Source organism: Diplotaxodon limnothrissa, linkage group LG14 (genome assembly GCF_057381915.1).
Source record: "Diplotaxodon limnothrissa isolate DT_005_m linkage group LG14, D_limnothrissa_male_GT1.1, whole genome shotgun sequence".
Taxonomy (NCBI): Eukaryota; Metazoa; Chordata; class Actinopteri; order Cichliformes; family Cichlidae; genus Diplotaxodon; species Diplotaxodon limnothrissa.
The window spans coordinates 30,399,434-30,514,268 of record NC_140609.1 but is presented as its reverse complement, the minus strand read 5'-3'; the positions used below and the strand labels follow the sequence as shown (position 1 = coordinate 30,514,268).

At 40.2% G+C, this 114,835-nt stretch overlaps 8 protein-coding genes across 13 annotated transcripts; 1 reads left to right on the top strand and 7 right to left on the bottom strand.

Moving 5' to 3' along the window:
* Nucleotides 1-10,836: 10,836 nt before the first annotated feature.
* Nucleotides 10,837-28,412, bottom strand: hnf1ba (HNF1 homeobox Ba). Of its 3 annotated transcripts, XM_085370310.1 has the most exons (10): nt 27,831-28,412; nt 25,817-26,016; nt 25,290-25,557; nt 24,979-25,202; nt 18,285-18,439; nt 17,113-17,239; nt 16,849-17,031; nt 16,241-16,353; nt 15,864-15,908; nt 10,837-12,706 (listed from the first exon to the last, which is right to left on the bottom strand). In XM_085370310.1, the coding sequence occupies exons 1-10, from the start codon at nt 28,199-28,201 to the stop codon at nt 12,686-12,688; spliced, it is 1,707 nt and encodes a 568-aa protein (XP_085226436.1). In that variant the 5' UTR covers nt 28,202-28,412; the 3' UTR covers nt 10,837-12,685. The 3 variants fall into 3 exon arrangements, with proteins under 3 accessions (XP_085226436.1, XP_085226437.1, XP_085226435.1); XM_085370311.1 differs by lacking the exon at nt 15,864-15,908; XM_085370309.1 differs by lacking the exon at nt 10,837-12,706 and having other exon boundaries at nt 15,000-15,908.
* Nucleotides 28,413-56,728: 28,316 nt separating this feature from the next.
* Nucleotides 56,729-60,600, bottom strand: dynll2a (dynein, light chain, LC8-type 2a). The gene is made up of 3 exons (XM_085370450.1): nt 60,485-60,600; nt 59,819-59,962; nt 56,729-58,522 (listed from the first exon to the last, which is right to left on the bottom strand). Exons 2-3 carry the CDS (start codon nt 59,948-59,950, stop codon nt 58,385-58,387), a joined length of 270 nt encoding a protein of 89 aa, XP_085226576.1. The 5' UTR covers nt 59,951-59,962; nt 60,485-60,600; the 3' UTR covers nt 56,729-58,384.
* A 1,871-nt stretch (nt 60,601-62,471) lies between these two features.
* srsf1a (serine and arginine rich splicing factor 1a) lies at nt 62,472-65,641 on the bottom strand. Its single transcript, XM_085370449.1, has 4 exons — nt 65,242-65,641; nt 64,537-64,712; nt 62,952-63,124; nt 62,472-62,772 (listed from the first exon to the last, which is right to left on the bottom strand). Exons 1-4 carry the CDS (start codon nt 65,427-65,429, stop codon nt 62,575-62,577), a joined length of 735 nt encoding a protein of 244 aa, XP_085226575.1. The 5' UTR covers nt 65,430-65,641; the 3' UTR covers nt 62,472-62,574.
* A 3,334-nt stretch (nt 65,642-68,975) lies between these two features.
* On the bottom strand, nt 68,976-71,419 carry LOC146619122 (fructose-bisphosphate aldolase C-like). The gene is made up of 9 exons (XM_085371519.1): nt 71,398-71,419; nt 70,666-70,803; nt 70,330-70,541; nt 70,182-70,236; nt 69,903-70,063; nt 69,723-69,806; nt 69,456-69,630; nt 69,167-69,366; nt 68,976-69,068 (listed from the first exon to the last, which is right to left on the bottom strand). Exons 1-9 carry the CDS (start codon nt 71,417-71,419, stop codon nt 68,976-68,978), a joined length of 1,140 nt encoding a protein of 379 aa, XP_085227645.1.
* A 2,606-nt stretch (nt 71,420-74,025) lies between these two features.
* On the bottom strand, nt 74,026-79,388 carry LOC146619121 (ribosomal protein S6 kinase-related protein-like). The gene is made up of 12 exons (XM_085371020.1): nt 79,359-79,388; nt 77,875-78,126; nt 77,694-77,777; nt 77,540-77,608; nt 76,227-76,296; nt 75,594-75,701; nt 75,428-75,468; nt 75,306-75,333; nt 74,964-75,053; nt 74,609-74,697; nt 74,396-74,506; nt 74,026-74,312 (listed from the first exon to the last, which is right to left on the bottom strand). The coding sequence occupies exons 1-12, from the start codon at nt 79,386-79,388 to the stop codon at nt 74,064-74,066; spliced, it is 1,221 nt and encodes a 406-aa protein (XP_085227146.1). The 3' UTR covers nt 74,026-74,063.
* Nucleotides 79,389-79,668: 280 nt separating this feature from the next.
* Nucleotides 79,669-102,681, bottom strand: LOC146619120 (bridge-like lipid transfer protein family member 2). 4 transcript variants are annotated; one of them, XM_085370553.1, is made up of 40 exons: nt 102,570-102,681; nt 101,891-102,030; nt 101,641-101,767; nt 101,443-101,492; nt 101,223-101,364; nt 101,023-101,141; nt 100,867-100,927; nt 100,607-100,793; nt 98,292-98,415; nt 98,047-98,171; nt 97,875-97,942; nt 97,654-97,790; nt 97,344-97,462; nt 94,027-94,220; nt 93,375-93,672; nt 92,318-92,523; nt 91,159-92,209; nt 90,838-91,029; nt 90,308-90,510; nt 89,731-89,849; nt 89,440-89,663; nt 89,125-89,315; nt 88,870-88,969; nt 88,566-88,765; nt 88,175-88,472; nt 87,932-88,089; nt 87,546-87,752; nt 86,468-86,567; nt 86,069-86,251; nt 85,856-85,977; nt 85,603-85,758; nt 84,979-85,100; nt 84,715-84,895; nt 84,435-84,521; nt 82,946-83,056; nt 82,731-82,866; nt 82,325-82,449; nt 82,139-82,240; nt 80,907-81,041; nt 79,669-80,820 (listed from the first exon to the last, which is right to left on the bottom strand). In XM_085370553.1, exons 2-40 carry the CDS (start codon nt 101,959-101,961, stop codon nt 80,635-80,637), a joined length of 6,717 nt encoding a protein of 2,238 aa, XP_085226679.1. In that variant the 5' UTR covers nt 101,962-102,030; nt 102,570-102,681; the 3' UTR covers nt 79,669-80,634. The 4 variants fall into 4 exon arrangements, with proteins under 4 accessions (XP_085226679.1, XP_085226678.1, XP_085226680.1 ...); XM_085370552.1 differs by having other exon boundaries at nt 101,891-102,027; XM_085370554.1 differs by lacking the exon at nt 102,570-102,681 and adding an exon at nt 102,305-102,347.
* Nucleotides 102,682-103,072: 391 nt separating this feature from the next.
* glod4 (glyoxalase domain containing 4) lies at nt 103,073-111,412 on the bottom strand. Its single transcript, XM_085370699.1, has 9 exons — nt 111,299-111,412; nt 111,065-111,114; nt 106,343-106,463; nt 106,095-106,239; nt 104,594-104,730; nt 104,382-104,468; nt 104,179-104,292; nt 104,011-104,097; nt 103,073-103,920 (listed from the first exon to the last, which is right to left on the bottom strand). The coding sequence occupies exons 1-9, from the start codon at nt 111,386-111,388 to the stop codon at nt 103,855-103,857; spliced, it is 897 nt and encodes a 298-aa protein (XP_085226825.1). The 5' UTR covers nt 111,389-111,412; the 3' UTR covers nt 103,073-103,854.
* Nucleotides 111,413-111,925: 513 nt separating this feature from the next.
* Nucleotides 111,926-114,043, top strand: mrm3a (mitochondrial rRNA methyltransferase 3a). The gene is made up of 4 exons (XM_085371138.1): nt 111,926-112,305; nt 112,830-113,074; nt 113,157-113,318; nt 113,408-114,043. The coding sequence occupies exons 1-4, from the start codon at nt 111,926-111,928 to the stop codon at nt 113,986-113,988; spliced, it is 1,368 nt and encodes a 455-aa protein (XP_085227264.1). The 3' UTR covers nt 113,989-114,043.
* Nucleotides 114,044-114,835: the final 792 nt, after the last annotated feature.

The window sequence follows — 114,835 nt, the reverse complement described above, 5'->3', positions numbered from 1 at the left end:
ATTAATGTATTTTTTTCATCTGCTATACAGAATCTGCAACACAGGTTGAAACATTTTTGACCCTCTTTAACAACATTCCAACATAACATTATCATTGATTGGGGAGATTAAAATTAATTATATATTTTTATGTGGTTCAGCCACAACTCTACTAAAACCTCAGCCAGTAATAGGTAGGCCCACTTTTGGACCATCTAGTTGTCTGTATGACTGCACTACAGTACGTGCATCACATTTGCACACTATCAGAAAGTGCCAAACAGAGCCCTGGTGGAGTGAGGAGCTGTAAGGGGAAGCAGAGTTCCCTGTTTATCTTCTAAAAATGTTTTAAGCTAGCTTGTTTCAAAGATTCTGTACAGCAGCTTTAAATGTTTTCCAAAAGCGCACTTTAGGTTAGATATGTATTTGTTTTATTCCAATCCATTCTTCTTTTGCAGTAGTTGTCAGGCGTTGTGTGGAGGCGAGGAAGAAGGAACCCAAACGCAGGACTGGCAGGTAGGTGAAGGTTTATTATAGGGAGTGGGTGAACAGACACTGACTGGCTAGACAACTGAACGGCTGACTGAACTGAGGGAACACACGGGAAGGACAACGTAACATCAATGACACGACCGTGAACGAATAGAAACAGAGGGCTTAACAGACTGGTGAGGATGATAATGAAAGACCGGTGAGTACACAGCTGAACATAATCTGACTAATGATACGTGGGAATAACTGGAACACAATACGCAGGCGGTATGCTGGCACAGAAAACAGATGTGAAAATAAACTGAAGATGACAAAACGGAAAACACTGGGTCAACGACCCAGGAACCATGACAGTAGTAGTCTATTGTAGCATTTAAATAACCTTTATCAGATTTGATGGTTTTGTTACAGACTTTTCAAAAAAGTGTTTTGCTTTTCTTTCACAAATGTGGGGATTAAATTGTGTTAAAACGTACAAAACAGTGATGTGTTTTGTGACGAGGACCCAGGCACAGAGAGACTTGATGAATTTAAGAATCTTATAATTTAATAAAGAAATTTGCAGACTTGCACAGAGATGGTAAAATTATGATGACTGATAACGGAGACAAAGACAACAGACGACGGGGACAGGGAGGAACAGGGGTGTAAATGCACCAAGGAGACAGTCAGAGAGAACTCGGGACAACTGGAGACATTTAAGGACAGGGACTGACAGAGACAGGAAAGAAGTTTCATCGCGACAAGTAAAGTTTACCCCCAAAGCTCTGATCCTAGAATCACCCCAGTTGGCTTATTTGTGTATGCTAAAAATAAATAAATAAAATAAAATAAAATAAAAACGCCTTTGTGATGGTCAAAACGAACGGAGCGGAAGGCCGACCTGCGAGGACTAATGCAGGGCAACAAATTCCCATCTTTAATATTGGTTGTTGCAATACAAACTTTCTGCCAGCAGGTGTCAGTGTGTAGCTTTGTCGAGGTTTTGTTAAGGCGAGAACCTGAACATGCAAAGGCACATAAACAAAACCTCCATCCATCCATCCATTCGCTTCCGCTTATCCTTTTCAGGGTCGCGGGGGGCGCTGGAGCCTATCCCAGCTGTCATAGGGCGAGAGGCAGGGTACACCCTGGACAGACAACCATTCACACTCACATTCACACCTAGTGGCAATTTGGATTAATCAATTAACCTATCCCCACAAGCTGTCATACAGAAACAAACCTGTGAGCTGCTGTGATCATTAAACTGCATGTTGGAGGAAAATACTTCAACTTTAATACCTGCAATTTCTAAAGCTCGAAAATGACAAAAATAAAGTTCATATTCCAGATCTCAGAATTTAATAAAAACGAGAAAGTAGTCACGTGTGCAAATATGATCCTGTGCCAGTTAGCTGCACGTGATTCTTTATCTGTGGTACAGTTTAGTAGGACAGGTATACCTACTTATTCTTATCACCCACGAAGGCTGTGTCTGATTTTCCGAGTAAGAGCGAGCAAAGCTGCCCATAGGTGAGGGGAGGTGACAGCAGTCTCTGTTTTTATGGAGGTGCCTGGCCCAAATATTTTTTGAGATTATCAGCAAGCACTGTATAATTTTTTAGATATAAATTTGAGAGGGTTGTTTGTTTGTTTTTTGGATTATCTTACAGTCTATACCTCACACAGCCCTTAGTTACTGTAAGTAATTTGTTCAATTACAGTAAAGTACTGTAGCTTGTAATTTTACAGCGTATATAATCTACAAAAACAAATAGCAGTGTTACGTATTAGCTTTACAGTATCATAGCATCATACTTTGTTTAGTGTTCCTACTTTGTTCCCGTCGTTTTACCTTTTTTCTTTATTTTTGTTTTTTGACATTAAAATCTAACTGCATGTACTCTGAATTAAATTTCGTATCTTTCTCGACTTTGTCTCAAATTACACTGTAAACATGTACAGCTTGCTGATAAGACATTTATAGTATGCATCTGTTTTCACAAGTAATGGTACATAACTGTACAAAATTCCCAATTTTTCTACATCAGCTTGCTACATTGTATTTTCATATGTGTCATCAGGTGACTATCTCAGATACCATCGAGATGTTGAATAATTATGATTGCCTGTTATGATTCACCAAAGACCCACATTCACACACTGATGTGTTGTCCAACGTTTTTACTGGCTGTCTGAAACACTGAGGCAATTGTGTGTCCTGACAAAGTGATTCAGTTTCATTGTTACGCCGAGGGCAAGGTGGAGCAGCAAGGAGAAGCCTGTGTGGCATTGTCTCAGTGGGTGTTGTTGTGAAAGATTTACAGCTTAATGAGAGTCATGTAAAGCAGAGGACAACAAGCCCTGCTGCTATCCATCACCTGGTCTGCTCCCAGCCTTATACCTTAGCTCTGTTCACAGAGCATATACATGACAGAGGGGGACATGACCACATTTTTGGATCCCGATTGACTAACAAGAAAGAAAAGGAAAGCTTTCAGTGTTTTATTGAGTTTATTAGTGGCATTAATGTAAGCTTTTGTTAAATTTATGATACTTTTTTCACTGAGGAAACGGAGGTCATATATGTACCTGGACGATATTAAAGAGGCTGATTCCACTATGTTCAGGATCTATTTGTTTTGTTTAGTTTTTTGTACTTTCAGGCCAACATAAAGTAAAGAAAGGAAGCAGGATGGAATACAGAGACGCTGTGTCTTTACACATGACCAACTACTGCTGAAGACATCAAGGTCATGTCCCGGTGAGGTCCTTTTATAGATAATAGGAAGAGTTTAAGTTGTGTTGTGTAAACAAAATTGACATGATTGTAAAATAGTTCATTTATATACATTAGGAGCTTTAACTTGAGTAAAAAAAAAACTTTTTTTGTCTGCCTGAAATGTAAAAATGAAAAAAGTACTAAGTTTATCAGATAGATACATTAAAACAAGCAGTTATTTCATTCAAGATATTCAGCCTCAGTGCATATAAAACTCCACCCACTGCCCTACTTTGGGAAATATTTTTACTGTACAAAAGACACGTTAATTATTTGAAGGAAACATATAAACTCATCAAAAAAGGAAATGAAACAATATTTGTAAATGCTTTTTAGCATTTTTAGCAGAAGTCATTGATGGAAACTATGACAAACCCCAGACCATGAGAGGGACCACTGATGTTGCCTGTAATTATAATTATAGATCGCATACATTATTATTAAACGACACAATACTTTTGTGAGCATATTGAGTCTAAAACTGACTTCAGATTCAAAATGACTTTAATGAAGCGCTGTCACATGTGCAGAGAGTCAAATTTAAAGGAATATTAAACATCTATTGGTGATGCTTTTAGCCGGTCCTGTAATGGACTAAAATCATCATTTTACTCCTGATTGTTTAACATGTTCATTGTTTGATTACAGTTAGAGAAAATACAAATGATTAACTTGGTGAATAAAACATGAAATATTCAAACTTCTGTGTTGTGGACATAAGATACCTCCTACTTGTGCATGTCAGTGCATGTTGCGTGGGCCACAATGTTCTTTGTCATGCATGAAGCTTGCACACCTTACACAATGAGAAAAGCATGTTGTTGTTGTTTTTTCTTTGAGCTTTTTATAACTGCTTGGATTTTTTTTTTGTTCTGCTCTCATTGTCTCTGTTGTGACCCATTGCTGAGCTTGATCAGGCCTCATTAGCCTCCTCCTCCTCTTCTTCTCAGTCGCCGAGCATGGTCTTCCTCCCTGCTGTGTGCCGGGTTTAGCTGGAGGCCGGCCACTCAGTCAGTCCCCTCGACAGTTGGATCTGGACTGGATGTGAGCAGTCCCCCACACCCAGAGATCTGCCGAGAAAGGTGAACATTAACCCGGGACTCATTCGAGGAATCCCACAATTCCCCATAAATCATTAACCCGTCCAGCATCAAGACAGTGACAGCATCAGCATGACAACATCAATCTGTCAGGATTCCTCTGAACCAGGGATTCTCACAGATTTTCAGATGCAAATAGAGGGAAACTGGGAGAAAACAGGCTTGCACTCCTGGGCTGAAACAACAAGCGTGGCCCCGATGTTTAGTTCAGTACTTATATATACTCGTTATATGTTTTTGGTTTTTTTTGTTCTCTTGAGTTCCTGCAGCAGGTGGCTGTAGCTGGATGAGGTTCAAAACAACAAACGATCATTATTATTAAATGTAAATCGATCCTTCCACCTGAACAGCTTAGAAGCTTCATTTTATTAACTGAAACCACTTGCTCACCTCCATGCCATAGTCCGTGCCACTGAGTACATGTAACACTGCACTTAAATACACTTTCTGAGATACTCAGGTTGTTTTTTTTAGCAGCTTTGTATACTAAATGAAGATTTAACATTCCCAGAATATGAGAGGCTAATAAAATATCGCACAGCTGTTACTGTAACTCAAATTAAAAGCAGTATGCAGTGACAATATCCAAGAGTATATTATTGTATTATTACACTAAAAGACCTGTTTCTGCACATATTTTTTTACTGAACTGAAAACATTGTATGATTTGATTAGTTGTACTTTTGATAGAATTCAAAGACAAAAGCCATCGATGCATATTTAAACAGATCTTCAGCTGCAAAGTTGACTTCTCCTCTGTAAAATTTGACAAGTTTTATTCTTATTTCTCAAGTATTATAATGTATGTTAATGTTGGTAATTTATGAATGTTGTAGCATGAATGTACAAAGTTAAAATTTTTATTTTTGTCATTTTTTTGTAATGTTTGCACTCATTGTTGTGTTATTTGTGTTACAATGAATTTGTGCCATCTCTGTAAACCCAGAGCTGCAGCAATAATAGACATTTATTTATATTCTGTATGCCTCTTACATGTAAAAGGATGGTAACAGAACACCAACCATCTTTCTAATTTACTTTTAACCTTCTGACACCCGAGCTCTTGTGTGGATTACATTTTTAATTTCTTCAAGCTGTTTCGGAGTAATTGGACCGCGTTAAATTTGAAAACTGTAAGTATCGTCTTGAACAGATGATATTTTTTCATTGTCATTTGGGAATAATGGGTTCAATTTACAACATAACTCGGGTCACCTTTGTTTAACAAAGTATGAAACTCTGTTTGGAGTAGAAAGATGTATAATTGCAAAAAAGCCAAAATGTAAGTCAGAATTAAATATGAACTGCTTTATTTAGTTTTATTGTCATTTTCTAAATCATTTTCTTTAACTCAAAGTTTGTTTTCAACAAATGTTTTGAAACCTTGGCTTCTTGAACACAGCTAATAAAGATTTTGTATGTGTTCTGACGTTTGGTGGCGATAAAATGAAACAAATCCATGATCAGAAGAAAGCTGATGAATAAATGACTCAGATCAAAAGCCACCTATCTTGTCATTAGTCCGGCCTAGCTGTCACCGTAGGTGGTACTGGTGTCGATGTACGGTGAAGGCTGCCGATTGTTACTGGCTGATCTCCATGACTGTGCTGCAGCACAACAGAGGCCTTCTTGGTCACAGCTTTTGATGGAAGACTCCTGTCAGAGCAGCTCCATACATGTGTATGTATTTCTCCGTAGAAAAGTTGGCGTAAACGCTGGTCGCAGTGACCAATTAGCCCTGGTGCAGAGTGGCCTCCTGACCCTTGACCCCTGCTGGGTAGCCTTATCCATTAACCCCTCGGGCCTCAGCTGGAGTTGATGTAGCATCCTTTCTTGTGGCGCTGCTAAACACACGGCTGCATTCACTCTGCGGCTTCCACTTTCTGTCTCTTTGTGCGAGTCCTCTGATCCCAGTGTGTCTACTCGCTTCTTGTGGTGACCTCTCGAGTCCTCTGCCACACTCAGTCTGCGGTCAGCTTCCATCGCAGCGTCACAGTCATTTTAAATTTCTAATGGAGAATCTTCTTAACTGTATCTTAATTTTAGCATTATGTATATGCTGACTTTGTTTCCATTATGTGGTTTTTGTTTTTCAACTGAACGGTTGAGCGGTAGTTCTTTAAAAACGAGCCATGTTAAGCCACCTTACCAAGAGTAAATAAGGAGTAAGAGTCATTACATCTCAAATGACCAGATTTTAAGGGCATTTTCTGTTCAATGATGAAAATCGAATGAAAATAGAGTTTTCTTGTTAAAAAGTTAAAAAGTATTCTACATGCTTTATTTTGCAGCATTGTGAAATTCAGCTCTATATCATTCAGAAATTGTTCCCACTTAAGAAAGCCCGTCAGCGTCTCTTCTTCCTCAGAAGACTTAGAGACTTCCATCTGCCACTGAAGGTGCTCAAGAACTTTTACTCCTGCACCATCGAGAGCATCCTGACGGGAAACATCTGCACCTGGTTTGGTGCAAAGAGATCTGCAAAGAGTGGTACGCTCGGCCGAACGCATCATTCAATCAGAGCTTCCTGACCTGCTGTCCATCTACACCAAGCGGTGCAAGACTAAAGCTAGGAAGATTATGATGGACCTCTCCCATCCAATATTAAGTTTTTTATTAGTGTGTGCTCAAATATGGACTTTGCAGGAGTGCTGGATTTCTTTTTCATATTTCCACAAGTCAATATTCAAACATTTTTCAATATGATGGGCAGATGTAGGCTGTAGGCTTTCATCTTTGATAGTTAAGATATTTGTGTTCAAACATCGCCTCATCGCCTGAAGGCCCCGAAAGTAGGTCGATGGAACATTTTAAAATTTATATGTTTACATATATTTTGAAATCTATTTGACATATAAAGCTAAAATTTTACAGAAATCATTATATGTGACCAAACTTTGGCAAAGCTGAAGGCCGATTTTGATTTGAGATGGAATGACCCGGAAATAAATACACATTTATTGTGAATCCTCTGGAAGAGTGCCATCGTACAAACACATGGGCATAGACAGATAATTAGTTTTAATTTGACATGAATAGTTAGATTTTTTATTTATTTATGCTTATTAAAACCATCAACATAATATATAACTCTTGAGATCAAAAATCTCTTGTGTGCAGTTGTGTAAACTGGTAACATGGACACAAATAAAAAAGGTTAAAAAACTAAATATGTTCATCAAATCTACAAGTGATAAACAATAAAATAGATTGAAGAATGACTTCCCACTACTTTTTTGGAGAATGTAAGTAGGCAAGGAACATGGGAGTAAAGTAAGAAAAGCTTACCTGTGGTTGAGTCTATGAAATGATGGAGGAGACCTTCTGACTTGAGTTTTAAATGTAAAATAGTGAGTAAGCACTCAAAGGCTTGTAATAGTCAGTGTCCGATATATATAAATCACTGTGAAGGCATATGCACAAGTACAGTGGGAAGCAACTGGGGTTCTGGCTAAGCATGTAGGGAACAATATGGAGGTAATACTGCACCTGTCAATAATTATGGAAGCATTTATTTTTCCAGTTTCTGGTTTCATATTCAGTTGCCTGTAAATTATAATCGCAATATTGTGCAGATGTTTCTTACAGTGAACTTTATGCATTGTTCCTCACTCTCTCAGTACATGAAATAACAAATATGAGGAAAACAGATTTGTGTAATGTTAATACTACTCCTACCACTAGTAGTACAAAGTAGTAGTGGGAGAACTGGTAGTCTTAATACTTTTTAATGACTTTTTAATTATTAATTTAACCTGGAATTTTTAAATTTGGTTCATGCTGAAATGTTTGGAGAATCATAACGCAGCACTAAAAATAAGAAGTTTTTCTGACTATTTTACAGACAGCTGACAAAGGATCAGGTCAGGATGACATAGTCGATAACCCTACAGCAAACCACATAGGCTAATGAGCCTAATCAGTGCACCAATAAAATACCACTAATTAGTGAACAAATATAAATTATCTTTGTAGTCATACGATCAGTTGGTGCATTTCTAACAGTCATTCAAGCGCCTGCAAATGAATTGAGTTTGACTTAAATGTTTAGAGACTTTAGTGTTGTATTTCAGTCTCTAACAGATGCAAATGCACCTTCTGGTATTTCAGTAGCTTTTGGAGAAAAGAATAAAAAAAAAGACATGGTCAGATCTATAGAGGCTTCCTGGATCTGTGAATCAAAGGTCTTATTGAAAACCAAATGGAGAGACAACAGTGGATTACAAGGGTTTCCCCAGCAGGGCTCCTCGATACAGGCTGCAGGTCAACACAGGGACTCAAAGCACAGTTCGTGAAATGAATCACAAGATGGTGGGTTTTTGAACAAGACAGTTGTGGTGACTTTATCACTTGCTAAAGAGTTGAATTTAAAATGTGCCACTTTATAACGATGAAGCAAAAATGGCCCTTAAATGACCAGGTCAGTTAATAAAAAAACTAATTTATAGATGAAAAACCCCAATGTGAAACACATGCTTCATGAAAAAAACAACAAAAGGCTAAAAAAAAACATCAAATGTGCTTTTCTTCCTTCTCTCATGCTTGCACTACAATCAGCTGGTTTCAGTTTGTGTGCAGGGTGGAAGAAAATGGTGGAGTGATCTAAAGGTTTTGAGGAGGTATAAACATTACTCATGTTGATATTGCATGAAAGGACAAGAGCGCAATGGTAAAGTGTAAAATGCATCCAGGACAGAAACAACTGCTTTATACTGCTAACACAACTTTGGCTTTCAGGAAGCACCTGCACAGACAGCATGCTAGCTAGCCAAGAAACCACAATGATGTTAAAGCCGAGCGTTGTCTTGATTCCAGCACAGCAGCCAGACGCTGATTTTCAACAGGTAACGAAAGCGTTGATAAGCAGTCAGGCTTGCAGCATTGCAGCACAGCCTCTCTGGTCTGGTTTTCATCTTTGCTTTGTGTTGATGGTTTTGTATTGATACATAAAAACTAAAAAAAAGAGCCTATGTGTGTCCTCACTAGGATGGGGATTTGTGTTGTTGTGTGAGACTGTAGCCTGTAGCTTTGTATTGTTAAATGGTAATTTTGTGACGATACATTTCAGCTCAATATATGAGAAAGTTAAGTAATGAGCAGTAAACAAGTTACTTTCTTTAGTGAGTAATTAAGTAACATACTGCATTACCATTGAGAAAAGTAAGAAGTAATATGTAATACATTACTTTTTTTGAGTAGCGACCCTAACACTGGCAGAGAGTCTGTGTGAGGGCCAAAGCATCAGGCGAGGTAGGAGTTTTGACACTGAAGGCAGGTGGTAAGTTCTGCAGCAAAAAGAAATGATCATCTCCACAAACCTTTTGAGTGGATCGAAGCATTACGTGCTCTAAAACGTCGTGGTAGATGGCTGCATTGCCTTAGGACACACCAAAGATATGACACACCAAATCAGCACAGATGGCAGAAACCTCAGGCTGGACCTCAAACACCTCCCCACGCTTCCTCCAGACTCCAGGGCCTTGATTTCCAAATGAAATGCAAAATTGAATTTCATTTGAAAAGAGGAGTGTGGCTGTGTGTTCACAGCTAAAGTGAGAGATACACAGTATTTAAACTGTTTGAGTAGTAATTACCTCGAAATGAAATAGTCAAATAATCGGAGATACTGGACTTCAGATTTTCACGAGTTATAAGTCACAATCAGCAAAATTAAAACAAAAAGGCAGGAAATATTTGCATGTGATGAATACAGAATATATGAATGTTTTACTTTTTAAAAAAATAAATAAAATTATGACAGACTACTTTTTGTACTAGTGTAATTCACATTATTTTTATCCATATTAAACTATTTAAGGGTCCAATTCCATCCCAGGATAAAGGTAAACGTCCTGAACTTTGCTGTGCTCTTTCCCGTCCGGGACAAGTGAACTCAAGGCATGCTAGCAAAATGCTCCCTGCAGTGTAACAGCTATAGAAGCGTCTTGTACAATAAATTAAAGTTCAAGCAGTGCACTGACTTATATATCATACTATCCTGACCTAAATAACCATGATATGATGTCTCAGCAAAAACTGTAATGCTACTACATTTTTTAGAGTGTGCTCAGTGTCAGTAAGATGTAAAGTCTGAAATGATTTGTGCTATCAACAGGGTTCAGCGACCTTATTGCTGGAAGCGTAACGTGCACTTTAGATCTGTGAACTTCAAAGCGGCTGATTTATGACGCTGCAACACGACTACATCTTTGTTGGCATCATAAACTGATAGTACTTACACTAAAACACTTTTTCATCTCAATGGGCAGAAACCCATTTCAAATTTCATATTACTTTAAACGCCGTTTTTACTCCGCTGCATTTCTTTTACAGCTCAGTTTTAACACAGTAACGGGCAGGGTGGTTACAGTGTGGGTGGATGGATGATTATAAATGATAGATGTACCATTGTTGAGCTCTGTGAATCAAAATGACGACAAACACATGGTCAGTTTGAAAAAAGGAACACATTTTACTTGAAATACCAATATTTTCTCACAAAGTATAAATAATGATTTAAGATTGATTTCGATTTTATACAAAAATAATACATTAGGAGGAAAAGAAAATCATGTCCTGTCAAACAAGTACGAGTGCCTTCTGATCAGACGGCAGTAAATATGCCTATAACAGTCACAAACCAATGACATAATAATAACAATATTATGACCTAATATTGAACAGGAGACTGGATCTGCCACGTCTTACATGCCAGTTGTGTTTGCATAAATGCCTTTTTTGTCTCACAGGTTCTTAAAGCAAGAAGAAAACTCATGGTTGGTGCTAAATTTGGTTCACTATTGTCCAGCTAATGAGCCTGCGACGGTGTGTTCAGACAGAGAGCAAAAGCAAGATTTTGGAATTTTGGCACACAAAATTAATGGTATGACTGAGTAAGAGGTGATTCAGAGGTATCCACCTATGAGAGAGGGGAAGGAGGAGGGGAGAAAGAAGGATGCTGGAGGGAGGGATATCAAATTTGCATGAACCCCACTTTGGTATCTCTCTGAACAAACCTTAATACTGTTAGCGTGGGCGTCTGTACCCACAGCAGCTGCTCCTCTCCCCGACATTTCTCAGCCTTTCTGGAATCCTGCAATGATTAGAGCCGTTCCTGTCACAACATTGTCTGACTTTTATGTTTGTTTTGTTTCTGAATACTTGACATTATTATCATTCTACTCAGGGGGGGGGGGGATCGTTATTAACAATATTTGTACTATTTCGGATTGAAGAAGGACGTGGGAGAGATAAAGAGAGGGCGGGTCCCATTCCTGAAATTCACCTGAATCTATGTGCAAACAACAGTCAGAGGTTTCCTGAAGGGGAAGGGACACATTTAGAGTCAGTGACTCAGTCCTTCCCTCGACGACTGAGGCAAGGCCAAGATTACAAATGTGGCAGAGTAGCTTATGAGACACGCAGCTGCAATCGAAGCTCCTATCCTTTGGCATATTTTGTCACTCTTACACCCAATGTGCTTTTCTTTTATTTACAGGCAGCTGTTTTCACTGACAGTGTACAAGTGTGTGGAGTTTTGTGCAGAATCCAGTTATACAAAGCATTGCATACACCTACAGACGCATTGCATAGTCCTTTCAAGATTGTCAAAGTCTTTTTCAATCACAGTATACACACTGAACAACTGGGAATGACAAACAGGCATTCATCCTTTGCACTACTGCTAGTACAGTAAACCGAGTGTGAAAGAATAACATGGAAGACTTTTAGAATGTCAAACGCAAGATCAATAAAGGTTATTGTGATTGTCACGTAGTCTGCTCACGCGCAAGGCTTTCAGCCCAGTCCTACCTCGGCCTGCACACAAGCAGATCAGTGTCTCTGTCCCTTAGTGCCAGCGTGACTTTGTATTTCCACCTTAGATCACAGTTAAAGTCATCGCAGAGCCTTCAGTCTGGTTCGTGAGCAGTTTTTGGTGCCCGATTTTTGTTCCTTGGTAATGTCACAACAGAGGATGACTGCAAATTGTTAAAAACAAAAAAAAAGAGAGAGAGAGAGAGAGACGGGAGGATGGAAAACTGAACACTGTTTTCAAAAGATTCGGTTAAAATCATACATCCCTGTTGATCATTTGTGTGCCACAGAGGGAAATCCAGACTCCTCCCTTTCAGGTGCAGGTGAGTTGGGGGGGTTTTGGTTTTTTTTTTTCCACTGTCCCCTTTTCTCATTTCCACCGCCGTGCCCGCCGTCGTCACTCCTCTGCGTCTGTTGACTGACTCATCATCCGGCACGCTGTTGCGGGTTATTAGGAGTTGTCATGGTCACCGCGATGAGAGGGTGGAAAAATGCGCTCTGGTTGCCGGGCACCGAGGAAGTCAGGTGGACGCTCTCACCAAGCTTGAAGAGGACACTGTGGAGGTGGAGGATGAGAGAAATGTCAGACGAAGCAAGGCTGTGTTTCATAAAACAATAAATACAATCTGTCCAGTAATTTACATATACAGACACACAACGGTGATGATGGACTACAGTGAATTCCTGTCATTCTGACCCTTTTCTATATGTTAATGGGGTGAATGGCTGTTTATGGATAAGCTTAAAAAAATGAACGAAGCGCGATCGTCATATTGGTTGAATTAGACGGCATAAAGGGAACATTTCATGTACCTGATGTTTCAAATATATAGAAGAAATGTGCATTTATTTTATATTATACCTCAGTATAATGAAGCGATCACTAATTAATACCAAATTATAATGATCCACCAAAGTAACAGAACCAGTCAATGACAAAGCTGCCATAGGTGATATTTTAGCCATTTGGGGTCAGTGGAAAGACGTCTTTAGCACACTGGCACCGTCAGGTGTAGATTTTCAGTTGTTAACCTTGTTACTTTACAATATAAAGCGCCTTGAGGCGACTGTTGTTGTCATTTGGCGCTATATAAATACAATTGAATGGAATGGAATAGATATGGTGTTTTTCATGTGCTACAAAATGTATGAAGCTAATTGTGAGACAAAAAAGCATTCAAAGCCAGGCAGTTTATCAAAAACATGGATTCAATCAGCCAGGGCTTCATTCCTTACAAACCTATTTGTTAAAGAGCAGAAGCGCTTCATAAAGTCAACTCTATCTCCAGCCTCGGCTCCAATCTGACCAGTACCATGAGCTGCTGATCTTCTCTCTCTCCTGTGCGATGGTTTCTCCTTCACTTATTCTCTGCTATGTAGAATAACACCCGAATAAGTGACCAGCTGTCAGACGGTCAGTATTCGTATTTCTTCACAAACTTCACTTCACATGTTTCAAAATAAAAGCCTTTTCAAGAAATGAGGGGTTAATTCTTAAAAAACAAAACAAAACGAGAGCTGATGGCTGTTAATTTAAAGCAGACGTGTTATTACAAGAGCATTCTACGGCAAGAGGGTAGAGGATCAGCGGTACTCGTGACCGGTTGATCAAACAGAGGACAAGGCCAGTTACCTTTAGCAGCTGAGGTAAATAAAGGCTATCAACTATTTCATTCATGTGAATGAGAGAGAAAGAGCAACTGTCACGTTATCATCATCATCTGGGATGGTTTTAGTTCACTTTTAATCTTGTGTCTGTTTCAAAAACTACTTGCTGAAGGGCTAAAAATACTGAATTCACTGCAACGTTCAAAGGTTAGCAGCAGCTGCCAGCAAATTTTTTCAGGCAGAATGGTTTCTCACATACGCTGACATCAGTAATTAATTAAGACAACTTTGCCCAGTTAGCTTAGCCTTTACTGGATCTTCAAAATACAGATGAATTAACTGAACAAATTTCTTTTATCAGTTAAGACTGCAAATGCAAGACTTTTACTTGTGCAGTGTCACATTTCTACTTTTACTTCAGTGAACACTTCCTGCAGCCCTCCACCTTGATGCGCCACACCTGACCAAATACATTCCTCATCCCTCTTCTCCTAACTCTGAAAAGCCGTTTCCATTGAAACGCTCTCTTCGTTTAGACTGTTTGTGGAATTTATTTTTCACCTGCCTCTCTAGGGGTGGAGGCAGCTGACCCCGGTGTGACCCCCCAGCCAGCAAACAGCGTCACCTGATAAAGCTGACACGCAGCCAAGACCTGAGTCATTAGACGGCGGCTCTCTGAGCAGAGGCGAGTTTGAAGCAGACTCAGGTATAATGAAAGGTTAGTAAACAGCAAGTGTTATAAAGCCCGAGCATGCTGGTGTCACGACAAGGAGGCAAACCTATCCAAATAAAGTCCTGATAAGAAAATACCTCGGAAAGCTTTGGGGCTAACAGGTCACTAAATAAAAAAGAAGTGGTATAAAATAACCGAGTATATGTGCACTTTGTCTGGAATTTTATGCTACTTTGTACTTCCCTTCCTTTATGGCTAACATTTTACCCCAAAATGCGTTTAAAATATTATGACAAAATACAGCTAAAGCCTCATTTTTACAAAAATAACCTGCTATAATCTGGTAGAGAAAAAAGCTGAGATTTCAAGATGTAATTATTCATAAAATTCTTATTTAAAATTAAATATTTTGTCCATTTGATGCGGTCTAATAAAACTGCATTTAGCTACACGATTAACTTATTAATTCAGACGATAAATAGATAAATCCTTATCAAACAATAACGATAATCTGAGCACACAGATCCATGATATCATTAATAAAGAATAAATATCTTTTTTTCTTGGCTAATATGTTGTGTTCAACTCACAAAAACGAAAATATTACAGACGGCTTCACCAACAAAAGGGATCTCCATATAGGTTGAACATATTAGGTAATAAAAAAAGTTTAAAACCATTTTTACATTAGTGGTTTTAGTGCTTTTACTTAAACAAAGGACCTACCACTACAGGTGACAACATCTATTTTTAGTCAGTTTTAAGGAGGCAGTAACACTTAGGTTAGAGGAGTTTTTGCTATTTGCTGCTCACAGGATACACAGCGTTCTCAGCTATCCTCCCCTGCAGCCATCAGTCTGGCAGTAGCAGCTCACGGTACAATCACTCTGTCTCAGCGTGGGAAATTGAGTGTGTGAAAGCACCGTGGACAACATTTCAGGCTAGAGCGATCACCGAGAGCAGGGAGAAGTAGGAAAGAGGAAGAGATGTAATTAGAAAAAAAAAAAGGAGAAAAAAAAAAGCCGCCGCCCCCTCACCCAGCCCATCTCATCTCCAGCCTCACTGTAGCATGGAGGAAAGCTGCAGCACACAGGGGTTGAGAACTTTGATTAACAGGTCTCATTTCCTGATCGCAGAAGTAAGTCTCGTCGGGCAGAGGAAAGTGAAAATAGGGAGCATTAATCAAGAGGCGTTCAGGCTGAGGGAACATGTGATTGATTAGACAGCTGTTTAAGAGGAAATAGGAATTCTGAGGAGTGTCCTATCCATACATCCGTCTCTCCTAATGAAAGTGTTTGAACATCAGCCGTAAACAGAAAGCAAAGGGATCAACGTGCACAGCCACAACTGTCCTAAGTGATTTGATGTGTGTTTGAGTTTGATAATTTCACTCATGTAAACTGCGTGACTGAACTAATAAAATTGTATTTACCCAGGAGAGACCCCCAAGTTGCACCATCTTGTTTACAGGAGCGTCCTAATGTGACAGGAATCAAACAAGTCAGCACACCGTCATAACACACACACACACTTCTCCCTGCTGTGATCTAGTTCCTGCTGTTGCAGCGAGCTTTGATGGTGCTGTTTCTCTCAGTCAGAGTAAGGTGAGAAGGATTTTTCTTTTTTTTGTGCATCAGCAGGGAAACACGACAGTTGCAAAGAATTACAATATAAAATGCAAATTGAACGGTGATTCTCATGCAAATGTCCCCGTAATTACTCGAACTGAAATCATCATCGGCGGGTAGGGGAAGCGGTCAGAAGGTGCGTCTAACTGTAGCTGTTTGTGGCACGGGGTTAAAGTCTCACCGTCTTGCTCGAGGATATGGAGCTGAGGGGGCTGTTGGCGTCTGTGACCACCATGGCTGAGGAGAAACGTGACGGGTGGGAATATTGCGGGGGTTCTTGTTTGTGCGGATACACTGAAAAAGGGAGACATAATAGATTATTACACTTCCATAACAGGGACAAGTAAATATTTATTAAGGTTAAGAGCTGATCTACAGCTGCAGAGAGGAAGCTGCATACCTGGTGTGTAATATTATATTCAGCAACATTTACAAACTATCTTCTTCCACTTTTATTTGTGCTTTAGTTATTAAGAGTCAGGGTGGGAACTCTTTGCTTTAAACCACAAAAACTGACTTTGAGAGAGAAATCAGACCAGATGGAAGCATGGTGGCTGATTGTGGTGTTGTTTTAGGCTGGATTACTCTGAGCTCCTCCCCATTAAAGCTTCAAATCACATCAAAGTTTTTTTTTATGTCTAAATAAACACATTAAAACTGTCTGGTTACAAGTTGTGCTTTGTTTTAACACAAGGCCTAAAAGCTAATGTTAGAAACCTCCAAAAACTTGTTAAAAATGCATACTAGTGCCTACTGGACTGACAAAAACAATCAAAATGTGTTACTGACTGTGTGAGTGTGTGACGGAGGCCATGAACGGCTGCTGGCTCATGTGGCTCGGACTCTGCTGCATCAGGCTCTGCTGATGAGGGCTGTGGAGCTGCTGGGAAAACGGCACCGGCTGGAGCGCTGCAAGACTTCCCGCCACGCTGTTGATCACTGGCACCGTTTGAGACTGCGATGTGTTTAAACCTGGTGACACCCAAGTAAGATGTCAGTCACCACGTGCCTTTAGAACAAGCGAAAATTTGTATTGATGTATGCTAGACATACTTTGTGCTATGGCCATGACTCCAGACAGAGGCATGATGAGGTTCTGTGTCTGCTGATGGCTGTGATGGGAACTGTGGATGTTTGTGAGTGTGCTGACCGGAGGAAGTCCTCCACCTGAACCTGAAATCTGTAAAGAGATCATGGAAATAAAATTACAGTACAGTTTTATAGCAGTACTATTTGTTTTTAGCTGAGCACTACACTCAGAGTTATCAGAGTACTGGCTATGTAAATTCACATAAATTCATGTTCAAAGTGAAAGAGATGTTGGCAGTTAGACAAACAACAGACATAAATGTTGACTCAGTTCGGATTCTTTTGTACGACACCACAGTTGCGTAATTCCCATCACACACAAGAACATACTGATAAAGAAAAAAATTCCAAGGAAAATAAAATCATAATAAAATGTCGCCGAGAAGGCTGTGTGAGTTGGCGTTGCGCATTCTCCGCGCATGTGGCTTCAAACAAATGCTTCACCCAACATTTACAGTAATCTTTATCTGGATCCTCCCCCTCAGTGGGGCTGCGTTTATTTGACTACAGCCTCCTGCCCACAGAGGAGAACTTGGCCCGACTCACATCTGCGTAAAACAACTGACAGCTCTGACCTGCCGCACACTACAATGCCTGCCCTCATTTCACATAATGCAGGGCAGAGGTAAACTGTGCTGTATGACTAATTTTTCCCCAGTTTCCAAACAAAATAAACAGTTCAAACGGACGGATACTGTAATCCCTGATGATTTGAATAATGCACAGGTTTCCTGATCACTGATCAAATATTGAACTAGGGAAAAGGGGAGAAGTAGATGCAGAAAAAAAAGTATCGGGCATGATCAAATGTTGGCGTCATTTCTCTGGCAGAACAAGCAACACTCCACCTTTGGCTCCTCTTTGTGAGGCATTTAATCAATAGGAACAGAATGTTTCTTTGTCAGGTTTATTGGCTGAGAGATGAACATGCCTGGTGCACTTTGGTGATGGCTGCCTGCTAGTACAGCCACCGTGGCTCCACCTTCCAAACACAGCAGCACAATGTGCTAATTGTTGGCTCTTGCCAGCACGTCCATGGGAGAGGAGGTTCAGGAACCTACTTTGTACGTTTATGCTAAACGCAGGCAGGTTCTTATCTAATCTGAGGCCACCAGGGCCCAGGTGTGTTCACTCACCATCTTGGCGTCGGGTGACAGCAGACTGTGGCTGTGGTCCAGTCCTCCCGGAGACACCTGCTGGAGCACTGACTGGCTGGTCGCCATTGCGTTGCTACTGTGGTGACTGATGGCCGAGGAGGAGGTGACCTCACTGGGAACTTGCCCGTATCTCACTGAGAGAGAGAGAGAACCAGAGAGAGAGCAGGTTAACTTAACTTGTCTTGCCTCACGGTCACTGTGTGCTGCAACTATTGCAGGTATATAGGGCAGTGAAGAGCATTGGCTCGTCAGTGCTGAGCAGTGACACTGTCACTCCAACCCACCGCACTCACCTGCTCTTTGACTCGGATAGGGGAGGACTGAGCAAACAAAGACAGTGACCCGTCCACTGCTGCTATCTGAGCAGCTTAGCCAAGGCCATTCACTGTGTACATGCACTCACATAAGCAGGACTCCCATCAGACTCTGTGACCAGCATACAAACATTACCAATGATGTTTGTATTACGTAAGGGTTACGAAAAGATATTCAGTTTGAACAAAGGTTGTCCCTAGTGCTTTTTTATTTTTCACCTTATAGAGCAATATATTTGGTCCAAGGTATTTTAATAACTGTCATTAAGAGTAATGGTAGCTGTACTTAATGAATTGTCTAAAAAGTATATCATTTAGACTCTAATGTTAACTTTACTTTCACATTTCCTCCACTACTTTAGGCTACTGTTTCACTTAATAGTTGTACATTATGCTTAGGAACATATTAAATGGGGTTTTCGATGTTTTAGCTAATATATTAAATATCATCAGCTTTTATTCCAGTGTATTTAGCTTCCAACTGTTAGCCATACTGTTAACTAATCCCATTTTTATTCATATTTGTAGCTAGCAATATATTAGCAATGTATTTCTAACTAACATTTTTATGTGTTTATCTATACTATTGTCCAATAATTTCAATTGTTATCTGTACTTTTTCGTACTTTGTACAAAAATACCTGGGTTTTTTTTTTTTGTTTTTTTTTTACATTTTTACCCAGATATTTAAAAAAATTTCATTGTGTATTTCCAGCTAAGAATCTTATTTGTTTCAGTCTCTGAAGAGGATGTGCCTTCTCAGTAAATGATGCTAAATCAAAATCATATAACTCCATAATAAGTAACACTAGCACAAAACTGTAATGATGGTTGCAGAGCCAAAACATTAGCATTTTTAATGGCATAGCAAAAATAAATTGCTGAAATAAAGATTTGTCAGCTATTTATCTAAAGTTTTGTACTATTAGTGCTATTTAGGTGCCTTTAGGTACTCAAAACTGGAGTTTTATCTATATTATTATCCAACTATTTTATCTACTTTTAGCAATTTTAATAATTTTAACTTTTAGCTGTACTTTAAACAGATATATATTTGTAACGAGATATTTCAATTTGTATTTCAATTTGTTTATCTGTGCTATTAGCTAATAGTTTCAGCTGTTATCTGTACTTTCAACCAAAAGCATCCACATTTTATTTGTGTTTTTGCTAGCTAAACTTGCTGTTACATGATTTCAGCTAATTGTTTATTTGTTTCACTCACTAAATACGAGCAGCACAGATTCAGCACATTTATGCACGATGCTAAATCTAAATCATATAACTCTAGTGTGATAGGTAGCACTAGCATGAATTGAAGGCCAAATGGCGGAAACATTAGCTTGTCAATACTAAACAGGTGAAATTAATTTGTCAGCTATGTCTTTCAGGTTTTGTGTTTGTGCTACCTATTTAACTTGGGTACTCAATACTGGGGCTTTATTTATCAATACTATTACCTAATTATTTTTATTTGTTTACCTTCAGCATAATTTCAGCTAGCAATTTAAACTGTTATCTGTACTGTTAATCCTTTATAGCCCCCTTTTATATATATTAGCTAAACATTAAAATTTCCTTATCGTCAGTTTTACCCAATATTTCTATGTATTCATCTCTGCTGTCAGTTAACGATTAGTAATCACTAGTTACCATTTTTGTTTATCTATTCTATCAGCTAAAACCTTTTTGTTTATTTACCCAAACTATTATCTAATGAAAAATCTGCACATTCAATCAAGATATCCAATTTTTTATTTATATTTTTAGTTAACTATACAAGCTTTTTATTAAGACGTTTTAGTTAAATATTTATTTGCTTATTTATACCACTAGCTAACATTTTTAATTGCTAGCCATTGTGTTGATTTGCTGTTTGTTTTGTTTTTTCACATTTTCATTTCAATAATTTAGCCATTTCTATTGGGTGTCTGTTTCAGTCTCTGATAATCCGTTACTTAGTTAAGATTAGTCAGATTAGTTAAGCCGGTCTTCTCAAATCCCCCTACTGGAGACCTATCCTTCTGTTTGCAAGTGGCAGCCAATCACAAGAAAGTTGGAGGCTGGCCTAAAGGAGATGAGACTAAAACAGCTTGTATGAGAGGCTCTGGTCCAACGCCCAGCATGCAAACTCAGAATGATAGATAATGACATTTTTTCAATTGGTAATCATACTAAGAAACTGCCATAGAGTAAATAAAAATGGAACTGAAAATGAGAATAAAAAGTGTCTTATAAAACTGGGAGCCTAGTTACAGTCCACATTCCAAACTTTCAAGTTTTTGTTATATTTCAAACAGTTTAAAGAGATTCACAGTGAATCGATGAGAATAAATTTAATGACATCACTTAATCCCCCGTCTAGACTACTTTCTGTCTCTCACTGGAGGCCCATAGGAATGCTCCACCTCCCAACTGACAATCAAATGTATGTTTGCTGATGCAGGCCTCCCTCTGATATCAACAGAGTAAACATTACACAATTACAAGCAATGCCAAACACATTCTTATCCTGTGGTTTCAACCTCGCACTGTCACACAGTGCTTCCCTCCCTCAGTAACAGTGCAGAGACAGACTCTGTTTGCACTAAGATCAACATCATCTTCCCCAAGTCCCACGTCCCTGACCCAGGTGTGACAGCCGGAACACCCTGCAGAAGTCGGAAGTATTGATATGCACACATTTCGAGATAAAAAGAGGGAGAGGCTTTGACACAATAGGTGAGCAATGAGAGGGACATCGATTTCTAGGTGTTGCTGTGCAAATCGTATAGTTTAGTTTGCTTCTAATGAGATTTTGCCAAAACCACTAATCATGAAATCGCTGTAGTTTACAGCTCCATCTTTATCAATGCATCTACAGCTTTAACCATAACAATCTTGAGACACCATTTCTCTACATTTGCCGAAATCTGTCTTTGTACAGGTTTAGGAAATCCGATAACCTGTTACTGGGTGAGCTTCCAGATCTTCTAGATGCTGATTTTAAAGTTTTTCACTCCTGCTCCAAGTCTTTCTTTTAAAATACGAACTCTTGTTAAGCTTCTCATTTAAGAGATATGCAAGTAATAGCAATCTTTTCATTTAACTATCGCCAGTAAAGCAAACATATTTCATGCAAGCACATCTGATAATGCGGAGCTATTGCTTTGAATATGGATAGTTAAAATGCAGCTACTTCAAAGCTGCTGTCATATTTCATCCTCTAAAGTACCTGTCCTCCATTTTGTACGGCCAACAGACATCATATTGTGTCCTGCAACATACTATCAACCCCACAACACCCCGCCGTGCCTTGTAAACACTGCCACAGAACAATAAAGCACTCCATTGGACTCATGACCCCCATTGCCACACAATAGAGGAGGACTCATAAAAAGTCAGTTATCTCGGAGCTGGGCCACCTCTTAAAGGATGCTATTCAGGAGAGTTTTGTTTCTTTGGCTTCTGTAGTAATTTAAGCTGCAGGGAAGCTCAGACTTCCACAAACTAAAGTTAGAAACTAGGGTTTCTAGTCTTTTTGACGGCCCAGTCAAGAAAAAAAACTGCAACTTGCTTTTTGAGAGCAGGGGGAGGGCGAGAACTTCAGGATGGGAGTGGTAGCATGGACCTTCAGCAGGTTTAAAAGCCTCTAGCTCCCTGTGTGACCCATGTAATATCAAAGCCTGCCTCCCCAACCCCAGGCAGTGCTCATTGTAGTGCCGCTGAATATGACAGACCTCCTGGGTCTCTGCAGGACGTAGCCAGTCTCCTCTTTGTAGCACTCTGGGAGCACTGGAAAGTGCAGAGCTAGGCCATTCCTTCTGTGTGTGTGTCCCTGTTTTAAGCTAGCCTGAGGTTACAGAAAGCAACACAACCCACACATGCTACTGTATCTGATCTGGAACTTCTGAGTTTGCTAGTTTGGTAACGTGCAGAACAACACAGTTCAGCTTACACAGCGCAATTTAGCTTCAGCTGTCAAATTACCATCAATCTAAAACACTCCATCACAAGCAAAAGTTGTCTATTCAGAATCCTGCTTAACAAAAAGACAAGCATTATCTTCACAAACCAGGTTACGTGATTGGTCCGATTTGTTTGTCTGCTTGTTAGCAGAATAACTCAATAAATGACACGAATGTTTTAGCAGCTTGGACTAACATGCACGTGATTCGCTTTTGTCCATGGAAATCTGAATTCATGTAAGATTGCTTTTACATATTCCTATCAAAGTAAAACAGAATAATTTAAAACCACCATTTTTAGAATATATTAAAATCTAATACAATCCAGACATCCTTCTGGATCCAGGAACTCAGTTTGTGGAGGGAATTTTTAGCCTTGGTGGAGCCATGCAGATACTGACTGCTCCTGCTGATAAAAAAATGACTTTTTGCATAAAGAGTAAAAGTAACTTTCATGCTGAAAACTCCCAGTTTTGTTGATGAAACTAACAGTAGCTCACTGTTAGGTTAGCCTCACTGTAAAAGGGTATACAGAAGACATCAGGCTTTTTTAGATTCAGCTTTAAAAAAATAATAATTGTAAAACGCAGAACTTCAATACAAAAATTTGGATTTTTGAATGATTTTCATTCATTTTTATTTTTTCTTTGGCCAAGAAAATGCTGATTGATAACCATACCATTTTAATGACACCTATAAATTTGTTTGAGGAGCTCCTACTTTAAAGAATAACGGCTAAATAAGATGCTTTTGATAAGCTCAGTAAACATGAGTGGATGAATATTAGGCACTTATTACATGGGACGACACAGACGGCTGCTATAAAATACTGTAAGCAATCTGCTTGAAAGATCAGTTTCATTTCCTAAAAAGGTCACCACCAAAAATGCACGTCACACTGTTTGACTGTCTATCCAGTTGTGACCAACTGATCAACGAACCAAAGCAAAATCAATAAAAACTCCCTGACTAAGAGGAGTTCCTTTGAAATGACCCAGAAGTGACCTCCCTTGTAAGACTGAAGGTGTGGCGGCAGTTTAAGGAGGGGGGTTACCAGCTTTCTCTATAGGCGAAGAAGGGGTCATCAGTCCTGTCTGGCCAGAAAAGAGCCAATACCACAGTGGACAGCTCCTGCTGCTCCAAGTCTGCGACCAGCCTCAGCAACTATACTAATGTCCATGAAGGTGAGGAGGGGGGGCTTTAAATTCAGTCCTCCTCCAGGCCCAGCCAAGATAAATGAACCTAGGTTACAGTGACTGCAGTCTTCTAATACACCACAGACAATGGGACCTCCTGCTGGAGCAGAGTATAGAGAGTAGAATCAGAGGAGCCCCTTATCAAAGGCCTGGGAGATGTAGCAGCAAAGGATTTTAATTGTCCATTAAGCATGCATAATACAGGCCGTGCCCTAGCAACGCAATGAGGTGCCCCACTGGGATATTATTGTCAGTTCAGGGGATGACACTGAAAAACAGCTGATGCTGTCAGCATGATGCCAGCAGGACACCTTGTAAGCAGCCAGCAGAGAGATTTTGGTGAAACAAAGTGCTCTCCGCCATGCACCAAACCTTCCTTTCTTTGCATCCTGATATCCAGGCCTGCTCAGGTGTTCTCAACAAAAACAAGGAGACAAAAAACCTTAAGCAAATAGACAATCCACAAGTGGGACCAGTTTATGGAAAGGTAAAAGAGCAAGACAAAGCAAACCATTAGTCTCCCCTTCAAAGCTGGACTCGTGTTCGAACACAAGAGGATAACAATGGGATCTGAGTGAGTCTCTGAACACAGAGGTTTATGGAGGGTGAGTGATGGCATGGGGATAATGCTCTGTGAGCCCTAGCTGCTTTGTTTTATGTAGTATACGCTAGGTAAACTCAGTCAATACTAATTAGTTTGGATGCAAACATAAAGGCAAGGTGAAATGGTCAGAGCAACAGTCCACAGCCTTCTCCTTGTTTTGGCAACTCCGTGAGTCCTTAGAAAACTCGATGGAAGGAGGAAATGTGGAAATGAAGGTGGTACATCGAGGTGATGTCTGTTCCCCCTTCTATGACCCTGGCCTGACCCTGGCCTGTCACGGGGTTGCTGCCCTTTGTATCATGCCTCTCCATGCTGACTTTGGAGTGGAGATTGCAGGTACAATGTGGATTGTTCTCAGTGTTTTCAAAGATCAGAATAACAATGCCACTCGCTCAGCTCACTCACTCACGCTCATTGATCACTTGTCCTGTCTTTCTCTGGCTCTCTGATCACATCAACTGTGAGCCTCTGTGCTTTCCTCACAATAGTTTTACACCAAAGAAAATGAAATCATGCACCTTTTGCGCCACCGTCATCAAGTCTCCCATAGGCTGATGTTAGCATGTGTAATCTGCCGAACCGCTTGCAAAGCATCACCACTTGACATCTTACTTGGAGGTGAAGCGCTGGCCTGGGGATGATGCGGTGAGCCATGAGAGAGCAGAGGGTTGATGCCGTGGCTCGGAGCAGTGATTGCATCCATGGCCAACTTCTGCCTGAAGGCTTCCTCTTTACGCCGGTTGGCGAACCAGTTGTAGACTCGCACTTCCGTGACCAGATTAGAGCCGAGGCCTTGAGCTTTGGAGGGGGAGACACCTCTCTGAAGACACTCAGCTCTGCGGGGAACAACACCAGGTGAGAATGTGGTGGTAGCACTGCACGGGCAGCATTTTTGTGCTAAAAGTGGCCTCATGTGTGTCTACCTGTTACACTCCTCCACCAAAGCCTCCCGCTCCTCCTTGCTGGGGTTCTTCTGCCGCTCGTAGGCCTGGTACAGGATTTGCTGGGACGCAGGCCCCCATTTGAAGCGGTTGCGCCTCATTTTCTTACAGGAGGGTTCGATGCCCACCTCTTCGCCGGGCTGACCCATGCTCTGACCGGATGGATTGAACTCTGCAAAATAATAACCCTGATCTGGATTTCCTTTGTCAGCCATACTGCTGCCAGGACCATGAGCTGCCTGGTTGAACTCTGAAAATAAGAAGAGGCTTGTTCAATAACGCTGATATCAAAATGCTTTCTTATACAAAGTTTGGCACTTTGAATGTATAAATTAGATGCATTTTCACTTTTGATGCATAATGAAAAATAGTTGCATGTACATGCCATTCTTCAGGGTGAGGAAACATGATATCCCTACAGGTTTCAAACCCAAATAAAGCAGCGTGCTGCTGCCAGCTAAACATTTCAGGCTGTGGCCAAGCTGTGAGAAACTCAAATATTAACTTACGTCGTAGAATTTCCCGCTGTTTCCTGACATACCAGGTGTAAAGGGCCGCTCGCTTCTGTGTTTTCATGGGCGTTCCTTTGTTGAGGTGCTGGGAAAGGTGAGACTGGTTCAGCCCTGTGATGTCCACCACCTCGCGTTGGGGGATGTTGTGCTGCTGCATGTAACCTTTGATCATGCGGGCAGCACGCCATGGATCCTCTCTGCGTTCAGTTAGAACAACAGGGGCAGAAAACATGGTTCATTGCAGCACTCAAGTACGTGCAGCGTTCAGGGGAAAGTTATGAAAAGAAAATCCACCATTTACTCAAACTTTGAGGCTCAAATAAAGAGTTCTGGAATAGTCATGCTATTAAATCACTAGTTCATGTGAGATTGTATCATTTCAGATGTGGAAATGGTTTTAAAAGTTCATATTTAAAGTAAATATAAAAGTGAAACAACTAGTCATGAACTTGTTCCCTTTTGTTGTTTCCCTGTTTTCAAAGCCTGGAGTTTAAGGGGTTTGTAAAAATAAAGAGTCTCCAACACAGACAACCCATTTATTATTCCAGCCTGCTCAGTGAGCTGTAAATATTTCCAAAGGTTAGTTCAGCTCAGAGTAGATTTAAGCAGCATTGTTACCTAAACTCTTCGATTTAATATAGAAAGAGTAAAAATCGAAATTAAAACCATAAAACAAACTTTACATAGGCTGTCTTAACTTTAAATATCTGATCTACTCAAAGTATAAAATAAAAAATAAAACAAGACATAATTTAGTATAGCACAAACAGCAGGATATTCTTTAAAAATGTAAAAATGCAGAATTTCTTAAGATGATAATCAAACCTTAGGTTACAGTCATATATTAGGCTCTAAAATTAAAATTTAACCTCAAGGAAAACTCCGTTAAGTGATTTAAAAAAAAAAAACTACATTAAGTTGTATGGAATTTATATCATATATAAATTTAACTTCAAATTTTAAGTTTAAGTGGTAAAACTGTACCTTTATATTCTGGTTAATTTTTGTTGCAGCGGTGTCTATTTAAAAAAGAGACGAGTGGAAATTGAGCCTTACCGTGCAATCAGACACTAACAGGCCCAGACACTCGGACATCGGTAATTATTGCAAATCTGCGCACGTCTGTTTGTTTTGGAGAATGTGGAGGCCTACATCTAAGTCTGTGGGTTAAGTGGGAGATGTTAGTTTATAACTTTTGACAATGAATAACCAGATCTCCATTCACTCTAATCACACGCCACTGTGTATCTTTCAGTTGATGATTTATAGAATAAAATTAATAATAACTTAACTACACGTGGGTTCGTTTTGATATTCTTCCGGTGCTGTTAGTGGATGATAGAGCCTCAAATATTAGTTCAACGACGATGAGTGGTTTGAACGGAGATAATTAGAAAGAAATGGCTTCGTGATGGGATATTATTTTTCCGTGAGAGGGGTTTACAGACAGAGGAAGAACCGGAAAAACAAAAAAATTGTCACAGTCAAATTGATTTAATAATAATAATAATAATAATAATAATAATAATAATAATAATAATAATAATAATAATAATAGAAGTTGTATCGTTACTTTCTTTTTGTGGAGTCCGTGCGCCCGGCGTTTTTATCGTCGAGAGGTGGAGTAGCTATAGTTAATAATAAATAGAAGTAAGTTCAGCTGATATTTTGCAAAGGTAAAGAAATAATAATCCGTGTGGATAATTAGTAACCAGAAAGTGAAAACCTAATCGTGGCGGGTTATTTTAAAATTGTAAACAAAGCCTGAAAAGTGTTTTAGGGATATTACTGCCTATTATTATTGTATATTTTTTAACATGTTAAAAACCTGATTTGAAAAAGGCGTAAACTTCTAAATTAAGAGCACATTGGGCGAGCTCAGACGGATAAAAGTAAGCGAGCATATGCGCAAATTTCACTTTCTTGTCTTCTCGTCTGCCATAAAAAAAATAAAATTTCAAAAAAATAATATAAACTTTTTAGAAGATAGAAATTTGTCAGGAGAACTTACGCCAACATGCGCTCCACCTCCGCCCTCTGCTCCGCGGCCTCCTCCGTGTTGAGCGATTGGAGTTCCTTTAGTATCGGCGGGGTGTCGTAGTCGTCCCCGTCCTCGGAGCCCTCGTCGCCGGAAAGCTTGCCCTTGCTGTGGCCGTTGGTGAGCGTGAGGAAAACGGGCTTCGTATCTGCGTCCCCTCCGTTCATCTTGCCGCTCTGAGGCGACATGGGCAAGTTCTCCAGTTTTACTCCAAAGTTCGGCGGGCTGGGGTCCAGGTCGTCTAAGGCCTGGATCAGAACATCTTTGGTAACTCCTGAGTCCAGCAGGGCGTTAAGGAGCTCCTGCTGCAAGGATGTCAGTTTCGACACCATTTTAAAGAACATTAAAAACACCACATAGGCCTACTGTGTGCGCGCTGGAGCCGAGGGTTGAAAGGGAGGATCGTGGGGAAAAGACCAAAAGGAAAGTCAAAATAAAGTTCCTTTCTCCCTCTCTGGCTTTCGGCTGCTGACACCTGCTCCGAGAAGCTGCTTCACTTCCCTGTTGAAGGGGAGGGATGGAGCTACTTTGCCATGATGCTTTCTGAGAGCGGGGGAATATAAAACATGGTAATGAGTGGGCCGGCTGATGGGAGCTTTTATGTAAATCCACAGAATAAGGGCCGCTTTGCGCCGAGGCAGACGTGTTTACACTGCTGCACGGCTGCTTTTATTGGCCCCCCTTATCAGCAAAACTTTCGTGGACTTCGGACCCTGTTGTATATGCCATAAAGACTAAGAAGGGCTGCGCATATTCAGCTGCGCTGGATCAGTAGTTTTATTCCATAAAAGCACCGAGACAGTTAGGGACAGAGTTCAGCTAGTACAGTACAAGTACTTTTTTGGCTATTTAACTTTATTTGTGTGTTGGAATTTTTTTCTCCGTGTGTGGGGTTTATTTTTTGTTTGTTTGTTTTTGTGTTTTTTGTTGTAAATTAGATGTTGTTTATTGTTAAAGCCTCTAATAAGCCATCTGTTTTTACATTTTTTGGAAATTATTGCCACATATGAGGTCATATGGATAGCTGAAATGTGTCTCCAGCTTCAGAGTTGCTACAATAACTTATTTTACATTTATATGAAGTTTAAGATATAATGTAGCGACAGTATGCAAATATATTTGCCTCCTTTTAAAAATCATGCTCTTGTCTTTTCTGCGCACATCAACCCTTCCAAAACTATCCATGTACCTTAAATTGTCTCCGTTTTATTTTACTTATAAATCTTAAATTCACTCAGGAGTAAGACAAACCCTGAGTCAATACCGATAAGCGCAGAATGACGTTTTGGGGATCACAATTGACTTTACCTCTTCACCTTAAAGCAATAAAACAATAGCTAATAAAGTTATATTCACCTGTGCTCGTCCCATGGGGGTCACCATGCAGCTCTGACGCACTCACTCAGCCAGGTACAGCGCGAGGACGAGCTAGAGCAAAGCATGCAGAAGTCACACTCTATATTTTTTACGTGAAGATAACAAATGATTGCAATTTAAGATATAAAGATATAAAGTAGTGAAGGTACGCAAATATAATTTGTTACAAGAATGCACTTGTCTTATCTGCGCACATCACCACTTTACAAACTATCCCTAACCCCTAAATTGCCTCAGTTTTATTTTACTCATAAACCTTCAATTCACTCAGGAGTTAAACAAACCCTCAGTCATTATCGATAAGAGCAGAGTGGATTTTTGTGGGGGGATCGCCTTTTCACCTTTGCTTCCAAATATTCAACAAATAGCTAATAAAGGTGCGTTTACCTGCGTGAAGCTCAAACGCGCTCACAGAGGCAGGTGCAGCCAGATGATGATGATGAGGGAGAGCAAACTCTGAAATCAAATATAAACTTTAATAAAAGTGGCGTGAAGAATATACACGTCAAAAATAACGAGATATGACAAGAAGGAGAATCAATTCTCAAATATAGGATACTTTATTAAGCGGGGAGATGAGTTCGCAACATTTCACTGTTGATGATTTCTGGGTCTCAAATTTTCACTTCTTCAAAGGTGAATTAATATTTATCCGTAGCTGTTAATTCAGAGCAAATGATCTGTGACTTTAAAAAATATCTTTAACATTAAGACTTTTCGACAGGCTATTAAACCCAAAGACTTACTCATATCATTTCTTGGATGAGAGATTCTTTGATCACAGGACGACGCTTAAATAAAGACAACAAATGAAAAGTTTAAAGCTGATATGGTGCCATGTAGTCCCACAGCATTACTGTAGAGGTCTAATATGCCCCAGCTGTGAACCCTAACCTGTAAACGATTAAAAAAAATGCAGGTAAATCTTTGAAAAGAGGCACTCTGCAGTTTAGAAATATAATATTAATAAATTATTTATAAATGAAATAGAAGTTATTCCTATTTGAGACACCAGAATCACCGATCTGGTGCCAAACGTGTTGAGTAGATTTCTGTTAATTAATTAATGATCTAATTGTTTCAGATGTACCCTTTAAGAGTTAGAGCCTAAGAATTACATTTTGTATTTTCCGTTTAACCTCCTAAGACCCGAACTCTTCCACAGCATGCATTTTTAATTTCTCTTTGATATTTGGGCATATTGGGGCCCGATGAATGTAAAAACAAAGAATGACCAGATTTTTCTTTTACCTTATTTTGTTTTTAAGAAAAATAAGAGCCACATATGAGGATATTGGTTTAAAATTTTGATAGAACAGTAGCAGTATAATGTCCTTGTAAGTGGATATCAAGCCCATGTAGAGCAAAATTGAGTATTTTAATCTAAATAACTCAAAATGTGATGTCCACATATGTGGACGCCAGGACCTAAAGGGTGGGAACTCCACTAGTCCTTCTTATATCTTTCATTAAAAACACATTCAAACTGCGTCTCTTTCTCTTTTGATGAAGATAAGAGATAAATAAAAAACAAGCTGCTGACTTCCACTGTGACTATGATGGTTTACAACAATCTACTTGGCCAATTATTGCTCAAACATAATCCTTTAGTGTAGTATCAATGTGGTTGATCATTAGTAATATGCAGGATTGCCCTTATTAGCATTATAGTCGTTATAATTCAGTGAGACTTTAACCATGCAGAAAACTACTGTGATGATCCTAATGTAGGTTGCAGGAGAACACTGTGTGACTATAACAAAAAAAAATGTCCTAGTTGCATTACAGGAGGCAATAAAAATATCATAAAGTTCAAAAAGGTCATTAAAATTCAATGCTGGGTCTGAGAGACACAGAGAAGGCCTCTATAGGAATTTTAATTGTTTTACTGTAGTTAGGTTTCATTAATGGAACGTTTTGTTCTAATTAGGCCTCACAGTTGTTTCTCTCACATAAAAGATTGCCACAGGTTCCGGTGTCATTGCACAGATTCTCTCCTTATCTGCAGCTGCTATCATTGTATAAAGTTTCCCTTAGATGCACACCTTAGCTGCCCTTCGCTCTGTTGTGTAATAACCCAGAGGAAACAGATAAATTGCAGGCTGTCTGCACCTCCGTCATCTCTGCTGACAAGTTCATCGCTGAAAAAACGGATTGATTTTGTTAATAACAAAACAAATTGTCGTGTTACACCAAAACATTTTCACACAGTCGCAGGGGAACGGAGGGTTTGCTTGAATTACACATTGGTTTGAAACTGTAGATTTGTTGGGTTAAATGTAAATAAGAGAAAAGAATCACCCATAATACATGTATCCTCTGCAAAAGATACCGTATGTGTTACTAAATGATGGAGGATAGAGACATTACAATTTTTTTCCACTAATTTCTTTCCCAGAAATAACAGATCGTACCACAATGTCTCACAGTAACATTAACAGGCGCTCATACCAATCCAAACTTTGACATGCATTTCATTTTGGCCTTTCACTTGCGTCCATTTTAAATCTGTCAGCCATTAACAACAAATAATAACAAGAAGCAGAAACAGTTTATCCAGTACACAGACCATCGAGGCTGTTGTGAAAGCAGCATGTGCACTGAAGCGTGGTGAGGAACGCACACTGCCCGTCACGGTTTCACACACAGGTTGAGCAACAACGGGTCTGGATCATCCTGGACCCTTGACAGTCCACCGGTCAGGGGCCCAGGAGGAAAGACTCGCATAGGAATGAATTTAGAAAAGACTTTAAAACGTTTCTCGTATTGTAACAAATTGGTGACAGCAATTATACACACACACACACATTATGCACACAGCAGTTGGGCATTGTGTTGCAGAGGGTGACATCCTTACTGACTAAAAATATCTACACCTTTATTGCTTCCATAGGAATTAAGAGGGTCAGTAGCAGCCAGGTGCTGATAATCACGTGCACCTGATCTTGAGCGCCTCTATAAAAGAAAAGGTTTGGGCAGTTTGCTAGTCTGGAGCATTCAGGTTTGTGTTAATACAATGGCACAATGTTCCCAGGAGTGTACCTTCCAGTAAATTCACCCCAAGGTCAGACTGTGCAATGCTCAGAGAAAGAAAACAAAACAAGACCTACATCTCAGACTCTACAGGTCTCAGTTATCATGTTAAATGCTTTTTGTTTTGTTTTTTAACTGAACAAGTATGGCTTGTTTGAAAGGGTTGCCGAGAGAAAGCCGCTTCTCTTTAAAAACAACATGGCGCCGTGGCTTAGACGTGCTGTTTTGCAGGACCTGGGCACGTTGCAGCCATTGAATCGACCATCAACTCCTCTGTATACCAAAATATTACAAACCTAAAGCCCAAATGACCCCAGATATAAAACACATTTCTGCTCTACAAGATCATACAACATATTCTACAGAGTCAGTTTTGATTATGCCATTATGTAGATTATGGCATAATTTTGTTAACCTTTGTTTCCCTTTATTATTTTCAAACTTTGTACATTTTCCAGTTTCTATTCCAATAAAACAGATGACACGTCTGAAGCAGAAAATTACATTTTCCAGCTTGTATTTTATATTTCTAAGGATTTTAAGAATCTAAAGTCAGTGATGCACTGATCCAGCTTTATCAATTTCAGATTTCTGATTTGATACCCAGACATTGACTTTAATTACCAGAATTACCTGTGTTAAAGTAATGTGAAGGAGAGACTGGGACTAATTGTGTCAAGCGGTTAAAAGACGGCAGAAGGATTTTCTTCAAGAATAACATCACAGTGTCATCCAGACTCAATATTACTCTTGGACAAACACTGTGTTATCCCAAGGAAAAAAATACCCAGACATTAGCTAAGCAATATAGTGTTTTCTGGGCATTTTAGTAAGTATGCACCATTTTTTACACAAGAGAAACACTCCACAAATTCCTAACACAACATAGGAGAGCCACTCAGTTGTACACTTGCATTTCATGGAAGATACACTTTAGAGGATGCCAGTGTTCACATTTCACAAGAAGACAGAAAGTTTGAGAGAGAAATAATCAAGGCCATCTATGTCCACTGTTAATAACCAACCTTGAACAGAGGTGGTGGCTCACAGCACCAACTATCAGCCACCTAAAATACAGTCTTGGTGACCTCAATTAGCTCACATGTTGGTGGCGTGGAGAAATGTGTTATAAGGCTTTACTCCTTGGCCACTACGGTAATGACCCGCACTTTTTTCCACACCTTGACTCACGTGACAACCCACATGATTAATAATGGGTCAGTGACTCTCGGGACTTCGTCTAGACGCCACTAACCTTAAACCAGGAGCAATGAAATTGGAAAGGTTTTTTTTTTTCCTTCGTTCTTTCCACAAAGTTTCATCTTTTCAAATTGTTGCTCTAAACCAGTTGTTTTAAACCTGAACCTGATGTGAGGAAAAAGTTGTCACAAACCTAAAGAAGTCCAGTTGTCACCATTTTAAACAGTGATTATTACCATGTCCTCAAGAACCTACACAGGCATATAGGAATTGGTTCTTTTATGCGTAAGGCAACATCAGGCTTACGTTAAACATTGCTTTCTTAATTTGTAAAACAGAGCATGATAAATAAATACATCCATTTTCCAACCTTTTTGCGCTGAGGTGACTGGTCGTTAGAAAGTCTATTTTGGTTATTTACCTCATTATTTTTCCTTTTGTCATTTCAGTTCAGTGTGGAAATCTTTACTGAGCTCATCATTTACAGACAGGGAAGTTCCTCATCAGGGACATCAGGCAGAAAAAACATCAGCTTTTCAGTTTTGGTCATTCACAAGAAAAGCTTGGGGTTAAGAAGAAAAACCTCTACAAATGTTCACTTGTGTAGCAAGTGTGGAATAACCCCAAACTGTTGTGGCTTTTTGTTGTAGGGTCCTTGATGTGTTAGCTCTCCTGCTAGCAACCGATGCACTGCTGCTGACCTGCAGTGACAAAAACACAACAACTAAGTATGTACGGAATAGATCAGCCCCAATCATCAGCTCACTGCAGGCTTTGTGATTCAGGATTCGCCTCATATTCCATCCAAACATCAGATCAGTGCAATCCCTACACTCCATGCATGTTAGATTAAGAGAATTGGCATCCATCATACTTGTTAGGGATATTATCACAAGGCTATTTTTTAAAATTACATTAGAGTAACAAATAATACATATTATAATAACATATCATATAATATTATTACCCTTGAGGTTTACCACATCTGCCGATGAAATGAGCCTGTGTTCACTCTGACTGACCATTACAAAATGAGATGGAGTTTGAGTTATCGTCATTACAAAGATCAACATTCATGCAAATCTCCTGAGACCAGGTGTGCAGTTTGGTTGTATAGATTTTCTATTTTGGGTCAGGCTGAGCAGTTGGAAACTGAGGATAGGCCAGTAAAGATATTAAACTGGTGCACAGATAACATAAGTTTAATCAGTTTTCATTACAGGAAAGCACAACTGCCAAAAGCTTTACTAACCTGCGCTGTACGAATGACATTATGAGCGGGGGCCCCTTAAAACCTTTACCCTAGACTCGTCCCTGAAATCCTCACTAAAAACCAACTTGAAGACAAAAAGAAATGTGCCAATTAGCACGTATAGTTCTACTTTTTGTAATTCAACTGAGATCATCCTGTTCTCTCTCATGTGGGGAAATGCAGAGGATACTGATGATGGCTCAAGGTGTGCTTTGCTGCTCTTGGTGTCTTCAGCGATCTATCATGAACTCTCGCTTCCCAGCCCACAGGTCGGTGCACAGACCGGAACATTTGGAAAGAGGCTAAGAAAATAGAAAGGTCAAGGGCTACACGATGTGTGCGTGAGGTTCAGGAAACCAGCAGCGATGTGGCGTTCCACAGGCTGATCTGGACCTTACCCTCGACCTGAACTCAGCAACTGCTCCTCTCCTTGTACACTAAAGATGACACCTGTTGCCAAATCCTGCTATTATTTAATCGTGTGATTGAATCGTCGGCTTCGTGATTCCTTTAACCACAATTTCAATTTCAGTTTTTAACTTTAAAGTATAATTCAGGGAATATTAGTATTCACTTTACTGCCAAAATAACTACAGTGTTCTTCTTTGTCTGTTAATTATAAATCCAGGAGACATTAGACGAGCCCAGATTAGCAAAAAGACTGAAAGCATGACTCTTTGGGTGGTTTTGGTGAATTTCCACTGGAAACATATTTTGTGGGTCTGACACTTTTTCTTTTTCCTGATGTAGCAAAATAGTATATTTTTTAGAAATACTTAATAGATGTAAAGTGACACAGAGGTTTTTGGCTATAGGAGCTCTTTTTTATGAAGAGGCAGGTCAGTCAGCAGTGATAAACAGTCCCCAACACTTTTTTATTCGAGACGTGGATGCCATCAGGCGTAGATCAGGTATATATCACTTCCTCTAGAAATCCAATTATACGCCATGTAGCTACAGTTGGGGCTACATTTGTCACTTGAGGCTGATGTCTTGTTGCCAATAAGTGGCTCCATGACTGTGACCTGTTACTGACATGCAGATGTGTTTGTGCCATAACTCTTAGCGAGTGTCAGGAACTTGGGCTAAACTGAATAATGTAAATTTCTTTCAAGCTAATTTTAAGGATAATGGATAATTCTCTTCATCAAAACTCCACACGCAATTGTTACGCAAAAAATGGCATTGTTAATTAAAAATATCTCAATCCCTATTACACTTTAAGGTTTAACTCCAAGACAAATGCGAGATAAGATAAATGCCATAAATGCAGCTGCCGATTCTGATACATCTCCACACAGGAGCATTGATTCGGGGTTTATTGGGAATGCTGAGATGGAAGAGGAAGGAGAAAAATCATTTTAAAATACACTAAGGTCTTTGGATCATTCAGTGCAGGGCTGGGCTCGATCTACCATAAGCACTAACCCTTGATTTGTAAGCCAGATGTAAAATGTTTCATCATTGGATGTCCTCCTAGAGCTGAAACTGGGATGGAAACTGGCATCACTGAGGGCGCAGTCTCAATTAATTTGAATTGAATTCATGTTTTATTTATATAGCACAAACAACATTTGTCTTAAGCTGCTCTTTATCACAAGGTAAACACATTAGAATATTAGAGAAAGAGCTTCAACAATTAGATGATCCACTATAAGAACTATTTGGTGAAAAGACTAAATTCTTAAGTAGAAAATAAACATTAATTAAGGCAATACAGGTAATCCAAGCAATATTAATCCAAAGAGAGCGCACAGTAGGGTGGACAACAAGGAGACACTATAACTTGGCAAAGAACAGGTTCATATTGAAGCTTTGAGTAGACACAGGAGGTAATCAGGTAGAATGAAAACACCTGGGCAACAGCACAATGCTAATTTCCTCTGCTACACGTCGATTGTGCTTGTTTATATGTTCTCAAGATCACTGACTTCTAGTATCAATCTCTTCTGTCAACTTCCCACACAAGACCTTATTAATCATGTAAATTCTCTGACTACCTTACGATAGCGACTAGTTGTTGTCACGTTGCCCCGCCTCATTCGTTTATCGGTCATTAATCTCCCGGTGGTCAGACTGATTACATCACAGTTTCTTCTCACTGGATGGGGCAGAAGCTTTGATCACTATCATTGCAATAAGATTTCATCACCATACCCACAAATCACAGGCTGAACCGCGAAAACGGTTTAAGAGTGTGCAGCTGACTGATACAACGAAGATAAAGAAGAGGAAAGTGATGGAAGATGCTGGCATCCATCCACTCCTCCCAGTTCATAAACATGACCCGTGGATGATCCTCCTCTGGTAGAGATGGGATGGCCTGCGGCTGCAGGTCTGTAGCTGCATGTCACAGCGACAGTGTTGGCTCTGTAAACAAGCACCGCAGCGGCGTGTGCGCATACTTGTGTGACTGAGGTTCTCTGTGGGTTTGAATCTGGACCAGGACTTGAAAGTCTTTGGGCTGTGTGTGCTCTTGAGACTACACAAGGCATGTGTGTAGTCAGGGATTGAGCCTTTCCTCTTCTCTTTTGTTAAATCCCATCAGATTAGAGCGGCTTTGAGGTCTGGCTGTTAGTCACGCCACAGCAAACTGGTTTCTGTCTCACTGTTGTTTGGTTATGTCTCAATGCCTATTATATCTTTATGTTTTTTTATTATTTGCCTGCGGTGATAAAATATAATGTCACAAATTAGATGCAACAGGTTTGAGGTTTTCCTTGTGAATAAAAATGTTTGAAAAGGATTCTCTAACATGATGCAGGGTTTGCTTCATCAGGGCAGCCTGACCCTTTGCTTTATGTATGCCCCCTCTATCCACCATTCAGGAGTCTGGAACTCCCACACTTTGACTGTAACTAAGCCAATACTCACTGTGATTTTATGCTTTTGACTTTACAGGACCAGCACGGCCGTCACTGCCCGTTGAAGAATAAAATATGCTTGTTACTGTACAGATTGTAAAGCCAGAAATATATGTACAGAACATTTTTAAGTCATATTGACATTGACCCTTGACCTTATACTTCATCTTTGAGGCACAGTGAAAATGTGAGCCGCATTTCATGATATTCCCTCAAGGTGTTCCTGAAATATCACATTTAACACATTATATGTAGAGTGACATTCAAAAACAATTTTCATGATACCTCAATCTAACCTGGTTAGACTCATGGATCACAGTCTGGCTTTAAAGCAGGTAAAATGAGCTTACAACACTAAAAAAAAAAAAATGGTGCACAATCAAGGAATATTATGGTCACGACAGACAGTCTTTCTCAAAAACCACTGGTCAAGAAATTACTATATAGTCACCTTGGTTGATCCATTCATCCAACACCACCCTCCTCCACCGTACCTTTACCTTGTTGTAAGGACAATACATGTTTCATGGATTTGTGCTGTTGTTGGTCTCTTTTATGAGACTGAACAAGCACCACATATTTATTCAATTCAATTCACTTTTATTTATATAGTGCCAAATTACAACGACAGGCAGCTCAAGATGCTTTATAGTTTAAGGTAAAGTCAATAATAATAGAAACAAGAAAAGAAAGAAAATCCCAACAATTGGGGCGACCGTGGCTCAGGGGGTTGGAAAGCCCAGTAGGTCGCCAGTTCAATCCCTGGGCGTTGTGTCCTTGGGCAAGACACTTCACCTACCGCCTACTGGTGATGGCCAGAGGGGCCGATGGCGCGATATGGCAGCCTCGCTTCTGTCAGTCTGCCCCAGGGCAGCTGTGGCTACAACTGTAGCTTTGGGTGCCTTGAAAAGCGCTATATAAATGCAATCCATTATTATTAAAGGCAGAGATTAAGAATAACTGATGATCAAATGCAAAGTGCTGTATAAACACAGAGAGTGAAAATGAAGGGTTGAGGGTCAACTAATCCACCCCTGACTATGAGCTATATCAAAAAGGAAACTTTAAGCCTAATCTTAAAAATAAAAAAGGGTTGTTTCTGTCTCCTAAATCCAAAACTGGGTTTCACAAGAGTCTTATAGCTCTGCCTCCCATTTTACTGAGAGTTCTACGAACCGCAAGTAAGCCAACAGTCTAAGAGTGAAAACTACAAAAGATGGCCACAGCCACCATGATGTCACCTATTGTTTTGTATTAAAGCCTCTTGTTATGAAGCCTTAGGATCAGTGTTTTCAGTGTCGCCATCTTTTTTTTAACTGGACATGTCGAGCTAGGGTAGAGCTTTGCTTTTTCTTTTTATACCCTCTGAGGCCACTGCCATTATATGGTATATGGAGAGGTTTGTATAGGAGTCATGTTTCTTGTGCCATGTTTTAGCATAGACTGTATAAGATCCTAGTCCTCACATGATCCATGCCCTCACACTTTCCTGATGTGTTTATGGTCTTGTATCAAGTCTTACTGAATATGAGTTGATGTTAATTTTAAAGTCACAATGCAGGATGAAGACTACTGTATGTCGTTTCTCTCTCAGATCCTCTCCTCATTTATCACACCTACATACTGATGGCCGAAATGCTTTAAGATGGGATTTTACTGACCAAATGGTGACATCCTTTACATCTGTATCTTTTAGAAATCGTTTCTATTAATTCTTTTAAATCTTTTGTTTTTTTACATGATACTATTCTCTGGTTGAATGTAAAGCTTAAGTATTAAGAATCCTTTTAATTAAAGATGAGCTTAGTCTGGTTTGCTGGTCATGCCAAGCTAAAATGACGTTTTTTCTTTTTTCTTCTTCTTTTTTTCTGATAATAGTTGGAAAAGTTTTGGTTTTCCTGGGCTTCTGCTGCACAACAATGATTTATATAAAGTATAAGAATGAATCCCAGCCACATGCCGCTAATTAGCCACCACATTATACTGAGTGTAGTAGAAGTTTTTTGTTTTAAGTGTGTGTGTTTGTCGCTGATGATGGTCTTCTGGTGGTCCTCCTTCCAGCTGCTCCTGCAGCTTTGCTCACCTCTTGGCTGGTGGTCAATATTGACTCAAGAATCGAAGCAACAGCCACTTTATCAAGTATACAGGGGGGCTGACCTGCTATCTCTATGGCATCAGGTGGAAACACAAAAACTCTGGTCTTCATTTGTCTGAACTAAAGCAGGTAAGAAAAAAAAATTAAAATGCAGTAAAGTTCATCACAACATCATTTTACAATACTGGTTCCTCTAATTGCTATATTCAGTATTCTTAGTATTAGTACTGCATTTTATTTCTATGTTTAAATGTAAGAAACTGGGTTTTTTTTTTTTTAAATTTGCCAACTTATCCTAATTTTGGCTGTAAAGAAATCTAAAAAGCTTTTAAAAGAAAGACTCTTGCCTGCTAACATGGGCAAAGAGGTTGACAGCAGTGCTGCAGTCAAGCAGACTGACTGAAAGTAAATGAGCCAAAAAACACACTCAGGCATGAAGAGAAAGCTGCTCTTCAACGACAGGAGAGCCAGACAGATGTTTCTGAGGTGAGGTGTGGTGTACTCTCAGAAACATCTGTGTTCCTCACTAGAACAGAAACAGATTCACTCTTTTCACACATTTATTAAAACTCCAACTCAGAGTTGCTAAAGGCTTACTGTCACCATTAGACCCAAGAGGACTCAACAAACAGGGACCGTTTCAGTGTTTCATTTCACTTCTCTAGAATAAAGCATCTATTTTTTGTGAGTTTTTGTACCTGAAATCATTTGCACAAGTATTTCCGGCATCATGTAGTTCTTCCTGAAAGGATAACTGTACCCAAGTGTTTCAGAGAGTGTGCAAAGTATGCCGATGTTCCATCTACCTGCACAGAGAACCAGAATTTATTCCCTAGTTATGTATTAGCAGCTGTTAAACGGGTCAACTCTGGGCAGATTTGCATGGCTCTGACAACAGCTCGTGAGTTTTCAGGATGGCTAAGAGTTCCAAACCAGTGGTTCATTTTGCATAGTTCTGTGCTGAAAGCAGAGATGCATAAGACTACTTTTGTTTTAGGCTAAAAACCTGTATGTGGATGTGACGCTGTGACTTTGCTTTGCACCTCTTGTTGGACTCGCTGCTGTCACCTAGTGAACGATGGGACTGCTACAAGTACATCACACAGGTAAGACTGCAACATACCATACCATGCAGCCACAATCCTGCATGCTTTTCTCTTTTTCTGTCATATTGTTTCCGATCTGTCAACTTAATCTCTTTTTTTTTTTACTAATATTTTAAAATGAAAAGCTCACGCACATACACACATGTATGCATGCACAGTATTATCACCCCTGACCTTATTTTGATCAGACAAACTGTGCCAGCTCCATGTAAGGTGTGTCACAGAGCAATAAATCTCCTGAGAAAAGAACATGTGAATCAGATCCAAGCCGCTGGCTGCTGTATTCAGCGGGACGTCAAACACACGCCTACAAGGAAGAGTTTCTGAACATGATAAGACCTTTCTTTATTTAGCAGAGTATTTCAAAATGAGACTGCTGCTATTCTCAGATTAAATCATTAGGCCCTAAATACTTTTGGTTTGTGAGCCCTCTTTGTGTTCTTACAAAAATGTGCACATTTTAGTGTGACCTGTAGAGAGCCACAGATCTGGAAATGGCTAGAAAGCATTACAGAACTATTAACATCCTTCTCTGTTTAAAAAGGGTTTAAGACAACAGCTGCTACTAAACTATGTTGGATTATGAGCTCTGTATGACAGGGATTTCTCAAAAGCTTTGCATTTGAAGTCAGTGCTTTATTAAATTCACACTTCTATTTCCATGTGCCACTGCAACAATATAGATAGTAGATGTATATTTATATGTGTTTTGTGCATTTTATCTAGTGTTTAGGCCTCTATGTAAAAGGTCTGGATAGCTTTTGGGGAGTCCCATTTCACACATGACTATTTTATATGTAATCATGTCTGTAAATGTTACTTAATTGATTTATGAATAAACTACATGAAACTGTGGAATTTCAATGAAACCATTATTCAGCCTGTGGAAAGTTTTTTTCTATTGCTATGACCAAATTCATATAATATGCTGTCCAGCAGTGGATTGCTTATGTCTTTCCACCTTAAAATATATTGTAAATAACTATATTTCAATATTGAGATATTCAACTGCCTTATTTTAGTTTTACCATTACTATCATTTCTCTGTTTGCACGCCAAAGCCTTTTTTGTAAGTGTATTTAAACCACTGACAAAGCGTAAAGTCACACCTGTAGCTGAGTACATGCTGAAAAAATTTGCGGACGTTCACTGGAAAAAAATCATAAGAATTAAGAAATGTGGCAAGCTTGAAGTTGCCAAAGCTATAAATACTGTTATCAAAACTGACTGCAGCACATGCTTAAACAAAATGCTTTTTTAAATTGTTTGAGACCTGAAGAGATGCAATATTCAAATATACTGAATGGTTTTTGTGGACTTGGAAATGATCTGTGACACCCTTGTGGGTCATCTTGCGGCCCCTTTATGGGACCCAAGATTCACTGAACTAAATCACTTTGAGCTTTACACTCAGCCATCGATCAAGAGGCTGCACGCTTTAAAAGTGTTCATTTCTGAGGGTAAAGTAAATACAAGCAACATCTTCTGGTATAATAGTTAGTATAATACTAGTATTATACTAGAGGCATCTATGTGTGTAAGGGGACATAAACTATAGCTTTAAAGTGACCACAAAATTTCCAGCTTAAAGTTTAAAGAAAAAGTGTGCATTAGAAGCAGCGGTGGGTGAAATATTTTAGTTTAACAAAAGCTAAATAACTAAACATGATTAAAACACCTCCTTTTACTTAGTTCTCATTTTAATTTCAGTTTCAGTACATTTAAATATACAGATTAAACTATTGTCATTCAGCGTTTTCACTATTTGAGCCACTGTTTGTATTTCAGTAATTAAGTCTATAAAATTAATGATAATGGTTAAAACTGGTAAAGTAAAACAAAGACTGGGGGATATATAATTATTAGATGTAATTAAAAGGGCTAAACGAATTAAGCAAATAAAAATAATAGATTTTTAAAAAATCAAAATTAATAAATAAATACAAAACATAGAAGTAACAGCAAGAAAGACAAAGAAAAAAGAGAAAACTCCACTGTGGCGTTAATTGTTTCAGATTTAGGTCAATTCACCGAGTCAGGATCACTACAGCAGGATTCTGCTGTTTGTTAGTTATGTGTGTTACATGCATCTGTCTAACGTCTCAAAGAACATTATTTTGTTCTATCTCATGGACCTCTTGCACCAACGTAACCCAACTGTTACTCGTTGGGGGATTGAGTTTGAGCCATCTAGCTGCGATACACTTGAGTGCTACGGTGAGCAGTATTCTTAGAAAATATTGTTTTTGCATGTAGTGGCCACAGACTGTCTCTCCTCTGGTATTTGAACCAAAAGTGCCACAGTCAGATCCAGCAGAACATGTGTCACCAATACGTGACCGACACTGTCACATGTATTAGCTCATAAGACATAACAGACATAGATTTTATTTAATACAAATTCAAATTCATTCAAATTCAACTGTTACAGCAGCACAACGAATGGGAAGAAAAGTGAAACTGATATATTGGAGAAAATTTTAAAAAAGAAAACAATAGATAAATAAATAAATATGAAAAACTAGTGTACAAAAAAAGACCAAAATGCTACACTATGTACAGATGGTTACTATATTCAGAAGAATACAGTCACGTTATTAATGTTATTAGTATTATTTGTATATGTACATAAAGTGCAGTGGGGGTGATAATGATTTGCATCTATTTTTAGACAGTATTAATCCTGTGTGGATATTTTATAGTCTGACTGCTGTCGGGATAACGACATCCTCCTCTCACCCACCTCCTCTGTGGGGTCTAGTTGACTATCCAGAACCAAGCTGACCCTCTTCACCAGTCTATTCAGCAGTGTATTACCATAACTAACTTCCATTTGAATTCTCTCCATGCATTGCAGGTTATTAGGTGCATTTTTGTCCCACCTATCCTTTCATTTGAGCTTCCTATCTTGTTTTTATCCAATGTGCATTATTATTATTAATAATATTATTAGTGTATATTAATCGCCCTGGTCCTTAGTTTTATATGTCAGGTAAAGGTAAATTACTGGAGCATGTTCCAGGGCTCTTGCAGTGCTCCCTCGACTTTTCCTCACACACAGGAGGACTACAACAGATATGGATGGATAACCTCCTTGTGTCTCCTCTGCTGTAACAACATGTATGGCCATCCTGAAGGGGTTGTCTAGTTGTTGCCCCTCCATTGTATCTATTGTCACTTTGATTTGCACCAGAGTAGCTGAAATTGATTCAAGCTGTTGAATGCTTTCTAACTGGGCAGTATGTTATGTTACTTAAGTTTAAAAGAATTGTTCTTATACTGTGATAATCAGGTTTATTGCCCCAAAAAAACGGGGAAAAATCAGTGTCTATTTTTCATTGTAAAACTTAATGTAAATGAAAAGCAGAAAGACTATATTTTGTCACCTGTATTGATCAGTGTCATGCAAGGACTTAAGGTACAGCCAGAAATCAGACATAGGCTACACAAGATTTTGTCCTCTTTTCATGGCTGCCTCTCTGCCCGGTGTTTTTCTTTCTCCTGGTCTCCGTGACTAAAAATTCAAAAGTAATTACCTGCTCGGCTTCCTCTGCAGGTTCACAGCACCCTGATTAATGTAGAGGCACGCACACCTGCCATTAGCGGCCATGAGAGGTGGAATGTTCTGACAGGACACATTCGCTGCTGCCGAAACCTGCGCACAGAGTTACACAGAATACATACACTCAGTGGTCATACAGTCACATTTCTGAAGGTAACGTCAACTTCATAAAATCCAAACGTTATTGAACCAGTTTTCAGTGTTTCTTTTGTGTTAATTTTACAGTGTAGTATTGCACACTAATTCCCAGCTTCATGTTTTCACTGGGGACACAGTTACTACTTTATTTAAATGTGTAAAGGTTTACTTCACTTGAGTTTAAATTTAACCTAATTTTAACCCGCTTATTCTATAACATACCATGATTGTTGCTGCACAGCAGTGAAATGCTGGTGATTTCTCTGTATTATCGTAGGGTTTTTACCGTTAGAATATAAAGCACCTCAAGGCGATTCCTGTTGTGATTGTTGCTAAATAAAAATAATTGAACTAAATTGCTTTTGGGAGTATTTCTTTGCTCTAAGGGTTGTCTGTCTCGGTGCTTGGCTCCAGTGTCCACTTCCTGTAAGATAATGTGTTTTAGATCCACAATAATGAAAATGTGACACCCTATCCTGAGAATTAGCCTCAAGTTAAAAAACTTTTAAATTCTAAATAACATTAATTTTAGAAATCTAAAACCACTACTACATCAGTTTTATTAATAGCAGTACCCGTTGGCCTAAACGTGCCACGCTCTGCAAATTTAGAAAAATGCAGCTTGGTTGTGTTTGTATAACAACCACGGCCTGGTTCAGGTGCTGGATCCTGCTCTTTAAAAGGAGCTGAAAATAATTTCTGATTTTTTGTCTCTTTTTTTTGCCCATTTGTTATATGTGCAAGAGCAGATTTTAGATTACTTCAGCATTTCCAGGTTTCAGTGGGGTTGGAAAAAAATAAAATATAATTTTAAGCACCTCAAGCAGCAGTGGGCTCTGTTAAGTCAGAGTTAACAAAACAAAAGAAACACTTTGAAGTAGCAGGAAGAGCAAATACTGCAATAAGTATATGGACTTCATACTTTCAAAGAAATCATATTCTTTACTCTGCTTCAGTTTCTTTTATCATGCAGATAAAGATTTTACACACCAACCTTGCAACCATCTATAACTGGATTGGTGTCAAATAAACTGACAAGCACTGTATACTCTTTAAACTAGCACCACGCACGCAGGCTGAATTTCAAATACTGGAGTGACTACATGTTTATATCTGCACAGTTATGTTTTCAAGCCTGAAGGCAAGTGATGGCTGTAGTAATATATCAGCCATCACATCACATTGTTATTTCTTATGTATGAATGATATGTGGATTTATTATAGGCCTGTTTGACAATTCAACCTGACATGTCAAATAAAAAGCTTTATTTCTGTTGATCCCATGACATAATAATATTATGTTATTACAAAGTTATTAACATAATAATAAGGCCTTTGGTTTGCACTTCATTTTTACTGATGATACCTTTATATTTTTGACTTAAGTGATGTGACCTTGACCTGCAATCGAGTTTTTTTTATGCTGTGCTGTTCATACTCACTTTTGTAAAAATTCATGACTGTAGCCATGTGGCCAAGGTTGCTGTCAAGGTTGCTCCTTCGTTCACTTAGAGGTGAACTCTCCCATCTCTCCTCCCGCTGTCCAAAACCCATAGATTTTTATTTTGGGTAATAAATGTGCCAATACCACGAAAATGTGACAGTAGCAACAGTAACCTTTAGTGTGAAGATCATTTTTTCTGTCAGCAATTTATTTGCCTGGCTTGTCAGATGCAGTAGCGGGTTATCGGTCCAAGTCTATAAGCTCGTTTTATTTCTTTTTTGTTAACAGTTAATGTATAACCGGGTGTACAAGGAATCAGCACATTTCCTTTTACCGCATGCACAGATCGATGCTGGTGTGGCTTCGCTGCAAGGGAGCTAAATGGGATCATTGTCAGGAGAGCAACGCTTCTCATGCTGGCTGGAAAAGAGAAACTGAATATACATTTACAGGTGTAATCATGTAGTACTGAGTGGTTTGGGGGTGTTCTTACAGTAAACTAAAGAGAAATATAACTCCAATTATTTAAGAAAATGCCGAGAATTAAGAAACGTCAGCCTCTCAGGTTTCTCTGTGCCAGCCTGTCATGATGAGCCCCGATCTTTCCAATAAAAACTGTTTTTACTACAAACATGAACTTTGATAGCAAAGGCCTCACAGGAGCTCCTCTGAATCCACTTTGTTTATATAAGTCAGCTTTTGAACAATTAAAATTCTGGCCTCATGCCACCTAATGTGAAACCCAAGTTATCTATTATTTCATGAGTAAAGAGAAAAGCTTCACACTCAGTCAACCATGGTGTCTGTCTTGTCCCCCTGTGAGTGCTTAAAGTACCTGCCTTTTTCCTTCCTTGTGTAGCTCAGATGTGACTCCCTATTGTGGTAATCGTAGAAAAAAAAGATTTATATATTTCACTTCTTTAAAAAAATCTAATTTATTGATTTATTTTGTCACAAGAAAGGTAAAAGACAAGTATATCTTACAGAAAGCTGCATACTTTCACTGTTTTGGCCTCGAGAGACTACCACATATGAGTAGATTTGAGCTCCTTATTATATCAGATTTAGATTTGGATTTATTGATCATTTCACTTTTTCATTTATTTATTTATATTAGTGAAAATAGTTTCACACATGTTAACGAACAGCTGGCATAATGGCTATGCATTAACCCACTGCTGCAACTTTAATCTAATATCCAAAATTACACAATTAATTTTGCCCATTCTATTTCACAGTTTAGTGCAGTAATGTCAAACTCATATTAGATCGTGGGACAATTACAGCCCACTTTGATCCTAAGTGGGCCGGACCAGTGAAACTCTTCTTTCTGTTAGTGTAAAGAGATTAGCTACACATTAAATCCATGAGATATTTTAATATGTTTGAAAAAAGTGGTTAAAAAGAGTTTAAGTGCAATCATACATCTCAGTTTTCTATATGCCGGAGTAAATGAATCTATGACCGCTTAGGATTAAATTGTCAGAGAATGTGTTTTATAAATGTAAATGTGTCAGATTACACGCAATAAAGTTCTGGTAGCTCACTGACTTGCCTGTAATTATAAAAAAGAAATGTATTGTTAATGGTAAATGGCCTGTATTTGTATTGCGCTTTACTTAGTCCCTATAGACCCCAAAGCGCTTTACACTACATTCAGTCATCCACACGTTCACACACTGGTGATGGCAAGCTACATTGTAGCCACAGCTGTCCTGGGGCGCACTGACAGAGGCGAGGCTGCCGGACACTGGCGCCACCGGGCCCTCTGACCACCACCAGTAGGCAACGGGTGAAGTGTCTTGCCCAAGGACACAACGACCAAGACTGTCAGAGCCGGGGCTCGAACTGGCAACCTTCCGATTACAAGACGAACTGCCAACTCTTGAGCCACGATAATTTACAGGTTTTTTTAACAATGGACCCACTGTAATAAACAGATTTTTTTTTTAGCAGATAGCAGATGCCATTTAATTGTTTATCGAGTACTTAATTATTCAGGTGTAGTATGGATAAACTTTCTCAGTAGGAAAAGCTGTCAAACTTACACAAAAATACAATAAAAAATAAAAAATGATGCCTTCTTTCACATTTTCTAAAGCCATCCAGTGGGCCAGATTGGAGTCTTAACCCGCCCAATTCTGGCCCCCAGGCCTTATATTTGACAATCCTGATTTAGTGGTTACGCACATCTACAAACTATATAACACAATTAAAATGGCTCATTTAGGGTGTAAAATTGACTGAAATTTACATATCTGTTCAAATTGAGCACTCGAATGCTTTCTTACTACAAGCCTCATTCTCCCATTCACACAATCAATGAGGGGGGCAACTCATCTGTAGGTATCTTGCCCAAGGACACTTTGGGCAAGATACTAGAAAAGGCAGTGATTGAACCACCATCCTTCTGATTGACACATGTCTGACCTACAGAACCACAGCAACCCTTACAAAAACAATGTAAAGCTGAGGCTGATGGGAAGGCCATGTATCTTTAGTTGCTAATGATCAGCATATTTATATGAACATCACAATAGTTGTATACATATGCACACCTCGGACTTTCAGTACAACTCATGCCACCTATAGAAATACTATGACATTACTTCAGTTCTTGGATGTATTAGCAGGGCAGGAGCAGAAGTACAGAGCACTGATCTGGGAGGAATCATCTGCTTCTGAATGTGAATAAGAATCAAGAAATTGTCATCTTCAGATAGAAGAAGAGGTGCAGGTGTTGATGCACCTGGTTATCCACATCGACAACAGGAATATCATAACATTCATATAACAAGCGTATCGAGTGTGTCTGTGGACGGCTACTATGCAATCAGGTAAGAGTGGGTTTTGACTGCTTGGGGACAATTCAGCTTTATATTCAAGTAATCATATTTTTTTCACATTCTTTGTTTGTTCCTATAAATAATGACTGCCAATTGAAACAGGTGCTCGTGGTCCATAAATTGTGCTCCAATTGCTGTCATCAAAAAGCAGCTGGTGAGTTCTCAGGCAGTTGTAATGGACAAAGTGACCTGACAATTGCCCCAGGTAAAAGAGTCACAAGACACATGAACTGGTAGGCGTGAATACCTGTTTAAAATATTGTGCCACTACTTGACACCAAATTTCCTCACAGGAATTCTTGGTTACCACGTGATGCAACTTTGACTTTTTGTCTAGAGCCACCATGTGGAGGACATTTGTTTTGTTTTGTTTTGTTTTTTGTCTGTCATTTCTGAGTTATTCATTTATTGAAATCTTCCCTGAGAAAATAATAAAAAATTATCCGTTCTTTTTTTTATGTGCAGAGGCTTATGACATTAAAATGACATTGTAGTAAAGCTGGACATGGTGCCAACAGATCTGCACTCAGAGACCCATTTTCCAAACACCGCCCCCATTCTCAGCAGTGGACTCTGGACCTCTGTCTCCACGGTCCTCTGCTCATCCCTAAAATTAATTCATCTGCACATCTCTGTCCGCAGAACACCACATTAACCCCGACCGCAGGAGGCATCCTGACGGAAAAAATGTCCCTCGCTGGCATCATGGTGAAACATCAGTTTGACCTTTCCACCTCGGACCCTCTCTCTGCTATTTTCCCACCCTCAAACCCAGACTGTTCCCTCACACTCTTTAGCGGTTTGAAAGAGTCAAAGGTAAAGGACTAAATAAGTCCAAAATAAAATGCCATGCAAAAACTAACATGCAATTAAGTCATCTCGCTCTCTAAACATGTCATGTGTTGCCATGCATTCATTTCAAAGGGTCACGCCACACTGGCTGCTTTGTGGAGGACAGAGAAACTGTAATTGGGGGCCATTAGCTGCTGCCCAAGACTGGTCATGCAGGGTCAGTTTGTAGATTGAGACACGGTGACTGCACAGTCCCACCACCTCCATCGGCGTCCTCTACCTGTGAGACTTCCCCACCCTTCTGATCTCCATCACCAAATCCTGTGCATGCTACACACAGACACACGAAGTAACACACACATACCACATACACATGCCTCCCCAAGCCCTTTTTTTGTATTGTCTACAAACAGACCTTGACACACAGCCAAGAACACCCAGCAGCAATCACATAAAAACCCACTTTTATAACAGCTTTAAAATTCTGTCAGAGCAATCTAAACCCCATCAGTAAATCCCTGACAGCACCTGTACCACCCTTCTGTGATCCAAGGGTGGGTCTGCCCTGTGAATGTGGCTGTGTAGCATTTTTTACATATCAAATATCAGAATAGAGGAAATACTTTGATTTGAAGTGGATTTAGGATTTCATTTAAAAAAAATACCATTATTTGTGTCGAATATGAGAGTAAATCAGCATGAGAAAGTTATAACCTTAGCTAAGCTATTTTAACTAAGAAAAGCAAAACGAAAACATTTAACTAAAGTTTTAACTAAAGAAAAATGAAACAAGTTATGTTAGGCTATAAGGATAACATGAAGCACAACTAAATGGCAAATGTTGCTTAACAGCTAAAGAGTGCAGCGGCAGTGATTTTGTTGCACAATAATTGTTTTGTTGCACTGCCAATAGCCTCACTACAGTCATAGCTGTGATCTGATTTCCCCATGCTGGTGCTGTTCCTACATCATAACAATGTTGGTCCAGGATCAACATCTGTTGCCCACTTGTGTGGGCATTTACTAAGAAGTTAGCTAAAGAGCACCACTCAGACTTCCTAAGCTGCCCAGCCTGCTGATGCTAGCACTGTGCTCCTGTAACCTTAAGCTACCTATAGCTAGCAGCTATATAAGTACCCATGAGCTCCACAGGAGGCAGAGGTGTAGCATCAGTATGAAAACTGCTATGCTGACCAGCTAAGTATCCCTTTCTCCTGCAGACTGCCCATGCTGTGTCCAGATTGACATTTAATTTGTAACTTCTGTCAAAATTATGTGATTTAATTGGCTAATTAGTAACCATACATACATTCTAGTTTACAAATCACAACAACAGGCTAATAGTATACACGTTTAATATAAAATCCTAAGACCGAAGGCCCCATTAGCTCCAGGGCCCTGGGAATCTTTCCACTTTCCATGCAATAATTCATGAGGATAAACTCAAACTGAGCCAAGTTTTAGCACCAAAATGCTAAGCTATAATAAAACTAAAATGATATTATTTTGTTTTAATGAAGTTTTTGTTGTAGGGTCTTTACCTTGCAATACAAAGCTCCTTGAGGTGACTGTTGTTGTGATTTTGCTCTATATAAATAAAATTGAATTGAATGTTGAACTAAACTGCTGTATTTAAACTAACCTAAAATAATCTTGGCTAAGCTAAAGCAGACAAAGATCAAATTAATCTTTAGCTAAAACAGTTTGTGAATTCAATTACTAAAGGTCTCTAAATCAGGTCTATTCTTTACTAATCTTTATTCTTTGTTTGGATCCAGAAACAAAAACTGAAAAAAGAACTGCAAATATATGTACTGCAGCCACAGAGTCAGTGCAACTGCAGTTTCACAGTCCGTCTCATAAAGAACTGCCCTCCTTTATGGCCCTGTTGCCCAAGATCACATGCCTTCAGAGCTGGGATATGATCTGAGATAAGGAAAGAAAGTACCGAAACAGGCTAAATCACTCTCCTTCCTCCTTGTGCTGCTTACACGGGTGAAAGAACTGAATGGTAACTTGCCAAAATTTAGTTTTCAGATTTTTAGGAATAAACACAAACTCTACCAAATCAAAAGAAATGACTTAAACAAGCTTACATCATCATATCTTAAAGCACTTTTAAGAGAGACTTAGATCACACTTCTTTGGAAGATATCAAAGAGAGTCTGATGCCCTCATTGCATTTAAGTTTTGCAAATCATGTCTTCATGATAAGCTGATTGCCTTATCCTTGACGGCAGCGCACAGTGAGAGCAGTAAAGAAGCAGGATTACAAGGTGATGGTCCATAAAGGGTTTGGCTTAGATAAGATGCTTTGTGGGAAGAAGAGGGCCAGTGACTTTAGGGCAGGAGAAAACAGGTTTTCTGATTTAGAGTCAAAAAAGCCAGAGTTTGCGCTCACGTTTTTTTAAATTTAAGGATCAATCGTGAAGTTCAGTTTAACCAGGAGAAAAGTTAGTTTATGTGTTCTCAGGATGGTCTGAGCAGACAAGGTCATAAAAAATACCGCGGCCCATGAAAGGAAGCCATTTCAACCTTTAGCCTGTTCCTTACTTAGTCATCTCGAATGTTTGCCAAGACGGGAAATTACTTTAAAAGTGTTCTCTGAGCTTCTCGCATAAGTTTTAAAAACATTAAAACTGAGGTGTGTGTGTATTTTGGTTGTTCCTTCTCCTGCAGTGTTTTGCTGGCCTGATTAACTTTGTGTGTGCATTGTTATGCCAGTAGTCTCAATAAAATTCCTCCCCGCTGAGGTCCTCCTTTCTAATCTTCAGAATGCCTCTGTTAATGAGCCTAATAGCATATGAGCGATAGCACACCTAAATGAAGCCGCACAGGGTGACTGCTTCAGCAACTTCCCGCAATGCAATGCACACCTTCATGGCTTCAGTCCATTCAGAGGAAACCATTAGAACAAACTGCTCTTAGGTGCAGCAAAGCAGACCGGGCATGATCATTTATGAACTAGATCACCTCTGGGTGCCCTACGGAAGGACAAAGCACAGACGGTCTGCATTAAAACTCTCACACGCTTCATCTAAGGAGCAATAGAAGTGGTGAAGTCATGGAAAAAAAATGTATTTAATTCTCATGATCAGTGTAATCAGTAACTAAGTTTCCCTTTAGTCATGGGAATTTTTTCCCCTCTAAAACCTCTTGTAGCATTTCATAATTATCCATTAATGTGAAAAAATATTAGGTTAGAATATGTGAAAAAAGTGCAGGATGTGCAGGGTCTGTATAGTTTTTTGGTAAAGTCTGTTGTTGTGCGCCTTAGTAATGTAGACAGATGACTAAATGTCAACAACCTCATTATGAGGTAGGAAAGTTTCCTGGTCTGAATGTTTGTTCTGGGGATTTGTGGCTTTTCACAGGGAAATAAAAGGGAAAATTCAAATGTCTGAAATTCTGAGGAATCACGAGGTCATGCATTTACTGACACTACAAAATAAACTTAAAGCTGAATACTTTTTCACATTTAAATCATAATGATTTATAAAATGTTATTAAAAACTGTTTAAAAACCAGTTTATTCTCATTTTATATCAGCGATTGAGTGGAGTTCTTTGCAAAGAAAGAGAAATACTTCCCTCATCTGGTCAGAGTGTGGAAGTGCATAAAAGACAACAATGTCTATCTACACTACATGGACCAAACTGTTGAGCCACCTACACATCACACCTACTGGAGCATTTTCAATCCATAGAGAATAATATAGAGCTGGTCCTTTTGCTGCTACAGTAGCTCCCAGTTTTTCGTTTTTGTTTTTTGGGGCGAGAGGGCTTATACAATATTCTGAAGTGTGTCTGTGGGAATTTTTAGACATTCTTAAAGAAGAGCATGTGGGCGGACAGACACTGGCTCCAAGTCTCCATTCTAGTTTGTCCCAAAGATACTTAATGGAGGGTATCCTTGGTATCCTTGATGGATACTTGGTGGATCACGCCTTTATAGACCTTGCTTTGTGCACTTGGGCACAGTTGTGCTGGCAAAGGGCCTTTACCATATCATGAAGCTCAGGTTTCATGGCATGGGGAGATTTGGAACTTGCAACTATTGAGTGAGCAGTATTGGTGACTTTTGCACACTTAGCTCCTCAGCACATGGTGACCCTGCCCTGTGGCCAAAGGCACAAGGTTGTGGTCATACTATAGCCTTTAAGACTGTCAGTCAGGTGTTATTCAGATTTCACTAAATAAACAAAAGAATACCTGAGTCACAGTTGTATCAAACATCCATGTTAAAGTTTGGGGGTTTAAGTCATAGACTGTACAGTACTGTGCAAAAGTCTTGAGTCACTCCTCATTTTAGGGGTTGTCCCCTGCTGGCCTTCAAAAGGAATAAACAGGGATGGAGGTTTTTCTGGTTCTAAAAATAAACCTGCTTAGGAGAAACCAAACCTTACAATTGTTATTATCTAATTGCATGTATTTTCACAAGTTGGTACTGGTGATAGTCCCAGACCAGAACTGGGTCTGTGTATGTTATTTGTGAACTGATTATTGTGTAGCATTGACAGCAGAAGTCTGTGTGATTTCAACTGAAAAAACACTGTGGTGAACAGAATCTTTGGACTTCATCTGTCAATCATTGGTGAATTTCTTACAATAGACAGTGGACTTCAAACTTTGGGGCTAGCAATTTATTGGGCAATCAGATGTAATTGTGTGGGTATAGATGGGCACTTAACTGAGCTGCTGTTAATTCCACATGTGCTTTCCCTACTGTGGTACTGAGGTGATAGTGATTATGTTTCATGTAAAAAATAAATTTTAAAAACATGTATGAAAATCACTATGGGCACTATGCAAAGAAGAGCCAGTGCATGTTCATCTCCACACTATGGCTCAATATAAATAATTCAGGGCTTCTTGTGAACCTTTTTTCAAACACTAGACATTCATCAATCACAACAATAGTGGACAAAAATATTCAAGGATTTTCATCCAATGATGAATTCAAATTTGACTTTCCCGGACAATAACACCACATACTTCAACCTACGCGCAATGTAATTGCAACCAGCGAATCCAGTAGCTTCTATTAACACATGAATGTGTTTCTCAACATCCCTGATGTTTGAATCTGAGTCATTTGCCTCCTTGTTGTGCCAGCGTGAAATACGCCCACTGGTCATCTCGAAGTCTATGAGGGAGCTGCAGAGCATAAACATTCACCACATCAATGAGAGCCACGCTCTGAACAAAAGAAAGGGGTATTTCATATTGAAGCTGTGCTGAGCTGAATAGAGCTATTTAAGTGCAGAGAGGTAAAAATGTTGCCATGAAAGAGTCCTTTTAAGACTTTTTGCAGATTTGGATATGAAAGCTATTTAATGACAGTGTGAGATGGAGCTGGATTTAAATGTGCTTTAACACTATGAGAAAGTTATTTGGTAGAAAACAATACTCTTTAAACTGAACAAGCCACAGTTCAGAAAAATACCCCGAATTTGTGTCAAAGTGTGAAACATGGCTCTAGATATATATTAACTGTGTGACTAGTTTTCAAGCAGCAGGGGTTAGTTTTTGGTCCAGTCAATTATCTATGCTGTCTACATGTGAATGTGCTCCGACCATGAATTACAGCTCTGTGTGGGAAGATGGATGAAGGCAGCCAGAGGCTATGAAAGAGAAAGCAGTCAGGTATGTGGAAGGGAGGGGGTGGGGGGGTGCTGATGGGAAAAACAAGAATGTAAAACAGCAGCGAAGGCTGGGTAGAAAAGCAGACGGGCCTCTGACGCACTTCTGTTTAAAGTGTGAGTGAATGTGAGACTAATGATACATCACGTTTTTAACAGCATTCAGACTCCTTATTCGTGCCACTCACTCGTGGCTTTCTTGCTCACTAAACAAGGGCTGCAAGTGAATCCCAAATATTTTTTAAAAAGAGGAACTTTAGAGCGAGTGTGATGCAATGATAAGTATCAAAAGAACAAAGCCTTGCTTAACTCCAGCGAGCATCTTATTTCATCCACTCTGACCCCAGTCTGTCGCTACGAATTATTCATTAGTCACTTGTTCTTTGATTTGTCTGCTTTCTCAGCTCTGCTGGCTTCGTGAGCTCTTGTTTCTACAGATTTCCACTTACAGACATCACGTAACTGCAGCACGTTACACAAGTGCCACCCGACTCATGCAGTTTTTATCAATGAGAAAACAACAACCAAAGGCATGAACAAGATCTCTCTGCAGATGGTCTTTTTTGTATGCTGTAGTGCAATCACAATTTTTGCAGAGAAACAAAGCACACAATAAAAAACCCCATAAAAATCTGCTTTTCTGTGATATTAATACACAGTAATGCATGCCATTACACCAGCCCTTAGCCTGACACATAACATCTTGGCTGAAGGAGTTAGTTTCTTCATCTGCCACCTGTCATCTGCCGACAGGTTTTAATGCACGCCAAACAGAACCGGCTCTGGCCGACTGCATGCGAATCAGTGAAATCAGCTGATGTAGTATTTAAACATAGATTTAGAGAGTTTGGGTGATTGCAGTGCATTAACTGAAAAACAAAATGATTCCATAATGACTGAAATATAGCGAAATATAGCACCACATTGTTGATCTGTTGAAACATAACTGACAGCTCATTTGAAATAGCTGGACTTTAATTTGCTTATTTTAAAAGGGTCAAAGCTTTTTAGTTCTACAAATGCGCAAACATAAACCCATCAGCCATTTCATTCAAGGTGCTGGAAAGATTCCTGGAACATTTTGGTCCATATTGACATGACGGTATCACACATTTGTCAGCTGCACATTCACGATGAGAATCGCGCGTTCCACCACATTCCAAAGATGCTCTGTTGGATTAAGACCTGGAGAGTGCCGAGCCCGTTTTAGTACAGTGAAATCAGTGTCATGCTCATGCTGAAAGGGACGGACATGGTCAGCAACAATACTTAGGTAATCTGTGCATTTAAATGGCACTCAGTTGGTACCGAGGTATCATCAGGAGTATCATTTTGCTTTAAAAATGCAGCCTGGTAAGTCACCCTCAAGTTTAAAAATAAAAAATACTGTGAACACCAACAGATTTAAAGTCAGACACTCGCATGCACGGGTACAAAAAACACTGTTGAAGCTCAGATTTGCCTCAGAGGGACAGAATGAAAGACCACAGTGTAATAAGTCAACATTTTATTTTATCGAGTTACATGGTTTTGGTTCTGTAGCAACCTACTGTATTTATTTCTGATGAAGTGCAATTGTACTCAAGCCAGTTACATTTGAGAGCAATGACAGGCACACGTTTTGTGCAAATTTAACAGCATTGGAACGGCTCCTACATATACACAGCAAAAATACATGCCAGAGGAAAACAATACTAAATCAGTTTACATTGACAATAGTTAGGAAGACGTCCCTCAAAAAAGAAAGAAAAAAAACTTAGAGAGAAACGATGTCAAACCAAGCTAACACTTGAGATACACATTTCACACGTAGCTCACATAAAGGAGGGAACATCTGAGAAACATTCGGCCTTTATCTGTCATCTGGCTCTGTGCACGAAAACCCTCAAATCTGTCCTCACAGACAACATATTTAATCAGAACGCAAACACTGTGCATCGCCATTTCAAACTAGTTATGCAGACATTACAAAACGAAAAGCCAAAAATCTGAGATAGACAAGAGGAAGCCTGCTTCTTGTTGCTTTGAAAAGTCCCAACTCTGAATGCTTTGTCCTTACCTCATGTCTGGCAGTACACTGGCAATGCAGAACTAAAGGCATTGTGGGGGGGATGCAACTTAAAAAGGTAGCCACAAAAGACGTCACAACCTGAAACACATGGGCGTTGGTAGCCTTGGTGGAGTCGGCTGCAGATGCTTCATCTAAACATTGTCCTAATGCTGCTTTATAGCAATTACTGGGACAAGACACACTTAGCCCAGGCCATTATTCACAAACTCAAAGGTTTAACAAAAATAATAATAAAACACACAAAAGTGTCCAAGAAGAGCTTCTGTTTGTCTCCTATATAACGTTTAAATAATCTGTGGTAAAACATGCAGGAACACAGGATTATAAGACTCGAGTCCGAGTAGTTGAGATGGGAAATTTGGGTAGCCAGTCTCTAGTGTTACAAGTCGTACATTACAGGTTAAGGTCTGTGTATGGGAGGCTTATCGGCCCCCATCGTTCTTCACAGTGAAAATTTAAGAGCGTTCGAACTGAAAATCCCTGCAAATGATTGCACTGACTTGTGTTGGGTCCAAAATGTGACATCTTTTCTGAACACGGCTGCAATAATTTCACTTCTGCTGTGGGTCTGTCTTAAATCCCAATTGAAAACAGTGGAGATACTGAATGGCGTGCATCTTCAAGCAACATAATTCCTTGGAAATTGGCAGCAGAGATAACAAACCCCATTATTTGTTTTCTTTATATGATCACAGGTTAATGTGGACGATGATTTGCTAAACCGGTGCACGCGGGATGGTTTTACCACCAAAATCAACATTGTCTCGTAACGGGGTCTGGCAATGCCACTTGAGAAGGAAAGCGGATGCACCACTACATTCTACAGCTTTCCTTTCACGTAAAATCAAGGGCCACATTGAAATCTTTTACAACCTAGAATTTAACAGCATCAACAAAAACTACTTCCGTTGCATTCAAATGGCAACTATCAAAAAGTAAACTTACTGTAACATACATATTAAATAGTGTATAGTCCATGCAATTGCGCATGGCCGGTTTTGCATCGTTATGGTATGTCGTTATTAGTGTATGGGAGACATCAGCCACCAGTGCATTTCCGATTTAGGTTCAGGGAGAAAAACTCCTCAATACCCATCAGAAACTTCTCAGCCTGACTTGAAGAGCAAGATGGCCACCTGGCCCAGATAAAAGTAAATGAAATGCTTTGTCTCGTGGGTGACGTAGCTGCCGAAGTTCCTCCCGACAATGCAGTGCCAAGTGGGGTTGTACTTCTTGTCAAACTCCTGAAAAGAGTCAAGAGGACGACAGCAATCAGGGTCCAAGTTACTTTATATGGATTGGATGGATTTATATTGTATAGAGGTCATGCCCAACCTTAATTTTCCTGAAGGACTAATTAAAATATTATTAGTTACAATGACATTATAGCACATTTAATCCCTGCTTTTTTCTATATCAAACCAGTTTTAGTTTCAGTTAAAGCTATTCAATAAACTGGATAACTGTCTCCACACTGTGGTCCTCAGCAGGAACATGGGAGTTGTATGATCTGCAGCGGGAAATGCAAAAATAGTTGATAATCTGTAAGCACTAATTTGTTATTTAGATCATTTATTTAAACAAGTTTAACGTTCATGCCAATATGCTGCAGGCAAGTGTGTATGAGAACTAGAAACAGACTTGCAAAAGCACACAAAAACCTGCTTAGCCAGGCTTTTCATAAGAAAAACATTATTACTACTATTGCTTTCCTTTTTCTTGTTACTTTGTGCATTAGCAGCCAACAGTTTGAAGTTTTTGTACTTCTTCTTAAAGCACTCTATAAAGGTTTGAGTTCCACTCTTGTATTGGGAAATTGATGCACATAAAAACAAACAAATCAAAAGCTTTTTTTATTCTAGTTTATGTAATTTCGTGTAAGAGCATGTGCAGAGGGGGCCTTACAAACATTACCAATGGGCTAGAGTGGAAAGGACCAAGGACACATAACTTATTTACCATCAGTTTTAATGCATTTCTATTAGCCCCTTTCCCCTCCAGTATATTCTGGATTCAAATGTTATACTTCAAACCATTCATTTTAAATCTTTAATAACTTATTTTTGCTTATTTTAATCTACTGATGTCCTATAAGTTAAGTTGAAGCCAGTTGACCAATTAAAATCATGTCCAGTTGACACATTAAAGTAAAACACACATTAATGAATCAATGATTGTATGTACAAACTGTATAGGTTTGTGCATAGTGACAAAAACTTTTGTATTAGTACTCAAGTACGATTATGCCTTTAAGTAAGAAGTCAGTGACTGCCATACAGTCTTCATGCTCTTGTGTTGCCACTTCTAACTGTGCCATGTTTCACCAAATTCTAAAAATCCTGGAAACGCCCCTGCTTTGGAGGAAGGATTTTTAAACGTGCCAAATAAAAAGAAAACCCTGACTATGTCTTTGATCACGTGTCTCATCTCCACGCTGGGCAAAAATAGATGTGAGAATGTGTTAGTGTCTCAATTTGCTGATCATGCTCTGTCGGTGAGAGCTCTGCTTGGATCCATCCAAGCACCCCCTCCTGTCTCACCTTCTTGATGTAGGCTGCAATGTCCTTCTCTATGTTGTACTTCTCCATGGCCTGGGTGGCACAGTCCACCGCGTCCTGCTGCATGTCCTCGGACATGTCTGCGTTCTTGATCACAGCTTTCCTGTCAGTCATGGTTGAGGATGCCTGCGGAGGAAGAAGGGAGCACGTTCACGCACGTACCGCACTGAAAATTAACACCGCACGTGGTGATGGGGACGGTTTAGGCCAGCCCGGATCATCGCAAACACCACAAGCAGAAAACTGGCCATTTGGCAAAGCGTTTCCCACCAATCCCACTCATCTGAATCTACAACTCGTGGCTGTGTATTTGTGCCTATATGTTTGATCAGACGTTGACTTGAGCGTTTGCAAAGATTGAGTGCGAAACTTGATACAGGTGGAGTTAAATTACTTGGCAAAAATCACTTTCGGATTAAAGCAGCTTGTGCATCAGGAGGGCAAAAGTATCAAAATATGCCCACTCAAATATAGAATCCGCCAAAATACGCCAATACAACCTACATATCCAATCATTCAAAATGCAAAGAGGCATACAGGAGCAGATCATCATATAAGAACAAGAAAAATAACTCGAATCAGAAATATGTCAAGACATGAGAGTCAGTCTTTCCCCCCCCCTCAGATTATGAAAAATATGCAACCCACCTTTTCTCGAGCCACCTGAAAACACTCCTTTCCAAAAATAAGTAGCCTATTTCACCCAGCCGGTGGGTAAGGTTAGGATGATGCTGCGGGTAATTGCTTTTTAAAGATTTACACAATAAGCATGTAGGTAGGTTGGCTCTCCGCTGTGCTCCAGCAGCTCCCCGCCCCTCTGCTGTATGCTGAACCCTGCCATTGGCTGGGCAGCAGCTTCCCCGTGTGTTGCAAGCGTTTTTCTCCAGCTCCTGTCTGCCGGCATCTTATTTCATCCCACAATGCATCATTCACGGTATACACCACCGACTGTGGGCTAAAAGGAAACGAGACCACGGCGCACGGCAGGCATCACTCGGCTGTGCGTAAAAGGCCCTTTCATCAGTCACCGTCACAGCTGAGGGACACGAGAGCTTTGAATAATGAACACGGGCAGGCTGCTGTGGTGGTGTTTCATGTCCACAGCTGCTGCTCTTCCTTTGTTTCCTAACTCCATGGTTATCCTTAGTTGGTTTGGTTACAAACGTAAATGTAATGAGGGAGATCAAACAGGTTTATTTTATTAATGGTAAAGAATTCGTGCTTGGGTTTATGTTGGAAATAAAGACAAACTAAATGTCCTTGTTTCAAAGTGTTTTATTGAAAATGCTAAGAGGAAGAAAAAAAAGATTAAGCAAAATTAAAAACATACAAACTACACCCATGTGAAACCCCTTTCCCAACCTCCCCAATTTTAATTCCTTCATACCAGGCATCTACGACTCCATCCTTTGATCCAACTTCCTGGTCCTCAGTTTCGTTTTCTTCTAATAAAGCCATTATCCCTGAAAACCTTTAAAAGATAGGCAGGATGGGGGCCTAATAATAAAAAAAATGTTCTGAGACTCCCATTTGTTTGTTTTTTTCTTTGTTTTTTTTTTAAGTTCTGATATCAACTCATCTGAATCCTGGAAAACTGATCCCGTTCCGAGCATCCATCCTTGCCTATCCCTTCCCTAATCGATCCACTCATCCAGCTCCAAGGATTGGGATCCACTGAGCCACTCCTCCAATCAAAACCTTGAAATACCAGGAAGAAAATCAGAGGCAGACCGTTAGAATAAAATGTCAAGATTTGGGGGCCTATTTTTTTGTTTTTTTTTTAAGCCATGTTGAAGCACTCATGTCAGATTCAGATTTTTAAATGCCACTGAGCACAAAAACAATCACTCCCTGAAAACATTTAAAGCAATGAGGATATTTAAGTGAGACACTTTGCATCAAAGTAGTGAATTCACTTTTTTCCCCCACATTTGACAGCAAAGATGTTACACTTACATCACAACACTTGATTTAGGACTGCTTATTCTGTCACAGGTCAGAAGTAGCATGTTAAAAACTGTATATATAACAAAGTACAGTACGTGGCTTTGTTAAAATGACATGCATGATACAGCAACCGATCAGAAACGTTCAATTTATGGAATATGAAGCGTACCATTGCCTCGACCTGATTGCTCCTAGATGTCCTATCCTGACCATACAAATGAAATGTTCTCCACAATGGTTTTATTCCAAATCACTTTAATCCTTCTCTTCAGATGTCTAAAGGAAGACACAAGGGTAAAATACAGTTAAGCATCGGGCTCCCCTTTCAAACAGCCCACCCCACATATCCAATGAGAAGCTTTTTTTTTTAATATATAAGAAAAAAACAAAACAAAACCAAAAACAAAACTTTAAATTTTCAGTACTTGCAAAAACATTGAGTGAAGGTTATAAACAACTCAACATTTTTGAAGTTCGACACAGCACAACTTCTACTTTTGCAAAACTTTAGGACAGAAAAAAGGGAGCGAGAGGTGGAGAGAGAGGGGAGTGGGAGGGAGAAGAAGGGACAAAGCTGCAGGAGACAGAGGGAAGGGTTGAAGCACGGGTGGGGGTGGTACAACTACATACCAAGATCATCCACAAGGACACCAGGACAAGAAAAAAAAAAGAGGGGGGGGGGGGGGGGGAGAGAGAAATTAAAATCAATAGCTGACATCTGGAGAAACTCATAGGAGGTAAAAACAGGAGGGTATACATCAAAAGGAGCAAAACATCGACGGCAGAAAAGCTTAGGAACGGGAGCGAGAGCGGCTGTGACGGGGTGAGTAGCGGGGAGATCCTCTGCCACGACCACGGGAATTGCTGCGACTGCGGCTGGCGCTCCGACTGCGGCTCCTGCTCCGGCTGCCACGGCTGCGAGAGCGTGATCTTCCATAACTTGGGCTGCGGGGACCGTCTAATTTCACACGAATGTAAGCAGTCTCTCCCTGGCGGACACAAGAGAACTTGACATTGAAAAGGCATACATTCCTGCCTACGGTGGAAATGCCACAGATGGAATTAAGGGCTGGCTGTTGTTCTCGACACGTCACATTTCCTGACGTACTCACCTCAGCACAGCAAAGCATAGAACAATCATCCATGATGCTAAAAATCATACACATACCTCATGGGAGCGGAATTTGGTGTTGTCCAGCTTGCGAACGGCATAGGTCATGTCTTCTTTGCGCACAAATTCTACCACTCCAGTCCCGTCTCTGTAAACGTCGGCGTAGCACACGTCGCCTGCCTCACGCATGTGGTCCTTCAGGTCCTGCCAGCTGCCGCTCTGAGGGAGCCCTGAAAAACACCAACATTACGTCAACACACACAGTGAACCCTCCAGCTGTGTTTATGCACACAAGGATGAATGTTTAAGAGCCCCAGAGCTGGTCTGTTTCAGATTTAGTCATTTAACACCAAGATACACTAAGATTTGCTGGTGCATTAATAAGTAAAAGACATATTTTATTTAAAAATGTACTGGTTCTGAATACTTTTACATATTTAGTGTGCACTGCAGCCAACTACCATGAGACTGTTTTCTTTTTATACAGATTAAGGGAAATTTTACTCTATGGCCAGATCTACTCGATAAAAATAACAGCTCTCTGATGTCTGCTTTTTGTGACTGTCAACTTGTCCACTGAGAATTTACATCACAATCCACCCCCTTCTTGTTATACTTCAAAGCAGTATTACAGGAATGATTACTCGACCGTCAGTATTATCGAAGCCCTAGATGTAGATATCAGTGGCTGCCACCAATAAAGAAAATCACATTTATCCTTAGGAGTTTTTGAAGTTTTCTTACATCTAAAACATTTTTACCACAACGGGCTACCTAACACATACACAGAAATATGAATTTACTACCCCAATCATGAAGTCACGTCACTGGCTCCCAGTTCAATACATAACTACCTTTAAAATCTTTCACAAACATTTAACCGTTTGGCCCATCAGTATGTCTGACTGGCTTAGTGTCTATAACCCAGTTAGAAGTTTCAGGTAATCAGGTGCAGATCTTTTAAATGTTCATAAAATTAGACCCAATGATGCTGAGGGTGCCTTCAGTTATTGTTGTCCTGTTTTTTGCAACAAAGCCGCCAGCTGTCCTGAGGTCAAGTTCAACTGTGTCTACATCCAAAAACTTTTTATTCTGAGTGGTTTACACTTAACTGTGTGTTTGAAATGTAGTCTTATTCCCTTGTAAATTTCTGTTGTTTTTTGAGGTTTTCTTGCATTAAATCACTGTAGAGCTATGCAATTTATTTTTAACTTGTAGTTAAGCACATCCAGTTGATGTGTAACGTGCTATATAAACAAAACTGACAAAGGGAAATCACCATGTGTGTGAGAAAAATATTTAACCACTTTAAGTTATCAAATGGCCAGAAACAACAGCAATACATAATTTTGTCCCCATCTTAACTCTATCCAGGTAGATTGTGCTTACATGCAGTCACTGCCCAAAGGCTCATTGTGGTTGTGCAACAGCAAGTTTGCATAGGCAAATGCATTCAAAGACAGTCTTAAAACCGCTGAAACACTCTACAGGAGATTTTGTTTCCATAACATAAACACAAAAACTTTCATTTCTCTCAAAAACTACACTCACTATAATCATAAAAATAAAAATAAAATAAGCCCCCCCCCCCCTTCAGACAGACAAATAACTGCCTGGCATTGCATATTTTTGGTTTGTTTACCTGACACAACGACTCTGTACTCAGATCGTCTGGAAGGGGGTCCATATCTGCCTCTGGGCGCTCCTCCGATCCCAAACCCTCCTCTGGATCCCCTGCCGCTCCGAGGAAACTCCACTCGCAGTCTGTAGCCGTCGTAGTCGTATCCATCACGTCCATAGACGGCATCATCAGCGTCCCTATTAAATAAAACAGTTTCGCCTTAGACATAAACAAATGCACGAACGAACAGGCTTGCAACACGCAAGCAGCCATGTTAGCGGCTAGCTTTATTACTTAACGTCTACTAATCCGCTTTGCAAATGCAACTGCAGCATTTTAGTCTCATGAAACTTTTGTTTCATGAAAGAAATATAACGATTGACCAAATTAACATGTAGCAAAGCGTAAAGCTGCGAGTGCTTTGACGCAAGTCGTCTGCAGCGAAGAAGTGAAGCGGGTGTATTAATCTCCAGCAACATGGACATTAATACCACAAAGGCACCAAGCTTCAGCGCAGGAAAAACGGGACACAGGCGTATGCAAACCAAGTCGAAAGCGAAAGTAGCACGCGCGCACACACATACCAAATTTAATTACGGGAATAACAGAAAAAAAACATCCAGGAAATAGTCTGAGCACTAAGCAACGCGTTAGCACACACACGAGTTTGTTAGCAACACAATGGGACCGCATCGGGCCTGGCGCGGCTAACCGTTAGCTTCTTACCTGGGGTCTTCGAATTCAATAAAGGCGAACGGGGGTCCCCCTCTCCGGTTCTTCAAGTCGATATCTCGAATCGTCCCATACTTGTAGAACACGTCTTCCACATCTTTTGTGCGTATATCTGGCGGGAGGTTTCCCACGTAAATTCGGCAGTCGTTGTTCCCAGCGGGGCCTCGCACAACACCCGACATCGCTGCTAACTCAAGCTAACAGTTCGCTGTTTCCAGGATTCTTTAACGCCTGCTGGTGATTAGGCCCCGAGCGCCTGCGAGTGGTCGAGGCAAAAAGAAAAACGAGAAAGCAATCAAATGAGCGCTGTTTTACGCTACACTGTGAAGGGTATTTACTGAGCAGACAATACTCCCGACGAGGTGACTCCTACCCCAGCGCGTTTTTTTTAACCGAGCAGGGTATTCATCAACACCGGAAACACTACAGCCGAGTCTGACACATCCGCCTTAGAAAATAGTCCGACCATATCCAAAGCTAATAATGTTTTTGTTAATAACATTTGCCGTCAAATAATATATATTACAATATCATATAATGCACATCGCTTATAATGCAAGACTTGCTATATTGGTATTATTTCTATATAATATAAGCATCAGCTAAATAATAAATGTTTTATAAATATAGACACTTACCAACAGGCTTATAATTTTGCTTCATTTTTACCAGTTGTTAATTCAAGAATATAATTAATATAATTTTTTCAATAATACAGCCCAGAATGGGGAAGAAAAGTGATTTACGTGATATTCAATGTCGCATGGTTGTTAGTGTATGACAGCCTGGTTTGCATACCTCAGAAACTGCCTTATGCTGGGATTTCCCCACACCACCACCCCTAGAGTCTATAGAGAATGGTCTCAAAACAAGAGAATATCCACTGAGCAACAGTTCTGTGAGCAAAAATGCCTTGTTAATGCCAGAGGTCAGAGGAGAATGGTCACACTGCTTTCAGCTGATAGAAAGGCAACAGTAACTTAACTTCCACTCATTACAACGAAGGTAATCAGAAGAGCATCTCTGAAGATAAAACAAATGAAATACTGAACAATAGATAATAGAAAATCGGAAAAATGTTGCCTTATCCGGATCCCCACCCAGTGGCCCCACCTGGCAAGACTGCCCTATGTTGATAATAATGTAATAAGGTTGCAGAAAAGCTGCTGCCAATCCCTGGACAGACCACTAATCCTTTTTTTGTCTTTACTGAACAGGTTTGCGCTTAAAGCTAACTCCATTCTGGGAATATGAATCTTAAGCTTCTTCTGTCAGCTCTGCTGAGAATCATTAAAGCAATGGGTGGAATTTCAGCCAATCAACCAATCAATTAATCAATCAGTTAAAGCAGATTATTATTGATTTCAAAATCTTATTTGGTTTTCATATATACCTATTTTCAGTGACATCAACTTTAACAGTGGAAAATTAGGTAGGCATATCATTCTTTTCTTTCTCTCTTTTTTGCGATATTTTTCAACTATCCTATATTTGACAACAGCATAATAAAACTGGAAATTCTGTTTTTGGTGTATTTCTAGTGGCCCCATATGGCCACCCCTATGAAAGAAATTCTGGAGGCGTCCTTGGTACCTAGGTTCAAGTTAAGGACAAAAGGAGTCTGTGTTTTTGAGGTTGTGGCTCCCAAGTTGTGGAACTCACTTCCAATGCACTTAAGATCTGTGGACACACCTGATACTTTTAAAAAGAAGCATAAAACCCACCTGTGGATTGCTTTTATTTAGTTTTAGTTTCTTTTTATACTGTCTTTGTTGTTGCATTTTATTATATAGTCTAGAGCCCTTTGTGAAAATAGGGTAAAGCACTAGAAAGGTGCATAGGTGGGAACTAACAAAGTACAAATACTACATTACTGTACTGAAGTAGACTTTTCAGGTATTTGTACTTTATTTAAGTATTTATTTTTGTGACAACTTTTTACTTTTACTCCCTACATTTTAAAACAAATATCTGTACTGTCTACTTCGTACATTTTCAAAACAGACTCATTACTTTTAGTTCAGCGGTATCATTTATAGCTTTTTTTATAGCAGGCCGGAGGGAGTGCAGGAGTCCATTAGTTGTGTTTGCATTGCTTCAAAATGTAGCTAGCTCTAAAGAAAAGGAGGAAGCATGAAGTGAGTGACGTTTTTTTAACTGTCAGGTAATTTCAAATTCAACATTTCTATCAGCTCAACAAATATCAGCAAACACACTAACTGTTTGTGTGCAGTTAGTCACAGTATGTCTGGGAGCTGAAGGTGTATTAGCTAACTGCAAGCTAAAGGTGTATTCTCTTGCTGCTTGTGTACATACTGAGTACATTCATTAGAATTTAGATTCAAATATTTGTAATCTCATGTAGTAATATTATTATTATAGCACAAATAAATTAAATCCAGGGTCTTTCTGTGTGGAGTTTGCATGTTCTCCCCGTGTTTGCGTGGCTGCTCTTTAGATACTTTGGCTTCATCCCACGATCCAAAGACATGCAGTTAGTGGGGTTAGGTTAATTGAATGTGAACGTGAGTGGGAATGGTTGTCTGTCTCTATGTGTTAGCTCTGGGACAGACATGCGACCTGTCCAGGGTGTTTCATGTCTCTTGCCCTAATACAGCTGGGATAGGCTCCAGATATATATACTGATGTGTCAAAACATTATCAAGGGTACATCACACTGTTTTGAGTAAATTTGTTGTTAGTTTTTCTTATTTAAAAAAAAGACTTGAACCGTGCTTGAAATGAAAAAAAAAATGTCCATAAATATTTGAATGTGACATTTTGAACTATTAGGAGTTACACGTATGTCAAACTACGGAATGGTGGAAATGAACTGTAACTGACAAAGAATATCACAGAAGCGCTCCAGCATCACGTGTCAGATGCCTTTTCTGGACATTTGACACATTAGATAACATATAGAATACCCTTAAATTACAGGGTTTGAAAGATGAAAAAAAAATGAAAACGAATTTTCTCCACATAGTGAATCAGTGTCTGTCGTCTTATAAAGAGCGTGACATACCATTAACCTTCATAAAACAAAAAATCTCAATCAGACTTTACTAGAACACAGTTTTATTGCCTAAATACTTACATTTGAAATATGTTTATTAGACATATAATGCTACTAAGAATGATAACACACATCAGCATGTGTTGTATATTACTTATTGAGCTGATTGTACTTCATACCTGGGGACTGTAGATGCAATTTAGCTTCAAGCTAATTCTCTTACAATATGTCTATTTGTGCATGTTCACTGCTAAACTAAATAAAGAAACTGAACTACACAAATCCACTTTCTCTGTCACACAAGCACAGAAGCTTCACATAACAACTTCTAAATAATAGATTGGGAGCTGTATCATATAGATTCAGCTTCTTTAACTATTTAGTTAACTGTGTTTTGAGTCGAACTAATATCATTACTGTGGAGCACATGTTAGGCTGGCATTGCAATATTAACTGCAGGATTTAAAGCTCTAGTCAAAGTACTGCTACAACACAAGTAAAGCATGAGCCTTTCATTCAGCACATGTGTTAGAAACACCCAAGGCCATGTTCTGATTGTTCTCATTTGTCAAGGCAAGATATTTCATTTAATATCATTATGTAGGCCAATATTCTGAAATAACCTAAGAAAATGCAGTACATCTCCTCTGTAATATATCTTGTTATGGTGTGGAAGAACACACTGCTAGTTAAAATGTTCTTTTTATACTCTTCAATATGCATGGCAGGAACCGTAAATGCGCTGGCCAGCCTCTCCATAGTTATCTCCACCGGTGTACTTTCCCTGACATGCCAGACTGTTCACCTGCAGATACAACAGAGAGCAAACAAGCAGAGAAACGTCATACAAATAGCAGCTGGTTCTTTTTTTTATGTGTGCATTAAAAAACGACTGGAAGCTACCTCTGCTCTCTTGATGAACTGTTCAGTGGCGGCTTTCTCATTTTCTTTATGTCCTCTCCAGGCTCTGAGTGCAGACGCCTGCAGGGCTCGTCCGAAGGAGAACGTCAGGACCCAGGGTTTGGGCAGAGGGCAGTTGTTGATGGCATTAAGGTGGAAAGAGGCCTCCTCTTCACTCTGACCTCCTGACAGAAAAGCAATTCCTGTGGACGAAAACATGAATTTGTTCTGTTTGGTTTCTGCACACGTTTCTGTTTCTAAACCTCTAAATGAGAGCATCATTTTAACTTACCTGTCACAGCTGGGGGAACTGTGCGGCGCAGAGCAGTGAGGGTTGCCATTGCAACCTCCTCTGGGCTGTATTTGGTGGAGCAGCTGTGTCCAGGAGTGACCATGTTGGGTTTGAGCAGAGTGCCTTCGAGGTACACGTGGTGGTCTGACATGGCCTTGTACACTGCAGCCAGGACCTGCAACACAGACACTGTTTTACTAAAGAAGCAGCAGAGTGGTACAGAATGTCTGAAAAACCCATAAAAGTAACAGTGCAGCCACTCCCTACCTTCTCAGTGACATACTGGCAGCGCTTCAGGTCATGATCACCATCAGGCAAAATCTCTGGCTCTATGACGGGCACGATGCCATGCTGTTCAAGGAAAGATAGATGATCAAACACTGTATATGCATTAGATCACAGTGATGTGTGGATAAGCATTTAGGCTTTATGATTTGGAGTTCTGACCTGCTGGCAGATACTAGAGTAACGTGCAAGAACATTCGCATTTTCTGTGATAGCCAGCTTTGATGGATTGACGTCACTAATTTTGAGCACACAGCGCCACTTTGCGAAGACAGCACCGTCCTTTTTATACTGCGCACAACGCTCAGACAATCCATCCAGACCTGTGGAGAAGTGTAAAAAGTACAAAGAAAAAAACAGAGAAGGGAAATGTTCATAAATGGGAAATTGTGGTGATGAAATGGTTGATATCAGCAGCGGTCCAGTGTGAGTCGGACTGACCCTGTGTGGTGGTTTCTCCACAAGTTCCTGCCAGGGGAACAACACCTTTGTCAACCTGAAGAATGCAGACAATGATTTGAATCAAAATCCAAACCTATTATCAAAAAAAGATGATAACCTAAACAGATTGAATTCTAAGTGGTCAGACCTTGACCCCAACCAGGATTCCCCTGTCCCTGATCATTTTGACAAAGGGAACGCCATTATCAGAGTGTTGGTACAGGGTCTCGTGGAAGAAGATGACCCCTCCGATGCAGCTGTTGATGCGATCGTCCGCACTGAAGAGGATCTGCCGATACTGCCTGCGGTTCTCCTCCGTGTTCTCCACTCCGACTTGAGCCAGCCGCTTAGCCATACTGCCTGCAGTGGGTGTATTGTCAGTGACATTTAACTTACACTGGTGATAACTTACACTCTTTGATTGGATTGGACATAAGGTGTGCACTCACTAAATGTGCATGTTTAAAGAAGGAGCGCTACAGACCTACAGACTCATCTGCAGCCAGGATGCCCTTCCCTGGAGAAACTATGCGTAAAGCGGTCTCATGCAGCTCCCTCTTCTGAGCCTCGGGGAGCGTTGGGAACTGATGCGTCATCCTGAGTGACTGATTGTCTGAGCAGCCTTTGGAAGAAGATTTGACTGATTATTATTCAGTCATTAGCAGCTAAAAAGGGCAGACACTGAAGTGGAATCAAACAGAAAATTAGTCCAGTTTTATCTAGATTTAACACCCGTCCTCCTATCATCTGTCTACCTTAAAGATGTGAGAGCTTGTTTGATTTGCAGGATACAGTAACAGCAGATTGATCCATATTGGTACTTTTCCAATAATGAGCTTGTCTGCAGCTGTTTATAAAGCTTTGAGTGCATCGTTGTTTGGTAATGTGAAGAAAAGGTTTATCACTTTATAGCCCTTTAATAGTAAGTCCAGGCTTGGTTGCCATTCAAATATTTTCTGATTTCCAAATGTGATTTTCACAGCACTAGGAAGAGGCTAATTAGGTGGGGAAAAACACAAGACCACAAAATCTTTCATCAGAGTCAGATACGCAGTTAATCAAACACTGATAGCAGTGTAAAAAATATATGAAATTGTCAGAGCTGCTGCACAAATCTTCAAAATTTAATAAAATCTAAAGGCAGCTTGTATTTCAAGTTTGTGAAGACAGCATTAAAATCAGCTGAATATAAAAATAACAAGATAAAAGCTCTTACCTGAAATTAAAATGGGTCTCATCTACTGATGCGATGAACACTGATGGAGCCTCCCTGCCAGCTTTAGTTTGTATCCAGCTCAAGTGTGTCACACCTCACAAGCCAACACCCCTGGGCGGAGCGTGTACGCCCACCTTTGCCCCACATGAATAAAAAAAAAAGTGATGATTCATTGTTCTATTTAAGTGATTTTTTTTTTTCAAATTCATTTAGCTTCATCTTTATCACATTGATATAGAATTTTTCAGATGGCCACACTCACTTTGACTCAGCAATGGTTAGAAACCTGGCGTTTTAAACTGGTTTACTTTATCTTTTACATGCAAATTGTTTTTTTAATGCTTCCCACATGTTCAGGTTGCTTGCAAAACACAAAATCATGTATTAAGTCAGAACCTTTTGTCCAATAAGGGCCTAAATGAGGCGTTTAACCACACCCCATGGTGTGCTATTTTTACTCTAATTAGTAAAAATGTGCCCTGAGGATGGCTTGAAATCTCCTGATAATTTGATCTTCACCCTCAAATTCTCAGGGGTGTTTGAGTCTCCGAGCAATTCGTGCACTCAGTGGCTTCTCCGCAGCGCTTTAAACTGTGAAGAAAATGATGGAAAGTTCCAGAAATAGAAATCATTTCCAGGTTCCAGTCAGTGTAAAAGTGGGCCAAAATGGGCCAAATCAGAAGGAAATTAGGTCAACTGGATCATTTCCACTATGAAGAGCAGGTTTTTCAACCATTTTTTTTGCTTCTTTATTTTGTGTAATTGGCTTCTGGTTGAAAATGAAAAGTTTCAAATAATAATACTTTGAATAATAATAATGTGTATGGTTTAAAAAGTTTAAAATGCAAACTTGAACGAAGCTTATCATCAGCCAGTCGGGATCATTTCATGGCTTTTGAATTTGATTGTGACTACTTGCGTGTCAATCTGTGTCTTTCTGCACATTTGCAGGATAAGCTGCAACTGATGTTTTCTGTTGTGTTCAGTTATGTAATGTTACTATTTGGTGAGAGTCTGTGGGATGGCCCTCCAGGATTTCAGGGGACTCCTCTCTTCACTATTGTGGGTCAGTGTGCCTCTAAAAGCAGATATGGGTCAATGGACTGCCTGCCACTATACAGCCACAACACAGGCATGGTGGACCTGTCTAAGACAAGGGCCTGAGAGGGAATTCAATGTCAGGAGGCAGTGGTGGGAGGAGCTGGTGCACTCCCATTCAGGAGATACAGTTTTAAATAGATTCATGACTTCAAGAAGTACAGCAATTATGTGTGGCTGCTTCCTCTGGGACCCTCGACTTTTTCTCTGTTACCTAATTAAAAGCATCTAATGATGATACTTTATCTGGTCCTCAATTTTCTGTCCTATTATTGGTTGTCCTCAGTGGGTTTGTGAGCACTCCTGTAAATAGGCCAACCCAAGGCTGCCTGAGATACCTGAGATAAGAAAAGTGCCCAACAGAAAATACAGCAGGCTCATTTATGTTTTTGTGCTAGTGCTGATATACAGAAATATAAAAGAAACCCTTTCAGGTTGGTGTTCCCTCATTTTTATTCTATAGAAGTAAAAACGTCCAACCTAAAAGAGAGCTGGGTCTTTACAGTGTATGTGACCTCTTTCTTGAACTGCCTGTCAACATAAAGTTCCCTGAGCAAGGCAGGCATGATGGTTCAGGGTGACCTGATCCAGTCCTAACTATAACTAATTAACTAACTATAAGTTTTAAGTCTAATCTTAAAATCCAGAAATGGTTGACTACACAGCAATGGGGAAAACAAGAAAAACATGGTCCACCATTAAACACAGAAATATAAAACCACCGTGTAGCTCTGTGGTCTTTAAACTGTTTCCAAAAAAAGTTAAGGCCCCGCAATTCTTTTATTAATCATTAACACACCCAGTTTAATCAGTGAAACAAAGGTCAGGAAGACAGTGTTCATTCAACTCAGTGTCACTCATTTGTTTTTCATCACTGGTCGGTCCTTGTAGTAGCTCTACTCCCCCACCCATCATAGAGTATTAAGAAATAATAAACACAAATAAATGAATACTTGATTTAAAAAATTAAACTTTATTTGAGCAATTGCATTTAAAAACAACAGACAATGTATATTAAACAACTGTTAGCAACAACATAAAATGATATACAGTTAATACAAGGACACATGTGTATAGAGACATCAAAACCTCACCTTCAACTGCATCATGGGAGAGACATGCTGAAGTTTCAGTTAAAAATGCATAACATGGGGCGATCGTGGCTCAAGAGTTGGGCGTTCGCATTGTAATTGGAAGGTTGCCTGTTCGAGCCCCGGGTCAGACAGTCTCGGTCGTTGTGTCCTTGGGCAAGACACTTCACCTGTTGTTGCCTACTGGTGGTGGTCAGAGGGCCCCAGGATGGCTGTGGCTACAATGTAGCTTGCCATCACCACCAGGATGAATGTGAATGGGTGCATGACTGGATGTGTAAAGCGCTTTGGGGTCCAAATACAACTTTCAATTCCAAGAGGTAACATAAGTCTGTAGAGAAACAAGTCTGTTATGGAAATGCCATCACATGCAGAATTCATGTATCTAGTATCCTTAAAAACAGATCGATTTTTCGCTTTGCAAGTCTGCTCTGCAGCCGATTTTAGGTCCACACTGGCCAAAGTAGGAGACTTTGACTACCCTATGACTTCACTGGGACTCACGGGGGAGTGAAGGATTTGATCACAGTCAAAGTTATCAAAGTAATCCAATGAAAAGCCTCTTGCGGATTTGGCTGCCCAGTCGGGGTGCGTCCTAAGCTCCAGGATGAATTCAACCGGTGTCTTCTGGAGGATGTAAGGGTCGAATGAAGTGCCACGGAAGAACGTCTGCATCTTGAAACACTCCAGATTACGAAGGCGGTTCATCGGATTCTTGCACAAAAGCTACATCAGTATGGTGATAAAGAGATGAGTATGTCACTATAGCTCTAAGGTGGCACAAAGTAAAAAGAGCAGTGGATACTGACCTCAGTAAGGAGTAGGATCAGAGCAGAGCTGAACGTCTCAGGCACCACATAAGAAAAATCTCTGACCTTTGCCAGCATGCGACAGTGGTCTATTTCTGCCATTAGTGGAAACTAAAAATAGAGAAACAAGTGGATTTAAAGCAAAAATAATCTGCACTTTCAGGCACTTTTCTACACACAGAGCCGTGAAATAGTGAGTTTAAGTGTCTTCACCTTTCCTGTCGCCAGTGAGAACAGCATAATCCCAAGAGACCACCAGTCAGCAGCATGGTTGTACGGACCCCCGCTCAAGATTTCAGGAGCTGCTCACCCAAAACAGAGATCCACACATCCACATATATGTTTATATATATGTGTGTGCATAAAAGGAAAAAGTTAAATGCAGGGCAGAAAATACCTCTTAATAATAGAGCAAAAAGTAATAACATGCAGAGTACATTACAGGTGCATCCCATTCACAACTGGGTCAACTGAATCCAGGGGGAATGAAACGCAGGTGAGGCTCTCATGTTAATGTTAGTCATGGAAAACAATCACAGAGTATCTGTGGCACGACCACAAATCTCACCCATGTACTGGATCGTCCCACATATTGTGAAAGCTCGCCCTCCTCGTTTCAGGCGGCGAGACAGACCGAAATCAGACAGTCGAAGGTGACCTGAATAGAGGCAAAAAAACAAAGAGAGACTGATTTGTAGAAATAAAACCATAAATGTTTCCGTAAGAGGGGTCTTGAAGTTGTCAAGTTTATATTAAAGAGATTTTAAGTTAGTGTCTTGGCAAAGCTCCTGAGCTGTGATGTCATGCTTATCTGCTGTTACCTGCATTGCATCTGTACTCATCTAACCATGATTTCTCTAAATACTTCAGTCTTAAAAGTGTATCATCAACAACTGCAGAAGAGCATTACCTTGATCATTTAACAGAATGTTCTCCATCTGAAAAAAAAAAGCAGCAAAGCCATAACCATTAAAAGTTCTAAACACACACGTGTGGAAGTTACAAGAGTGATTAAAATGAAAAATATCATACTTTTATATCTCTGTGCATGATTCCTAAGTCATGTAGAAATCCTAGAAATAAATCAGAGACAGAGAGCAAGAATTAAATGACATTAATCTTTTTTTCAAAGAAAAAAGTGTACTGTGCGCTCAAGCATAATTTCTGTGACAGTACAAGACATTTGATGAGCACTAACCTAGTGCGCTGCCCAGCTCTGCAGCAATGAGCCGAACCTCTTCCTCCCCAAAGTGGCCCCTCAGCAACCAACAAGTGTGCAGGTCACCAGTACTGCAGTAGTCACACACTGCAGAGGACCAGACACAAACATACTTCTCAGCACTTTGAAATTGGCAGCGTGGGTAAAGCAGATCACTAAAGGTGGAAATAAAAATAAAATAAAGCAATCTGCAAGGAAACGTAAAGTAAAAGAAAACAAAAAATGATTTGTTCATCCCACTGTGGTTTGGGAAAGGAAGAAGTCAGGAAGAGGGTTAAGTCTAAAACACACATGCTCTTTGTTTTGTTAAACATCTTTTAGCCACTTCAGTAATCTTAACTGAAAAAAACCTGAATTTGTGACAACACTAGGTAAGCAAAGGTCACACAGCAGCTGCAGCCACAGAGGACAGTTTTACCCAGGACGCTCATTAGATGGCACTGCACCTCTTCACTATCCAGAGATTTTTTTTTAGACTGCTTGGTTTTACAGTTGACAACTTTTTATTCTATGGGACCAAAGACGAGGAAAGGGGGAACTTCTCGGGAACAACAAAGGATAGCGGAAGAAGGGAGGGTCGAGCGGTGCCATCGTTTCTATTTATTAACTCACTAATGAAGAGATGGCGCTGCGTCTGCCAGCAGTCCTGCAGATTGTGGATAAAAGGGTGTTTGAGCTGCCGCTGCAATGCAACAGTCGACACACACAGATGAACAGTGAACATTTAGTGAGGGATGCACAGAGAGTTTCCTGCAGCGTGAGGACTACGGACTATGGACAGAAACTATGCCACACCACCTACTGTAATCCTTTAAGTGGACCTATTAAGTCATTACTTATTTACTGTCTTAAACTGTTATAAATGATGCTCATATTATAGCAACATTTTAAATACTGAAGTCAGTGTACAGTTCATCAGACTGGTCATCGATTTTTGCTGTGAGTTCTGAGAATCCACCCACCTGATGACAAACCTTGTGTTTGTAAAGTACAGCCAATCAGAACAAAAGCTCCCGACAGTGGATAAACAGAAGTGGTGGAGCAAAGCTATGTATTAGACAGATAAGGATTATTTTGAATTGTGAGTCATGCTTTATGCGGCACTCTACAGTCAAGCCTTTGAGTTTATTGTTAAAGTTAGATCATTACCACTTGTCCTGATCCTGATTCTTGCATCTTATTTTTCATATTTACCCTTAGCTTGGCTCCGGTCTTGTCTCTATCTCCTGCTCAGTCTGCCCAACAATGCACCCAGCCCTCTGGCTCAGCCATCAGCCTAGACGCCACCTCCGGCAACCCCAAGGCTCATTTCACCTTCGCTATTATTTATTAAAAATCAGCTTAATTTATTCCATTTCCCCTCAGCTGTATCTACACCTGGGTTTGCCTGTTTGCACTCCCTTTCTGGATAGTAGCATCCAAAGACGGCAATATGAAGCTGGAAATGAGAATAATTGGTCCACTTTTATCATCACATTTATAATTGTACATAGTTTGTGCTTTCCTATAATAACCATATAACTACTATTTGCATTAAATTTAGAAATGTTTGCTTGACATGAATACATTCCTTTCAGCAATGATATCCTCTCCAGTTTATGCTTTGAGAAGCTCTACTAAGAATATTGCATTTTGACCTATTAGTAAGTATTTATGGCCAGCACATAGACAGTTTATAGCACTCTATAATTCAGCTGTATGCAGATGTAATATTTGTTTATTGGCATAATAATTTCTCGTTTATCATTAGCCTCAGCATAGGGGTTCCTACAGGAGCTTAAATTTTGCCCATGTCTGTAAAAAACAATCTCTGCTACAATCCCTATTTACTTGTGTCATGGTTAAAAAAGCTGAACAGGTGACATAAACATTTATTTGATTATTTAATTTCAACTATTTGAATTTTGTTTCTATCAATGTTGTACCTGAATGATGACTTCCTCTTTCGACTGCTCCAGGACTCCGTGCTTCAATAACTCAGACTTTGGCAGAACCTGTATGACAACACAGGAAGAAAATTACACTAAAGATGTCCAAAAGTATCACATTTTTAACATCTTTAGTTAATACTGGATTGACCTTAACTGCATAGATCTTCTCTTTGGAAATATCTTTGACTTTTAGGATGGGTCCAAATGAGCCTTTAGCGATGAAGCCCAGGATCTGTAAGCACAGAATTAGGCCCTGTTATCTTTCTGTTTCTCCTAAAGAACTTCTTCTCTTTGCGTCTTTAACTGGGTTGTGTTGTGGTCCGCAGTACCTGGAAATGATCAGGACATCTACGGTGTGGGAACTCGGGCAGAAAGACAGAGATAAAAGCCGCAGGAGTCGGGTCTGCGCCGGACGCCTCAGCGCCGTCCTCTGGAGGCAACAGGAGTCTGATGGGCTGCCTGCTGTCTGCTCCCACAGGGCGAGAAAATACAGCTGAGTGTCCGAGTCTATGAACGATGGAGACCCCCACGTTCGAGAGGAACCCGTGGCTGAATCGACGCTGAGCAGCCGGCCCCTCGCTCTAGATTTTAAAAGAAAAAATTATAATATATAATATATATTTACTATTCAGATTTTATTTATCCTCACTTTATGCTGATACCTCTGTACACGCGAATCTATTTTGCATACTGCATTTGTTTGAAACGTGTAACTGCAGAGTATAACTCTGTAATTAAATCTGATAACTATTTGGGAAACACTCCTTGGACACTTTATTAGGCCCAACTGGTCGTTAATGCAATCTAATCAACCAATCACGCGCCAGCAACTCAACACGTCTACGCATGTAGACGTGGTCAAGATGATCTGCTGGTGAATGGAAATACTGCATATAGTTCTATTCAGTTGCAACTAAAATCAGTAATATTTAATAGTAATGAAAGTGTTTCTTCCACTCTCTGAACAACAGCAATATGTTTTGTAATACAGCCACATCACAATTATTAACAGCCGGTAGAACCAAAATTTGGCAAGGCAGGAAACCAACAAACGTATCCGTAGAGACTATAACAAAAGACTAAATAAATAAATATAAATAAAATCTGCAGGAAAGAAACATCTGTGTAGCCTTGGAGAGTTTGTGACTGAACACTGGAATAAGAAGGATGCATGACAGGAAGAACATCACCAGGACAGTAAAACAAGGAGGCGGCGCTGTGCGTTTGTGGGGGTGTTGTTGTTGTTTCTGGAAATGAATGATGAGCTGGCATCACGAACTCTGCACGACCTGTCCACAATGTGCAGACTGAGGTTTTGTAATGATGCTGACTTAGGTTTTGTTGAGATTTGAATGACGTAAAATACAGTGCGTTAGTGAGCTGAAAGCTTTTACACAGGAGGAATAATGTGAAATACACTGCAGTTATGCTTTTGACTTTATGAAATATTGATTTAAATAAAAGCTAAACTTTAAAGCCTCAAAAATAACTAAGAAATGCAGCGCTTGGTTAGGTTTTTAGTTGGCATCACTAACTAATGTTGGAGGTAAATGGGGTAGAAACATTTTGTAGCTCATAGATCACACATGACCCCCCACAAATAAATAAATAAAGAGACGATCTGAAGCTGATTTGAGCCGCAGACTGAAGGTCTGTGTCCACTTGTGAGCTGATCGGTGCAGAAGAGACTTTCAAATACCACTGCCTTCATCTTCTCTTACCCCATCTAGGGGTCGCTACACGTGACGACTCCATATCTACAGCGTGTTAAAAGGTAAACAACTCCGATCTGCGCCTCATCATACTGACTCACCTTTCGGTTTTTACTGACCTCACCGCCCATCGCATCCTCAGAAACCGACAGACCCAAGTAATTCAATCAAAAACTAAATAAATAAAATATGTAAGACCACCACAAATCCAGCGTCTCGCCTCGCGTCTGTTCTCACTGTCAGCGTCGCACAGTTGCGTCTCGGCCATGACACCCACGTGTTCGCGGGAAGAGCGCTATTCCGCTCCAGTTACAGCTGTCAGATCTGTGAAGATCAACAGACCAAACACACACACACGAGCACACACACTAATAACACTTATTGAGAGATAAGCTGACACAAATGGGCCATGATACGATCCTTTTAATTGAAATACTCAGGGCTGATCAGAAATGTGACAAACATCAGGATTTAGCAACATTTCAACGGAAAACAACCGCGGTTACAAAAATATCAAAATACTTTGCATAAAAGTGCTTTAGTGTTCAAATTACAAAACACACTCAGCAGTTAGGTGCAGCACGCATTCTTTTTTTGCCACAATACTGTCACACACACCAAGTGCCACATTTTACCACACATCACCATGTTTTTGTTGCTCTTTTCCTGTCATATTGCACTGAGGTGAGGTACAGAAAAACAGTGAACTGAGAGGAAGCAGGCCACCATTCAACATGGAAAATATAAAATAGCATTTTATATGGGGATAAAGGCCTTCCTGTCAGCGACAGTCATACAGCCACAATCAGTTTCTTTAAGCTTTAAATGATAAAACATATTCTATGATCAGATTTGTTTTTTTGTTTTAAACAAGTGACAGGTGCTTCAGTTAAGTGTCATTTCTTCAAGCAGAGTGCACCGTGTTCCTGAGCCCGCAGGAAGTAGCATGTCGGTCTGGGATTTTCAGCAGAGGAAACAGTAACAGTGAAGTGCCAGCTACATACTGTAAACCTTCCTCGCTACATTCAGTGCAACCAAAGCGGTCGTTCTTTCCAAAGGTTGCAGTTAATGACACCAGAGTGAAGTTTTTAAATGGCACACAAATAAACAGAATAATTTATATTTGGTCAAAATGGCACTCCAGTTATCCTGGAGCTGCTTGAGATTCAAACCTAAGACACAACAGGAGTTAACTGAAAAAAAAGAAAAGAAAAAAAGAAAGATCAGCAGGCTCATGTGATACAGTAAGATATTTCCTAAATCCACTTGAAATATTCCATCGTGCCCCCTTTTTCATCCTGATTCACAAAGCAGGAGTGATGCTCTTTACTTTTTCCCTGCAGCTGCTGTAGACGACTATCCACTCAATTCCAGGCGTCACTTATGTCGTCTGAATATACTCTTCTTGCCGGAGCTCTTGTCTGCAGTGCTGAGACCGATGAGGAGTCGTGCTTTCTCATCTTCTTCCTGCTGCTGCAGGCTGTTGTCCGCCTTCCCTTCAGATGCCTTCCCCCTCAAGTCTGAGCCCGAAGCTGGCTTCAGACGCAGTTTCTCTTTTATCATCTGAGCAGCAAGGAGCAAAAAAGACAAGTTTAAAAATATCAAAGATCTGCCTGTCCTTTAATGAAGAGATAAGAACGTTAATGTACCTGTGCTACAAGTGCTTTTCGGCTGTCTCTTTTAACAGCCATGGCAAAGTCGAGCCATGTCCATGTATTGTTATGGTACTCCAAGCAAGGGAGAACCAGATTCAAGTCCTTCCAGTCGACACTGTTCTTTTCACCCTGAGAGAGACGAACATTTCACAGGCAAACACAAGATTAAAGGGGATCTGTTCTCTTAATGGATATTCATTGTCAGCATTTTAAATAATAATGTCAGTGTTTGCACAAACAATCACTGTATGTAATATGACAAGGTTGGGCAATGCAGGAAATGAATGGTACTAAAGCTGAGCTTCAATTTTCTTATATCTATGTTTAAAAAACTATGCTGGTTAAAGATTTGGTGTGTAACGTAGAAATTCTCTATTTTTTTTGTTTGTTTGTTTGCAAACTATGTAAAGAAAACATGGTATGCTTACTAACAACCTCTGGGTGTTTGTCGGATGCATTCATAGCTCAGTACAATCTTTTTTGAGCCACAGATTTCTTTGAAGATTCACCTGTTAACTGTTTAAAATGGAACCAATCCAAACGTGGGTACCTGTGAGCCAAAAGCTTTTAAATATATTGTAGCTCTTAAATGATGTCGCACAGATCTGGCTATGAGCCACCACCCATCTGCTGTTCAAACCTTGTGTTTGTAAGCAGCCTATCAGTGTAAAGTTGGCTTAAAAGGAGGATTGGCTTTAAGATGGTTTCAGACAGAACTGAGGGCCAACCTAAGGCCCAGTGCAAGGTGAGACCCTCTGTGCTCATATGAGGACATCACATTTAGGCTTTTCTCCATTTTATTGATATTGAACAGAATGAAGCAGTGCTTTATGCTTTGTTAATGCTTTGTTAATGCTTTATTGTATTAAGCTGTGAAATAACCCTCTTCTCCTCACACGAGGAGATGCATTTTTAAAAAAAATTACTATCCGTTTAAAGATGAATGTTTTTATATGTATGATCCAACGATCTCAAAATGCATCTCAAACACAAGCTTGGGTCAGAGGTTAAAAATTGGTTGTTTTGTTTCTGAAAAACAGAAAGATTTTCACCTGGTGACAAAGTTAGTTATATTCTAATATCTAATATTTGGCAGTTAAACAATGCTTAGTCAAACATATTTTGTATGGATGATTTTTGTTGATCTTTGCATTTAAACCAATGAATAAATGGGTACTGAATCTTACTGTAGAGGTATGTAGCAGCTGTTATGCACAGAAACCCACCTTATAGCTGACACAGAGAGGCACTTGTGGAATCTTGATGTAGATGAATGAGTTGTTCATTGCAGCTCGCTCTTTCATCTTATCAATGTCATCGACAGGATGCTGAGTGACAAAATATAAAGTCTACTTACTCTGCCTTAAAATAAAGTTCTATACATTTTAGCACACATAAAACAGCATCTCTACCTCTGGAGCCTTCCTGAATGACCTTCTAACCCCAGCAGTGCGGTTCAGTCCCTGGGTGACACCTTTGCTGGGACCCATAGCACCCATGGTGTCCTCTGACAATGGCCGAGGTTTGACAGGGATACCTGTATCACGGACAATATTAGAATAAGCTCTCTGGCCTCTGGGTGACTCTACACTTTATACTCCCACCGAGTCTCACATCAAGGTCATATTCAAAGTGGCTGAGGCTCTACATAGAGCTCAGAGGGATGACATAACAGAAAAGCAACTTGACACTGCAAGTCTGGTAGAGAAAATGGAAACTATTGATCATTTAGGCAGTATAAATTTCAGGCTGATGATCACACAGAGAGTCTGGAGATGAAGTGCTACGGTTATATTACAGCTGTTGATAAAAGCATACCAGTAGTAACCAGCCTAAATTTGTCTTCTTCATCTGTGACCTCCTCCTCTTCAACATTTCTCCCCGGGAAGAAAAACCCCATCATTCGTTTGAAGAACTGGTACATCAGCTGGATGGTGAGAGGCACCACATTCACCTGATGATGAAAACAAAATAGTGTTAGAAAAAACATTAAATCAAGCACCATAAAAGTGTTTTAGAGTCTTCATTCTCACCTCAAAGTGTTCCTTCACAGAGATTCCTCCCACAGGGGGGCGCACTTTGCTGAAGATCCGCAAAGCAAACTGGCGTCCAGACTGGCAGTTACTCTGTGGACGAAGTACGACCTAAAAGAGATGAGAGAATTAGATTCAAACGCATGCATGCACGCGCACGCATGCACACACACACACAAAAGTGATTTGATTTGAAAAAGCTCTACTGAGATTGAGTTTGAAAAAGACACAAACACCATGTTTCATTGATGAAATGAACACAGGAAAGAAGGCAGACACTGTAAGGTTGAGTGAACTAATGGCTCAAACATGCGTCTATGACTCAGGTGCACATGCACAATATGAAACTTCTCTTCACTGTTCCAGCTGTATACATACCCTCAAACGCTGCACAGAGGAAACCAGGCACAAATAAGTTAGTTATCAAATTGATGTCTGCCATGTATGTAGGGCTGCCACAAACGATTATTTTGATAGTCGACTAGTCACCGATTATTTTTGCGATTAGTCGACTAATCAGATCATCATCCATTGAACGTAAAAGTACAGCTTATTGCACCAGCAGCATCTGCTCTTATATAACTATCATTAGCTTACAGCTTTAAGTGTTTGTGCTAACTAAAAATAAAGACAAGATGATAGTTTATTACATTTTAATGAAATGTGCAGATTGTTTCGGTGGAGTTTAATAAACTCAGCCGATTTACTCAGGAACAAATAAAATACTGAAAAAAGCCAAACAATAACATTTTTAAGTTATCTAAGTGACTTGTATATGTTTAACCTGAGTAGGGCGGTGGGTTTGAAAACGATCTGCCGGGAGTCCGGTGTTCTCACGGCGCTAGTGACCTAGCCCCCGGCTAGCTATCGAGCTAGTGGGTAACAGACGTCTCCGAAAACGTCGGAGCGCTTTTGAAAATATGTGGTGTCTTGATAAACTGAGCAGATATTTGAGGTTTACACAGCTACATTCTCGCCTGAAAATATGTTAAACGTTTATTTTGTGACCCAGAAAGAATAATAAGAGTAATATTAAAACTAACTAGCTGCCGCCATTGTTGACAACTGCGCTGGGCCGCGCTATGAATTCTGGGACACAGTTTCTTCTTCTTCGGGTTTTAACGGCAGCTGGCATCCTTGTACATGCAGTGCTGCCATCTTCTGTTTCAGTCCGTTATTACACTCTTAAATCCTGCTACTTATTCCTGCTTTTGGGATCTTACAAAGCTTCAAACGACGCGTCGACTATTAAATCAGTCGTCGACGATTTTGATAGTCGACGTAATCGTGACTAGTCGACTAATCGTGGCAGCCCTACATGTATGTCACATTGTGCTTGGTTGTAAAGTGACACAATGCAAAGTGGTTTGTAGAAGAGAGGACTGGCTAGTCTCAAAGCTTCAGCAACCAAAAAGCAAAGTAAATAAATGTAAAGCAAGTGAAAATAAGCTATTCGGCCTAATCTGAATATTCCGATGAAGTTATTTACCTTGTACGCTGCGTTCGGTAGCAGGTTGTTCATTGTGAACCACCCAAGCTCCAAAAGATGCTCTGCTGTATCATCAGACTTGTTCAGCTGCAAGGAGACATTTTTCAAAGTGGTTATCACTCAGTGATCTTATCAGCAGGAGAATATCAAATAACATCTGTTAACCTCTTATCCAGTTTTTAAAATGCACTAAGGAACTAAAGCCTGTGAATTTGTGGGCTGTGGTGAGAGGCAGATGGAATGTCTCCAAGCTCTGGATGGATTATCAGCATCTGCTCACCTTGCTGTACATAAATCTCTGCAGCTCCAGCTCAGCGATACCGAGCTGTCCGTCCTCTTCTGTCAAACACCAGCGGGCCTGTGCAAAGTAGATCTCTGTTCTCCTCACTACACTCACATCCTCGGGAGGTTTACGTAACTCCAGCTTATTTGCCCGCTGCAGCTGGAAATCCTTAAAACATCTGGAAAACAGATACATTTTTGTTTTTTTAAATTTTCGCCATCTCTGCTCTATCCTGGATGCAAATCAGTGCTGACATAAGACCTGATGAGGATGTTGAGCTCTTCACTCTTCATCTGCATGTCATTCTTCTCCTGGTTCAGCTGGTGCTGCAATCGTGCATTAATCTCGTTCAGTTCATCGCAACCCAGTTCCTCAGATTGCGCCTGCAAGATGAAGAAGAAACAAAGTGTTTCATTGACTTAAAAGACCCAGGCACTGCACTCCACTAATACAGTGTCACATGTCCAACATGGTGCAAGCTGCTATAAAAATCCAGTGTTCGAGTTACTCAGATATTGCAGTGTGCTTTGCTTTTAATGGGTTAAGCAGAGATGATTAGGAGTTCCACAGACCCAGATAGTCTTTATTTTCAAACTTGAAGACACAACTGCTACTAACGTAATATTCTATGCAAAAAAAAACTGTTCACACTTCAATGTATAAAGCATGCAGTTTTACTGATGTGTAAAATTACCTCACGTGCTTAAAGATTAAGAGTAACAATTCAGGTTTACTGTTTGACTCTAACAAGACCTTTGGGATATGTAAAACAACTACACTGATGGTCACAAAGGACTAATTTTATGGACTTAAAGACAATTAAAAACACAGTCAGCTGTGAGTAACTTCTGGGCTTTTACACTTAACTTTAAATTACACGCTTACCCTGATGTTTGAATAAATCTGTTTCTCAAGGCGTCTAATTTGAGCAAGGTGTTGCCTAACGGCCTCCTGAAGATGCAAGATGCTGCTGCGCTGCTCCTCGGGGTTACTGGAAATCTCCAGCTGGAAACGCACTCGCTGCTTTTTCTCACTGTGCTCCTACAGAATCACCACACAGAAGAAACACAGTCAGCAAAAGCTAAAACATTTATTAGGCCATGGGAATTATGAGCTAGCTGTTGCGTCTCTAGCCCACCTTGCGTCTGGGCTCCACGTGTAAGAGCAGGTTGTTGACAATGTCCAGAATCATAGCATACTGAACTGGGTTAGTGGATATCTCAAGATCATGATGAATGAGAGTGAAGGTGTCCACAGCACCTGAAAAAAATGAAAAATGAAAAATCACTCTCTTATTAGAAAATTAGCACTCATGCTTAAAGATATGTGGTCTGTTGGTGGTCACATATACCAGCCTGTTTCTTCAGCAGGTCTTCCTTCTCATGGTTGTTCCTCAGCTCTGGAGGCTTAATCTGAGTGGCCAGCTCTGGGTTGATGTCGTGACTGTAACTGATGTAGTGCATCCGGCAACTACAGCGCGAGATGATACGCTGAACCTGCTGAGACTCGTTCACCTGTGCGGGCTGGTTCCAATCTGCAATCAAAGATCAAACAATATTTGAATCAATCAATAACTACAATACCCATTTTAGCTCTGAACAAAAATATAAATATGCCAGAAGACTTGACAGTAAAAGGGTTTTTCTCAGTGTATAAATGTAAACATCCATGCACTCAGTCATGTTTTTTATTTATTGATTTTTACAGCTGTAGTTACTGTGTGTTCAGTGTCCTGCAGTAAAGGCCACACCTGTTGTAGTGCTAACCATTCCTCCCACAGCCTGGCCACTCTCCATCAGCTCCAGCACCGAGTCCAGGTTACGCTGCCGGTGCTCCTCAATGTTTTTCACCTAAAATAAATAAATAAATAAAAAACTCAAAGCTATTATGACAAAGCTGTTTAGTTAAAAAACAACAACAGACAGTTATTGTAAATCTTGTTTAATACTGTGGTAATTCTTTTCTCTAACAAAATGTTTAGTCTATAAAACATCAAATATGTCAATTACAGCCTTTCAAATTTCTTTATTCAGTCAGCAAAGACTGCCCTTTGTCAATTTCTCACTTTCTCATTTTGCAGCAAAAACAACTGAAATGACTTAAAATAAAGCAGCTAATCAGTTACTTGTGTCATCTTTTTAAATACAGTGTCATAACAGTACAACTTCATGGCACTCAGAATGACCTGTCATTGCAATTTCTAAATGAAAACCAATGTTTTAAAGTTTAACTGCAGACAACATCTGTAAACAACAGCTAAACCCTTAAACTTTTTGTACGTGCCAAATACAAATTTAATTCTTGAAAGAAAACATTTTCTTAAATGCAAAAAATATATAATAATCTCAAGTACAAAGTCAAATAAAATAAGATATATGCAATCTAAAACCTTTACTCTGTTCTCTTGGAAGGCTTTCTGGCATTAATAGGAGGCAAGTTTTTGTGCTGCTGAAAACAGACTTTGAGATTGTGTAGACATTAATTAATATTAATAATAAATAATTGCCCAACCTAACGACCCTTAGGTCACTGGCTTTAAGGGAGGCTTTCTACAGATTTTTCACTGTATTAAACAAACAGCAGTGGTTGGAGCAAAGTTTGCTTTTCTTCACATCAGAGTTTTCTAAAGAGATTTCTGCTGCAGGCCTTGCTCGTGTTTATATCGTTTATCACATCGGTGCGCAACAGAGCTGTGCATTAAACAAAATATTGAAGCAGAGAATTTGTGTCGAGAATCTTTTATAATCAAATTTTTCAAATTACTCGATGAATCTTTGCAGCCCTAATTCTACGACTGGGTTAGTTGACCCCGTGAGAGCTTAGCCTACCTCCAGCCACAACTGTCGGTCCTCTTGTTCAGATGGGTTGGGCTCCATGGTGGCAAAATACTGCATACCATCCAGCAGACAGGTCCAGGTGGTCTTCTGCTTCAAGGTGTCGTTATACCAGGCAGGGTGATGCTCACACTGCAGCAGTTGAGCCTTTGCTGCAGACACCAGTACACAGCCGGCAGTCTCTGTGCCACGCAACATCATCTAAGTAACGCAAAGGATGATTGAAAGATAAACACCTGACAATCAATCTGCATCAATTAATCCAAATTTGACAGATTAGTTTTCAAGTAAAAATAGTGACAATCTACATGAACATCATATGATGGGTGAAGAAAAGTGGCAAATTATTGAAATATAACTGCTGTTATTACTGCAGTTACCTGACAGTTGACCAACTCAATAAACCAGTTGCGGTTATATACATCATCAGTCTGACAGGCTGCAATGCCACACAGCTGGTCGCTGACACCTGAATCCTCTTCTGAAAACACCACAAACTTGTCTGTCTCCTCAATCAACTTCTGAAGCATCGATGTGCCTGAAAGATAAGTGGAAAAGCAATCAGTTAATAGATGTTAAAGCCTAAAACCGTGGCCTTTTTGTTAGTCAGGTGACTTCCTTACCTTCATTTTGACTTTTTTCTGATCGGTTGACAGAAGCAACAACTGGTATGGTAGGAGCTGTGGTGGGGGAGTAGGTGGTAGGAGAGCGTTTGAGCTTCTTTGTCTGCAGTTGTGTGTCGATTCTCAGACCTTTCAAAGCTTCAGTGGAGAGATTTCTTTTCAGTACAGATGCCTTTTTGTAGCCATCATATAGCCCAAAGGCTATGTTTCTGTTTGTAGTTGTCCAGGAAGCACGTAGATCCACCAGACGCAATTTGTGAGTATAAGAGGCATTTGTTTCATCCTTTGTGTTCACCTCCTGACAAAGAAGATACAGATAAGGACATTAATTATTCATGCAGTCGCAGTGAAAAATACATTTAAACTCCAGCCCTTAGGCTCTGGCTGCTACCTCCTCCATGCGATTGCTCTGTCGTTGGTAGCTAAGGGATGACAGGCTGAGCAGGTGAGTCTTCTTCACTTGAGTGTTGATCTGGTGGTCAGCAGTCTCATCCCAGGTGGAGGCCATCAGGTGGACTGTCACCTGTGAGAGCTCACTAACCATCTGAGTCACATTCCACTCAGAGATCAGCCTCCTCATCACAGTGCCAGCTGAGACACCACACAAACACACAAAAGCGCACACATGTAAACTAATGAAGAGTACTTTATGTGATGTTGTGCATCCAGCACATCTGTAAGTAAATTGCTTTTACCCTGTGGAATAAGTCTTTGTGTGCCCCGAGTGAAGACGTGGCCTTTGTTGCACTCCAGTTGGATACCTCTCTGCTGGGCAAAGGAGGCCCAATAATGCACCTAAAGGGTACACAATATATAAAATGTGCAATAATCAAGAAAAACACTAATATAATGAACAGTTACAAACTGAGGCATATTTGATGGGAAAAATGCAAACTTTGACCCTGAGACTGCTGCTGTTGCACACACTGAAAAAACAAAACAAAACCTACTTGTAGTTGTGGAAAGGCAGCTGTGTAGGACATCTGCTTGTAGTGCTGACCAAGCTTCTTGCGAATTGGCTTGAGGCTATGGAAGAGCTTGCCTCTGCAGATTGGCCGAGATACGCTTGTCCAGGTGGCCCAGAAATTTTGCATCCAGCGCAGTGTGCTGCTGTACAGGAGGATTCTGGGCTGATAAGTGTCTACAAAGAAAAAAAAAGAACAAAACCTTTAACTCACAAAAGTAAAATAGACATAAAACACTGGTTTGTAAGTGTTTGTAAATTTAGTTTACATAGAACGATGATTGAATACAGTTTGACAAACCTGTGCCACAATGCTGGTTAAGGTCCATGGTGATGGAGAGGTTGAGATTCTCAGAGCGAAACGCTCTGTAAGAGTCGTGAGGCTGTCCTGAGGTCACGTCTGCAATGTTCTCCGCACAGCAGAGCATTACAGCATGGTGGTCATGGGGATTGCCATGGCAAAGCCATTGGAGATCAAGGGTCATACACAGGTTGGGTAGGTGTAGAAAACAGATATCATCATACCTGGAAAAAGATACTTATTAATACTGAATGTTTCTCTGCAAACACTGCTTTTATTGCTTCCACTTACTTTGACGCGGTCCTGACATTTACATCCAAGTCTCCTTTAAAAGCAAACTGGCCGGGGTTCCAGTCAAAGTTCAGCTTATTCCACTCCCAGTGCAAATTTTCCGTGGTATTATAGGGATCCTGTAAGAATCATAACAAATTAACCTGTTACTAATTTTGCTTAGCACAGTGGTTCTCAGACATTCTCTAGCATGTTCTACCTCAACAGTCAAAAACACCCCTCAGTTTTTATTAAAAATATAAAGAACCCAACATGAATAAACTTAACCAAATGGCAGTGCAATATCATCAGAAAACTCTTGTTTTGTTTTCCCTAAAAAATATGTTGTTCATCTTAAATCTAAAGTAAAGTATTTATAAAATATACTTTATATTTTTGCCAGGCTACCTGTGCCACAGCTTCAGTGGCTCCTGCCCCACAGTTTGTAAACTGGTTATCATGGCATTGCTAACAGTGTCAAAACATAAGAATTACTTTAAACAAAATGGAGAAAGCTGCCAAAAACATAAAAATAAACTGATATTGATAATAACCTGTCACGGGTAAACATAAATACTAAGAAAAAACAATGTTTTACCTCTGTAGCCAGCTGATGAAGATTGGCCTGATCAATGTCCATGACCCAGCGCCCGTGCAGAAGGAGACGACTTTTGTCCCACCAGGCCAGAAGAGGCGAGGGATCAGCTGTGGGTTTGGTCAGAAGGTCAACTGACTGGCCAATCAAAGTCCAGGCAGGGTCCCAACATGGCCCCCAAACAATAGTGTACAGAGAGATGTTGGCTGGGGAAAAAAAACATGTAACAATTCCTGTGTGAAACATTCAATTCAATTCGAATTCAGTCATAATCACTGAGTAGTCGAATACTTTAAAAAGAAAAGTGTACACTTTTCTTTTTTAGAAGAGTTCTAGTTTTGTATGTTCAAGGACAAGGACACATTTCTCTCCTCATTTACTCCTGAAAATTCAGTCTTCTGCTTCATCAGTTTTAGTCTAAACAGTTGAACTTTTAAATCACTTATTGGTCATAGTCATAGGATTATAGCAGATTCTTCTGCATATCTAGACAGGATTTTGGGACACTGACCAACATTATACTCATAACTCACATTTGAAGTCATAGTAGAACTTGAGTGGTGGCATATTCCTGTGGACTGTTACATCTCCCCACGGTGGTCCAAGGGGGACAGTCTGTTTGCGCCGACCTCTCAGCTGTCCATCTTGCTCTGTGCCAATCAGACGCCCCGACAGCTCCCAGTCACGGATCTCAAACAGGTAGCGAGGGTAGTCCCGAATTCTCACTGGTACAAAGCAAAAGTAGTAAATACTTTACTACTTTAATACTCTAGTAAATACTAGTAACAATAAAAAAAACTTTGAAAAAAATCCTTTGTTTTTTGCCTTAAATGGGCATATAAAGGTGCTCTTACCCAAAAATGCAGCTAGTTTAAACTTGACTGCACGGCACCATTGGACGACCAGAGGGAGCCCATCTCTGGGGAAGGGACTGATCCCATCAATGTCCCTCAACTGTTCTCTCACTCTGTCGGGGCCATGAAGGGACTGATCAGCAATGACGACAAGTTGTAAGTCTGAAACAGTCCAGGTCAGCAGCGACTTCCTCATGGGTGTGTTTGCATAGAGGCGGCGTGAACGCTGGATGTAGATCTCTATATGCTTTTTCTCCAGTGAACTATACAGCTCTTCTATCTTTCTAGCCGGGAGAAGTTCTCCATGTTGCTTGCGGAGATCTGCCACCTTCTTATCCAGAAGCTGCAGACGTTTTGCACTCTCTTTACTTTCATCCTTCATCAGTTCATAGTTGTCTCGCAGCTTGATTTCGAAGACATCGTCCAGGAAGACAAATGAGAACTGGCTAATTTTGAAGATGAGGTCAGGCGGCAGACGTTGGGTTGCGGAGGCCTGGGTTGGGGACTGATGGAGACTTTTTAGCCACTTCTGCACACTAATAGCTTTGTCAAATGTGTTTGAGAAATTGTACTGGTAGGGGAACTCCATAGATAAGGAAGGACATGTCAATACCCAGACACGGTTATGAGGAGTGGTGAGGAAGGGGAAAGTGTCTCTGTGCAGCTGCATTTCAGTCAGATCTGCATGTGTCTCCACATCTAGGCCATTAAAAGAGACTATATTGTTGCCATCAAAGTTGAAGATCACTGAGGGAGAGCGCATATGCATAGAACTGCCTTGCTTTGAGAGAGAGAGTGCATCCATGTGCAGCAGAATGTAGTTCTGATCAGTAACATGAGCAGTTAAACGAGTATAGCCCAGTTCAACACGCAAACACAGGCCTCTGTTCTGACCTGAGGCAGCTTCAGTGTTCACTGGTTTAACTGGCTTTTCCTCTCCTTTCTCTCCACACAGCATTAACCAACACGCCTGACCTTCAGTCATGTGCTGATATAGGACCATGTGGTCTGGTGGCGTCCATTCGACAGTAAGATCCTCTTCACATTGAACCTAATTAAAGAAATCAACATATTAATACACTCTGAAATAAATACCGCTAGCATGCTGAGATGGAAATTTATTTAGTCCAGATAAATTCAATTCAACAAATGTGGTTACCTGTATGGTGTGGGTGGTGATGTGGTACCACAGCGTTAATGTGGTGAGTTTTACTATAGGGTTGATGGTTTGAGAGGCGGGACAACATACTTCCATGTTCTCTGTGACTGTCTTGATCACAGACAAGCTGACCCCCTGCAGAGACACCCTAGAGCTCTCAGCAGAGGTCAGGACTCTGACAGTGTCCATCCGCAGAGATACAGCTCCTACACAGGAAAGAAGAAATAATACAGGCAAAAATGGAAGCAAATCAAAAAAGAAAACAATGAAGAGAAGAAAGTGGAGGTCTCTTTTGGAAGTATCCTGGGAGAGAGAGTAGAGGGAAAGCTACAACGCAAACGGCACAAGGTGGATTTGTACCTAGACCTCTGCAACAGCACATGGATTGTCTGCTCAACCAAGTGAGCTATAGTAGCAGCCACATATTATCTTCAGTAGAAAAAAATCTCTCTCTTTCTCTCTCTCTTTTTTTTATAAAGCAAGAGATGTAACTGACAGAATTCATTCAGATTAATTTTGATTTTGAAAAAAAAGTTACAAATTTCCTCACAATTTACTAAAGCCAAAGGTTACATCAATCAAAAACTAGTAAAACTAGGAAAAAACAATAAAATTCCTAAATGTTGCAGTGTTGTGAGATAGCCTACCAACAGAGTAAAGAAACCTTTAGCTCTATATGCTTTAGACTGAAAAACTATGTGACAAAAGTGGATGCCAGCAGAAATTTATGATGTCAATAAGTGCCGTTCATAGCTTAGATAGCATAGCATAGCATAGACATAGTAGGGTTTAAATAGCAGTTTCAGTCCATATTTGCAGTGGATGTGGTTTTAACTGTGAAAAGCAATACACCTTTTTCTTTACACATAAACAATTTCCTGTTTAGCATACATGTCCTAATATGATTTAAACTACTACGCAATTACACTGAAAAAGTTTATCAGTTGTATGTGATGATTTGTTTTATTGCCACATAAGTTTCATTTGGAATAAAAGCTGTAAAACAGTCTTTTCAGTCAAACAGCTCTGTATTATAATAAAAATGCTCATTCCTTACCTGCAACATTAGAAAGCGTGAAGACATTAACGTCCTCTAGACAGCAGTCCACTTTAAAAAGCAGGTGTAGTTGTGAGGAGGGGATAGGTTTTATGGTGTCGTCATTACAAGGAGACAATGGAGTCAGATCTGGCAGCTGTGACTCTGGATGACGAGGAAAACACATGAGAGACAGCAAGCGAGACAGACACAGTGCACAGGTCTCTGAAAGCTCCACTTGAAGCCCTTTCAGGCTGGACTCAACGTTCAGACTCAGAGGCTGGCTGTTCGACTTCATGTGGGGTCGGTTCAAACTCCCCTGGAGGGAGAAGAGATTAATGAAGAAATCCTTAAAATCAGTTTAACTTGAAACCACATGTTCTGATTTTGCATTGCTCATATAATCTAGAGTTGGACAAATTGGAAGATTTCCCAAGTTTAAAACAAACAATATCAGTCACAAGTCACTTCAAAGAAGGTTGCTGATAAGAATTTAAGCTTTATATTATTTTTTCCACTTTATTATTCATAGCTAAAGCATCAGTATCTTGGCCAGGTCTCCCTTGAAAAAGAGGTTTTTAATCTCAATGGGATCTTCCTGGTTAAATAAAGGTTAATAAATAATCAGTATAGAAAGATACAAATGTTTATAAAGGTTTGTCTGCAGTCCTACCTGCAGGCTGAGTGAGTCTAGGATTAGGGCTTCTCCCCATACATGTTTACCAGGAGGGTGGGGTGCCTGCTGGATATGAGACCCCTGACCCACTCTCCACCAGAAATTGTCCAAGGACAGCGAGGCACGTTCGTGCACATTTTGGGACTCTTGATTCTCACTCTCAACTTTAATGTCAAGGATATGACGCAGTTCTGAAGAAACAAAGGGTGTGCAGATAAAAAAACATTGTAAGTTAAGCATAGACCGTATAAAAGATAAACACTGTCACAGTTTTACTTTCTTTTTTGTAAACACAGAGGGAGATGTAGGTTCAACCTTGTAACCTAGAACACTGGCTAAGAACTGGGAATTACAAATTATTAGCCAATGAGAATGTCTACGATAATCTTTCGATTCTAATAAATACCACCATTTACAAAATGATGTTCATGTTTTATTCGATATGACCTGAAACTATGTGCCCATAAAGAGATCAGGAAAAGGTTTACTGATGTCAGAAAGCAAGTATTTCTAAGTGGTCCCCTTGTGGCAATTAAAAAGAACTCATTTAGCCACATTTAAGCACTAGCTTCACTTTTCAGACCATGTCTTTAGTACTTTTTCAATTCAAGTGACTCTGAATAAAAGGAGACCTCTTTCTAGTGTCACTGCTTGAAGTAGAAAAAGTTAATGAGTAACATTTAAAAGGGCCCTGTGGAAAAACTTTATCTAATCTACGCATGTTTGAAAGAGGTTGGCCTAACAGTTACCCATAGAACAAGGTTATGAAGGAAAATGTGTTTCAAGAATAGAGGAGACTTGTACATAATAAAGTAAAGTAAAAACAAAGTGTAATTAAAGTAAAGCTTTTCAGGTAAGGAGTGCTGGGGTCAACTGAGAAAATTGTCAGGCGGTGGAAGCAATACTTCGAGGACCTCCTTAATCCCACTGACATGTCTTCCAAGGAGGAAGCAGAGTCTGGGGATGAGGGGAATGACCCGCCAATTTCTGGGGGCGAGGTCACTGAGGCAGTTAAACAACTCCTTGGTGGCAGAGCCCCTGGTGTTGATGAGGTCCGCCCCGAGTTCCTGAAGGCTCTGGACGTTGTAGGGCTGTCCTGGTTGACACGCCTCTGCAATGTTGCGTGGAGATCAGGGGCAGTACCTGTGGACTGGCAGACCGGGGTGGTGGTCCTCATCTTTAAGAAGGGGGACCGGAGGGTGTGTTCCAACTACAGGGGGATCACACTCCTCAGCCTCCCTGGGAAAGTCTATGCCAGGGTGCTGGAAAGGAGAGTTCATCTGCTAGTCGAACCTCGGATACAGGAGGAACAATGCGGTTTTCGTCCTGGTCGCGGAACACTGGACCAGCTCTTTATCCTCTCGAGGATACTTGAGGGTGCATGGGAGTTTGCCCAACCAGTCTACATGTGTTTTGTGGACTTGGAGAAGGCACTCGACTGTGTCCCTCGGGGTGTCCTGTGGGAGGTGTTGCGGGAGTATGGGGTGTCTGGCCCATTGCTACGGGCCATTCGATCCCTATACAACTGTTGCAAGAGCTTCGCATTGCCGGCAATAAGTCGGACTCGTTCCTGGTGGGTGATGGGCTCCGCCAGGGCTGCCCTTTGTCTCCGGTTCTGTTCATAATTTTTATGGACAGGATTTCTAGGCGCAGCCAAGTGGCGGAGGGCTTTTGCTTTGGTGGCCTCAGAATCTCATCTCTGATTTTTGCGGATGATGTGGTTCTGTTGGCTTCATCGGGTGAGGGCCTCCAGCTCGCACTGGAACGGTTCGCAGCCGAGTGTGAAGCAGCGGGAATGAGGATCAGCACCTCCAAATCTGAGGCCATGGTTCTCAGCCGGAAAAGGGTGGAGTGCCCACTCCGGGTCGGGGATGAGTTCCTGCCCCAAGTGGAGGAGTTAAAGTATCTCGGGGTCTTGTTCGCGAGTGATGGGAGAAGGGAGCCGGAGATCAACAGACGGATTGGGGCTGCAGCTGCAGTAATGCAGACGCTGCACCGGTCCGTCGTGGTGAAGAGGGAGCTGAGTGTAAAAGCGAAGCTCTCAATTTACCGGTCGATCTACGTCCCTACCCTCACCTATGGCCACGAGCTGTGGGTAGTGACCGAAAGAACGAGATCGCGGATACAAGCGGCAGAAATGAGCTTCCTCCGAAGGGTGGCTGGCCTCTCCCTTAGAGATAGGGTGAGAAGTTCGGCCATCCGGGAGGGGTTCAGAGTAGAGCAGCTGCTGCTCCACATCGAAAGGAGCCAGCTGAGGTGGTTCGGGCATCTGACAAGGATGCCCCCTGGGCGCCTCCTGGGTGAGGTGTTCCAGGCATGTCCCACCGGGAGGAGGCCCCGGGGCAGACGCAGGACACGCTGGAGAGATTATATCTCTCGGCTGGCCTGGGAACGCCTTGGTATTCCCCCGGATAAGCTGGAGGAGGTGGCTGGGGAGAGGGAGGTCTGGGCCTCTTTGCTTAGGCTGCTGCCCCCGCGACCCGGCCTCGGATAAAGCGGATGAAGATGGATGGATGGATGGATGGATGGAGTGCTGGGGTTTAACATAGCAGAATCCACCTGCAATACTGCATACTGTATGGGTAATTCTTAACAGCTTGTTGTCCTGGTAGAAGGCTCAATGTCAACTGCTGCTAGTGCAAGAGAGGGGAAGTGGTGAATGATCTAACCCACTATAGTACAGGAATTACAAGAGTTTCAGCTGAATAACTGAAGGTAGTCAGGTAGGTAAAGTCACACAAAATTATGGGTTATTTTTCTAAACTTCTTTACTTCTATTTATTTTTCTGGCTGTTCTTAGATATGTAAAAGTGGCTAATGGTAACAATAAACTAAACTAATGGTTGCAACTGTACTAATCCTTAAAAAACAAAAAACTCCTGGATACTTTGGCCTAGTGGGAGGGTCAATTTTTGTCTGGAATAATTCAAAACAACCCTGATCTTATGAAGGTGGTGAGCTTACCATCCGACTCTGCTATATAGAGCATCATTACCATTGAGCACTGTCTGGCAATCAGCAGATGGGAAAAGTGTAAAACCTTAACTATGCCGACTAAACAGACGCTAAATAATCCTGGACAGTGGCAAAAACCAGGTTTGATTATTTCCAGTTTCATGCCAAGGAAAAGTTGACTGTTGAGAAAATTCTATAGGTGTCCAATTTCCATTCTACACACCTTAACCAATTTTTTTTGTGTGTGTAGATGAGTAAATCTTTAAAAAAAGAGCATGTTAAAATAAATATTCCTGTATAACTATTTTGCATCTGGCACTTTTGTGAACATAATGCACTCTTCACATGACAACAAGTACCTCCATTAGCAGAGAGGAAGCCCAGAGCAAAAGGTGTGGTGTCTCCCAGCTGAACAGACACATTGATGTTGGACACAGAGGTGGTGATCATCACGGGAGCATCCAGGTGAGGAAGGCGCCTGAGGAAAAGGAGGGTGGGCAAATAATCTAACGGACTACACCGCACAAGGTAAGGTAATGGACAAAAACAATAGAGAATGAGTGATGCACAAACAGGGATAATGAAGAGAAGATGGTGAAAGGTGTTAAGAAGATTTTAATTTCAGAAATCCAGCAATCGAACTATGTGAGTTTCACTTTTACAACTTGCCTTTTTCTGTGTGCTTCCTTCCTGTGGAATAGCTGTTCCCATGGAAATAGATTGAGCCAATGGGAAAACTCCTGGTGACGGTAGTGAATGATGCAAGTGTTGACGACGACTGACCCTGAGATGTCAATTGATGTAACCTAAATTCACAGAGACACGAGGGAGAAAGTCTGAGTAACTGATTTACAAAACGATGCAATGTGGCCTTAAAGCATTTCCCTCACCTGCAGGGTTGTCTTGATTGTGTTCACACAAAGAATTCTTTGCCTACTTTGAGACAGCAGAAGTCCATCTGCCAGCAGAAAAAAAAAAAAAAAAAAAAGAGCGTGTTATTCACGACTTCTTCCTCCTTCCAACTCTCTCTGCAATAAGTCTGGCGCCCAGCTGTCCACTTACCCTCAAGAAGGAGCTCCAAGCTGCTCTGGGGAAAGCTCAGCTCAGGAGTGAAGCTTTTAAGAGGAAGCTGCTCGTTGTCACGTCCGTAGCAGACCTTTAAAGACTTTAGAGTCCAGTTCAGGTGTCTGTACAAGTAAGAAAATAGGGTTATAAAATATCTGAAACAACAGATCATTTAAAAGAGTAAACTAATGCAAAACTGTGATCACAGTATATACGCAGCTAGATGTAAAACGGTGACTCACCGTTTCTGGCTGTGCATCGACAGGGTTATGTTTGTGTTATCAAATTCCACATTGACCTTGTGGGGAATCAGCTGATGAAAGCGTTCCACAGTCTCAGTCTGGATAAAATCATCATTTTCATTCTCTAAAAGGAAATAGTATTTGAGTAATTAAATTAGAGTGTTATGTAAAGAATTATCAAAAATATCAAGCCTATCAAGCTGGCATTTGAATTTTAAAAATCTATGACATAGTTAGAAAGACAAAATTAGCACTTCAACCTTTAATAAAACGCAGGTGTTGACTTTCTGACATTGTGCATATTCCACGGGATTTCAAATATTCTGTAACATGCATGTTGTTTAAGACTACACTTAATATTATAACTGTTAGAGTGGAGGTGGATTCTTAATAATGCAACTGATTTTGCATATGAAGGCAGAGCAACCTGGGATTATACTGAGAAGTTAAATCACTAACAACACAACTTTAATGCATTATTTTCTACTAATCTATAAATATATTTCTTATAAAAATACATACTATGGTTACGTGTCATTTCCTCTTTTTTGCTCGTGAGAATGTTAGTAGTTATTTACATGGACAGAACCACCAGCCTCAACTGTTTGTGCAATGTTTATGTTCGTGTTTTTAACTGCAAGCTATTTTTAACATCTGATTCAATGGCCTAACAGACCTGTGCATCTATAAAGAAACGGAAGAAAAAATCATCTTGCTTTAAACGCTTTTCAAACATTTTCTCCTGTTTTTGTAATGAATGTATAACTTAGTCCTACTTTGACTGTGTTGGTAAAACTTTATCATTAAGGACATTTCAAACACTCACAGAGGCCAGTGAAGAGCTATGATATGACCTTGTTTTCATTTTGGTTAGCAGAACAGCTAAAAATATCACAGATGATGGAAAATGTCCAGGCACTTTTAGAACACGCAAAAGATCAAATGCAAATGCAAAGGCAGAAAAAAACAACAAGAAGGGCAGCACAGAGTGAAGGTCCTGTGGATGTACAACAGCCAAGGCACTGTTCTTTATTCATCTAACACCTGACAATACTAATTGCAGGATAGTTTTAAAATGTGATTTTCATAAGGGTTCTTCCCCCCAATTCAATAAATATATCATTAAAAAAAAAGATTATTAAGACTTTACCATCTGTGATGGTACAACTATGAATGCAAAACAGTACAACAAATCAGACTTGAAAAATAGAATGAAATAAACTGAAAGTTAACTGCAGTGGTTGGATAAAACTGTACTGTGCAAAAGTCTTGGGTCATTCATAATTTCTTTATTTTTTTGGTAGGAAAATGGGAAATAGGTAGAGTGATTTATTGAAACAGGTTCAAACTTGCGTGGAAATACAATTCATAAGGAAAAAACAGAGTCTGTACAAATGTAATAAGCTTGAAGGTCAATATTTGGTATAGCCACCATTATTCTTCAAAACAGCTTGAACACTTAGGGAAGCTTTCTAGTAATTTCTTTCAGTAGTCTTTAGAAATACTTCTCCAGGCTTCTGGAAGAACATTCAACACTCTTCTTTGGACACTAGTTGTTTTGTGTTTTGTTCTCTGTCAAGATGATACGACAATACTATTAAGGTCTGTAGAGACGGGGGATGTGCCTTTGTGTCTGTCCAGACTGTTCATCAGTTTTTTTTTTAGGCTTCACACTTTAATTTGCCCTCCACCTGTGCAGTTTCATCAGATGTTTTTTTAAGGACGCACTGCACACCAGGCACAGATATTCATTATATTTGGCTAATAACTGTCTGGGAATCACCTTGTTAGTGCAAAAATACTATTTTATGTTTGCCAAACTGTGTCATGTTTGGCATTTTTTGTAGAGTCAATAAAAAAAAAAAAGGAACAAATAAAGCGCCTAAAGATACAGTTTAAAACTGGTTCTTTGCCAAGTTGTCTGCAATGTGTAGACACAACACTGGCTCATCCCTTTAAAAAAAAAGAAGCTTGAATGATCAATGTTAAGGGGTTTAACAGCAAAAACATTCCTCTGAAAATGGTCATTTACAAGGACTGGACTGAAAATGAGGGAACAAGCAGCCAATGTCCATTAAAAAAAACATTAAAATACTTTCAGAACGCCTGGAGAAGTATTGCTCAAGACCACTTTGAAAAATTACAACAATCTCACTCCTTGGAAGCAACATACAAAGAAATGAGAGGTGGCTCAAGACCTTTGCACAGTACTATAGATTACAATTTGGAGAAAAGAAGGAATGCAAATGAATGTGATGGATAAACACTATACTTAAAAATCATTGCTTCCATTTCAGAGGTCAAACGTTACTCACCAAATGCACCATGATCTTTCTCTTTGTGGGAAACTGCTGGAAGCTGGAGCTGACTGAGGAACAGCCCCTCGTGCAGCTCTGCCATTAGAGTCCTCACACTCAGGGACAGACAACCTGGCTTCATCTCTGGTAAACTCACATCTCCAGATAGCAACAGGCTAAGTGCCACTTCAGCCAAACATATGTCCTAAAATGGAGAGCACATCATTTACAAACATTCAACCACCTGTTTCTATTTCAGTGACAGTTACTCCACTCACCAGTTCACTGCTTTTGAGCACTTTACTGCTTAGTTGTCCAACCGAGAAGTTCCATGCCAACCTGTAAAGACATTTTTCAACATGGATTTCATTTTGGACAACTAATACAAACTATTGATTCAGTCAGATTAGTTATAAACCAAAAATAAATAATACCTTTTACTCTGGTGGTCAAGTAACAAGGTGATACCTGCAACAGTCATGTGCCATAGAGATTCTGGCAGTGCTAGGTTTAGGACCATCACGTTGATGGAGCTGATGTGGAATGACAGCAACTGGAAATACAAAACAGGAAGTGAGATACTGTGTACAAATAAGCATAAAAAGAAATGTTAACTTATCGCCAGCCTTCATACTTGTGACAAGAATCGAAGCGTTTTGGGGCTGACAGAAATCTTCGCCGACTTTTTTCCATGGCTCTGCTTCACCAAAGGTTTTAGTGGTGCTTGCAAGTCAAACCGGACTCTGGTTTCTCCAACACAGAATGCCAGGTATCGCCTGAAACACAACTTATGATATTATTTGCTGCTAACTGTTTTATCTCAGACTATCTGGGCAACACATTAAGCTACTTACGGTAAATCCTGGTTTAGAAGTTTACTTGAAATCCATATCCTGTCAATTTCCTGCCATTCACAGAATTACAGCAAGATAAAAAAAATACATTTGATAGATGGTAAAGTACACAAACTCAGAAGTGAACCATTGACATGGGAGTGGTTGTTTAGCATGTGCCGACTACACAAATGTCATGTAAACAAAAACGTGTCCTACCAAAGTATGCTGGGGGTGAAACTGGATACTGACTCCTTGGACAGAAAAAAATCCTACTGATTTAATCTTCAGATGAGCATTGAGGGTAGTTTGGAAGAATCGCACAGCCAGGGTACATATGAGCCACCTAGAACAGCGGGAAAATGTGCTACTTTAAATGAGGAGAGCAAGGAAACATCTATTAAGCAGTGCTTGCAGTTTAAACCATACAATGATCGCTGTACTGTAGAAATTTCCACACATTCCTCACCTGAAAATGGCACACAGCACACCAATAGCCAGCAAAAAGATTAAAAATAATGATATCAGCAGGAGAGACATTGTGTCTCTAGTTGTTCACACCCAAATCTTGGGACATGAGTCTAGCTGCTCCTTATCTTCTCTCAGCTGCTGTCAAAGAGGAAGAGATGTACTTAAGCACAATATCCAGGTGCCACTCACTACTGATAGGTGACACCGACTGCTTGCAAATAGTTGCTATAACTGTAATTAGCTGAGGCAACACTTCCTACACAAGTTAACAACCGTTCGTTGTGGAAAACGTTAACAGCTAGCCTCACAGAGCTAACACCTCTAATTAACTACAGTGTAATTACAAACCGACCACGAAACAGCACCTAGCTAAACTTTATCGCTCAGCTAACAGTGTAAAGAAAACACAAACCTCTACTAAAACTTGTTTCCCATTACCAAGCCGCCAGTGAGAAACACTCACTGCCAAGCAGCAGCAGCATTAGCCAGTAACCCAGCACTAAACAGTTAACGAAATTTGCCGCCGCGTCATCCAAAAATCTTAAGCAAATCTGGGCTAGCACTGTAGCACGCTAACGCTACCGCTAACTTAGCGGAACTGCCAGTTGGCACTCTTTTTTGCGCCTGTTGGTCGTCTTTGGTCTTTTTGGCCTCACTCTCTTACAAAACTCACTTACCCTGACATATTCGCAACACCGAGCTGTCGCAGCGCAGTGTAACGCTGCAGACAGAGCAGTTTCATGTGACAGTTGACTCAGAGCTTAGTAAACACTGTTCTCCGGCTCGCCGTGCTCAGCTGGCAGCTCGGTGGAGCGCAGTGGTGGGAGCGGAGCTGGGGATTGGCCAGTAACGCTGTCTAAGCAAGTAATCTTTAACTAAACAGTCACACATTATTCAGCGGTTCACACCAACTTTAAACTAATCCATAAACAAGCACGAAAATAAAATGCGCAACCTTTATTCCAGTCATACATCAGTTTTACAAATACCAAATAAACAGTTTATTCCCATTGTGCACACAAGTCTCCTCTGCCATCCCCCTTAGGGAAAAAACGTATTTCTACATTCTCAGGTAACATCCCTGCACCTGCCAGCCGTTTGGTCATTTGATTGTTTGCATATATGCAAAATGCTTCAACTTATGAGGAAGAACATACAAAATCAGGCAATTCTCCTTAATTATACATATAAAACCTTTATTTTCTATTATGGTATATGGCACATATTTTCTAAATACAGGTAGACATGGATAGAATATAAAACAACAGGTTCATGTGCACAAACAACAGAACTGAAAAAGAGAACCACAGACCATGCAGATGTCATTTGGTCATTTTTGCATCTGAGTGTATCCATCTTATGTCTTTGCAGTCCTTGTACATATCTTTTTGCGCCTCATTTCTGTTGTTTTGTGGCTCGTTATTGGATATGTCATATTTCTAGGATAAGACCAAAAGCCCATAGAGCCTGTACATGGTGGGCCCATTGAGTAATCTGTGTTTTATAATTACCACAAAATCAGTTAGGAACTGTGCAAACATGTTGTTTTACTACAGCTGTAAGAGGAATTTGCACATAAGGTTGGTGGAGACTCAGTAGAGGTGCAAGACCAAATTTAAGCTATGAAGTCCTGGTGATACTTTATTATGAGATTAAGTTGGCCCCAACTTCTCTCAGTGTCCCCTTTTCGCCTAAAATTAAGATCACATTGAAATGTCTTTTATAGATAAAACTAACTTAATGTTTTTTGCCCATCACTCAGCCTTGCTTTTAGGAAGAATATTTATTGGGAAAAAAAATCCATAACAAGTGGTCCATTACATCATCTCAGGGCACAAATGTTTTTACATAACACAAAATTAATCTTACGCTGCCAGCCTAAGGCAGATCTATGCTACAGGTGCGTTGCGCGGCATCTCATCCTCATTAACTGATGAAAACTGACAGGTTGGCTGCTCCATCTCATGCAGCAGTCTTCTGTTTGTTGTGTTTGGCAAACCATTCATCACTTTTATCTTCAGCCATAGCCTGAAAAGTGTTAAAAGGATGACAAGCACAGTGAATATCTGACACATGCTGGATAAGCATTTGAGGGCTATGTGTTATAGTAACACCAACCTTATCAAGGAATTCATTCCCTTTGGGATCCAACATGGAAAGCTGCCTAAAGGCCTCATCTCCCACAAAACAAATCTCATGGCCATCCTAAAGCAAACATTTTACGTTTAATATTGTTAACTTAATGAATTTGACATCATTTCAGCATTATTTTGGGAACGTGCTTACAGGGTCAGCCAAAATAACCACTTCTACTGTAGCTTTTCCAGGAGTGTCCAAGCTGACCAATGGGGTGAGAATTTTCTGATTTTCCTTTTTCATCAAGGCTTCAATAACCGGCAGCTGAGGAGCATAATAATATCTCATTATAATGTTGTTGGAAATAGTTTATCTGCAAGTTGACATTAGCCGTTTAGAAAATAATAATTTACTTGCTCCCGCGGGCATGAAAACGCTATTCTCCCAAAAGCTGTTCCATGGTCAACCATCCCTCCAATGTCCTGAAGCTCCAGTTTGCACTACAAAGAATTTGACACATATTACTCAGGCATCAACATAAACCGCAAAACATACAATTCAAACTTCAACAATAGAACTATTTTAAACTTATCTTAGGGTTTAACATTTAATTTCTTTGACTCACTTGACTGTCTGCAAATCCCATGAGCACCGTCTTCTTTTCCTCATTTTTGTCCATCACTTTCATCCCCAAGAGTGTGGACCAGTAGTGGGTCGATCTTTGGAGGTCTGATACCCCGAGACAAACCTTCTGCACAGGGTCTGGGAACAGATTACAGAAAGTAAGTGGTTAACAGGTTAACAGATGGGTACTTCTGTAGTCCTTTTCTACTCTATTTGAGCACTTGCAGCACTTTTTTACTGCAAGCTGCATTCAGCCATAAACACACATATTCATAAAATTGTCTCTTTTAACCTCTCTCACACACACACAGACACACACACCGGGGCAACTCAGGGTTCAGTATCTTGCGCTAAGGATACATGCAGAGGATCAAACCACTGTGTGAACACACTACATTTGTGTGTCATCGGCTGCATATGAAAAAATAAATATATACACTCCTGAGAACCAGCCTATTAATTTATGTCCTCCGCAATGGGCATTTGTTTTTGGTCTATATCTTTTGACTTATTTGACCGCACGATCTGATATCGTCGTGTTGGTGTTGTTCCCAGATCAACATAGTAAATGTTGTTCCAGGATCAACATTGCAAGTGACCAATCAGAATGTTGTGACGTCATACTTTTGCGACTTCGGGAAAAACCGCCGTAAAACAAAAAACTGTACTTAAGCTGCGAGAAATCGCCTCTGTCCGCCGATCAACGGACCCTGACCCTTTAATAAACGCTAAGCAGAATTTCATAAGTGCACGAATGGCTTGGCGCGCCAAAGAATAACGTCACAACAATGTGATTGGTCACTTGCAATGTTGATCCTGAAACAACATTTACTATGTTGTTCCAGGAACAACACCAACACGACGATATCAGATCATCCGTGTTTAGATAATCACGCTTTATGACTGCTGGAAAGTGACTCTGGATGTGCACAAATAAACCCTTAAAAGAAATAAGATTCAGAATTGAGTTGCTATACTTTAGACATCTGGGTCTCCTTAAAATTCTTACCCAGCACCTGCTTACACTTTTTCCACATAATTGATTAATTCTGTTAATTCTGTTGATTCTGATTCCAGCTCAGTGATCATATGCCTTTTTTCATACAGGGTCAGAGACAGATTTAACAGCTGTCACTAGTGAGGAAGCATCCATATGTGGAACATGTGTGGCACATGTGAGGAGATGGAAACTCGTAAGCAGGTTTTGATAGATCGCTCCAACTATGTCATGGAGAGAAACCCTACGCGATCAGAACTGTCAAGAATGGATATTACAGCCTTTTCTCTAAAGTCAATATTGAACTCTGATCAATATGAAGTTACAAAGTATTAATTTAAGTTTGTGGATACCAGACTGCATGTAAGGATTTGATCCTTGATGGAGGTTTATGAAGCAACACCCCCCCCCAAAAAAACAATATGCATCCAGCCTGCTAGAAACCCAAGAAAAAGAAGAAGAAGCTAAAGAAGGAGCAGGCAGATTTGACTTGTGTGACACTCACCATTATGAGGTTGCTCTTTGTCCACCAGATAGAAAGGATAGCCTCCAGGAGCCTGAGTCAGATACAGAGCCTCTCCCACCTCAGTGAGAGGCCACCCGAGACATTTAGCATTGCTTACAGCTTGGCTCGACTGCAGAGTGATCCCCTAACATGAAAACACACGTACAAATATCCCATTATTGCCACTGTACACTGAATAACAAGACAATCTTTTCCTGCATGCAATGTGAAAACAAACTCTCACCCACCAAGAAGTCATTGCCAAGTTTATATTCTCCCACACCATAGTTGTAGGTCAGTTCAGCAACAAAATGGTCATCCTCTGGACCAAAGCCAACCATTGTCTTGCTCCATTTCCCATCATAAGGGCTGTATGGGTAGGGGGTGAAGGCAGGTTTACCACTAGTGTATCAACATCTGCATTGTCCTGTGAAAAGATATTTGCCCTCTTCCTGATTTTGTATGTTTTGCATGTTTGTTACAGTGATATTTATTAGACCATCAAACAAATTTTAATATTAGTCAAAGATAACCTGAGTGAATTAAAAAAAATATCCACTGGCAATGTTTTTAAAAAAATGAGACAGACCTAACAGAACCTGGCTGAAAGATATCTAAAAGAAACACATCATGCCATGATCTAAAGAAACACATTTGAAAAAAAGTCACTGATAGTGTTAGTCACTAACTGAACTATCAGTCTGGAAAGCATTACAAGGCCCTTTGTATGGATTTGGGACTCCAGTAAATCGTGGTGAGAGCCATTATCCACAAATGGAGAAAACTTTAAACAGTTGTGAACCTTTCCATTAGTGGCCAACCTACCAAAATTCCTCCAGGAGTGCATTAACAACTAATCTAGTCACTAAAGAACCCAGAACAACATTTAATAAAGAACTGCACGTGATATTGGCTGGGGATTTCAACCAGGTGATGGATGGGATAATTGATAAGAGTAATCCCAGGGGTACGTCTACACCCAGGGACAGAGAGGCTGTTCATTTACTGACAGAGGATCTTTGCTTAACGGACATTTGGAGGTTAGTTAATCCCAGTTCAAGGGAATACACGTTTTACTCCAACTGTCATAAAACATATTCGAGGATAGATTTCGCCTTAATATCAAAGTCTCTGGTCGAGTCAGTCGTAGACTGTGAGATTGGTGCCATTGCTATTAGTGATCATGCCACAGTAGAGTTGCAAATTGACTTGAACACGGATAGAACAAAGAGGGGCCGCTGGAGGCTTAACACGATGTTGTTGCAGAACAAGAGTTTTAGTGAGGAGTTAACAAAGGATCTCAAAATTTTTTTCGAAATCAATATGGGTTCCACAGACAAAGTAGCCACAGTTTGGGAAGCGTCTAAAGCATATATAAGAGGAAAGATGATTGCATACGCATCAAAAGTTAAGAAAAGTGATCTAGAACGGGTAGAAACCTTGGATAAAGAAATACGGGAGTTGGAGAAGGACTTAGAGAGTCAATATTCAAATTATAAATATCAGACTATATGTAAATTAAAATACCAGTTGAATGACATTTATAACAAAAAGGCGGAATATGCCTTATTTAGGCTCAAAACAAAATTTTATGAAGGTGGCGAAAAGAGTGGAAGACTATTGGCAAGACAACTGAAGCAGCAAGATAATTTGAATAATATATCTATGATTAAGAAGGACGGCCAAGTGATAACCTCATCGAAGGAAATAAACTCAGTTTTCCAATCATTTTATCAAGATTTGTATACGTCTGCTGGTGCGCTTGATGAAGGGGAGGTGGAGACATTTTTTTCAGGTCTACAATTACCTACTCTCTCTGGGGAACAGAAAACGAGACTGGATGAGCCTATAACGGAAGAAGAGGTCAGGGCTGCGATCTTATTAATGAAGAATGGGAAATCGCCAGGCTTGGATGGCTTCCCGATTGAGTATTATAAGAAATATATCGATATTTTAGCCCCAGTCCTGCATAAAGTTTACCTTGAGGCATTGGAGATAGGTTCCTTGCCGAGTACGTTTAATGAAGCACTGATCTCCCTTAATCCTAAAAAGGATAGGGATCTGTCGGACCCAGCAAATTACCGGCCTGTAAGCCTTTTGGGCGTTGATTGCAAAATTTTGACAAAGGTTTTGGCCTCCCGCCTGGATCAAATATTACCAGATATCATTAATGGTGACCAGGTTGGCTTTATTAAAAATAGGTCCTCAGGTGATAACATTAGAAGACTTCTTCATCTCATGCACAGAAGCGAATCTAACCTAACCCCGGTTGCGGCCTTCTCGCTAGATGCTGAGAAGGCCTTTGATCGGGTGGAATGGGGCTTCCTTATGACGACCCTCGCAAGGTTTGGGTTTGGGCCTGGGTTTTGTAATTGGGTCAAAACTGTATATGCAAGTCCAAGGGCAGCGGTTTTGACAAATGGATTGGTGTCAGGGTTTTTTCATCTTACTCGCGGGACCCGACAGGGGTGCCCTTTGTCCCCGTTGCTTTTTACAATATTTCTGGAACCGCTGGCCTTGGCTATTCGAGCAAACAGGGGTGTCAGAGGTGTTCATGCAGGGGGTATGGAACACAAGTTGTTTCTATATGCTGATGACATCTTAGCAGTATTGACGGATCCCATGCAGTCTCTACCAGCGCTACTCACGTGTGTTGAGTCATTTTCAGGGTTGTCAGGTTATAAGATAAACTGGGACAAGTCAGAGGGCATGCCATTGTCAGCATCATGTCATTCTGGATGCGTTACCCCATTCAATTTTAAGTACTCACCTTCAGGTATGAAGTATTTAGGAATATTATTAAAACCCGACTTGGAGGATATTATGCTTTCAAATGTGGAACCTCTCCTCCTAAAGATAAAAACAAATCTGGATAAATGGGGTAAATTGAATCTTACACTATGGGGTAAAATTAATGTGATTAAAATGATGGTGGTCCCACAGTTCAATTATGTTTCCATGATGTTACCTGTACGGATTCCTTTGCACATATTTGGTCGAATTGAGAAGTTAATCAAAGATTTTTTGTGGAATAACAAGAAGCCGAGAGTGAATATAAAGAAAATGTGGGCCTCTAAAGACATTGGGGGAATGGCCCTCCCAAATGTGAAGTTGTATAATTTAGCTTTTGAATTGTCAAGACTGGCCAAATACTGGACAGGATCGGGCTCTGAGCTGAGCTGGATGAAGATCGAACAGGAACTAGCGAGCCCCTTCACACCTTTGGATGTTCTCTCGCAGGGCGCGGCAACTAATGGACAAGACTCTCATAATAACCCAGTGCTCAGGTATTCCAAAGCTGTCTGGGTGGAGGTGCACAAGTTGTGTGGAGCATCTCATCTAAGACAACCTTATGCCTCGCTATGGAACAATATTGCTGTAAGGATTGGGCGGAAAACTGTGTTCTGGAAGGAATGGCTTGTCAAAGGCATACGCAGGATAAGTGATCTTTACTCAGGGGGAGTGTTTATGTCATTTGCTGAAATAACCCGAAAATAAAGTTTGACAAGAGAAAATAATTTTTGGAAATATTTACAAATAAGGGATTGTGTTACCAAAGGAAAATTTGCTCAAAGCTCGAATATGGTGGTGGAGTTTTTAGAATTGTCCAGTACAGCACATAGGGCGGCGGTTTTCTACAAACTGTTTAACAATCCAAAAAAAGAGATATGTGAAAACTTGAGGGTTATATGGCAGAGGGATCTGGGTTGTGCAATTTCTAAAGAAGACTGGCGCAGAATTTTGTCATTCTCTGATAAATATATAAGAGAGGCCAGGGGTAAATTTACTCAGTATAAATTAATACACAGGTGGTACTTCACTCCATCCAAACTTTATAGAATGGGAATTAGTCCCAGTAATGTATGCTGGAAATGTAGTTCAGATCCAGGGACATTTATACATGCTATTTGGGAATGTGGGAAAGTTTATCCCTTTTGGCAAAAAGTATTGGACAAAATAGGAAGGTGGATTGGTTTGATGATACCCCTGTCACCAAGACTGTGCTTATTAGGGGATCGGTCAGTATTACCTGGGGTTTCAAAATATGACTTTGTGGTTATAAAGGTGGGGGTGATCGCAGCGGCTCGAGTTATTCTCAGTGTATGGAAGGAACCGTCTCCACCAGAATATAATAGGTGGAAAGAAACTATGCTGAAAATGGTGTCGTATGAAAAGCTCTTGGCTAGGATTAATGATGATAGGGAGGGTTTTGACGAATCGTGGGGACGTGTTTTTGGCTGAGATGGTTGGAACTTATTTGGTCAGGGCAATTATCTTTAGTCATGTTGTACGCTTGCTGCACTGTTTGTTTGTGTAGGCACTCAGTAAGGGAATGACTTAAAGATTTGAGTTAACTGATTTGAGTTTTTTTAATTTTTTAATTTTTTTTATTATTATTATTATTATATTTTTTATATATATATTTTTTCTGTTGTTGTTTGTTGGTTGTTTTGTTTGTTTTTGTGTTGTGAAATGTTAAAAACAAATAAAGACTTCAATTATAAAAAAAATAAATAAAGAACTGCACGTTTCCCTTGCCTCATTTAAGGTCAGTGTTCATGATTCAACAATAAGAAACAGACCAAAACACCCTAGCAAGTCTATCTCTGAATGGCTTAAAAAAGGAGGGAGAGAGTCCAGACCTTAAAGCGTTTTGTCCATGTGGGAAAACCATCCATTGTGGCTGAGTTCAAACAATTCTGAAAAGAAGAGTTGGTCAGAATTCCTCCACAGTGACGTGAAAGACCTTTTGACCGTTATCTTAAACGCTTGATTACAGTTCGTAAAGGTGGCATAACCAGTTATTAGGTTTAGGGGGCAATACATCGTTTCACTAAGCCTTGATTTGTTTGACCTTGATCTGAAACATGAAAGTGTAACAGGAAGGTGGCAAATACTTTTTCCCCCACAGGACTTTTATTTAGCATTATACTGAGCTCAAGATTCAACTGGAGTTGTGTCTTATATACCCATTACAAGTTGCCTTGCAGCCTTCCTCAAACTCTTCGTGTCTTAAAATCTGAAATAAATAACAAGTAGTGAGAACATTACAATTCAGTGATGTCCACTTCCACTTATACAATGATAACTACGGAAATTTGCTCAGGTTGTGCAACCCTGAAATTATCCGACATCAGCAAAAGCTGCTAGTCTACGGCGGCTTCAGTCCAATCCTACATTTAAATGCAGCTCAGAAAACTTACCTTCATACCTAGAACATCTCTGTAAAAGGTGGCAGTTTTAGCCCTGTCACCAACTTTGAAAACAAAATGCAACGCTCGTCTCAAAGCCATATTTGTTGACAGCCGTGCTACCTGTGGTCGTATCGATTTTTCTGTGCTCGACTGGTAATCGCCAATGAACACATACCGGGTATTTGCAAGTAAAACTACAAAACGAAAAAAAAAAAACCGCTGGATAATGTGTTACACCACCTGTCGTTATTATTAGTGCTGCTCTAGTATTAAAGCAAAGAACGGCGACTGTACGTTAAAGTACAATGTATAAAATTCACAATCCCCCCCTAACTGCTCAGGTTAATGGTTTGACCAATGTGTCATTGTTTTCTCGCGAGATTATGATCAAGCGTCAAGTTTGAAGCATCAATAAATGTAAAAAACAAAACAAAAAAAACGGCTACTATAGGACCCGTTTAACAATTTGTAACACATTATGTTATTAAATAATTACATTAATAACGCCACCAAATGTGTTTGGTTTATTTTTAATTTGTAAACGCAATATCAGCTATTAAAAACTGGTGGCGCTAGGCGGGTTAGCTTGTATTTTTGAAACATCCTGACAGATGAGAGAAGAAGAAAGCAGGCAAAATGGCAGCGTACTCAAGAAGCATGATCTGCCTGATTTCCATGATAGAGCGACATGCTTTCCTAACAACCAGGAGCTGTGTCACTGTGGAATCAAAACGGTATGTACGCGGACTGAGGAGGAAACCTGTCAGAGTGCTGTTTCCTGAAAACGAGACGGGAAAAGTCGTAAAGGTGCCTCAGATTCAGTCAGACGAGCCAAAGATCCAGAGGGAGACCAAGGGAAGAATCATATCTGCAGGTACACAGCATCACGAAGAGAGAAACTCTGTCAGGACGAGGACTGATGAGCAGTCAGCTACGAAACATGCTTTTACTGTGACAAAGAATGAAGTGGACGGACTGCGCTATGAGAGGGCTTCGCCTGGAGATAAAAGACTGGCGTAAGTCTCACCGAGTGAGGGCAGTAGCAGAGGTGATTGAGCCAGAGGCCATGGGCCCTGGCATACAAAACAAAAGCACAATTATTAGGAATACAGCAAGAACAAAGTTGATGTGCCGAGATGTAGCAACCACAGAGAGATAAAGCTGATGAGCCATACCATGGAGATGTGGGAAAGAGTTTTTGAAGCTTAATTAACGAGAGAGGTGATGGTCAGTGAGTGAGAAAGAGAAGTACAAATGTGATGTTTGCTTTGAGAGAACTGATGGAGAAATATTGAGATGGTCAGAAGTAGTCGGACTGTAACTTTGTGGATCTAGAGAAAGGATATGATAGGGTGCCAAGAGAGGAACTGTGTAATTTTATGAGAAGGTCAAGAACTGCAGTATGTATGTCAGGACACCCGGGTGCATGTGGGCCTCCATCAACATCTTGTCTCAAGGTAGACATAGATTTTGTAGCTGTCCTCATCCTTCTGAAGCCATTCCTTCCTTCTCCTCCTCTTTCTCCACGTCTCTGCTCTAGGAGGTTAGTGAGTGTGGCTCGTTCCAGGACATTTCGGGACCACCAAGGTAAAATCCTTCTTGAAGGCAGGCGTTTGATCTGTGACGCCCTGGATGCTGGTGCTAAACCACAGACTGTGTTCTTCAGCACGGTGGATCGACTCAGAGAGCTGCCCTTAGATAAGCTGAGAAGGGCCACACTAGTGAAAGTCAAGTTTGAGGACATCAAGCTCTGGTCTGACGTTGTAGCCCCACAGGGAGTGATCGGTAAGGGTCAGATTTTCTTTTTTGGCTCATGATGAAGCACTAATATCTCAATTATTTCTGACTCTGACCTCTTCTTCTGCAGCGATATTTTCTCGCCCAGATCCGGCACGGTTAAACTTTGCAAGTAAAGGTCACTCAGTGCATTTGTCTCTGATATGTGACAACATCCGGGATCCTGGGAATCTCGGGACTATGCTGCGATGTGCTGCTGCTGCTGGCTGTCATAATGCCCTCCTCACAAAGGGTAGGTTTACAGTAACTATTAGAGATCAAATTAATAATCCTGTGAAACCTTCCTTTGAATTTTGGGAACTTTGCATTTTTTTCAAACAGGTTGTGTGGATGTTTGGGAGCCTAAAGTTCTCCGTGCAGCAATGGGCGCCCATTTCCGCCTTCCCATCTATCCCAGCCTTGACTGGGATGATGTTGAAAACCATCTCCCTAAACCCGTGACTGTCCACGTGGCCGACAGCAGTGGCAGCCCTGACAGAAGTAGAGAAGTAGAGGTTAATGTGTCTCCTGAACCCTCCAAAGCTGGAGATTACGGCTGGGTCAGCTCAAGACCCAACCGCAAAAACATGGAGTACGAGGATTACGATTCTGATTCGGACTCTGAACATGAGGGACTTTCACTCCCCAGAGTGGACACTAAGCTGTACTATGACAGTTGGGCTCAAAGCCCAACTGCTCTTGTGATAGGTGGTGAGACGAATGGTTTGAGTCTAGAAGCAGTCCAGTTGGCAGAGAAAACTGACGGCCACAGGCTCTTTATTCCCGTTGTTCCTGATGTGGACAGCTTGAATTCTGCCATGGCAGCTAGCATTCTTCTGTTTGAGGGCAGGAAGCAACTCTTAAAACTACTGCAAACATCTGGAAAGAAACATCAATGTAAAGCTGAGAGACAGTTTCCATGATGCTTCTATTAAATATCGGACTGAACCGAGTGTCCCATATAATACTCTTAACAGTAAATTTGCAAACTGTGTTTATGATTTATGTGAATTTGAATGTGTTGTTTTCTTTCACTGCAAAAAACCAAAACCAAAAATAAAGCATTATCTACAGATAAACCTTAGAGATAAATCTGGATTAGGTGACTGAAGCATCCCTCAGTTATGAAACTACTGGCTCAGGCAGATAACTTTCCTTGCTGTACTGAGCATGTTGTCTCCACTCGCCTCACTTCATCAGTATACATGCCATTAATTCACATCATTAACTCCTCTCCATGCTCCTGTTTTTTCTGTTTTACCCCCAAATGAGTCCCTGAATGTGGTTCTGTTGGAGGTCTCTTCCTGTTAAAAGGAAGTTTGAATTATTATGATGAATACAGTTGAAAGGTCAAAGAATTTTTGGTGAGTTCCTTAAAACAACTACCCTCAGTTCCTCATATTCATGGAAATTTTAAAGGTGCGCTTTAATTTAAATATTTGTATTAGCAACAAAATACATCAAATTTCTGTAATACTGCAACTTTTTCCCCCCCACACACAAGCTTTGCTGTATGTGTTAATCAAGATTGCATCAAATACTTTTAAGTTCATAATAAACCTTGTGCTGGAAGGTAAGCAAAAAAAGAAAAGCAGCCATTTCTTCCCTTCTGATAGTTTTCTGTTGGAGCCTTAACCAGATGTCTGCTCTTATTAAACAAATGGAAAAAAATGTTTTTTTATTAGCAGCTATATTGTTTATGCAAAAGTGCAGACATTTACCCTGCTTACCAGTACAGCTCAAGGTCAGAAGTTTCTATTCCACCTGAGA

Coding starts and splice junctions, on each gene's coding strand:
- hnf1ba (XM_085370309.1), bottom strand. CDS start 28,201: ATGTTCTTTAAAATGGTGTCGAAACTGACATCCTTGCAGCAGGAGCTC. Junction 16,354..16,848: donor CTCCGTCACACACTCACACA/GTCAGTAACACA, acceptor TCCCTTTTTCAG/TGTATCCGCACAAACAAGAA. Junction 15,909..16,240: donor CCATATCCTCGAGCAAGACG/GTGAGACTTTAA, acceptor CTGTCACATTAG/GACGCTCCTGTAAACAAGAT.
- dynll2a (XM_085370450.1), bottom strand. CDS start 59,950: ATGACTGACAGGAAAGCTGTGATCAAGAACGCAGACATGTCCGAGGAC. Junction 58,523..59,818: donor TTGCAGCCTACATCAAGAAG/GTGAGACAGGAG, acceptor GACTCTTTTCAG/GAGTTTGACAAGAAGTACAA.
- srsf1a (XM_085370449.1), bottom strand. CDS start 65,429: ATGTCGGGTGTTGTGCGAGGCCCCGCTGGGAACAACGACTGCCGAATT. Junction 63,125..64,536: donor GTACAGAGTCGTTGTGTCAG/GTAAACAAACCA, acceptor GGTGTTTTTCAG/GGCTCCCTCAGAGCGGCAGC. Junction 62,773..62,951: donor CCAAATTCCGCTCCCATGAG/GTATGTGTATGA, acceptor TGTGTCCGCCAG/GGAGAGACTGCTTACATTCG.
- LOC146619122 (XM_085371519.1), bottom strand. CDS start 71,419: ATGAGACCCATTTTAATTTCAG. Junction 70,804..71,397: donor GAGACCCATTTTAATTTCAG/GTAAGAGCTTTT, acceptor CTTCTTCCAAAG/GCTGCTCAGACAATCAGTCA. Junction 70,237..70,329: donor GAATCCTGGTTGGGGTCAAG/GTCTGACCACTT, acceptor TGCATTCTTCAG/GTTGACAAAGGTGTTGTTCC.
- LOC146619121 (XM_085371020.1), bottom strand. CDS start 79,388: ATGGGCGGTGAGGTCAGTAAAAACCGAAAG. Junction 76,297..77,539: donor AAGAGGAAGTCATCATTCAG/GTACAACATTGA, acceptor GTTGCATTGCAG/CGGCAGCTCAAACACCCTTT. Junction 75,054..75,305: donor CATTCTGTTAAATGATCAAG/GTAATGCTCTTC, acceptor GCCTCTATTCAG/GTCACCTTCGACTGTCTGAT.
- LOC146619120 (XM_085370553.1), bottom strand. CDS start 101,961: ATGTCTCTCCTGCTGATATCATTATTTTTAATCTTTTTGCTGGCTATT. Junction 101,142..101,222: donor CGCTTCGATTCTTGTCACAA/GTATGAAGGCTG, acceptor TTGTATTTCCAG/TTGCTGTCATTCCACATCAG. Junction 97,791..97,874: donor CAATCAAGACAACCCTGCAG/GTGAGGGAAATG, acceptor CTGTGAATTTAG/GTTACATCAATTGACATCTC.
- glod4 (XM_085370699.1), bottom strand. CDS start 111,388: ATGGCTTTGAGACGAGCGTTGCATTTTGTTTTCAAAGTTGGTGACAGG. Junction 106,240..106,342: donor AACTTGGCAATGACTTCTTG/GTGGGTGAGAGT, acceptor TTTTCATGTTAG/GGGATCACTCTGCAGTCGAG. Junction 104,731..106,094: donor CAAAGAGCAACCTCATAATG/GTGAGTGTCACA, acceptor ATCTGTTCCCAG/ACCCTGTGCAGAAGGTTTGT.
- mrm3a (XM_085371138.1), top strand. CDS start 111,926: ATGGCAGCGTACTCAAGAAGCATGATCTGCCTGATTTCCATGATAGAG. Junction 112,306..112,829: donor CCTGGAGATAAAAGACTGGC/GTAAGTCTCACC, acceptor TCTCTGCTCTAG/GAGGTTAGTGAGTGTGGCTC. Junction 113,319..113,407: donor TAATGCCCTCCTCACAAAGG/GTAGGTTTACAG, acceptor TTTTTCAAACAG/GTTGTGTGGATGTTTGGGAG.